Raw genomic sequence first — 144,179 nt, forward strand, 5'->3', positions numbered from 1 at the left:
CGAGCTTTAGGGTCAAACACAATGGGTTTGAATCCAGTTCTGCTTATGAAAGCAAGGAACATAGGTCATTCATCTCTATTCTTAGCCTCTATCTCCACCCCCAACAATTATAACCTCATTCAGTGGGTCTGACAATTTAACGAGACAACATAGTATCACCGGGCACACGGTAAGCCCTTGGTAAGTGCTGACTACCACTACTAATTGGTAAATGCTGTTAGAATGCAAGATCCTAGCACTCAGCCCACCCCCGCACCGCCACTGCCCACCTCTCTCCCTCTTGTGTGAAGGTGGAACAGATGGGTGCCTGGTTGTTATTATTTACTACTTTTTCTTTTATTGGGTGAGGGTGGGGAGGATTGACTCTGGCTTGGGCTTCTGCTCCCCAAAATATTCTCGTTTTCACTGGAGCAAAATATTCCTTTGGATTATGCATTTCCCTCTCCAGACTTCATTTATCAACTGAGAATTCCCTTGGGAGGATGATGGTGTTGGTCCCAAATAACCAGGTAAGAATGAGTTTATCAGCTGTGTCCCTCGCAGATAGGAAGGGCCTAGGAGCCTGGGGGTGGGGCCAATGCATATTGTCATTAGGTGCCATCCAATGCCCCATTCCACTCACACACCTCTGCCCCACTTGCTGTTGCTGGCCTGGAGGATGGATTTTCTACCTTCTCAGAGTCCAGGAGTTCCATCTGGGAGAGAATGAGGAGCTCACCTCAGAAAGGCCTGCCTAGGATGGGAGACTCTGTCCTCCCTCTAGCTGGCTGGGCCCCGGGGCTCAGACTGCAGGGCTCCCTCCCCAGGGGACAAGCCCACAGGCCTCCCCCTATTGCCCTCCAAACAGCTCTTCTCACACCAGCCCTGACTCTCCTTCCACCAGCTGGCTCATTTCTCCTAACAGTATGGACTTTGGAGACAGTCAGACTTGCTTTAAATCTTAGCTTTAGTGCTTGCTAGCTGTGTGGCCTAGGGCAAGTTCCTTAGGACCACTGAGCCTCACTTTTCTCACCCATAAGATGGAGTTATGTCTCGACTTGTAGGCTTGTCAGGAATATATGAAGTAGTGCATGTCAAGTATTTAGTGGAGGGCTTGGCCCCGTAATAAATAATAGCTATTACACTGTGGTAAATCAGAAAAGAATGACGGTGATAGGCGATTTTTGCAGCAAACTGAAGCCCCCCACCCCACCCCGGTCTGGAAGCCCAGGAGGAGGTGTCGCCACTTGCTCCTCCAGCATCCTTTCCCGCTGCCAGCTGGTGGAAGGGGAACAGGAATCACAACTTGCGATGATGGAGCCCCTGGATGCTTGGCCTGTGCTAAGCGCTGCAGACCAAGCCTCTCACTCAGTCCTCTCGTCGGCCCCTGTGGTAGGTACGATGATTATCCACACTTCGCAGATGAGAAAACTGAGGCTCAGCGAGGTGAGTGGCTTACCCAGAGTCACAGAGCTATGAAGAGCTGGAGCCTGGATGCGAACCGGGCGGTCTGACGCCTGGCTCTTAACCACTGCACTCTATTTGCCTACTGGTGAGCAGTCTTTGTGTCTGTGCCTGTAAAATGGACACAATAAGGGTATTAGATCATATTTAAGTGCCTGGCACATATCAGGCCCCCAGCAGGTGGTGGCAGGTCTGGCTGCATGATGTGTGGGCCCAGTGCAGAATAAGAATGCAGGGCTTCTTGTTCAAAAACCGTTGAGAATTTCAAGACAGCAACAGCAGAGCATTAAACCAAGCACAGGGCCCATGAAGCTGCCCCTGGATGGTGGCAATTTTCAGTCCTCATTCTGACCATTGCTGTGTGATTTTAAGAGACGTCACTCCCTTCTCTGAGAAGTGGCCTGATTAGTCTCTGAGCCTCTTTTCAATTCTGATGGTTATTACTCATCACATGGTTCTACTGACCCAAAAGGCTAAGCTGCATTTGAGCTTCCTCCCCACTTCTGGATGGCAAGCGGGCCCTCTTCCCACCTAGAGTTGTCCAGTTCCCATCAAGCCTCTCCCTCAGCCATGCCCTGCCTCCCTCCCGCTCCATCTTTTCCTTCTCATAACCTGGCTTTCCTACACCATCAACAAACATGGAGGTTATAGGGCATGGGTTCACAGAGAAGGTGGGAAACGAAGCTCAGGAGAGAACCTTTGCAATTCCACAGCCCCTAGGCATGAATAGCTCTAACAGGTCACCAAAAAGTGACTTGAAAGGAGGAATTCCAGGCACCGGGATGAGACAGGCTGGAGTGGGTTGGTGAATGCTCTGACACATGGGGGCGACCTTGCACCTGCTCTCCTGAGGGGCCCACCCACAGACAGCCTATGGGAAAGATCACTCTCCCTTCAGACCTGCCTTGGTCACTGACTTGTGTGGTCCCGGCAGGTCACTACCCTCTTTCCAGCCTCAGTTTCCCTATAAGACAGATGAGGGGGGTCAAATTAGCTAGTATCTTAGAGCCCCTCCACCTCTGACATATCCTCAGGCTTCTTAAGGCCCCCCTCCTTCCTTTCCCAACTTCTTTCAGGACACTCTGAATCATCTTGTTCACCCCATGCCCAATATATGAGTCCCCTCGGCAATATCTCTGTTGAGTGGCCATCTGGCCTCAGCTGGCTTGTCTCCAGTGATGGAGGGCTCACTCCTTCACTGTGGGAGGTAGTGTGGTTCAATGCAAAGAGCACAGGCTCTGAATTTCCATCGCAGAAGCAAGGCCCTTCCCTCTTCCCTCACTGTGATACCTTGAGCCAATCCTCAATTTCCTCATCTGTAAAATGGGGAGACCACTATCTATTTATGGAGTTGTTGCGAGGATTGAATAATAAGAACACATGTATCAGGTGTTCACTACATGCAGGACATTGTTCTAAGTGCTGTACATGTATTTTTAATCTTAAAAGGCTAGTAGCAAAAGCTTGTAAGTTGCCATCCAAGATACAACAATTGGTCCCTATTTGCCTGGAGCAACAGAGAAAGGAGAGCCAGAAACAGGAGAAAGAAATGGAATGTGTGGCTAATTGTCTCCATGAACAACTGCCTCCTTTGCCATGAGACCAGAACTGGATGGCCCCAGCTACCATTACTGAATATTTTGATCAAAGAGTTCATAGAAGAATCCTGATCAAAACGGGAAAAATGCAGAACAGAATTTCAAATTCTCATGGACTCTTTGACTTTCTGGAGCCATGGAAGCTAGATGAACCCCTGAAATTACTGCCCTGAGATAATCTTTAGAACTTAAACTAAAAATATCCCCTGAAGTCTTCTTAAAACCAAACAATAATTTAGCTTAACTAATAAAGAATGTCTGCCTTGAGCATTGTGCTCTTTTAAGAACCACCCATATGAGATCTAATTGACAACAGCAACTCAAAAGATTAGATAGGAACCTTGGGGGGGGGGTCAGTGAGTTTATGTTAATGGGTGGGAACAATTTGGAGAAGGAGGGTGAGAATGCAGAACTTGAAGGATGTAATCAATGTCAATGAATCGTACATGTAGAAATTGTTGGATTGATGTATGTTTTGCCATGTATATTCTCAATAACAATAAATAAATAAATAAATTATTGTTTAAATAAAAGGCAAGTAGTATGGTAATCAACAGCCTAGAAAAGGAAACTCAGAAGGTTCAAGATGCTAAGGACCGGAGCCAGGATGTGAACTGGTGGCCTGACTTCAGAGCTCATGTGCTCAACCACGCTGCGGTTCCACCACCACCAGGGTGAGTGAAGGGCTTAGCACGCGCCTGACCCATAGCTACCTGATTCTATTGAGTGTGGGGCTGTCCCCTCTCTTGGTGGACCATTAAGATGGGGCAGAGAGAGAGGGAGGGAGGGAAAGGTTCATCCTCCATAGAAATAGACTTTTTCACACACACACACACACAATTAGGAAGCTATTTTAATTTCTGCATACATGTACACTTTGTGTTTTACAGTTTAAGTATTGTTTTTATTTTCTGAATTACAGACTAGGGATGCGCCATGTAACTTTTTCAGGTTTGGAGCCTCCAAGGTCATCGTCTGGGCCTGCATCTCTCCCAGCACAGCTGGATGCTCTGTGGGACCCTCAGAGATGATGAAAATTCCATTCTTGTTGTGAATCCCAAATCTGACTCCCACAGCTCCCAGGGCCCCTCCCTTCTCTGCCCTGGAAGTGTCTGGCCACTGAGACTTGAAGTTGGTGGTCAGTGGTCATAGGTCCAGCAATGCCCACAAGGTGGTTTCAAGTCCCCCTCCCTCCATGGTGCAAACTACCTTAAATGAACCCAGGACGTGTCAGAGAACTCATCAAACTTCTAGACTTGCTGGTGGCCTAGACTGGAAGAGGAGGTACCACCTAGACTGTGTCCTGTGCCTGAGCCACCAGGGGGCGCCCGACTCCTACCAAACTCCAGTCTGGCGCTCAGGAATCCGCCTTTTCAAACTGTCCAAGGTGGTTCTAATATAGCCATCTCCCGGCCGCCGCCCCACCCCCCCCACCCCCCCCACACCTCATCACAGCCAGTCTGCAGACCAGCCCACTGGGCTAGCCGCCCACCCCTTCCCTCTGTGGGTGGCATCAAAGCCCTTGCAGATGAGAACAGTTCCCTCCTCACTCCCACCAAATTCCTTCTTCCTTGGGCTCCCTGGATCATCTCAGGGTTTTGAAAAACCCTCTACCACCCATAATCTACCTCATCTGATTCTCACAGCTGCGGAAGGCGCTGGGGCAGGGGTTATAGTCTCCTTGGCAGATGAGACCAGGCCCACAAAGAGGGAGTGACTGGCCCAAGGAGACACACAGCAAGTCAGGGTGACACTTGGAAGGGAACGCAGGGCTCCTGATCACCAAATCACTCCAGGACCTGCCTGAACTAGGAGCCTATGAGAGACACCCTCTCCCTGCAACCATCTGCAGGGGGCGTCACTGATTTTAAGGGACCCTTAGTGGAAAGTGTTTACCCACAAATAAGAGCACTGCTTTCCTGCTATTCCTGCCGGTGACCTGCTGTGCGACCATGGGCAAGTCTCTTCTCCTCTCTGAGCCTCTGTGTGATGATGGCCTCTGAGTCTCCTGACTGAGACTTCCTGTGACTGTATAACCGGTGCCTGAATCATCTCCACTCCCTGGGGCTTCCAGGGTGCTCAACCAAAATGCAAGAAGGCTTAACAGTGAGATAATGACAATGTTGTTGTGTGCCGTCGAGTCGATTCTGACTCACAGTGACCCTATGGGACACAGTAGAACTGCCCCATAGAGTTTCTTTATGGGAGCAGAGAGCCAGGTCTTTTCTCCCACAGCAAACTGCTCCTATAAGGATAGGAGCTGCTGGTTGGTTCAAACCACTGACCTTCCAGTTAGCAGTCAAGCAATAACAATAAGACGACAAGTCTTCATTTCTCAACTGCTTTCTACTGCTGAGCTTTACAGAGCTTTGCCACTTAATGTAATCCTCATTACAACCCCAGACGTAGGTGCTATTATTATCCCCATTTTATAGATGAGGAAACTGAGGCTCACAGAAATGAACAGAATGACTGAGCCAGGACTGGAGGCCAAGGTGATCGGACCTCAAAGGACAGGCCCTTTCTTTTACTATACCTTGCTCAGAGAAACTTCTGGAAGTCTGCTTTAGAAATACAGGCTGTTCCCTGGAAGTTCTGTGGCCTTCAAGCCTCCCCTCCAAGATTGCCCCTCAAGAGGCACTATGGGAAGTGCAAGAGAAAGGGCCGGGACAAGCAGGACACACAGTTCCCCTGCCTCTCCCCTGCCCTCCTGCACCCAGTCCCTCATCCCGGGCCCACAAGCAGACACTGCAGCCTAGCCGGAGCCTGTGAACAGACGCGGGTTTATTATTGCACCGACTGCAGCATCTTGAACCCTCTCCCCAAACACCAGCCCCAAGAAGGCCCAGGAGCTCAGGCATCTGAAGGCTTGTCCCAAGCACTGGACTAGACCCCAAAACCTGACCTCAGAGCCAAGACCTGAAGCCACAGCCCTGTCAGCCCTACGCAGGGCCCCATCCAACCCCCTCATTCCCCAGGAGCCCAGAGGAGGAGCCGGGGGCCTGGCTGGCTGAGGATGGAGAATCTGCAGGCTTCTCCCTGCAGAAAGGCAGTCCAGGACTCCAGCTACGCCACGGGGCCCCAGCAGTGCTGGCAACAGCCAGTGTGAAGCTGGAGGAGGAGGGGCCCATGTGTTGAGAGGGGAGGGAAAGCTGACCCCATCTTCCAGTTGCAGAGCTGCCTGGGAGGCTGGCTGAACTGCCAAAGCCCCCAAGATCCAGAGAGGCAGAGGCAGGAAGCAGCAGCCCCTCCAGCTCTGTGGGGGCAGGCAGCCCTTCCCTCCATCCTCCTCAGGGGAGAGGCACAAGCCCTCTCCACACCGCCCCCCCCACCTCCACCCCCCAGCCTCCACCCTCCCCCCCAGCAAGCACCCAGATGCAGAGGCCCGGCGTGGTACAAAACATCTTCAGTGAGGTACATGCAAGCATCGTCTTCTGCCAGGCAAGCCAGAGGGACACCCCAAGCACCCAGTGGGAGCCTCAGACCCTCTCTGGGAAATGCTTCTTGACAGGCAGCCTGTCCCCAGCACCCGCCTGGGAGTTTGCCCCAGGGACACCAGGCAGCTCAACCCCTGAGCCCGTGGGGGGCCTGGTGGGGAAGCAAACAAGCCAATCACAGGGCATTGTCGCAGCTGGACTCCACCAGCCTCAGGGGACAGCAGGGCGACCCCTCACAGTAGCTAATGCAAGCCCCATCTTGACCCAGACACACTCAGGAACAGGGACGATCATAACTGTCCCCTCCCTTCTTCCCACCCACGTTCCTGGCCACGCAGTCAGTGGCTTCCCAGCCAAAGGCTCCGGTTCCTCAGATCTCCCCTCTTCCACTGGTCCAGATGGGAAGCTCCATGGACCCCTGGGAGGAGAGGAAATGCAGACTACCTTGTCCATTCCTCTTCTGTCATCCAGGGCAAGTGTAACCAAGGGCAGGTGGGCGCGGGGTCAGGCTACAAAAGGCAGCGAGGGTCTGAGGGTGTCCCCCTTGTGGCTACAAGGGATCACATCACTCCCTCCGCTTTCCTGGGAGGCCTCAACCCGCCAACCAGAGGTTTAACAAAAGCGGGGCGGAGGGGGGCATAGCAGAAAGAGGGACAGGATTTAACATTAATCTCCTGATTCAGTGGCTTCTCCCAAAACACACAAAGGCCCAGGGAAGGTCGAGGAAGTGGATGGGGACGAGGGACAGGCGCAGATTGGGAAGCTCAAAGGGCCAGGGCTCATCCCCTCAGGGCCTTCCCTGCGACAGGGTGGAGAGCTTCCGGGGTGGTCCAGCACATTCTATTCCTCTTGGTACTGTCCACCACCTAGCACTGGCACAATGGGAGGCCTCCTTAAACGTCTGTGGTGTAAATGTGAGCTGGACCCTGGTCCAGAGTCCAGTCTTCCTTGGCCACCCTGCCTGGTACTGCAAAAAGAGGGGTCCTGGCGTCCTCAGCAGGAACTCCTGGCTCTGCAGAGACAGCAAGAGGGTCAGGTGAGGGAGGAGGGTTCAGCTCGCTGCAGGCCTTGGGATTGACCTTCCCTGGGGCAGATCCCATAGCCTCAGGCCCCCAGGCAGATTTACTGCTCGGCTCTGAGGCTCAGCGAGATCAGAGACTGGCCCTGAGGGGTCGCCTGCCTCTGGTTATTTGCACGTGTTCTCTTCCATACCCCCTCTACTGTCTTCTGGTTCAGTCCTTCTCATCCTTCAGGTCCTGCAGGAAGCTTTCTCAGATCCCCTACAAAACACGGAATCTACAGGGTTCAAGCCCAGGGCAGCACCTACCAGGCTAATATTGTCATCAACTATTTCCATGGGCAGGAGAAAGATGTGGCAGTCTGCTCCAGTAATGACTTCATCCTAGGAAACCCTATAGGGCAGTTCTACTCTGTCCTATAGGGTTGCTATGAGTCATAATCAATTCGACATCACCCAACATTTACATGGAACTGGGCAGGAACCCTCTGCTGTGTGTGGGGAGGGGTCTGGGGTAGGGGTTCCAGTCTGCACTAAGCTGGGCTCTGGGAGGAGTCTTTGGTGGGAAGGAGGGGAAGAAGCAGAAACTGTTAGCATCACCCAGCACAGAATTTAGGCTGTAAGGCTGTAAAGGCAGGTCCTAGCAGCAGAAAGGTCTTCTTTGCCAGGTAGATACTCACACTGAGGCCAGTGAGGGCCACTTCTCTTCGGCCCTGCTGACCTCCTTTTCTCAGGGCTGCACCAAGCCTCCCAGTTCCATTATGGGAGAACAGGGAGCTGGAACCAACAGGCTGGCAGCAGGGTTCCAGGAAGGGAGGACAAAGGGGTGGAGTGGGATCTGGGAGCAGAGGGACTAAAGACTGAGGTGGGGTGAGAAAGAAAGAACAGGCCATCCCAGGAGGATGCGTCTAGACCTCTGGGGGTTGTGAGGAGGAAAGCAAGAACCACTTTTTAACGACAGGACTTTTACATAATGAGCTATAAGCTAAGGGGCTCCTCTCACAGTGGTCAACTCAGTTTCTGAAGGCAGGAGTGAGGCCCTGCTGTATGCCCAGCTCCCAGCTGAGCAGCTGTTCAGTAAATGTTGGTCGAATGAATGAATGAGTGAGTGAAGTCCCAGTGAACCAAAGCCTGACAGAGCAGGTGCTCTGCAAATGTCAAGCTAATGAGAGGAGTGTGTAGTGGGGAGCAGGGGGTTGATCAGTCAAATCCCAACTGCTAGGTCAGTGTTTCTGTGGGGGATGTACCTCCATGAGCTCCTGGATGGATGCCCAGTAGGCAGTGGGCCCCTCTGCCCAACACCCTCGTGCCCAGAACTCCTTAAAGGCTACCACCCCATCCTCCCAGCCACACCTGGCAGACAAGGGTCAGGTCAGGAGGTGAACGAAGAGGATGGCCAGGCCGATGTTAAGCAGGATCACCATGCAGATGAGGACAGTGTTGGGGACCTGGGAGTGGTGGAGAAAGGCTATGTGAGTGCCCTGGGCCTCTTAGGCACCCCCCACCCCCACCCCAGGTCACAAGGCTGGACAGAGGAACAGTAACTGGATGGATCCTCCTGAGAGTATCCCCTGTTTGTTCACTGCTGTATCCCCAGCCCCTGGACCACACACCACCAGAGCTGGAAGGGTTTGGGAACAATGAACCCAGTGCCTTTGGGACCGAAGAGGGGCAGGAACCTGGAGAGAGCTGGGCCTGGACCCAGGTGCCCTGCCTCCATCCAGACAGGTGCACCATTCCCAGCTGCTCCTGGCTCACAACTACCTCCTTCTCCAGAAAACTGCTCTCTCCTGATGGGATGCCCAGGGCACCTCCTGCCTCAAGGCAGCGATGGCTCTAAGGTGGATTTATGCCCCAAAGTCCCTGTGGATCAGGTCACAGCTGCCCGTGGCAAAGCCCACGTCTCCACTGGGGTCTTCCCCGTGCCCTATCCTGCTTCCATTACCCTCTCTAGAGGTGGAAGAGGGAACTTGACCTTCCGAACCCTCCTCTGCCACCAGTCTCACCTCTGCCACCAACCTTACCTCTTCCACCTCGACCTCGGGCTCTGCCGCCTCTTTCCGAGCCTTCTTCTTGGCCTTGGTCAGCCCTCGGGCCTCCGTCTTGCGGGCCTTGGCCTTGGGGACGATGGGCTTGGGCTCCAGCTTGGCGGGCGGCTCGGGCTCGGGGACCCGGGGCGCAGGGGCCTGAGCGGGGGCGGTGGCCGGGGACGAGGGTGCCGAGTCGGACCCGGAGACCTCGGCTTCGGGCTCGTCGTCGAAGGGCGGCGGCGCGGGCGGCCCGGTACGCACGGCGTAGCTGTGGTAGCCGCGGTAAAGCGCCACCTCCGGCTCCCGCGACGGCGCGGGCGGCGCCTGCAGCGCCTCGATGGCCATGTGCTCGGTGGCCTGGCGCGCCGGGCTGCGGCGGTCCGCGCCCTCGGACGGCGTCACCGACCGGCTGCCCTCGCCGCCCGGCTCGCCGTTCCAGGCGCCCGGGCTCAGCAGGCCGTCCTTGGGTGCCCCCGGCCTGGGCCGTTTGGGCTGTGGGGGCGTCCCTGTTGGCGACGGGGGGCCACCCTCGGGCCGCGGGGTCTCCCGCTCATGCAGCTGCGGGCTCTCGCGGGGAGGCCCCGGGAGCCCCATGGCGCCAGGACCTCGGTCGGGGGGATCCAGCAGGCTCTCCGAGTTCTCCAGGATCTCCTGGAGCAGCCGGCGCTTCTGATATTCCGGACCTGCCCGGGGCGGCGGGGGGGTGGGGGTGGGGTGGAGAACACAGGGATGATGGATTCGAACCCGGTTCCACCTCTGGGTGATCTTGGGCAAGCCACTCAGCCTCTTGAGCCTCCGTTTATTTACTCCACCAGAACTCCCATAGCACTGACCAAGTGCCAGACACTGTTCTAAGCAATTCTGAATATTAACTCACCTTTTTAATAACCCTATGAAGTCGATAATTGGAGCCCTGGTGGCGCAGTGGTTAAGAACTCAGCTGCTAACCAGAAGGTGGGCAGTTCCAACCCACCCAGCTGCTCTGCAGGAGAAAGACCTGGCCATCTGCTCACCTGTCCATCTGCACAGCCTAGAAAACCCTATGGGACAGTTCTACTCTGTCACATGGGGTTGCTACCAGTTGAAATCAGCTCACACGCACCTAACAATAACATGAGGTTGATGCCATTATTAACCTCCATTTTACAGATGAAGAAACTGAGGTTCTGAGAGGTCAAATCACTTGCCCAAAGCCATCCAACTGACCAAGGGCAGAGCCAGGACTAGAACCCAGGCAGGCTGACTCCAGAGTTTATGCTCTTAAGCCCAATACTGGTCTCTTTCTATTCCCTTATCTGTAAAAGAGGCCTAATAATATCTTTTATAAATACCATGGAAAGATAAAATGAGAAAATGCACGTAAAATGCTGAGCATCGTGCCTGGCACAAGCCTAGTTCCAGCTGTTACTGTGACCAGCCAAAGCCTGGTCGGCCCGCCCTGGTCATTCTTCCTGGGACCAGCAGGGGGACTGCCGTGATGGGACGTGACCTGTGTAAATCCCACTCAACCTCCCAGACAAGGTCTGTGCTCAGTGGTCTTTCATCTAGTTTTTCCTCCAGTCTCTCTTTGCTGAGCCCAGAATCATGTTTAGAAAACACAAATAAAATCACGTCGCTCACCTTAAAAACCCTTCCATGTAGAGAACACCAGCGTCCTGCCCCAGTGACTACCCGTGGCTCTACCCAAGTGTAATATCTGTATCAGAGCCAGAGGCTCCTTTACTCTGTGGCCTCATTCCACCACCCACTGCCTAGTTTACAGTCTAGCTTCCCTGCAAGCATTCTGTTCCCACTCTCTGTCCCTTTCCACTTCCAGTCCCCTTCTCTTGATTCACCCATCGTACGCAGCACTACCTACTGCAGTGGTTCTCAAAGTGTGGTCCCCAGACTAGGAGGCAGCATCAGCATCACCTGAGAACTTGTTGGAAATGGAGACTCCTAGGCTCCACCCTAGGCCTACTAAATCTGAAATTCTGGGGGTTGGCCCAGCGATCTGTGTCAAGTTTGCAACCCGCTGACCTGGTGAAGTCCTGTTCAGCCTTCAAGATTCAGCTCCCATGGCCTGTTCTGGGGGAAGGCCTCCTCTAACACCTCCCCTGGCCTGACAGGGTTACGTGCCACCTAGGAGCCCCCACGGCCCCTGCTCTAACCACACAGCACTCACCGTGCTGTTTGCAATTTAATCATAATAGTGAAAAAACAGCCAGTTACTAGGAGCTTACTGTGGACTACAACGTGCTAGCACCCTCCATGCATTTAGTCCACAAACCAAAAATGCAGGCCCCATTCTCACTCCCATTGTACAGACTAGGAAACTGAGGTTTACAGAGGTTAAATAACTTGCCCAAGGTTCCAGGACTGGTAAGTGGTGCAGTCAGGGTTTGAATTCACACTGAGTCTGTATGCCTCATCCCCTGCTCTGTTGTCTTTGTGACTCTGTTCCTCTAGATTCTGGATCCCTGCTATGTATGCCTCAGAGCCCAGCACAGTGCCTGACACTTGGGCAATACTCAATTAATGCTTGACTGCAACTGTTGAGCAATTGCAGGAAGGCTTCCTGCCCCCTCATCAACCAGAAACCCTTTCCTCCTCTAAGCCTCACCAACTCCAACTGTCTTCCCTGTTCTGAGCAGAGAGGACAGCCTGAATGGTGGCCAGTCCACAACTGGGAGCCTCGGATACCCCCATAACAATCTCAGTAAGGTAAAAGCAGGAACGTGTCTCCCCTATAGTCCCCTTGCATCATACCATCCCATGTATGCACTATTGCCCAGAGTTTCAAAAGCTCACAAACATCCACAAACCTCCTCAGGCTCATCAGCTTTCCAGCAAGCAAAGTGCCCACCCATCCTGTTCTAGCTGGCCCTACCTGGCTGGTAGAAGTCTGGAGCCAGCTCCCTGGCCAACGTGCGGGCGATGTTGGACTCTTGGTTGGCGGCCAGGGCGGCCTGTTCTGCTGCCTCAGCTTTGGCCCTGGCGTGGCTTGTCCTAAGGAGACAACATGGCAGAGGCCTCAGGATCCCTCCAGAGAACCACACCTCTGCCCCTCTCCCCAGCCCACAAAGAGGACACCATGGATAGAACATTCATTCACTCAGGTTGTCAGTGAACATTTTTTGAGCGCTGTGGCCCAAGGTGCTCATTACCCAGATCGCTTCCTCTTCTTTCTGGACTTACCGATAGACTACAGTTAGGTCTGTGGCCAATGCAATATGGGCAGATGTGCCTATGTTATTTCCAGGCCTGGCCCATAAAAATCTCCCCTGTAATCCACCTTCCCTGTAATCCTCCATAGAGCACTGGTGGCGCTGTGGTTAAGTGTTTGGCTGCTAGCCAAAAGGTCGGCAGTTGAAATCCACCAGCCACTCCTTAGAAACCCTACTGGGCAGTTCTACTCTGTCCTACAGGGTCGCTATGAGTCTGACTCTACGGCAACAGGTTTGGTTTGGGTTTGGTAATCTTCTATGCTCTCTTCTTCCCCTCCCCAACAGCTGATTGAATGCAGAGGAGGCCAAGGCCCTAGAACAGGGTTCTTAACTTTTTTTGTTTCATAGACAGATTCCTCTGGCAGTCTAGTAAAGCTATGGATCGCTTCTCGGAATAACGTTTTCAAATGCATAAAATAAAATAAGCAGGACAATAATACTTTGGACATGTTCTCAGGAGGGATCAGTTCCTGGGAAAGGACATCATGCTTGGTAGAGGACTGGTGAAAAAGAGGAAGACCCTTAATGAGATGGACTGACACAGTGGCTGCAACAGTGGGTTCAAGCGTAGCAACAATTGTGAGGATGGCGCAGGACCGGGCAGTGTTTTGTTCTGTTGTGCATAGGGTTGCTATGAGTTGGACTGACTAGACAGTTCCTAACAACAACAACAACAAGACAATAAAGGAATACAATTATATTGACACACTGTTATCAAAATATTTCAAAGAAAAATCTGTAATGTAATAATGTATATCCTTCTTTATTAAACAAAATATCTAGCAGGTCTACTAACTACCATAATTTTATGAACATAAAGGATATTTCAAGAGTATCTGCAACAACAGTAACATGACATGAAAATATATGTGGTCTCCATTGGTGACAAAGAGATGGATACTGCTGATACCATTACGGTTTATTGCCTACTTCCATAATTGAAGAGAATGCTAAATTTCACTTAGAGATCAGTAGAAACAGAGACACAGTTTTTCCCATCTGCAGTGGACACTTAAGAGGGCAGTGGTAGTTCAGTGGTAGAATTTCTGCCTTCCATGTGGGAGACCTGGGTTCAATTCCCGACCAGGGCCACCCATGCACAGCCACCATCACCCATCTGTCAGGGGAGGCTTATGTGTTGCTATGATGCTCAACAGGTTTCAGTGGAGCTTCCAGGGTAAGATGGGACTAGGAAGAAAGGCCTGGTGATTTACTTTCAAAAATCAGCCAGTGAAAACCCTATGGATCACAATGGTCCAATCTGCACCTGATCGTGGGGATCGTGCAGGACCAGGCAGCATTTGGTTCCATTGTGCACGCGGTCACCATGAGTCAGGGGCCGACTTGGCAGCAGCTAACAACAACATCAGTAAACACTTTGGTGCCCTGGCCAGGTCCCTTCACTGGGCAAATGCCCCTATTCCCCAGCTGCTGTGCGTGCTGGCTGCTAATAGCTCACTGTTGCCCCAGAGCATTGCAGCAATGCAAGCCACCTTGTCCCAGAGGTGAAAACACCCACCCACCCACTCACTCGCCCCCATCCAAGCAGCCACAACCAATGGCCAGCCTTTTTGCCCAAAGGGGAACCAACTCTGTGATGTAGTTCCTGCACAGAACTCCTCATGGGATCAGCCTGAAGCTAAATTCCAGCTGAAACCCTGTTTTTGTTCAGCTGCTTCACTATCCTGTTCACTTCTCTCTCTTCCCTGCCTCCAGAGGGGTGAAGAATTAACTTTAAGCAAAGAGTTTGGCCTTGGTTCCTGGCTCTAAGGAGGTAACCTCTAAACCCTTGGATTTTCCCAAGAGGTTGGAGTGTCTTTGTTATACAGGGAAGGCTCCAGACCATGCCTGAGAGTTTATGCTAATGAGATGACTCAGAATGGGGGCTGGCCATGCCAGAAAGATCCACCTCTGGGGGGTGGGGAGAGCTGAAGATTGAACTCAATTACATGGCCAATAAGTCAATCAATCAATCATGTTTATGTGATGAAACCTCAAAAAAAGCTCTGGTGAGCTTCCTGGTTGGTGACAGACATCAATGCACCAGGAGGGTAAAGCGTCCCTGGAGACATAGAAGCTCCGGCTTTGGGACCCTCCCAGACTTCACCCTCTGTGTCTCTTCTTTTGTATCCTTTTCGCTATAAAAATATTGTAAGCTTTCCTGAGCTCTTTGAATCATTCTAGGGAATTATGAAACCTGAGGGAGTACTGCAAGCTCTCAAATTTGTAGCCAGCAGGTCAGAAGTATCATAGTCATATTGACTGGTCTTCCCTGTAGACATATGGATATTACCCTGTCGCTGACAGCATTGTACTTCAGGATATATCCTGAAATGTTCTTTCTGATGGTGAATGCTATACTGTTCCTCTTTAATTTGTTGTTCCCAGCAGAGTAGACCATATGATTGTGTCATAAAAAATGGCCACTACCAGTCCATTTCAGCTCACCAATGCCTAGGATATCGATCTTCAAGCTTTTCATTTCATTTCTTTCCATTCCATCAATTTTCCTTGATTCATACTTTGTACACTCCACATTCTGATTATTAATGGATGGCTGCAGCTGTTTCATCTCATTTTGAGTCATGCCACATCAGCAAATTAAGGTCTTAAAAGCTTTACTCGATCCACGTCATTAAGGTCAACTCTGCTTTGAGGAGGCAGCTCTTCCCCAGTTATATTTTGAGTGTCTTCCAACCTGACCGATCATCTTCCAGCACCATATCAATGTTCAGTGGCTATTCAGAAGATTTTCACTAATTTTTTTTTTTTTTTCAGAAGTAGATAGCTAGGTCCTCCTTCCTAGTCTGTCTTAGTCTGGAAGCTCCACTGAAACCTACCCACCTAGGCGACCCTGCTGGTATTTGAAATACCAGTGGTATAGCTTCTAGCATCACAGCAACACACAAGCCCTCACGGTATGACAATCCAAGAAGCTGGACTCTATGAAGAAGAACGTGGCATCGGGATTGGAGGAAGACTCATTAACAACCTGCGATATGCAAATGATACGACCTTGCTTGCTGAAAGTGAAGAGGACTTTAAGAGGACTTCAAGACTATAGCCTTCAGTATGGATTACACCTCAACATAAAGAAACCAAAGGTTCTCACAACTGGACCAATAAGCAACATCATGATAAATGGAGAAAATACTGAAGTTGTCAAAGATTTCATTTTACTTGGATCCACAATCAAAGCCCGTGGAAGCAGCAGTCGAGAAATTAAATGATGTATTGCATTGGGCAAACCTGCTACAAAAGCCCTCTACAAAATCTTAAAAAGCAAAGATGTCACTTCGATGACTAAGGTGTGCCTGACCCAAGCCATGGTCTTTTCAATGGCCTCACATGCATGTGAAAGCTGCACAATGAAAAAGGCAGACCAAAGAAGAATCGATGCCTTTGAATTATGGTGTTGGCAAAGAATATTGAATACACCACGGACTGCCAGAAGAATGAACAAACCTATCTTGGAAGAAATACAGCCAGAATGCTTCTTAGAAGCAAGGATAGTGAGACTTTGTCTTGCTTACTTTGAACATGTAATCAGGAGGGACCAATCCCTACAGAGGGACATCACTCGTGGTAAAGTAGAGGGTCAGTGAAAAAGAGGAAGACCTTCAACGAGATGGACTGACACAGTGGTTGCAACAATGGGCTCAAACATACCTACTATTATGAGGATGGCACAGGACTGGGCAGTGTGTCGTTCTGTTATACATGGGGTTGCTATGAGTTGGAACCAACTCAGTGGCATCTAACAACAACAGGTCAGAAGTATGGGTGTCCAGCAGACCCCTGAGCTTGCAGCTGGTGTCATGAAGAGGTAGAGTGAACCCCCAAATTTGTAGCCAGTTGGTCAGAAGTGCGGATGGCCTGGGAGTACCTGAACTTGTGTTATGGATGGTGTCTGGCAGTCTGGAGGACTGTGCCCTTAGGCACGAAGTTTGATCCTAACTCAGTGAGGGTGAGATGACCTGACACTAACTCCCTCCGTAAATCACATGCACAAGAATCCCTATCTCAAGCTCCGCTTCTAGGAAGGGTGTGAGAAACTTACAGAGCTGGTAGGTGACAAAGCAAGGGTTCAAACCAAGGCCTTCTGGGATCTAGACTCTGTGCCCCAAACCACAGGTGACTTCCACTCAACAAGGAGGGGTGGAGGAAGATCTCAAGCCCAGAGTTGTCTGATTTCCAAGCCCTGGTCCTCTCCACTATGCCACACTGCCACAATAAGGTTTATTGAATGAAAGGATAATTGGATATGTATGGGCAAGGAGGCAGCATTGAGAACAGCAAGAGCACAGCTTTGGAATCAGCAGCCCTGGATTCCAGTTTTGGCTCTGCTAGGGAGAGGTGAAGGAGCCTGGTGGCACAGCAGTTAAGCACTTGACTGCTAACCGAAAGGTTGGCGGTTTGAACCCACCCAGCAGCTCCGAGGGAGAAAGACTTGGTGATCTGCTTCCTGAAAGATTACAGCCTATGTGGGGACCATGGTCTTGGGGAACATCTAGCTCAATTGCCATAACATAGTTTATACAGAAAATGTTCTATACTCTTCTTTGGTGAGTAGTGTCTGGGGTCTTAAAAGCCTGTGAGTGGCCATCTAGGATACTCCACTGGTCTCACCTGGTCTGGAGCAAGGAAGAATGAAGAAAACTAAACATACAAGGGAAAGATTAGTCTGAAGGACTGATGGACCACATCTACCACGGCCTCCACCAGGCTCAGTCCAATACCTAGATGGTGCCCGTATACCACCACTGACTGCTCTGACAGAGATCACAATAGAGGGTCCCAGACAGAAAAACGCTGAAGAAAAATGTAGAACGAAATTCTAACTCACGCACACACAAAAAAGACCAGACTTACTGGCCTGAAAGAGATTGGAGAAACCCTGAGAGTATGGCCCCCAGATACCCTTTCAGCTCAGTAATGAAGTAACTCCTGAGGTTCACTCTTCAGCCAAAGATTAGACAGGCCCATAAAACAACATGACACTAAAGGGGCGCAACAGTCCAGGGGCAAGGACTAGAAGACAGAAGGGGACAGGAAAGCTGGTAACAGGGAGCCCAAGGTCAAGAAGGGAGAGTGCTGACATGTCGTGGGGTTGTTAACCAATGTCATAAAACAATACGTGCACTAACTGTTTAATAAGAAGCTAGTTTGTTCTGTAAACCTTCATCTAAAAAGTACAAAAAAAAAAAAAAGACAGAGAGTTTCCCATAGACATTTGCTAAACCAAAAAACAAACAAAGAAGATTACAGCCTAGAAAACCTTATGGGGCAGTTTTACTCTGTCACACGGGGTCAGTATGAGTCAGAATTGACTCAATAGCACCTAACAACTTGACAACAGGGAGAGGTGAGTGAGGCAGGCGTCTCAAAGGCAAAATTTAGAGAGATGCCAAAAGCTTCAGTGATATTTTCTAAAATTATAGTTTATTATGTTTTCGGTGAAGGTTTACACAGTAGTTCAGGTTCCCACTCAACAATTTCTACACAAATTGTTCAGTGACGTTGGTTACATTCTTCACAACGCGTGAACATTCTCATTATTTCCATTCTGGTTGTTCTGTTTTCATTAATCTAGTTTCCCTCCCCCCTTACATTCTCATCTTTGTTTTAAAGTAATTGTTGACCATTTGGTCAATAAATACTATTTTAATGTAGTATTTTTAAAAGTTAAAAAAAATCCTTGGTGAACAAACTATGAATAAAATTTGTAGACAGATCAGACTGTGCACTGGCACAAATCACCCCACTAGCCTTCCCCTAGTCTCGGCCCTACCAGAACTCCAGGACCTGGCGGAAACCTCTTTATGCCTCAGTTTCCTCATTTGTAAAGCAGAGATAACAATTCTTCCCTCTTGGAGTTGCTGTGAACACTAAATGAGAGACGGCCTGTGAAAGTGCTTAGCCCAGGATGGGACCTCCAGGACGCAATCTACCTCCAGTAGCGATGACGATGATGATGATGATGGAGGAAGAAGAGAAGAGAGTGGCATTTGTGACATTAACACTGTGTTTGGTACACGCATATCCCCGGGCTCATTTTTCCCTGCACATGAGTGGGTGTGAGACAGTGTCCTGCGCTTTTCAGAACAACTTCCCTGGGAACCTGAAACGCAGGTTGGGGGAGGAGGGCAAGGGCTGGGCAAACCCTCAAACTGCAAAAACAGCCTTTTTTGGTAATGTGAGTTGGGAGACTTCTTTCCTGGTGCCCTGAGAAGCTGTGCTGCAGGGCTCTTTCTGCTGGAATGGCAGCCTCCACCTAGAGCCTGGAGGATTCTGGGGGATCAACTGTGTACCCTCCAGGGACAAGAATGGGGCCTCCTGTAGATGGAAGGGTGGCCACCCAGCCCAAGGCAGTGCAGCTGCTGTGGAAGGGAACACGCTCCTCTGCCCTCCATCCACCAGAGCCTGAAGCCCTCAACCAGTCCCACCTGTGTTGTGTCTCTCATCTCAGGAATGTCACTCCAGCCCTCCAACCAGGAATCCCAGTGTTCTCCCAGACCCTGCCCATGTCCCACCACATCCACATTCAATCAGTTGCCAATGCCAGTCTCCTCTGCCCCCTCAGTAGCTCCTGCATCTACCCAGCCTCCCCATCCCTCTGTCACTCTTCCTGTAATCCCCCATCCGTCTTCTCCCTGCCCCCAGCTGCTCCCGACAACCAATGCTGCACACAGCGCCACTGTGAGTTTCTTAAGCCATACATCTGATGGCCTCGCTCCTTGCTTAAAATCTTTGCAAGGCTCCCTCGTTGTTAGCTGCCATGGAGTTGCCCCTGACTCACGAGGACTCTTTGTAATCGATGGGGTTTTCATTGGCTGATTCATGGAAGTAGACCATTAAGCCCCTCTCCCTAGTCTGTCCTGGTCTGGAAGCTCCACTGAAACCTGTTCAGCATCATAGCAACATACAAGACTCCACTGATAAATGGATGGTGGCTGTGCTTGAGACGTGTTAGACTGGAATCGAACTCGGGTCTTCCACGTGGAAGGTGGGAAATCTACCACTGAACCACTAATGCCTCTGTAAGGCTCTCTGTTGTTGTTATTGGGTGCTGTTGAGTCGGTTCTGACTCATAGCGACCCCATGTGAAGGGGCAGAATTGTGCCATAGGGTTTTATAGGCTGTAATCTTTATGGGAGCAGATCATCAGGTCTTTCTCTCTCGAAGCCGCTGGGTGGGTTCGAACTGCCAACCATTCAGTTAGCAGCCAAGTGCTTACCTATTGTGCAACCAGGGCTCTTTGCAAGGCTCCCTTCTGTGCTCAAGATAAAGTCCAAACCACTTAGCACAACATTCAAGACTCTCCAGTCTGGATGGGGTATGGGAGGCAGCTCACAGGCTGTTCCCAGGGACCATGACTCTAGTCCAGTGCTGCTCACAATCTGGTCCTCAGGCCGCCAGCATCCTCATCACCTGGGAGCCTGGTAGAAATACAGATTCTCAGACTCCACCCCAGACCTACTGAGTCAAAGTTTCTCGAGAAGGAAGCCAGGAATCTGTGATTTAACAAGCCCTCCAGGCTTCTCTGATGCTCACTGAAGTCTGAGAAGCATGTGCCAGACAGAGAGAAAGAGGAAACCCAGCTCCATCTGGGGCTACTCCCAGCCTGCCCAACCCTCCGGGAGCCTGAAGTACTTTTCTTTAAGTGCCAGGTTCTTTTCTCTAGAAGTTCCTGGGTGGTGATGGGTGGTGAAACAGTTAATGTGCTTGGCTGCTAACCGAAAGGTTACAGGTCCAAGTCCACCCAGAGGCACCTTGGAAGAAAGGCCTGGTGATCTGCTTCTGAAAGATCAGCCAGCCACTGGAGTACAGTTCGACTCAGACACACATGGGGTCACTGTGGATAAGAGTTGACTTGAAGGCCACTGTTGCTGTTTTGTACTTTTCTTTAAGTACTAGGATCCCTTCTTGAGTTGAAGCCCTGTCAGGAAACGCCGGAACCATTTCTTCTCCTACGGCCACTTATGGTGTCTGGGCCAATGGCCCTGGGTAAGGGTCTCCCAGGGCGGCTCTGACCCTGCTGGGGGAAGGGAAGGGAGCAGGAACTGGGGCAGGGGGAGGGGCAAGGATAAGCCGCTCTTCTTGATTTCATTCAGCTTCTTGCTCATCAGCAGGGTTAAAAATAAGGCTGGCAGTTCTGGGATGGAGCAGAGCTACAGCACACCCGAACCACAACTGAGAGCACCCACCACCCTGGCCTCCGTTCCCCACCTCTGTCCCTACTGCATGCTATAGCGGGCCTGGTTTCCCAGTGGTCTCACCAGGCACGGGTCTCTTCATTTGGCCCAAGGCAGAAACTCACTGGACTTACCCCTGACTCCAGGCCTTTGCTCAGGCTGTTCCCCTGCCTGGATGCTCTCTCCTTTCCTTCCATCCTCCCAGCCTTAAAGGGCCATCTCAAGCCCTATGCCCAGGTATTGGTTCATTCATTTAACACCTATTTTTTATCTGTGGAAGGCTTGGAGTCTCTGGGTGGTTTGAACAGTTAAGCACTTGGCTGCTAACTGAAAGGCTGGAGGTTTGAGTCATGCCTCTGAAGAAAGGCCTGGCAATCTACTTCCAAAAGATCAGCCACTGAAAACCCTGTGGAGCATAATTCTAGTACGACACACATGGGGTTACCGTGAGTCGGAACTGACTCAAAGGCAACTAAACACACTGCCATCGAGTCGATTCCGACTCATAGTGACCCTATAGGACAGAGTAGAACTGTCCCATAGGATTTCCAAGGAGTAGCTAGTGGATTCATGCTCCCAATCTTTTGGTTAGCAGCCGAGCTCTTAACTACTGCGCCACCAGGGCTCCAAATGAGGGCAACTGGTTGGTTAAAATGAGAATATGTACAGCCCCTACCTCAATGGGTTGCTGGGATCAGAGAGCAAGTTCATGTACATAAAGCATTTAGAGCAGGGTCTAGCACACAATAAGCTCCAGGAAAGTGTTTACAAAATTTAAAAAGTGAATTTATCCAGTTAACGTGGCGTGGTGGAGGAGGCTCTTAGTCTGGGAGGCTGTGCCATCCCCTCACACCCCTATACTGAACCTCCTACCCTGGAAGCCCAGTGGAAATCCCCAGACCATGGTGGTTTGAGGCCTCTTCCAGATTATGTTTTATGGTGACCCTTCTCCCCTTCTTAAAGAAGAGCCCCGGCCCAGCTGATAGGCTCCTCCAGTGAGTGAGCGGGTAGGTGACCCCCCCAGTCTAGAAGGTGGGAGGCATAGTAAGAGTTACTGTTTACCGAGTGCTGACCACATGCCAGACACTTGACCTATGTGATAGGCTGAATAATGGCCCAGAAACATTGAGATCCTAATCCCTGGAACCCGTGAATGTCACTTTATATGGCAATAGGGATTTTGCAGTTGTGATTAAATTAATTTTGAGATGGGCGGATTATCCTGGATTAGAATGGGGGAGCGCTAAATGTAATCACAAGTATAAGAGGGAGGTGGAGGGAAATTTGACAACAGAAGAGAAGACTGTGATAATGGAAGCAGAAATAGGAGTGATGTGCTTTGAAGATGGAGGAAGGGGCCATAAGCCAAGGAATGTAGGCAGCCACTAGAAGCTAAAAAAGGCAAGGAAATGAATTCTTCTCTCAGAGCCCCCATAAGGAACCAGCCTTGTTGATCCCTTGGCTTTAACCCGGTGAAACTGATTTCGGACTTCCAATTTCCAAAACTGTAAGAGAATAAATTTGTAGTAATTTGTTACAGCAGCCGTAAGGAACTAATACAACCTCCATGTCATTCTCAAGACAGCCACATGGGGAGGTATTATCCCATTGTACAGGGGAGGAGTCCCTGGGTGTTACAAATGGTTCACGCGCTCAGCTGCTAACAAGAAGGTTGGAGGCTCGAGTTCACCCACAGGCACCTCAGAAGAAAGGCCTGGTAATCTCACTTCCAAAATATCACTGAAAACCCTATGGAGCACGGCTCTGCTCTGACATACATGGAGTTGCCATGAGTCAGAATCGACTTGACAGCTGCTGATTTTATAGGCGAAGCAGCACAGGTTCAGAAAATCATTTGCTCAAAGTTCGTAGCTAGTTAGTGCCAGAGCTGGCTCGAACTCAAACCCTCTAGCACCAAAGCCTTTGTTGCCCCATGCATTCTGCTACAATGCTTCAGCTCAAGTCCACTTTCCAGAAGGGCCCAGCAGCTGTGACTGGCCACCACCCAGCCTCTCCCCCAGGGATATTGCGAGGCCCCAAGTTTTATATTCCCAGCATACATTCTGCCTGTCTGAGAGGGCCCAGGGCTGCTGGTTACTAGCAGTGATGCCTCCCACCCTCTTAAGGAAAGGCTGGTCCATCGGGGCCTGGGAATCGTCTGGTTATGTCAGTTGGTAAAGTTCTGGAATATTTTGCACCAATTACTAACCATCAGTGCCCTGAGCTCCCTGTGTGATCCCCCTGTTGCTGTCCTGTCCTCCTGGCCCCTGGCCCAGGACATCAGAATCTTCCCCAGGCTCCGGCAACTAAATGGTTAACCACCTGGCACAGCAAGGGGGCCTCCAGAGCCATTCTGGTGTAGAAATACACCCCCTCCCCCACACACACCAATTGTCAGATACTTTTAATATCTTCCCCCTGCCTGTATCTCGAAACATCAGAAACATCCGAGTCCCAGAACATACTCTATTCTCTCTGGGCAGGGAGGACGTTAGGCTGGAATAGCCTCCAGACTTATCTCATACACAGCAGAGAGGTTTAGTGCAGGCTTTGAAGTCAGGCAGACCCAGTGTTCAGTCCCCACCCAGCACTTCCCAGCTGCGTGGCTGCCTGTGAATCACGGTCACATTGCCTCTGGGAGCCTCATATTCCTGTCTAATCAGTGCATATACCTACACTTTAGGGTTGCTGTGGAATCCCTGGGTGTCGCAAAAGATTAGGCTAACTGAGAAAGGTTGATGGTTTGAGCCAGCCCAGAAGTGCCTCAGAAGAAAGGCCTGGCAATCTGCTTCCAAAAGGTCACAGCCTTGAAAATTCCACGGAGCAGTTCTACCCTGCACACAGGGGTCGCCATGAGTTGGAATCAACTTGATGGCAAATGGTTTGGGTTTTTTTGTTTTTAGGGTTGTTATAAGGAATAAATTAAACCATACCTCTAAAGGCCCCTTCCAGCCTCTTGCTCTAGGGAACCTAGAAGGCTTCAGATGGGCTGTTGGTGTTGTAGTTGTTGCTAGTTGCCACTGAGTCACTGCCCCGGTGAGCCAGCCTGCAGTGGTGTCCCCCAAGGCCCAAGGCAGCAGACAGCTCCTGACTAAATAAGGACAAGGCGGCCAGGAGAGCTTTCTGTGAGCCCAGGAATGTGACAGCCGAGCCCTCCCTGCCCAGCACACACTCCCCCGCCTCCGGCCCCTCCCCAGGTGGGGCTCAGGGACAGGGATGGCATTCCAGCTTTCACTAGAGCAGCCCCCAGCGCCACTGACAGCCCCTCTTGCCCCAAGCCAGGCTGCTCTGAAAACTGATAAGGAGCCTGGGAAGGAATTCTAGGCAGCTCCATCTGCTCCTGGGGCTGGCATGCCTGCTGCCACATGGAATGGGGAGGGAGAAGCCACATTTAGTCCTGGGGCGGGGCTGAGTCCAGCCCCCAACCCTGGAAAATTACATCCCTTGGTTCCAAATGTGATTCCAGAAATCCACTTGGCCCCAGGTGCTGTGCCAGCCACTAGGCCTCCAGAGGAGATTCCGACCCCTCCTGTGTTCACGTCACAAAACCGTGTGACAGCAGCCATGACTGGTTAAGGCGTGGCGGGGTGGCAGGGTGGAGGGGAGCCACAAAAGACAAATCCAGTTGAGAGCATGGGTCAGGCAAGACCTCTCAGAGACTGTCTTGCCCAGGTAGCAGTTGAGCAGAAGAATTTTGGCACCAGATGACCTGGGTTCAAATCCTACTCCTATCTCTTCCTAGTTGTGTGATCTTGAGCAAGTTGCTTAACCACTCTGTGCCTCAGTTTCCCCATCTGTGAAACGGGGATGATAATAGTACCAACCTCATAAGGTTAAAAAAAGACCCACTGCCGTGGAGTCGATTCCAACTCATAGCAAGTCCACAGGACAGAGCAGAACTGCCCCACAGGGTTTCCAAGGAGCATCTGGTGGATTCGAACTGCCGAGCTTTCGGTTGACAGCCATAGCACTTAACCACTACAGCACCAGGGTTTCCCTCATAAGGATTAAAGGAATTGGTATTGGCAAAATGCTTAGAGCAGTGGTTATATCCTAAGGAATCTGTTTGTTTTGGGTGCCTGGAGAGTTTACTGCTCAAACCAGGGCATCTGAGACCAGAACGGGGGCTGTTAATACTTACACGCAGCATGAGCTAGTGCTGTCCCGGGTATGCAGGGCCAGGTGGTCACCTCAGCCTTGTTGGCCACACTAAGGAGCCAACTGAGGCTGAAGATCACGAGGGTGGGGACTACGTCTCCCTCTCCTCTATAACCCCTGCAGCAACAAACACCACATTCGACACATAGTGGGTGCCCACAAGGAGTACTGAAGTTTTGCTGGCTTTAACAGATCTGACCTTCAGATTGTCCAGGAAAAACAGATTACTCTTAGGATGAGGACATTTAAAACTGAGACTTGGCCTAGGGTCCAGAGGGAAATTAGGAAATTCAGTCCATTAATTTAGAGTTATCTATTTTTTTTATTGAAGGGGGCAGTGGTGGTTCAGTGGTACAATTCTCATCTTCCATGCAGGAGACCTGGGTTCATTTCTCAGCCAATGCACCACCCATCTGTCAGTAAAGGCTTGCGTGTTGCTATGATGCTGAACAGTTTTCAGTGGACCTTCCAGATGACAATGGACTAGGAAGAAAGGCCTGGTGATCTATTTCCTAAAATCAGCCAGTGAAAACCCTACGCATCACAATGGTCTGACCACACAACCCATCATGGATGGCAGCGTTTGTTCTGTTGTGAACGAGTCAGGGCTGACGACCGCAGCTGACAACACAAGTTACCAAGCAGAAAAAAGATATTAAGTCCTTCTTTTGGGTCCACGCCTGGCCCCTGGGATGGCTGGATGAGAGGGGAGGGGCAAGAAGTATCAAGAGCAAACAAAACAAAGAAGTACAGGATTCCATTCCTGGCGAGATCACAGTTGACAGAATAATGAGGAAAGATTTGGAGACAGGGCCCCAGACATAGAGAAGATGCCATCTGGGAGAGATCAGGTCTTGGGTGGGCCTGAGGGATATGTTCAGTGGGAACAGATCGAATGGGGGAGAAGGCACTCTGGGGGAAAGCGGGGGCAACAACCTGAGCAAAGGCAGTGAGGTGGGTGGGAATGGGGCATGCTGGGTAGGAAGGGGTATGTCATGATGGCTAAGAGCACAGGCCCTGGGACTGAACGCCTGGTCTGAGTTCCCTGTCCACCCCGTACCCCCTGGCTGATCTTCACCAACTCACATGACTCTCTTTGTCCTCACTTCCCACTACAGTAAGATAGCCGCACAGAGATAAAACAAGATGATGCCTGGGAAACTCCACTCCGTCCGTGGAATATTGCAAACGCAGAGCCTACGCTTGTGAAGGAAGAGATTTCTGTCTGTTTTGTTCACGGTGAACCCCCAGAGCCAAGAACACGTCCTGGCCCAGAAAAAAAAAAATTTTTTTTTTGCCCAGAGGAGGTACTTAATAAAAGTTTGTTGAATGAATTAACAGTTGTTGTTGTTACGTTAGGTGCCATCAAGTCACTTCGCACTCATAGCGACCTTACGCACAACGGAACAAAACACTGCCCGGTCCTGTGCCATCCTCACAATCGTTGTTATGCTTGAGCCCACTGCTGTAGCCACTGCATCAATCCATCTTGTTGACGGTCTTCCTCTTTCTCACTGACCCTCTACTTTATCAAGCATGACATCTGCCTTGGTCATCTAGTGCTGCCATAACAGAAATACCACAAGTTGATGGCTTTAACAAAGAGAAACTTATTTCCTCACAGTAAAGTAGGCTAAAGTCCAAATTCAGGGCATCAGCTCCAGGGGAAGGCTTTCTCTCTCTGTCGGCCTTCTCATCAATCTTCCCCTAGACTAGGAGCTTCTCTGCACAGGGACCCCAGGTCCAAAGGACACGCTCTGCTCCTGTCTCTACTTTCTTGGTGGTATGAGGTCCCCCACTCTCTGCTTGCTTCCCTTTCATCTCTTGTAAAATAAAAGGTGGTGCAGGTGACACCCCAGGGAAACTCGCTTTACGTTGGATCAGGAATGTGACCTTAGTAAGGGTGTTACAATCCCACCCTAATCCTCTTTAACATAAAATTATAATCACATGTCATGGACTGAATTATGTACCCCCAAAAATGTGTGTATCAGTTTGGCTGGGCCATGATTCCCAGTATTTTGTGGTTGTCCTCCATTCTGTGAAGTACTGGAGCTGACCCACGATCCAATTCCAGAATGTTCTGGCTTCTATAAGAGGGCGCACAGAAGAAAAGGGAGTCCCTGGATGGTGCAAATAGTCAATACGTTCAGCTACTAACCAAAAGTCCACCCAGACGCACCTCAGAAGAAAGGCCTGGTGATCTTCCAAAAAATCTACGTTGGAAATCCTATGGAGCACAGTTCTACTCTGACATGGGGTCGCCGTGAGTCAGAATCAACTTGACAGCAACTCGTTTAGTCTGGGGTTTTGTTTTTGTTCGTTTTGCTTTGTCTCTAAAGTATGGCATGGTGTCAAGAATGTTTAGGTAGTGCCAGTTCATTAGGTAACACTGTTTCTTTAAAGCTATATTTCAATCATCCTGATTTCATCAAGAAGAAAGTGTCACTCGGTGCTAAAAGGTCTTTCAACAGAGAGAGAGAGAAAGAAAAAGAGAGTGAAGAACAGCAAGCAGCCTTGAATCTGAACTTGTAGTACTGAGGGAAGATTTAATGATGTTTTGCTTCATTGTATTTTTCTTTTTTTGGCTAACTTCTTTTTGTCCAATACTGGACTTCTATTTATGGTAATGGTCTAAAGTTCCTTTATAAAAATAAATCTAGGTTTCAGAGAGTTAAAAGATTTTAAAGATAGGAAAGGGATAATTATCCAGATGGCAAGTGGACCTGGCAAGGCTCAGGAAGGCACGTCAGTGACTGGCATGTGGGGAACCCTGCCTTGCCCCATGCTGTCACACCTCTGTGCCTTTGCCCAGGCTGGTCCCTCTGCCTGCTTTTCCATGCTGACCTCAGCTGCTGTCTTGGACTTTGTCCCAACTGAGGTCATCACTCAGAGCAGCCACAGTACAATAGCTCACGTGGCTGGGGCGTGGGAAAGGTCGAGCATGGAGGCAAATCTGGGAAGGCTATTTTTCCCAAGGACAAGACAAGGAGAGCTCAGAGCTCCAGGAAACACAGGCCCAGAGAGGAGTGGGGACTTGCCCAAAGTCACTCAGCAAGTCCCCAGCAGATGCCTTCTCCCTCTCAAGCAATGTGGATGGGAAGATAAAATGGAATGAGCAGCACAGAGAGCCACAATTGTGCTAATGTATTCCAGAGATATACGGCCCCTGAGTGAAATGATGTACGTACTTTATCTAGCACACCGTTAAGTCTAGAAACCACCCAAACAACCATGCTCTACAACAGGGGCCCAATCAAATAAATTATGGCATAGCTAGTACAATGTGAGTATTAAAAAAGAAAAGAGTCAAAAAAAACAAAGAAGCCTGATAAAATATTCATTTTACGTTTTGTGAATTTCACGTCAATAAAAAAAATAATGATAAATTTCTTTGGAAAGATCTCCAATACATAGCAAGAAGAAAAAAACTAAGGCTCAGGATAGTATGTATAATAGACTACCTTTTGTGTAAGAAAGGAGTCCCTGGGTGACTAGACTACTAACTGAAAGGCTAACGATCCAAACCTACCCAGAGGTGCCTTGGAAGAGAGGCCTGGTGATCTGTTTCTGAAAGGTCACAGCCTTGAAAACCCTGCACAGTTCTACTCTGCAACACATGGGGTCGCAATGAGTCAGAATTGACTTGATAGTAACTGGCTTTGTTGTGTGTGTGTGTGTGTGTGTGTGTGTGTGTGTATAAGAAAAAGGGAAATAGGAATCTAAATACGCATTAGCCTATATTAGGTCGAATTGTATGAAGCTGCCATTTCATAGGTCAAACGTGGTCAAATATCAGTAATTTCATATGTTCCAACTTAATATATGCATAAAGTAACTTTGGAAGGGAAGGAAAGATAATAGTTGCCTATGGGGTGTAGAAAGAGCCCTGGTAGAGCAGTGGTTAAGCCCTTGGCTACTAATCAAAAGGTCGGCAGTTAAAACCCACTAGACGCTCTGTAGGAGAAAGATGTGGTAGTCTGCTTCCGTAAAGACTTACAGCCTTGGAAACCCTATGGGACAGCTCTACTCTTCCTGTAGAGTTGCCATGAATCAGGACTGACTTGATGACAAGGGGTTTGCTATGGGGTATAGAGCAAAGTCTCTGCGTGGTGCAAACAGGTTAAGCACTCAGCTACTAACTGAAAGGTTCGAGTCCACCCAGAGGCACCTTGAAAGGCAGCCCTGGCTTCCAAAAGATCACAGCCATCGACAGCCCTATGGTGGGTAGTCCTACTCTAAAACACGTGGGGTCTCCATGAGTCAGAACAGACTCAATGGTAACTGGTTCGATTTTTTTTTTTCAATGGGTGTGGAGGTGGAAACAAGATGGAGACAGGGGTAAGAGACAAGTTCTTTACATTTTTATGACTGTGGGGCTTTAAACCATGTGAATGCATAAACGATTTAAAAATTAAATTTAAAAAATAAAGGGAGAAATCATTAGGGCCTCCAGTCCAGATTTTCTGCCCCATGATGCTGTCTCTATATCCACCCCAGCTGGGGTCGTCGGGGAAGAACTGTGCAGGCCTGGAGCCCGGGGGGATGCCCCAGTTTAACCTCTGACAGATTTCCTTCTAGAGAACCATTTCCAACCCTCTGCCTGGTGGGTCAGAGCCCCAGGGGCCCCCACTCCTTTGCCAGGCTTCTGGCTAGGCGACAGCAAGTCCTAAAGGGGTCACATTTTGGGCACAGAGCTGCTGTGACCTTGTGGTAATACCCCTTCCCAGATAGGGTTGCACGAAGCCAGGGTTGAAGGGAACAGTGTTTCAGCAGTAATGTGATAGGCCCCCTGCAAGGGATACGGCTTAGCCAAAGGAGGCTTTGGAGGTGGCTCCAGACTGCAGCCCCTCTTTCCTCTCTGTGTCCCGTGATACACCCATCTCAAGACATAAGGAGAGAGGGTCTTCCTGGGAAGACTCCTTAGGATGTGAAAATACCTGGGTGATCCTGGCAGAGAGGTCGCCCTGTCTGGCCTCTCTGATTCTCAGCCAGTAACACCAGAAATAATCATTACAGGGAGACTAATAAAAGGAGTCCCCGGGTGGCGCAAACGATTACGCGCTCCACTACTAGCCAAAAGGTTGGTGGTTTAAAACCACCCAGAGGCACCTCAGAAGACAGGCCTGGTGATACACGTCCAAAAGGTCACAGCTTTGAAAACCCTGTGGAGCACTTCTCCTTTGCACACGTAGCAGTCGCGGTGAGACAGAAGCAGCTCCACCACAGCTAACAACAACTAACCACTATAATAATAAAAACTATAACAACTGAGACTACTGAGTGCTTAGTGTGTGCCGGCACTGTGGTACGTACTTCTCTCACTTTGCCCTCACAACGCCACATTCAACAGTGGGGAAACCGAGGCTCACAAAGTGACTTGCCCAAAAAATGAGTGCTGCTGACCCCAAAGCCTGTGCTCCTGACCACTAAGTGATTTCTGTGCCTCTGTTTTTCCATCTGGAATATGGAGACAGTGAGGAGACCTGAAAAGAGATGCTGAGTGAAGAAACTGGGCATATTTTGACCAGAGAAGACTCAGGAATGTTAAGGTGACAATCTCTAAACCTCTAAAGGAATGTCCAGGGGCAGGCATTGCTAGCTGCTCACAAATATCCATTCTCTCCTTCGTCCCCACTAACACAGCCTAATTTTTTTCAGGAAGTGTCTGCCTAAACATATTCACCTTCCCAGACTCTTTTGCAGCTAGGGAGGGCCATGTGACTCAGTTCTGGCCAATGAGATGTAGGAGAAAATCCCTGGAGTGGGGCGTTACTTCCTATGAAGAGAAGCTTTTACATTTTGTCCTCTGCTCTTCCCTCTTCTTCCTGCCTGCATGCAGAGGTGAAGCTAGGGGTGCAGCAGTCACCTTTTGAGTATGAGGACAAAAGCCACATCCTAAAGCTGGCAGGAGGAAGAGACAGGTGCCTGAGGACATCATGGAGCTGCCACACCAGCCTGTCCAATCTTCGTATGTGAGAAAATAAGCCCAATGGCTAAGACACTATTGTCGTTGTTGGTAGCTGCCGTCAAGTCAGCCCTCAACTCATGGCGACCCCACGCATGATGGCATCAGACTATTTTGCTACACAGGGTTTCCACTGGCTGATTTTTTGGAAGTAGATCACCAGTCCTTTCTTCCTAGTTTAGGGCAGGTTCTTACATGCAGCCTAACACAGCCCTTACTGATACAGTCCTCAAAAGCAGAGCTGGAACCAACAGGTAGAAGCTACAAAGACGCAGGAAGTTCTTCCAATTTTTAGCAAATCCAAAAATTAAAGCAGCCCAAATATGGCCTGAACTGTCTTGGAGAGGTGAGTTTCCCGTGCCTGGATGTCATAGGCTGGACCAAATGGCCTTGAATGCTCTGATCATTCCCACTTGGGGAGGTAGGAAAAGGATCCCAGGGTGTGTGCCCAGTTAGGTACGGCCAAGCTTGTCTGCCCCACAGTGACCTGCAAGGCTCTGATACAGCACTGTCCAAAGAACTTTCAGCAATGGGGGGAATATTCTAGATCTGCGCCATCCAGTGCAGGAGCCTCTAGTACCACTGAGCGCTTGAAACATGGCACTTTTCATTTATTTAATTTTAACTAATTTAAATAGCCACAGCTGGCTAGTGGCTACCATACTGGACAGCACAGAAATATGCCCTCCTGTCCCCACCCCACACTCTATCTGGCCTCTTCTCCTGATACCGTCCTCCCCCTCTCTACTTTGGCCACACTGCCCTCCTGGCTATTCCCAGAGCACAGAGACACATGTCCACCATAACCTTTTACTTGTCTTCTGTCTGCTGAGTTGCTCTCCCCCAGATGTCCCCAAAGCTAACTCTTCCAATCCCCTCATGTCTGCTGAAGTGCCACTTTCTCCTTGGGGCCTACTTGAGCACTGACAGTAAAACCTGTGAAAGCTGGAACCAGTGTAAGGTGGAAACCTGTCAGAGAAGGAAAACAAATATTTTCCACTAAATAGCGAGAGAAAAGTGGTGACTGCACCCTGTCAATGGCAGAAAACTTGCAGGACCTGGAAAAACCAGGCAGTCCCGTCAAGTCCCAGCACTCACAGGTTTCACTGTATTTAAAAAGGCAGCTTGACCCCACCACCTGCTTTCAGCCCCCTTGATCCCCAATACTCTGCTTTAGCACCCTCTAACATGAATCTACCATGGACTGCCAGAAGAACGAACAAATCTGTCTTGGAAGAAGTATGGCCAGAATGCTCCTTAGAAGCAAGGATGGTGAGACTTTATCTCATGTACTTTGGACTTGTTAGCAGAAGAGACCAGTCCCTGGAGAAGGACATCATGCTTGGTAAAGAAGAGAGTCAGCAAAAAAGAAGAAGACCCTCAATGAGATGGATTGGCACAATGGCTGCAACAACGAACTCAGGCATAGCAACAATTGTGAGGATGGCACAGGACTGGGCAGGGCTTCATTCTGTTGTGCCTAGGGTCGCTATGAGTCAGAACTGACTCGACAGCACCTAACCAACAACATGCTCTACACCTGATATATTCTGTCTGCTGTCTGTCTCCCACTAGGATGTAAGCACTTTGTTGAATGCGTTTGAAGTCTTAAATGAGTAAATGGAGGATCATGCCTCTGTACTCTGGGTTTTCATTATCAGATGATCAGATGTTTGAGACCTAACATTAGTCAGGCAACAACCACTTCCTGAGCCTTCCTGTGTGCTGCATGCAATGCTAGATGTTGGCACCTGGCAGTGAACATGGCAGGCTGGGTCCCGATCATCAAGGAGTTTACAACCTAGCAGCAAAGACAGAATGAGAACAGACAATGGGGTGGGGGGTGGGCAGTTGAGGCAGGAGAGCACAGGGTGCCAGGGACACATACAACATGGAGCCTCAACTAGATGGGAACTCAGAGCTTCCCTGAGGAAGAAGTGTTTGCACTGAGCAACGCTGATGAATGAGCAGGTGTTGGCGAGGTAAAGAGAAAGGGAAGAGCATTTCAGCAAGTGGAACAGCATGTGCAAAGAACCGCAGACAGGAAAGAAAACCGCCATTGGTAGGGACTGTGGCTGAAGGGACATGATGGGGAGAGTGGGAGATGGGGCTGGTGGGGTATGAGGGAACCAGCCATGAGGGGTCTTATGGGCCAAAATGAGGAATCTGGAATTTCTCCTAAAAACAGGCATTCCTAATGTTCACACCACATCTCCTCACTCTGCCTCTAATTCCGCCCACAGCTGCGGCAGAGACTTGCATGTGAAGTCAGACTCACCTGGCCCTACCAGCACCCCACCCCAAGCACAGCTTTCCACTTTCTGCCCAGAGCCTTCCCTGCTGCTACAGGAGGCCCCTCACTCATCCCACCCTCTCTTACCCCCAGCCCCATCCACGAGCAAGTACAACCCAGAAGTGGAGGAGATTGATACCTGCAGGGAAACCCTCAATGAATGGGGAACCAGAGCCAATGGATAATCCTTCCCGCCCTGCAAATCTGAGAGTAGTCTGTACAGAGGTCCCAGACAAGTCCAGTCCCTGTGGTCTGCAGCGATGCCTCAATAAGACACATTCACCTTGGCTATGGAGTCCCTGGGTGATGCAAACGGTTAACACATTTGGCTGCTAGCCAAAAGGCTGGAGGTTTGAGTCCACCCAGAGGTGCCTCGGAAGAAAGCCTGGGCGATCTACTTTCAAAGATCAGTCATTGAAAATCCTATGGGGCATAGCTCTGCTCTGACACCCATGGGGTCACACATGGGATCACCATGAGTTGAAATCAACTAAGTGGCAACTGGTTTTTCCTTTCACTTTTCCTTTTTCCCTGTGTCACTCTCCCAACTCACTCCCTCTCACCTCCTCCTTTCCTGGCATCGCCTCCCAAATAAACTACCTGCACCCGAATCCTTATCTCAGGCTCTGCTTTTGGGGGAACCCAAACAAGGGGCCCCCGAAAGTTGTACACACCAGAGTGATGTGATTAAGTCAATGTTTTTAAAAGGTCGATCTGATTGCTATGTAGGTAAGAGCGTAGGGGCAGGAAGAGAAGCTAAGAGGCTCTGAGGGGCCCTTGCAGGGGTGCAGAAGAGAGGGGATGGTGGCCAGCACCAGCTGTTGTGGAGAGAGAGAAAAATCAGGGACACTTGGTTCCCCCCAAGTTGGGTAGACGTTGAGGCCTGGCCTGGCTGCAAGAATCACCCTCACCTAAGTCCATCCCTCAAGCCCAGCCTGGCTCCACAGACTTATTTCAAAAGGGCTATTTTTAGAGAGCGAGTGTTTACTTGAATGATTTGAAGACTGGGCTTTATTTTTAACTCCCCTCCTGGTGGCAAGGACTTATGAAGTCAAGTGGAAGTTGGACTAGGCTTTGGAAACCCAGGGAGAGAATGGCCTGCAACTGGGGGAGGTTGAAGTCTGGAGGAGGAGCCTGAGTCTCTGGCTAACAAGAACGATGATGGTAAACCTGGCCACGGCCTCCACTTACTGAGCACCGCTGAGTGCCTCCAGCATGCGAAGTCCTTTAAAATAGCCCTCTGAGCGACCCCACTGTCCCCGTTTGTCATGGATTGAATTGTGTTCCCCCAAAATATGTGTCAACCTGTCTAGGCCTTGATTCCCAGCATTGTGATTGTCTACCATTTTGTCATCTGATGTGATTTCCCTATGCATTGTAAATCCTACCTCTATGAAGTTGATGAGGCAGGATTAGAGGCAGTTATGTTAATGAGGCAAAACTCAATCTACAAGATTAGGTTGTGTCCTAAGTCCATCTCTTTTGAGATATAAAAGAGAGAAGCCAGCAGAGAGACATGGGGACCTCATACCACCAAGAAACAAGAGTCAGGAGAATAGCGCATCCTTTGGACCCAGGGTCCCTGTGCTGAGAAGCTCCTCAATCAGGAAGACTGATGACACGGACCTTCCCCCAGAGTCAACAGAGAAAGCAAGCCTTCCCCTGGAGCTGGCGCCCTGAATTTGGACTTCTAGCCTCCTAGACTGTGAAAGAATAAATTTCTCTTTGTTAAAGCCATCCACTTGTGGTATTTCTGTTATAGCAGCACTAGATAATGAAGACAGCATTCTACGGACAAGGAAAGTAAGGCTCAGAGAGGCCCAGGACACCCAGTGAGCAAGTCACAGAGATGGGATTTGAACCTAAATTTCTCGGTCTCTCCAGCCTACGCTTGCAGCGGCTCTGCCATACAAAATGGATGGCCAGGCACCAAAGGATGGCCAGGCACGGTATATCAGACTGCCAGCATAGTAACCTAAAATGTTAGCACTGAAAGACTTTCTCTTCCAACAGTGGTTAATCAGCGAATTTGAAGCCAGTTATTTTGTGTTCATTATTCTGTGACTTAGGGCGAGTTTCCGCTATAATGGGTTAAGTATATTATGGATTAATATGGATTAATATAAGTAATAGCACCTTCCTCATAAGGGTTAGGAGTTCCTGCGTGACAAAAATGGTTAAGCGCTCGACTACTAGTCGAAAGGCTGGAGGTTCAAACCCACCCGGGGGCATCTTGGAAAAAAGGCCTGGCAACCTGCTTCCAAAAGGTCACACCTTTGAAAGCCTTATGGAGCACAGTTCTACTCTGCAACACATGGAGTTGGAATAGACTTGATGGCAACTGGCTTTTTGGTGTCATAAGGATTAAGTGAGATGATGCTTATACAAGGGGTCTTAGCAGAAAGCCTGGCCTGGGTAGTCAGAATGGGCACTGATTCTGTGCCAGGCACTGTCCCAGGCGTATTTGTGAATACCTGCTTGATCCTTGCATACACCTCGTGAGGTAAGATCTCTTATGATTCCCATTTTAGAGATGAGGAAATGGAGGTACAGAAAGCTTTGGAGGAAGCCACTTGCCCAAGGCTATGCAGCCAGCTAGTGTCCAGGACTAGAACCCAGGCAGCCTGAACTCTCAAGCCCCACCCTAGGGCAGCCACGATCGTTGCCATGATGATTGTTATTCCGACACCCTCGTGTCTGGCCCTTCCAGCGCTGACCCCTGCGTCTCTGGAGCTGCTGAGGCTCTGCTCAGGTGCCAGGGCTGGAGCAGCACTGACTTCATTTGGTCAGACCTTTCACCAGGAAATGGGGAAACCATTCACCCTGGGGGGAAGAGCAGGCACTTTTCTTACAAAGGCACAAGCTGTTGGTCTGTCTGCCCTCCAGCTCTGCTATTCGGGCTAACAAATAAAGCTGGAAGGGTTCTGGAACTGGGTCCCTAAGCACAGCTTATGGGGCAGAGTTGTGGGGATGGGGGAGGGGCATTTCCTTGCCATATCCCAGAGCCATGTCCTCTTCCTATTTGATTTATCAAAGGTGACCAAGAAGCCCACTGGGTTTTAATGAGAGCGTCCCACACTCTAACCTCCAGCCTGACCCTGACTCCCTGCATGGCCCTGGTGATTGCTGCCCCTTTCTTGGCCTCAGGTTCCTCATCTGTGAAATGACAACGTTGGGCTGCGCCCTCCCTAACGTACCTTTTTCTGAGAACTGATGGGAGTATGCTGGGTCTTTTCCCTAGTTCTCCACTCTGCAAGCTTGGAAGGTCTGGTTCCTCCAAACACATTTCTTCATAGCTTTAAAGTCTCCCCTGCTGCCAGGGGCTCTGGCAAGCTCTTCCCTCTCTTTAGACCACTCAGCTCAGTGGCTGGCCTCGGACCCACAGCTGACTCATGTCTGTCACAAGAATGCAGCCCTGACAAGTCAGGAAATTCCATTCACCCCAGTCTTCAGTCTGGGAACAAAGGGATTTTGTTCATCTGGTGATTGGTGAAGTATGGACACGATGGGGGGCAGGAGTCTAGGCTCAGGGTGTCTTTCTGACATTTCAAGACTATCCCCAGGGAGAAGAGGCTAATCCCCTCAGTGAAAGCTGGTATCCAGGAAACTCAGATACCAGAGACGGAGAGAACAAGGACAAACTTTTGCCTTGATGGGTATGGACAGTTGGTTGGAGGGAAGTGGCCACTGGGTTGATGGAACACCTGACTATCGTCAAACAATTTGGCAAATATGTGGCGCTGTGGAGGGTATGGGGAAAACCTTCCTTTTGTACATGGTTGGTAGAGGTGGGGGAGGGTGTGAACTTGGTACTAGCCCATTGTTGTTGCTGTCAGCTGCCATGGAGTCAATGCCAACTCATGACGACCTCGCGCGTGCGGAGTGGAACTGCTTCACAGGATTTTAAGAAAGAGATCACCAGGCCTGTCTTCTGAGACACCTCTGGGGGGATTCAAAACGCCAAGCTTTTGGTAGTAGTCAGGTGGAGGTTAACTTGGGTTCGGATAATAATTAAAATGCATATTCTATCTGAACTTGAAATTCCACTTCTGGGAATTTGACCCATAAATGTAGGTCTGTGCAGAGACAGGCAAAGATGTGGAGCCAGGTTAATAATTTGGCACTCCTTCCAACCATTACTATCCTTAAAATATTTGTTGAACATACACTGGGGCTGGGGTGGAACACTGGACAGGAGTGGTTTGGGTTTTTGCTCATTTGTTTGTTTGTGTTAACCCACTCAGGGTACTGTCGAGCTTGTCAGGAAAGGGGCCACCAATTTACAGTTGGACAGTAACTGTCAGGAGTCATCTCTTGCAGAGATCTAGGTTACTGGCATTATATTTTCAATTTATTCCAATGATGTTTGAATGCCCTTGATAAGACAAGTTGCCTGCTGGGCCACCCTTTAACAAGCTCCACGAGAAAACACGAGTTCAAGGGTGTTCACTACTGCCTCATCTGTAATCAGGAAAACATGAAATGGTTTCAATCTCCATCAGGAGAGATCTGGTTAAATACACTGCAGTACAGCCAAACTATGGAATATTAAAAAGCCAAAAACCAAACACATTACTGTTGATTTGATTCCGACTCATAGCGACCCTATGGAACAGAGTAGAACTGCCCCACAAAGTTTCCAAGGAGCACCTGGTGGACTTGAACTGCCGACCTTTTCGTTAGCAGTCGTACCTCTTAACCATTAGGCCACCAGGTTTCCGTGGAATATTATTGCTATGGATTGAACTGTGTCCCCCCCAAAAATACGTGCCAACTTGGTTAGGATATGATTCCCAGTATTGTGTGGTTGTCCTCCATTTTGTGATTGTAATTTTATGTTAAGAAGATTAGGGTGGGATTGTAACACCACCCTTATTCAGGTCACCTCCCTGATCCAGTATAAAGAGAGTTTCCCTGGAGTGTGGCCTGCACCATCTTTTATCTGTCAAGAGATAAAAGAAAAGGGAAGCAAGCAGAGTGGGGGGCCTCATACCACCAAGAAAGAAGCACCGGGAGCAGAGTGTGTCTTTTAGACCTGGGGTTCCTGCGCAGAGAAGCTCCTAGTCCAGGGGAAGATTGATGAGAAAGACCTTCCTTCAGAGCCGACAGAGAGAGAAAGCCTTCTCCTGGCGTTGACACCTTGAATTTGGACTTTTAGCCTACTTTACTGTGAGGAAATAAATTTCTCTTTGTTAAAGCAATCCACTTGTGGTATTTCTGTTATAGCGGCACTAGATGACTAAGACAATGATGCGCTGTCAAATAATGAGGCAAAATTATGCACACTACGATGGAAAGATCTCAAAACACGTTAAGTCAAAAGAAGTCAGCTGCACCCCTGAAGTCCGCTTAAAAACCAAACAATAGTGTAACCTCCCTAGTAAAAAAGGTCTGTCTTGAGCATTATGCTCTTTTAAGAACTATCTATGCGGGATCAAATTGACCACAGCAACTCAAAAGATGAGATAGGAGCCTTAGGGGGCAGTAAGTTTATGTTAATAGGGGAGGAACAACTCAGAAAAGGGGGGTGAGAATGGTTGCACAACTCGAGGAATGTAATCAATGTCACTAAATTGTACACGTAGAAATGGTTGAATTGGTATGTGTTTTCCTGTGTACATTCCTAACAATAACAACAAAATAAATAACATTTTTTAAAAAGAGCAAAAAAAATTGAGTATGTTTTACTACTAAAAAAACAAAAAACAAGCCGCAGAACATTATGTAAGTGGTCCTAATAGTACAAAAAAAAAAAAAAACAGACGTGTGTGAATGGGTGAATGGAAGTAAGGCATGAGTAAGCTGTTAGCAATGACCTCAGAGGTGCAACTGGGGTGGAATCAAATGGGATTTTATTATCTTTTATTTTTTATCATTCTGAATCCCCTTAAATTTTAACAACAAATAGTTCTTTAGAACACTTATTTTTTTTTAAAAGGGGAGAAGGAGGAAGAGGGAAAGGGGAGCCACTGTTTGGGAGGCAGTGAGTTTCTGTTCATGGTGGTGGGAAATAAGGCAATGATTATGGCGATGCTTACACAACATGATTAATGAGGTTACTATCACTAGTCTAGATAAAAAGACACCAAAAAACGTTGAATTGGCAAATCTTGTGTTATATATATTTTTATAACAACAAGGAAAGAACAGACTATTGGGGGAGGAAGAAGCTTATTGAAGGGAAGAAGCTGTAGGGTAGGATAGAGGCCAATAACACAGACTCTGGAACGAAAGTTGCCTGGGTTTGAATCTCAGCTCTACAACTTATTAGCTATGTGATGTTGGGCATTTTTTTTTTAATTCCTGTGCCTCTGTTTTCCCATCTGTAACGTGGGAATTCCACGAGTTACCTCAGCTAAGCACTTAGAATAGTGTCTGTCACAGCATGGTAAGTCCTCAGTATAATGCTATCCAATAATGTCAACCATTGTTATCCAAGATTTCATGTGAGCTGCTGAGACAGGTGGGGCTCAGAGGGGTATCAGGTGCCTTCCGTGTGCGTGTATGTGTTGGTGGATTTTCCTGTATGGATGTGAGAGCTTTAGTATTAACTGAGAGATGTGTTAGGTTTCTCTCACTGTTGCTCAGTTCAATTCCCTGATGCTCTGCCTTTCCCTCTTTTCTCCCCCACCCCTCCTTCACCAGCTCCTCCTCCTCTATTTGCAGCCCTGCCTCTGCTCTCAAACCAAATCCCCTACTTTGTCATATAAAACAATAATTAGCCTCCCTTCAACTCAAGCTCCCAAACTCAGGTCTGCCCCTTGGGTATTTAAGGACTTACAGAAATTTGAAAAGCTTCTTAGGGTCTAATTAAGTCTGTAGCCAAAGGCCACCCTCTCCTCTCCACTCCCTGGGTGGGGTGAGCCACACAATACTCTCATAAAAAATGTGAATTAGCTGCCAGCACTTAAGAACTGGAAGATTTCAGGTCAGCTTGTGTCTATTAGGTGCCTCCTGGTATGATACAATATTAACTACAACCACTCCTCACTTACTGACATGGTGAGTTCCAAAGACTGGGTCATTATGCACAAATCAGTGTTAAAAGAAAATGGAGGATGGCCACATAAGACCACAAAATGGAGGATGACTACATCATTACATAACCGCCAAATTACATTGTAACGTAACTGCCAAACCACCGAGAATCATGGCCCAGCCAAGGTGACACATAACCTTAACCATGACAGCCAGCGTTATTTTCACCAGACGTACATCATTAATGTGCAAAAACAGTCAGATAGTAGACCAGCTCCTCAGTTATCGGCTGTCTCGTTATCTGACATCTTGCATTTACAATAGTTAAAAAAATCTATTCGATTATTTTGTGCATTAATGACTTACGTTATTAATTACTAGGGAAATGCAAATCAAAACCACAATGAGATAGCTGTTCACATCCATTAAGATGGCTAGAATTAAAAGATGGACAATGATAAATTTTGACGAGGAAGTGGAGAAATGGGAACTCTTGTACATTGCTGGTGCAGCCAATGTGCAAAAACAGTTTGACGGTTCCTCAAAAAGTTAAACGTAGAGTTATCACATGGCCCAGCAATTCCGCTTCTGAGTACATGCCCAAGAGAAATGAAAGCTTATGTCCACCCAAATACTTGTATGCAAATGTTCAAAGTAGTGTTATTTATAATGGCCCCACAGTACAAGAAATTCAAATGTTCGTTGACTGATGAACAGATAAGCAAAATATGGTAAAGCTATATCAAAACCAAACCCAGTGCTGTCGAGTTGATTCCAACTCATAGCAATCCTATAGGACAGAGTAGAACTGCCCCACAGAGTTTCCAAGGAGCGCCTGGCGGATTTGAACAGCTGACCCTTTGGTTAGCAGCCATAGCACTTAACCACTACGCCACCAGGAATGGAATATTACTCGGCCATAAAAAGAAATGAAGTCCTGATACATGCTGTAACATGTATAAGCCTGGAAAACATTATGCTAAGTGAAATAAGCTGGACACAAAGGACCATATATTGTACGATTCCATTTATATAAAATGCCCAGAAGAGGAAAATTCATAAAAACAGAAAGTAGATTAGGAATTCCAGTGAATAAGGAGCGACTGATAATGGGTCAAGGTTTCTTTTTTGGGGTGATGAAAACGTTCTGGAATTATATAGTGGTGATGATTGCACACCTCTGTGAATATATGAAAAACCAATGAACGGTATTCTTTAAAAGGGTAAATTTTATAGCATGTGAATGACATCAATAAAACTGTTATTAAAAAAAATACATTCTGAAAAAAGAAGAGACATAGCTTCTCATTTGAACAAACCAGATTTAAAATGTATTTTGGGAAAAATAGAGGATGAAGTTATTGTTTTTTTATTGTACTTTAGATGAAGGTTTACAGAACAAACTAGCTCCTCATTAAATAATTAGTACACATATTGTTTTGTGACATTGGTTGCCAACCCCACGACATGTCAACACTTTCTCCTTCTCAACCTTGGGTTCCCTATTACCAGCTTTCCTGTCCTCTCTTGCCTTCTCATCCTTGCCCCTGGGCTGGTGTGCCATTTAGTCTTGTTTTGTTTTATGGGCCTGTCTAATCTTTGGAGGAGTGACTTCATTACTGAGCTATAAGGGTATCTAGGGCCCATACTCTCAGGGTTTCTCCAGTCTCTGTCAGACCAGTAAATCTGGTCTTTTTTTGGTGTGTGTGTGAGTTAGAATTTTGTTCTACATTTTTCTCCAGCTCTTTCCAAGACCCTCTATTGTAATCCCTGACGGAGAAGTTGGTGGTGGTAGCCAGGCACCATCTATCTCACTGTGCTAGACTGGGTCTGGTGTAGGCTGTAGGACTTGTGATCCATTAGTCATTTGGACTAATCTTTTCCTTGTGTCTTTAGTTTTCTTCATTCTCCCTTGCTCCAGATGGGGTGAGACGAGCAGAGTATCTTAGATGGCCGCTCACAAGCTTTTAAGACCCCAGACGCTATTCACCGAAGTAGAATGTAGAACATTTTCTTTATAAACTGTGTTATGCCAGTTCAGCTAGGTGTTCCCCACAGCCCTCAGCCCAGTAATTCAGACAAGTTGTGCTGGTTTCCCCAGGATTGTGTACTGTCTTATCCTTCACCAAAGTTACTACTTACCTATTGTCTATTTAGTGTTTCTCCAGAGGATGAAATTATTGTTAACCGGTTAGGTATGGTCATGGTTTTAGGGTTAGGAAGGAAATGTGTTTATCTTTTAGAGGTGTACCTTGAAGTATTTAGAGATGAATTCTCGCCATGTCTATAATTTTCTTTAGAATAAAATTTTCTTTAGAATAGTTTAGCAAAAATATTTTTTAAGATGAAGCAAATATGGCAACACTGTTAACAACTGCTAAATCCAGTTAATGGGCATATGGGTTTTCATTACACCAGTCTCTCTGTTTTATGTATGTCTAATTTGTTTCCATAATAAAAAGTCAAAAAGGAGGAAGATTTTATGCCAAAGTGCGAATTTCTAGCTTCTCTTGAGAAATCAAGAGACTTGCAGCTGCTAGGTCCGCGTTCCTGCAGGACAACCATTAGCTGGAGTTACAAAGCAGCAGCCCCTTTCTCAGGAGTATGCCAAGGCCAAGTCTCCGTGGTTCCACCACCCGCTACTGACTGGGACACAGGCCTGACACTGCCCAGCCCTAGTAGGTATTTTAGTTCGAAACTTAGGCTCCTGCTCTTTAACCTGGCCTTCAAAGTCCATCCCCACCTGGCCCCAGCCTGCCTTCCCAGCCCCATCTCTAATCGCTTTCCTCACCCACTCTAGCTCTCTCAAAGTTTCACCTCTCCAAAAATACACCACACACATTCCTACCTCCATGCCTTTGCACATCCTAGTTCCTGTACCTGGAATGACCCTTCCCTCTCTCTTCTCCACCTGGCAAGCTGGAGAAGCTCACCTGCGGAGAGCTTTCCCAGACCACTTGAGGACGGTTAGTTGCTCTTTAGCTTTAGGCTCTCACTGCTCCCAGCTCAGTCCTCCCTCTAATCTACCCCTCATTGTGTTGAATCCTGTTTGTCTTGGCCAGTAGGCTGTGAGTCCGCGGAGGATGCTGACCATGCTGATCCATCACTGGGTTCCCAGTGCCCCAGTGCAAACCTGGTACAGCACAAGTGCTAATAAAATTTTATGGAAGAAAATCAACCAAAGGTCAGATCATGGTTAAGAACATTCTAGAACCAAGTCACCTGGCTTAGACTCCTAGCTCTGCCACTACTCACCTATATGACTTTGTTTAAGACACATAACTCTCTGTGCCTCAATCTCCTCATCTGTAAAATGAGGATAATAGTACCTCATAGAATAGTTTTCAGGGTTATATAAGTTAATATACGTAAGGTACTTAGAATTGTGCCTGGCTCCCAGAAAGAAACACTATATGCATGTTTGTTAAATAAAAATTAAATAAGCAGGCTCAAACATGGGTAATTACCAAGATCCTCCCTTAGGCCTGATCCCCCTGGGTGGCCTGCACACTTCAGTGGGCTGGAAATGAATGTGCAGTATGAAGTCACGGCCCGAAATAACACCAAATTCATTCTTGTCAGTCAAGAAAAAAACCTCCGTTAGGTGCCGATATGTCTTTCACACCTCTCTATCTCTTGCCAAAGTCTCTTTTTAACAAAAAGAGAACAGGCTTCAGGCTCAGCACCTTTGGCCAACAGCAGTTTGACCTCATGCTTGAATACTATTGTTCTGTTTTCAGGGTATATTTTAGTGGCTACATCCCAAGATACATCCCAAGATATTGGTTGCTGATTTATGATAGTGTTATAGGTTCGATTGTGTCCCCCAAAAATGTGTGTCAACTTGGCTAGGATATGATACCCAGTATTGTGTGGTTGTCTACCATTTAGTGATCTGATGTGATTATCCTATGTGTTATAAATCCTAACCTCTATGATGTTAATGAGGCAGGATTAGAGGCAGTTATGTTAATGAGGCAGGACTCAATCTACAGGATTAGGTTGTGTCTCGAGTCAATCTCCTTTGAGATATAAAAGAGAGAAGTGAGCGGAGAGGTAGGAGGACCTCATGCCACCAAAACTGAAGAACCAAGAAGGGAGCGTGTCTTTTGGACCCAGGGTCCCTGCACTGGGAAGCTCCTAGACCAGAGGAAGATTGATGACAAGGATCTTCCCCCAGAGCCAACAGAAAGAGAAAGCCTTCCTCTGGAGCTGGCACCCTGAATTTGGACTTTTAGCCTCCTAGACTGTGAGAGAATAAACTTCTGTTTGTTAAAGCCATCCCCTTGTGGTATTTCTGTTACAGCAGCACTAGATGACTAAGACACAATAGTGATTAGAAAGTTTTCCTCTTCAATAAATGTATTTTTAAGTAAGTTAATTTAAAGATAGAGAGAGGCAAAGTAAGAAAGTTAGTAGAGGTGGGGCGTGGACGTAGTAAAGACTGGGATAGTGACACGAGGAAGATGAAAGTTTGCAACACAGCTGTGGAGACTGAGAGAAGACAGGGCCTTCCCTCAGGTGATTTCATTCTCTGAGGAGACTTCCAGGTCAGTAGGGAATCATATAAAATTCATAATAACAGCTTACACTTCCTTGCTTGCCTCCGAAGCACCAGGTACTTTATATGGTCTATTTCTTTCACTCTCTACAACAATACTTTGAGGGAAGAATTACTATCATTCCCATTTGACTGAAGAGAAAAGTGAGGCCCAGAGAGGTGAGGTAGCTTGCCTAACGTCTAGCAAGAAGCTGAACCCAGATTGAAATGCGGGTCCATCCAATGCCACAACCGAGGCTCTTAGCCACTGCACCATATGGGCTCCTGCTCACCAGAGAATTGTAGGTCCCAGCAAATCGTAAAGCCAGTTCTAACCCTAGTGCTCAACTTTCAAGTTTTCAGGGCCAGCCTGGGAGGAGATGGGGTGGGGTTAGGGATGTGGAAGATAGAGCAGTTCAGAGGTCCCTGTCTTCAGGGCCACACTGATGATACCCTGGTACCAGATTGAGGAGAAGAATACTGGACAATGGTAAGAGCCGCTAACATTTATTAAACACTTCCTGCTTGCCAGTCCTGTATTGAGTGCTGTGTATATAGCCTCTGATTTAACCCTTGTGAAAATACTCCAAGGTATAAAAAAAAACAAACCAAACCCACTGCTGTCAAGTCAATTCTGACTAAAAGCGATCCTATAGCACAGAGTAGAACTGCCCCATGGGGTTTCCAAGCCTGAAAACTTTATGGAAGCTGACTACCACATCTTTCTCCTGAGGAGCGGCTGGTGGGTTTCAACCACCGACCTTTTGCTTAGCAGCTGAGCACTTTAACCACTGGCCACCAGGGCTCCTTTTTCTCCTTTTAGAGATAAAGGAATTAAGGACTGGAGAGAAGATGAGATACAGCAAGGGAGAGACAGAGCCAAAGCCCCCACTCTTAACCACTCACTGTGCTCCTTCCAAAAGGGAACCATATATGAGGGCGTTGGCGTGACAACCAGAAAAGTTTAGGCGCCTCCTCAAACATCCCAGCTTCCCTCCATTGCCCAGTATCCATGACCTTAAAAGGCATTACAAAAAGAGCTCTTGGCCACAAAATCAGAAGACATGAGTCTAGTTTCCCCTCAATCACTTAGTGGCTGTGCATACATCTTTGCGTCTTTCTGTACCTCAGTTTCCCCATTTGGTGTGTGAAGGGGTTGAACTGACCCCAAGGGCCCTGCATGGGGTTTAGAGCAGCACTATCCAAGAGAAATATAATGTGAGTCACATATGTAACTTTAAATTTCCTAGGGGCTACACTCAAAAAAGTAAAAAGAAACAGGCTACATTAATTTTAATAATATATTTTTTCTAACCCAGCTATCTAAAATATAATCATTTCAACATGTAATTAATGTAAAAACTAATAGGTTACTTACATATTTTTTCACGAGTCTTCAAAATCCAGTGTGTGTTTTACACAGCACGTCTCAATTCAGACTAGACACATTGTAAGTGCCCAAGAGCCACATGTGACTACCATATTGGATAGTGTGGGTGTAGAATATTTTTCTAACCATAGCTCATTTAGGGAGGTGAGACTTCTCAGTTTTCTCCCTTCCCCCTGCGAAAGATGTTCTGGTCCTAGGCTCTGAGCTGCCAAGTCCACACAGGCCTGGGGCAAGAGCCTGGAAGATAAAATGGAGAGAATCCCCAAGCCCACCTAGGGGTGAGGATGGGGTGGCCACTGGGAATGTTTCCTGTGTCTCTCCAGCCAGCTTGCTCACCAAAGCCTTGGGGACAGGGACAGGGGAAGAGTCTCTGAGGAAGACAGCCACAGTCTGCTTCTCCTCCTAGCTCAAAGATTCCCTTAATTGGAAATTCAGCCTCTGCACAAAACTGAGCCAGGCAGCTACCGCTCCCCCACATGACACCAGCCCCAGGGGCACACAGGATAAACAGGAGAAAGCCAAATCTCCCCTGGGCTCCCCTCTCAAGTAGAGGAAGCTGGACACCAACTTCTCACTCTAGAGGCCTGGTTCCAGGTGTGGGCCCAGCAGTCTTCTCCGTGGGAGTGCAGCCTTGGCAGAAAGGGCAGGGAGGGTGAGGGAAGCATGGGGGCAGAGAAAGGCAAGATTTTGCTCCCCAAATTCTCACTGTGGTAGCATAGGGGAATCTTTCCTCCTCTCCAAGGTCCCATTTCCTCACCTTTGGAAAAGAAGGTTAGATGATGACAATGCTTGATTTACTGCTGGCTGCTCTGCCAGGCATTTTACAAGCATTAGCTCATCCACTCCTCACAGCAACCCTATGAAGAAACGAGACCCAAGGTCCAGAGTGGTGAAGCAACTTGGGCAAGATCACACAGCTATTCAGTAGAATAGCCAGAGTCTGATTCATGGTCCTCCAAATCAAGAGCCCGAGCTCTTACCCACCCCACTCTGCTGTGTCCCAGAGTGGCTCAGGACAGTCTGGTTTATGCCTGTTGTAACTATATATAAACAAAAAAACAAATAAAAAAATCAAATCAAACCCGTTACCATCGAGTCAATTCCAACTCACAGCAACCCCATGTGTTAGAGCAGAACTGCTCCTTAGGGTATTCTTGGCTGTAATCTTTATCAAAGCAGATTGTTAGCCATTCTTCTGCAGCCCCACTGGGTGGGTTCGAATCGTCAACCTTTAGGTTAGTAGTTGAGTGCAAAATGCAGCACCTAGGGATCTCTGCAAGGAGCCCTGATGGCACCATAGTTAAAGCACTTGACTGCTAACCAAAAGGTTGGCGGTTCAAAAACACCAGCGGTTCTCAGAAGAAAGATGTGGCAGTCTGCTTCAGTAAAGATTGTTGTTGTTGTTCTTAGGTGCCGTTGAGTCTGTTCCGACTCATAGCGACCCTCTGCACAACAGAACGAAACACTGCCCAGTCCTGCGCCATCCCCACAATCGTTGCTATGCTTGAGCCCACAGTTGCAGCCACTGTGTCACTCCACCTCATTGAGGGTCTTCCTCTTTTCCGTTGACCCCTGCACTCTGCCAAGCATTATGTCCTTCTCCAGAGACTGATCCCTCCTGACAACATGTCCAAAGTACGGAAGATGCAGTCTCGCCATCCTTGCCTCTAAGGAGCATTCTGGCCGTACTTCTTCCAAGACAGATTTGTTCGTTCTTTTGGCAGTCCATGCTATATTCAATATTCTTCGCCAACACCACAATTTAAAGACGTCAACTCTTCTTTGGTCTCCCTTATCCATTGTCCAGCTTTCACATGCATGTGATGTGACTGAAAATACCATGGCTTGGGTCAGGTGCACCTTAGTCCTCAGGGTGACACCTTTGCTCTTCTACACTTTGAAGACGTCCTTTGCAGCAGATTTGCCCAATGCAATGCGTCTTTTGATTTCTTGACTGCTGCTTCCATGGCTGTTGATTGTGGATCCAAGTAAAATGAAATCCTTGACGACTTCAATCTTTTCTCCGTTTATCATGATGTTGCTCACTGGTCCAGCGGTGAGGATTTTTGTTTTCTTTAGGTTGAGGTGGAATCCATACTGAAGACCCTATGGGAATCGACTGGACAGCAGTGGGGGTGGAGGGACCTATGTAACATTTTAAATAATTACTTCAAGTTAACTACATACACTTGACATGATTATTTAAAATCCACTTGACCTAATTATTTTAAATGTTCTCTTTGTAAGAAGGGACAAATCTTCCTTACAGAAGAATTCCAAACAGTACAAGGATGTGTGTAAGGAGTCGCATTCGTTGCGGTAGTTATGAAAGTCCCCGAGAATCCTGAGTTAACGAATACCAAATCAACTTCAGTCACCCTCAGCTGGAAATTTTTCACGGTTCTATAACTGCCTGTGAGAGTGGCATGATTATTTTTTAGCGCACAGGCTGGTTCGAGAATACAGAATCCACAAATAATGAGCAGCAACTGTATATGTAGGTGCGCCCCCATCCAAAATGTGGAGCTTAATTCCCCACCCGCCCCCCTCGAGTACAGGCTGGACTTACTGCCTCGATTCCACAGAACACTATATAGAAAGGAGACAATAACAGTTTAACTATACAGCAGAGGACCATGGCAGACACCACCTTATCCAAGTGGACAAGGCCAGCATTGCCAAGGATAAATCATGGTGATACCATGTGCCCCCTGACAGGATGAGAAGGGCATGCCACCTCTGTGGTCTTCTTCTCCCAAATCCACAACTCCAGTCCAATTATGAGAAAAACATCAGACAAGCTCAAATTGAGGAACATTCTACAAAACACCTGACCAATTCTCCTCAAGACCATCAGGATAATGAAAAACAAGGAAAGAATGAGAAACCATCCCAGACCAGAAGAGACTAGGGAGGCATGATGACTACTTGCATGGGGTGTCCCGGATGGGATTCTGGAACAGAAAGAGGACATTAATGGAAAAACTAGTGAAATTCAAATAAAATCTAGAGTTTAGTTAACAGTACCTACCAGTGTTGGTTTTGCCAAACGTATTGCAGTTAAGTAACAAGTTAACTTTAGAGGAAGCTAGGCAAGCAGTATATGGGAGCTCTCTGTATTATCTTTGCAAGCTATCTGTAAATCTAAAATTATTCTAAAATAAAAGGTTTCATTTTTTAAATAGTGCCTCCTTTTACTCATGAAAGTGTCCAGGTTTGAAAAATAAATTATATGGTTACCCTGGTCAAAAGCCTGGCCCTGCCCCTAACCAAGAAGTCTTAAAGGAAATCACTTATGCCTTCTCTCTCTCCTTTTCACCCAATGATACTAACTGCTCACACGTTAATGGGAATTTAAAGTTTAGAGATAACTGGATGCGCTGATTAGAGCTTTGGAGTCAGAAACCTAGGGGATGAATCCCTAGTTCTCCCATTTGCTAGCCAGGTGGTTTTGGGCATGTTATATTCCTTCTCTGGGTCTCAGTTTCCACATCTATAAAATAAGTTCACTGAGGGCGACAATGACTACTAATATTTTTTGAGCCCTTGCTAGGCACTCAGCACTGTAGTGAATGCTGTCATGCGCCACCCAGGTTCCTCTTTAGGACTAAGGACTAATCCCCCCAGCTGCTCAGAGTCCTGAGGGCTGTCAGCCCTCTCCAGGGATTACCCTTGGCTGCAGAGAGCCGACCAGCCCCAGGTCATGCCTCTTTCCTGGAGGGTAGCCTGCATTCGATGCAGAGAGTAGAAAGATCCAGCCCCCTCACCTTGAATTGGGACATCTTTGAAGGGCCATCTCCATTCCAAGCTCCCCTTGTGGTCACCTGAGACCTTCGTGGAGACTGCATCACAGCTGAGCGTCTCCCTCTGCCCAGCCCTGCATCCTTAACTCCCCGACAAGTACTGATCCTGAGAATGCTCCCCACAAACTCTTTGCATGCTAACCTCCATCTCAGAGTCTGCTTCCCAGGGAACTGGGAAGACAATGAACCATTAGACCTGCACTATCTTTCTTAACCCTCAGAACAACCTCACTTTTATAGGTGAAACAATCGAGGCTTAGAGAAGAAAACTGATTTGCCCAAGGCCATACAACTAACAAATAGTGGCATCTCAGATGGGGAAACTGGAGTTCAGACAGACAACTGATTCGCCCAGGTCACTGAATTAAGAGTCGCAACCAACTCTACAGCAATGGGTTTGGTTTTGATTTAGAGCTGGGATTAGAAGCCCTGGTGGCGCAGTGGTTAAACTCTTGGTTGCTAACTGAAAGGCCGGTGGTTTGAATCCACCAGTCAGTCATTACATGGAAGAAAGATGTGGCAATCTGCTTCTGCAAAGATTTACAGCCTTGGAAACCCTATGGGGCAGTTCTACCTTGTCCTATAGGGCTGCTAGGAGTCGGAATCAGCTCAGCTGCAGGAGGCTTGATTTGGTTTGGTCTTTTGGCTCTAAGTCTTTTTACTTCTGAAGACCACGTGCCACAGTCCCCAGGCCAGGCCATTTAGGACACCAACAAGATTGCTATAGGCACTGGGACAGGCAAGTGCCTTTCAGCACCATCTTGACACACCTGCTGCCATCCCTCTAGCTCACTGCAAACCTAGGTTTCCTCATTTGCAAAATGGGACTAATAAAAAGACCTACAACAAAAGGATTTTCTACAGGTTAAATGAGTTAACACGTGTAAAGACCTCAGAACAGTGACTGGGACCAAAACTAAAACCCACTGCTGTTGACTCGATTTCGAATCACAGCGACCCTACAGGACAGAGTAGAACTGCCCCATAGGGTTTCCAAGGAGTGGCTGGTGGATTCAAACTGCTGACCTTTTGGCTAGCAGCCATAGATTGTCGTAGCTCTTAACCACTGCGCCACCAGGGCCCCTTATAAGTGGTAGCTTAAAAACGAATCACATAAGCAAAGTGAAGTTGCAACTGGACACGTTCCAAGGAGATGTCTATACAGTTGAGTGAGAGTCTGCCTGTGACAGGGGACTGGACCTCGTCAGCTATCCAAGGAAGCCAGGTTTGACCTCAGCTCTGAAGAAGAAGTAGGAGTTAAGTGGGCAGCAAGAGGAAGGAAGAGCAGTCCAGGCAGAGGAAACGACATGAACAAAAGGCCTCTCACAGCAGGAACTAAAGAAGGACAGATAAAAGGCTAGGGTGCCTAGCACAGAGGCAATCCAGGTCCAGAGCAAGAATGGTAGCAGATAAGGCTAGGCAGGACAGAAGAAGCCAGATGATAAAGGACCACTCTCTAACTGGATGATGTGTGGCAAGTCACCCTACCTCTCTGAACCTCAATTATCTCATCTGCAAAATGGAAATAAAATCAGTACCTGTAAGGTTGTAAAGGGGACTAATGAGTCAATACTTGTAAAGCACTTGAAATAGCATCCTGCAAATGGGCAAAGGACTTGAATAGGCATTTCACCAAAGAGGACATTCAAATAGGCATCACACACACGAAAAGATCCTCGGCGTCACTAGCCATCAGAGAGATGCAAACCAATACCATTTCACTCCCATTAGGATGGCTAAAAAAAAGGAAATAACGAATGTTGGTGAGGATGTGGGGATATTGGAACCTTTATTCATTATTGATGGGAATGCAAAATGGTACAGCCATTGTAGAAAACAGTGTGGTGCTCCCTCAAAATACTAAAAATAAAATTACCACGTGACGCAGCAGTTCTACTCCTAGTATACAACCAAAAGACCTGACAGCAGAGACTCAGAGACTTGTACACCAGTGTTCACTGTAGCGCTATTCACAGTAGCCAAAAGGTAGAAACAATCTAAATGCTCATTAACAGATGAACGGATAAATAAAATGTGGTACATACATACAATGGAATACTACTCAGCAAGTAGAAGAAATGGTGCCTTTTTTTCTAAATTTTATTTACTTTGTTGTTCTCGTTGAAAATACACAGTAAAACATACACAGATTCAACAATTTCTACATGCACAACTTAATGACACTGATTACATTCCTCAAGTTGTACAACCATTCTCACCCTCCTTTTCTGTGTTGTTCCTCCCTCATTAACATAAACTCACTGCCCTGTAAGGTTTCTGTCTAATCTTTCGAGTTGCTGTTGTCAATTTGATCCCATGTACATAGTTCTTAAAAGAGCACAATACTCAAGGCAGACATTTTTTACTAGTTAAGCTAAACTATTTGGTTTTAGGAAGACTTCAGGGGATATTTTTGGTTTAAGGTTTAAAGATTGTCTCAGGGTAATAGTTTTAGGGGTTCATCCAGCCCCCTTGGCTCCAGAAAGTCTGGAATCCATGAGAATTTGAAATTCTCTTCTGCGTTTTCCCCCTTTTGATCAGGACTCTTCTATAGAATCTTTGATCAAAATGTTCAGTAACGGTAGCTGGGCACCATCCAGTTCTTTTGGTCTCAGGGCAAAGGAGGCAGTTGTTCATGGAGGCAGTTAGCCACACATCACATATCCTCCTCCTGTTCCTGACTCACTCCTCCTTCCTCTGTTGCTCCAGGCACATAGAGACCAATTGTCCTGCCTTGGGTGGCCCCTTGCAAGCCTTTAAGACCCCAGGCACTACACAGTGAACTAGGAGACAGTACAGAAGCACTAAACACATTATTAGGCCAATTAACTGGGATGGCCCATGGAACCATGACCCTAAGCCTCCAAACCAAGAAAACAAATCCCATGAGGTGTTTATGTATGTAGTCTCAGCAACTACTCTTTTTTTGCTGTTGTCCTAAATATATCTATCACACGACTTTTGCCAGTTCAACTTTTTACAGGTTGAATTGACGGCAACTACAAATAACTGGCTGTGTAACGTACCCTTAATCAATGCAATTTTTTCATCACCATTGACCCCCCTTTTCCTTCTCCCTACCACCCCTGGTAACCACTAATAAACTTTGGTCTCTATACATTTGCCTTTTCTTGTTTTTTTATATAAGTAAGGTCATACAATATTTGTCCTTTTGTGAGTGGCTTATTTCAATCAGCATAGTGTCTTCAAGCTCCACCCATATCATAGCATGTATCAAGACTTCATTTCTCCTATTGGCTGAGTAGTATTCCGTTGAATGTATGTACCACATTTTGTTTATTCATTCATCTGTTGATGGGCATTCAGGCTGTTTCCACCTCTTGGCTATTGTGAATAGTGCTGCAATGAACATTGGCATACAGGTCTCTGTTCGAGTCTACCTTCAAGTCTTCTGGGTATATACTTAGGAGCGGAATTGCTGGGTCACATGGTAGTTCTATTTTTAGTTTTTTGAGGAACCACCATATTGTTGTAACAACACCTATACTGTTTTACATTTCCACCACCAGCAATAGATAAGGGTTCTAATTTCCACACAGTCTCACCAACACTTGTAATTTTCTTTCTTTTTTTAACCCATTCTTACCTTTTCTTACCCATTCAAGTAGGAGTGAAATGGTATCTCATTGTGGTTTTGATTTGGCTCTCTGATGGGTAATGACACTGAGCATCTTTTCATGTGTTTGGTGGTCACCTGAATGGCCTCTTTGGTGAAATGTTTATTCAAATTTTTTTCCCATTTTATGATTGGGTTGTCTTTTTGTTGTTAAGTTGTCAAAGTTTTCTATACATCTTAGTTATTAAATTCTTGTAGGATATATGGTTTCCAAAGATATCCTGTCAGTCAGTAGCTCGTCTTTTCACTTTTTTGGTGAAGGCTTTTGATGAACAATTTTTATGAGGTCCCATTTATTTATTTTGTCTTTTGCTGTTTGCGCTTCTGTTATGTTAGGTAATCCATTGTTGGAAGCTAGGCCTGACAGCATTGCCCCTTCTTGTTCTTCTGGAAATTTTATGGTTTTAATTTGCACATTTAGGTCATTTTTAATTTGTTTTTGTGTATGGTATGAGGCATGGATCCTGTTTCATTTTCCTGTATGTCGAAATTCAATTTTCCCAGTACCATTTATTGAAGACTCTTCTTTCCCCGTGGAATGGATTTAGCACCCTTGTCAACAATCAATTGAAGGTAGATGTGTGGGCTTATTTCTGGACTTTCAATCTGATTCCTTTGATCTGTATATCTATTGTTATATTAGATCAAGGCCATTTTGATTACTATAGCCGTAGGATATGTTTTAAAATCAGGAAGTGTGAGTCCTCCTACTTTGTTCTTCTCTTTCAACATTGTTTCAGCTATTTAGGCCTCTTGCCATTCCATATAAAGTTGACGATTGGTTTTTCTATTTCTGTAAAGAAGGCTACTGGAATATTGATTGGAATTGCATTGAATCTATAGTTCACTATAGATTCAATACATAGAGTCACCATAGTTCACAACTATAGCATTGACATCTTACCAACATTAAGTCTTTGAATCAATGAACATGGAACACCTTTCCATTTAAGTCTTCTTTAATCTCTTTCAGCAGTGTTTTATACTTTTTATTGTGTAAGTCCTTTACATCCCTGGTTAGATTCAATCCTACATAATTTATTCTCTTAGGTGCTATTGTAAATATAATTGTTTCCCTAATTTCCCTTTCAGATTTCTCATTGCTGGTGTATAGAGAGCCCTGGTGTTACAGCAGTTAAGAACTCAGCTGCTAGCCAAACGGTCAGCAGTTTGAATCCACCAGCTGCTCTTGGAAACCCTATGGGGCAGCTCTACTCTGTCCTGCAGGGTTGCTATGAGTCAGAATTGACTCAACAGCAATGGGTTTGGTGTACTCTGCAACTTTGCTAAATTCTTCTATTAGTTCTAGAAGTTTTCTTATGGATTCTTTGGGATTTTCTATATACATAAATGAAGTCTTGATACATGCTACAATATGGATGGAGCTTGAAGACATTATGCTGAGTGAAATAAGTCAGTCTCAAAAGGACAAATATTGTATGACCTCACTTATATAAAAAGACAAGAAAGACAAATGTATAGAGACCAAAGTTTATTAGTGGTTACTAGGGGCAGGAAGAAGGGGAAAGAAGGGTTAACAGTGATAGAAAAATCACACAGATTAAGAGTAGGGTTACACAGCTGATTATTGTAATTGCTGTCAATAAGTCATACGCCTATAAAAAGCTGAACTGGCAAAAGTTGTGTGATAGATATATTTATAACAGTGACAAAGAAAAAAAAAGTAGCTGCTGAGGTTCCTTATATACAACCAAAAACTTCACAGGATTTGTTTCCTTGGTTTGGAGGCTTAGGGTCATGGTTCCATGGGCCATCCCAGTTAATTGGCCTAATGATGTGTTTAGTGCTTCTGTACTGTCTCCTAGTTCACTGTGTAGTGCCTGGGGTCTTAAAAGCTTGCAAGGGGCCACCCAAGGCAGGACAATTGGTCTCTACGTGCCTGGAGCAACAGAGGAAGGAGGAGTGAGTCAGGAACAGGAGGAGGATATGTGATGTGTGGCTAACTGCCTCCATGAACAACTGCCTCCTTTGCCCTGAGACCAAAAGAACTGGATGGTGCCCAGCTACCGCTACTGAACATTTTGATCAAAGATTCTATAGAAGAGTCCTGATCAAAAGGGGGAAAACGCAGAAGAGAATTTCAAATTCTCATGGACTCCAGACTTTCTGGAGCCAAGGGGGCTGGATGAACCCCTAAAACTATTACCCTGAGACAATCTTTAAACCTTAAACCAAAAATATCCCCTGAAGTCTTCCTAAAACCAAATAGTTTAGCTTAACTAGTAAAAAATGCCTGCCTTGAGTATTGTGCTCTTTTAAGAACTATGTACATGGGATCAAATTGACAATAGTAACTCGAAAGATTAGACAGGAACTTAGGGGGCAGTAAGTTTATATTAATGAGGAGGAACATCTCAGGAGAGGAGGGTAAGAATCAGGGGAGGGTTATCCAATAGGCAAGGTAAGCACAGTGCTTACCTTACTTACCAGATGGTCTGTGTGAACAATTTCACATCAAAGATTCTGTTTCTAGGTATGGCTGGCATTTTCTCTCTCCCAACCCCACACACCTTCCTACAGAATCAAAGCCTCTTTCAAATTTGCAACCCATGACCGGGGCAGATGACCCAGTAAGCAAGGGAAGTATGGACTTACTTGTGCTTACTTACTAATCTGTAATGAACAATTTCACATGGGTTTCACCACATCTTTGAAAGATTCTATAGAAGACTCCTGATCAAAAGGGGGAAAATGCAGAACAGAATTTCAAATATTCATGGACTCTAGACTTTCTGGAGCCAAGAGAGCTGGATGAACCCCTGAAACTATTGCCCTGAGATAATCTTTAAAACTTAAACCAAAAAATATTCCTGAAATCTTAAAACCAAACAGTAGTTTAGCTTAACTAATAAAAAATATCTTTGATGGGGTAAAACCCATGTGAAATTGTTCACTACAGATGATCTGGTAAGCAAAGTAAGCATCTTGCTTACTTTGCTTACCAGATAATCTGCCCCTGGTGAGAATGGTTGCACAACTCAAAGAATGTAATCAATGAATTGTACATGCAGAAATGGTTGAACGGGTGTGTTTTGTTCTGCATATTCTGAACCACAAAATTAAAAAAAATAGCACCATGCATTTTTTTTTATAAATGCTTTTTTTTTTTTTTTTCACAAAAACATTAGAGCTTTAACTGAAGTACAATGAGAAAACAGAGGAGTTTGAATACGTACGGGGCGGGGTGCTGCGTGGATGGGAGGGTGGTTGAATGCACTATTGGTTAGATGAGTGGGGTGGTTGAGTGGCTGGAAGAGTGAATGGACTGTTGGTTGGAGATATAATAGGTGATATAGGTGGTTGATGGATGGGTGGTTGGATGATTGGGTGGGTGGGTGACAGTGGATGTTTCAGTGGATAGAAGTATAGTTGGGCGATAGGAGTAGTTGGGTAAATGGAGGTGACTGGATAAATGGGTGGGTGCCAGGATAGGAGCAGGTGAGTGAATGTGGGTGATTGGTAGATGAGGGAATGGTGAGTGGTTGGATGGATATCTGGGTGGTTGGATGGCTTAGGAATGGATGGCTGGATGAGAAAAAAGATGGAAAGATGATTGTTTAAATGGGGGTAGATGGCCAGGTGGATGGATAGTTGTTCAGGCGGATATTAGAAAGCTTGGACAAAGGAATGGTTAGGTGAATGGAAGGTTTGGGTGGATGGGGAGTAGTTGGATGGATGTAAAGGTGGGCAGGTGATCAGGTGGCACCAGAGCCTGAAGTGCCTCCAGTTAACGTCCTAAAGGTCATGGAGAGCCTCTGACCATCAAAGAAGCAGAAACAGGCTCAGAGATAGGACCTCCTAGGTTGCCTGCCCCAGGACCCTTTCCCCAAATGGGGACCCCCCGATCTGCCCCCATCTGCCCCCACGCGGGGTCCTACCTGGAGGCTGCGATCTCTGCCTTCTGGCGCGCTATTGCGGCTGCGCGCTGGGCGCCCTCCACACTGTGGTCCACTTTCTGGCGGACCTTGTTGCTCTTCAGCGGCAGCACGCGGCGCTTAGTGCCCTTGACCAGCACGTTGTAGCGGTACTTGCCCTCCTCGCGGTGGCCATCGGGCAGCGTGGTGCAGCCGTAGCCGTGGCGCAGGTTGTCCAGCCACTCGCCTTCGTAGCGGAGGCCGCTAGAGCGCTCGCTGACGCCGAAGCCCGAGCGCTTGTCATTCTTCCACTCGCCCATGTAGCTCTCGGTGGTAGTGGCGTCGATGTCGGCCTCGAAGGGCGCGGCCTCGTCGGCGCCCTCGGCACCCTCGCCCAGGCTAGCGGTGGAGGCGGCGTCGCTGGCGCCTGAGCTGAGGTCGCTCTTGAGGAAGCTGACGCGGCTGCGTTGACTGCCCACCGACGTGCGCGACTCGGCGCGCCGCAGCTTGCCCAGTAGGGCGCCCCGCTGAAAGAGGCCGCCGCCCTTGGGTGCCCGGGCGGCCGCCTCGGCGTTGGCCAGGAGGCTGAGCGCGAAGCCGCTGCGCGGGATGGCGGGCAAGGGCAGCGTCGGGCCGTCCGAGGCCGGCGAGGTGGGCGAGTCCGGGGCCACCGTGCCGTTGCTGTGCTCGCTGCGCAGGGACGACAGGGATGTGCGCAGCGGCGAACGCACCACCACGGCCATCCCGTAGGGCACGCTTTGGCGCACGCCGTAGCCATGGCGCATGCCGTTGGTGAACTGGCCTTGGTAAGTCCCTGCGGGCGAAGGGAGGGTGAGTTAGTGGGATGGCACCATGGGGTCCCTGCGTGTGCACGGTAACTTGAGTGTGCAAGGGCAGAGCAAGGCCGGGTGGGGCTGAGAGAGGGAGCAGTCCATCTGAGGGCCAAAGAGTGATAAGTTATGAATGCAGGCGAGGCTCCATGAGTGGTGCAAGATCAGTGGGCAAGGCAGTAGGAGGTTGTGCAATGGTATGAATGCTTGGTCGGTGCGAGTGTTGCGAGGTCACCAGTGTGTGAGGTAGCATGAGGGTGTGTGAGTCAGTGTCAGTATGTGAAGTTGTGTGAGCAGGTGAGGCCCCAGGAGTGCATGAGGTACATGAGTGTGCAAGGACAAAGTGGGCAAGCCCAAGGGAGTCTGAGTGATGGTGTTGGTATTTCCATTGCTGGGAACGTGCCAGGTCACAGGTGTGCAAGGTAGGATGCTACTTGGTCTACTTTTCCCTTTTTTCCATAGCTCTTATTACTTTCTAACAGACTGTATGATTTATTTATTATATTTATAATATAAATATTTATCTATGATATTAATATTATATATATAATATAATATTGTATATTATATCTATTATATTTATTGGAAACCCTGGTGGTGTAGTGGTTAAGTGCTACGGCTGCTAACCAAAAGGTTGGCAGTTCGAATATGCCAGGTGCTCCTTGGAAACTCTATGGGGCAGTTCTACTCTGTCCTATAGGGTTGCTATCAGTCGGAATCGTCTCGACGGCACTGGGTTTCTGGGTTATTGTATTTATTGCTTTTCTCTCCCTTCTGGAATGGAAGCTCCATGCGGGCAGGGACCGTCTCTATCTTTTTCTTCCATTACCTAGAGCATACCTGGCTCCTAAAGGTGCTCCATAAGTATTTGTTCAACAATGGGCAGAACCTGTCCAGAAACTCCATCTAATTGTGTTACCTTAGGAAACTCCCTTTCTTTCTTAAGGCCTCAATTTCCCCATCTGTCAGTGACATGTTGGGCGTGAAGCTCTCTAAGGTCTGGCCTTACTCTGGGGTGCAGGGGTCCTAGGAATTGGGGCACTGTGACTCAGGAGGCCAAGGACAGTGCCCAGATACTTCCTTACTGCCTGGTCCCTCCAGCTACTCCAGCTCAGGGTTGAGCTGCACCCACACCAGCCCTCTCTGGTTGAAGAGCCTCCACTAAGGAACTTGTGCAGTGCACAGCCTCTCCCCGGTCCTAAGAGGCAGGTCCCCTGATTATGCTTATTTACAGAAGAGGAAGCTGTGGTTTGAGAGGTTAAATGCCTTCACCAAGGAAGCAGGATCCAAACCCAGGACCATTTGATGCCGAAGCTCACGCTCTGAGCAGCAGTTCTCAATCCTGGCTGTGCAGTAAAATCGCTTAGGGGAGCTTTAAAAAAAATGTTGATTCCTTGGCTCCACCCCTAGAGATTCTGATTTAATTTGTTGGGGAGTGTCCCTAGTGCGCCTACTGTCCATGAAGATCTTGAGCAACTTTCAGCCCCTCTGTGTGGCAGGCAGGAGCAGCTGGGAAAACAGGGACATCAGGACTCTTCTTGTTTCAATAACCAGCCATGGGAAACTAATAATCATGGAATAGCAGCTACAAAAGGGCCAAACGGAGACGGAGGCAGACAAGAAGAGAGGAGAGCACTGGGCATGAATTCATGGAGAAGATGAAGTATCTCCATTTCGTAGGTAGACTGATGTTCAGAAAGGTGATGTGACTTGCCCAAAGTCACACAGCAAGGCAGAGCAGAACTGGGATTCTGTTAAAATGTACGTCAGATCACGTCACTGCTTCCAGAAATTCTCCTTCTCACTCAGAGGAAAAGCTGAAGCCCTTAGTGACCCACAAGGCCCTATCTGATCTCACCTCCATCACCTCTCTGTCCTCATGTCCTCCCATTCTCCCCTCTCCCCCCTCATTCCTCTCTAGCCACAAAAGCCTCCTTGCTGTTCCTCCTGTACCAGCCATGGTGCTGCCTCAGGGCCTTTGCATTTGCTATTCCCTCTGCCTGGAATATTCTTTCTCCAGATATCTGCATGGCTTGCTCCCTCGCCATCTTCAAGTCTTTACTCAGTTGGCAGCTCCTCAGTGAAACCTCCCCTGACCACCCTTTTTAAAATCGCAATCCCCCACCCAAAATTTCCTGTCTCCTTTCCTTGCTTTATTTTTCTTCATAGGATGCCTCATATAACATGTTTTGCTCTTTATTTTGTTTCTTGACTATCTCCCTGACCAGAATGTAAGCTCCATAAAGGCAGGAATTTCTTTTTATGCACTGCCACGTCCTCAGTGCCTAGAACAGTGCGTTAGTATTTGTTAAATGAATGAATGAATGAACAGCATACATTCGAGAAGAGACTCTGTATTCTTCCTGTGACAGCAGTCTGAGCACAGCCCTGTGAAAATGAGCAGACAGGTATTTTACAGTTTTTTTAAAGGAAAAATCTAAGGCCCACCAAGGGCAAAGGACTTGCCCAAGATAACACAGCTAATAAATGTGTCAGAGCCAAAATACACATCCATTTCTAGCTGTGCTCCTTTCACATCTCAGAAGAAAGAAAACAAAGACATAAAAAGGAAAAATGAGCAAGAAGAGAGCAGAGAAGCCAGTGTTTAAGACAGAAAAGAAAGAGAGAATACAGCTAGTCTCTGGATCCGAGCGAGCTTGTGAAATGGAATCAACCAACCTGCCTGTAGCTTAAATTGGTGTGAGATGGGCTGACATGGTCCCTTTAAGCCCGAGAAAGGCTGAGATTCCAACAGGAGAGTAACTTGGCCACCAGTTGGGGAGGAAACGGCCAGGCTATATTAGGAAACTTGCAAGCAAGTGGCAAGAGGCACAGACAACCAGGGGAGGCTGAGAGTGAGGGCGCACTGAGAACAGGGAAAAGCTAAGTGCCCGGGCCATCCTCAGCCCGACTTCCTCTAAGACAGGACGGTACAGGGCAATTCTCTCTGGGAATGGGAGGGACACAGCCAGGAGGGAGAGAAGGAGGCCCCTGACTGCAGCCATCTGCTGAGAGGGGCCCTCGGTGGAAGGAAGTGGCGATACAACTTTGGTCTGGCTCCTCCGTGGCCGTGTAAACCCTGCAGTGCTTCCCCGGAATAAGGACCAAGATCCTTAGGGGCCTACAAGGCCTGGAATGGGCTTCCCCCACCTGCCTATCCTACTTCACCTTGCCACACTGGGCTCCCCACTTCAGGGTCTTTGCCCATGCTTTCCCTTCTTCTTGGCCTACTCTTCCCCTCCTTATTCCTCCGCTCAACTCCTGTTGACATTTCGAGTTTTGGCTTAAATGTGACTCCCTCCAGGAAGGTTTCTCAAACTGCTCAGGACAGCCACAGGCCACCATGTCACTCTACACTTCTTGGCACTTTCCCAATTGCAACTAAATAATTACTGTGATCAGTTGTTCCCCGCAAGCCCTCTCTGCTAGACTTTGGCTTCTATGAGGAGGGAGCTATGTCTAGCTTATTCCCACTGTGACCCCAGCATCGTTCCCAGGCCCAGGGAAGCCCTCGGTAAACAGCTGATGTATCTCTGAGTGTCTTCTCCTGCGTGACACTCTTAACATTCTTCAAGGAACATAAGGAACCACATCTTCTCTTTTCCCTCGTGACTCAGCACGCAGTAGGTGCTCAGTCACGAATGGCAGCGGCTGCCAAGCATGTTCAGGTCTAGATTTAGCAGCTCAAACCCTGGGAGTTGTTGGGGTACATATAAAGGCTGGCAAAGGCCGTGACCGTGGTAAACACAGTCCTGTCCCTCAGATGGGGCTCCTAAATTATAAGATCTGAATGTACCCTCTTTCCCTGGTTTAGTATAGAATGATCTGGGCTTTAACCTTACCTCTGACACTAGTTCTAAAATATGTATAAATTACTTCAGCCTGCTGAGCCTCATTTTGTCCTTCTGTAAAATGGAGCTAACAATACCTGCTTTCTGTGGTTGTTCGTTCATTCCTTTGAATTTGACAATTATTTGCTGAGCATTTACTCTGGATCGCACGTTCATTATGCTAGGTGCTGGGAAGACAGCAGTGACCCAAATAGACATGGTCCCTGCCCATGACGGGCTTGGAGTCTAGTGCCAGGGATACGTTAAATTTAATCAACCAGTCTCAAAAATGAACATTAGGAAGCCATAGCCAGACAAGAGATAATGGTCCAGGTCTTGGGTGGCAGCGGAGTGGGGAGGGTTGGTTGACCTGTGGATTAAGTGAGCTAGCAAATGGAGGCAGCTAGCACAGTGTGCCAAGGAGCTATGGTGGCACAATGGTTAAGTGCTCAGCTGCTATGATGGGTTCAAACCCACCAGCTGTTCCATGGGAGAAAAGACCTGGCAATCTGCTCCAGTAAAGATTACGGCTTAGGAAACCCTGTGGTGCAGTTTTACTCTGTCTTATACAGTTGCTATGAGTTGGAATCGACTGCACAGCACACAACAACACAATGTCTGGTACACAGTAAGTGCTCAATAAAGACCAGCTTTTTGGCAGATTAGAGTCTTTGCTTGGAAAAGCTGGCCCAGAAAGGATTAACTGGAAAGATGAAAAGGAGCCAGGGAGGACAGAGAGAGCTTGGAGGGAGAGAATAAGGCCAGCTTCAATTTTCGGCCTGAGTCTGGTTGCTTGTGTGAGCACCCCTGGGCCCTGGGATTCCAGGTTTCCCTGCTTTGGCTGCATCCTTGGCTCGGGGAAAGGCTTCAGAGCTTTCATCTTGGAGAGAAAGAAAATATTGGGGTCTGCTCATCAGTGAGACCTGCCTTCACATCCCCTAACACACAGGGTGGCTTCGGGAAGCCACATGTACACTACAAGATCTGCCTTCCTGGCCAGAGATTATGACTTAATTCAGCTGGGCACTGGACTCTTTTTTTTTTTTTTTTTGGCTTTAACAAGCAGACATTTATTTTCTCACAGTTTAGGGGGCAAGAAGTCTGAATTTAGGGTGCCAGCTCTAGGGTAAGGCTTCCTCCCTGTCCACTCTGGGGGAAAGTCCTTGTTCCTTGGTTCTTTCTTTATGCCTAAATCTGTTCTTTTATCTCTCGAGGGGGATTGATTTAGGGCACTGGACTCTTTTACAGCACCCCAGATGATGCCAACATTCAACCTGGACTGAGAGCTGTAAAACCTCTCAACTGACCTCCAATTAACCAACTAGTCAGATGAACCGCATGCTTCATTCCTTGTAAAACCTGCTTGCTGATGTCCTCAGCACAGTGATGCTTCTGGCACACACTTCTGTACCCACCTGTGGAGCTGTATGTTTGTTTTAAGCCTGTTCCCAAACCTGTTTACTGCAGTTGTCTCCATTATTGAAATTATGTGGCTTATTAATATCTATTATATGATGTTGTGGAGGTGGTTGTTGTTGTTGTTAAGTGCCATCGGGTTGGTTCCAACTCATAGCGACCCTATGCAAAACAGAACGAAACACTGCCCCATCTAGCACCATCCTCACAATCCTTGTTATGCTGAGCCCATTGTTGCAGCCACTATGTCAGTCCATCTCATTGAGGGTCTTCCTCTTTTTCACTGACCTTCTACTTTACCAAGCATGATGTCCTTCTCCAGGGACTGAGCCCTCCTGACAACATGTCCAAAGTATGTGAGATGTAGTCTTGCCATCCTTGCTTCTAAGAAGCATTCTGGTTGTACTTCTTCCAAGACAGATATGTTCATTCTTTTGGGAGTCTGTGGTATATTCAATATTCTTCTCCAACACCACAATTCAAAGGTGTCAGTTCTTCTTTGGTCTCTTTATTCATTGTCCAGCTTTTCACATGCATAGGAGGCGATTAAAAACACCATGGCTTGGGTCAGGTGCACCTTAGTCTTCAAGGTGACATCTTTGCTTTTCAGTGCTTTAAAGAGGTCCTTTTTTTTTGCAGCAGCAGCAGATTTCCCCAATGCAATGCGTCTTTTGATTTCTTGACTGCTGCTTCCCTAGATGTTGATTGCGGAGCTAAGTAAAATGAAATCCTTGACAACTTCAGTCTTTTCTCCGTTTATCATGATTTTGCTTATCGGTCCAGTTATGAGGATTTTTGTTTTCTTTATGTTGAGGTATAATCCATACTGAAGGCTGTGGTCTTTGACCTTCATCAGTAAGTACTTCAAGTTCTCTTCACTTTCAGCAAGCAAGGTTGTGTCATCTGCATAACTCAGGTTGTTAATGAGTCTTCCTCCAATCCTGATGCCCCGTTCTTCTTCATATAGTCCAGCTTCTCGGATTATTTGCTTAGCGTACAGATTGAATACGTATGGTGAAAGGATACGGCCCTGACGCACACCTTTCCTGACTTTAAACCATGCAGTATCTCCTTGTTTTGTTTGAATGACTGCCTCTTGATCTATGTACAGGTTCCTCATGAGCACAAGTAAGTGTTCTGGAATTCCCATTCTCTGCAACGTTATCCATAATTCGCTATGATCCACACAGGCGAATGCCGTTGCATCATCAATAAAACACAAGTAAACATCTTTCTGGTATCCTCTGCGTTCAGCCAGGATCAATCTGACATCAGCAATGATATTCCTGGTCCCTCACCCTCTTTTGAATCTGGCTTGAATTTCTGGCAGCTTCCTGTCGATTTTCCTGTCGATATACTGCTGCAGCTGCTTTTGAATGATCGTGATTAGTTGCCATCAAGTTGGCTCCAAGTCGTGGTCACCCACGTAAAACAGAATGAAACATTGCCTGGCCCTGCACCATCTTCAAAATTGATTGTTGGTATGTGTAAGTCCGTAGTTGCAGCCATTGTGTAGTGCCTTCCAGCCTAGGGGGCTCATCTTCCAGCACTGTATCAGACAATATTCTGTTGTGATTCACAGGGTTTTCAGGCTAATTTTCAGAAGTAGATTGTCATGCCTTTCTTCCTAGTCTATCTTAGTCTGGAAGCTCCACTGAAACCTGTCTACCATGGGTGACCCTACTGGTAATTGAAGTACTGGTGGCATCATAGCAACATGTAAGCTGCCACAGGATGACAAACTAACAGATGGGTGGTGGATTTACCATATAAACCAATGGGATATAAGTGTACAAAGAAAGAGAGTTGTTATTTCTCCAAAAACAAGCTGAATGCTTTTGGACATCCATAAAGGAGAGTCCCTAAAAAATTGCTCTCAAATTAGGTATGAATAAGGTAACGATAAAAGACTGGAAATGAAATTATAAAAATATAGACATTTTCTTCACTTGGATTGCTTTGCAAGTGTCTTTAATTTCTTGCTCTGCTTTAAAGAAACCAAAAGAAACTCAAAATTAGAGATGACGCATTATGGGAGTACAAGAAAGATGATGAAAAACTCCATTCAATAAGGATCTTATCAAACGATTAGTGAATGAGAAAGAAAAATTGAATGGCTATACATATATATGATTTAAGTTAAAATAAAATTATGAGATGTGTTTATCTTTTTTTTTAATGTTTCCCCCTTTCAACTGACTTATTTGAGTAACCAACTGACAAGTGATATTGATGACATCAGACAAATGTATTCTTTTATCATCAGTCTGAATAAATTTGCCTTGACAGAGAGGTCTGTCCATTTCAGAAGGGAAGACACCAGATGGATCACCATGGAAAAGGCAAGGAAAATAAGCAAATAACCATAGGCAAACAGTCTTATGTGAGACTTACCCATAGAAAGGCTTGGATGAGTTCAGTGAAGAGGACACTACTTTTTGTCCTTCCTCAGGGAGAGGACAGTTGTGGCCTGAGCCACTAAACGCTCTGTCCTTGACCTGGTCTGTAGGAATTACCCCAGTGTGTTTAGTGCAGGTCATTCATTCCAACCACATGAGACCAAACTGGGGGCATGAAGCCTGTGGAGAATTTTCCCTGTTGTACAACTTAATAATCCATTAGGGCGGGATCTCCAAAAATATGTTCCTCAAAACTTATATTAATAGATTTTATCATGAAAACAAAGCGGGGGGTGGGGGGGAACAGTCCTGAGGTCAAGTAAGTTTAAGAAAATCAAGGTTGAATCAAAGATTTCTTTATTGTAGGACTTGTCAGAACTCTTAATGTGCTCACTAGTGCTGTGGTCTCCAAGACGGGGATGGTCTTCAATCAGAAGACCCATTTTTGCAGAACACCTTTCAGGATTCGTGGTCCATGGAACCCTCTTTGGAAAACTACCTTAAGGCTTGACGTCATTTTCACATTAGTTCAGCTTGGTGAGGTCGGAGGAGCAGGTATTGTGCAGACATTGTTGGTTGTTGCTTGCCCAACAGCAAATTTCCACTTCTTCCCTGACAGAACGTCAGTTTTGTTCCAGTGGCCAGTACTCCTCCGTATGATTCAGAGAAGGTAAGCCTGTCGCCAGCTGCAAGTGTAAATCCTGATTCCTCTAAGTCAAACTTTCAGGTCTATCCACCTTGTCAGTGATTGGATTATCCATGAGCATGTGATGAAATTTGGCATTGAGACCTAAGAGAAAGTTTGCTGGGAGTTTGGGGGGTGGGCAGGAAAGAGTTCCTTTTTCTTACAAAAAGATACATGCAGAGAAATGCTCTCTCTTCTGCCGAATGTTACTGCCTCTGGGGGTGACGCCTGGAGTTGTGGCAGCCATCTTGGAACCATGAGGGGAGGTAGCTAAGAACAAAGCTGATACTCTTTGAATGGCAGAGCAAAAAGATAGCGGGAACCTGGTTCTTTGTTGATGCTGCTGAGCCTCCGAATTAATCAATCCTGAAGCCACTCTGGAGCCCTGGTGGTGTAGTGGTTAAGAGTACGTCTGCTAACAAAAAGGTCGGCAATTTGAATCTACCAGCCACTCCTTGGAAACCCTATCGGGCAGTTCTACTCTGACCTGTAGGATTGCTATGAGTTGGAATCAGCTCGATGGCAATGGGTTTTTGATTTGGAGCCCCCCCACCTCTGGATTCTGGTTATTATTTATGTGAGATAATAAATATCTTTATTAAGTTTGTGCTATCCAGTATGATAGTCACTAGCCACGTGGTTTTTGAATACTGAATTTTGAAGACTGTACAAAAAGGGATGTACAGTGAAACCTGTGAGAGCTGGCACTCAAGGGGACTGCCTTGTTTATCTGGCTCTCACAGATTTTCCACCTTTGACAGGGTATAGTCTTACCCCTTTTGTATCACTCGTTTTGCATTTTCCTTCTCTGATAGGCTTCCGTCATACACAGGTTCTGGCTTTCACAGGTTTTACTGTAAAATATTTCATCAGTAATCATATATTGATTACATGTACAAATGATAATTTGGATAATGGGTTAAATCAAATATATTATTAAAATTAATTTCACCAGCTTCTTTTTCTTTTTTAATGTGGTTACTAGGAATTTTAGATTACATATGTGGTTCACATTATATTTCTATTGTAAAGTGCCAGATTCAGTCATTTTGAGCTAGAGTTTTCTGTTACCTGCAGACAAAAAAGATCTAAAAGATACAGGTATCATTCTGATCACCATTCTGATAGGAATATTGAGACTAGGAATGCCAGCCTCCTTTGTCATGACCACACAACAAGCTGTGGCAGGTGTTGGCCGTCACGGCCAAGTGTTCTGACTGGTATTTTTCCCTCTGCACCTTCAAGACTCTGAGAACATCCCTTGTGAGCTAAAGTTCATAGGTCCTCGCCCAAAGCTCCATTTTGAGAAGAGTTGCAGAAAGCTCAGCCATTTCAGAAACCCAAGGGACACCGTCTGTGAGATTCAGAGTTCACTTTGAGACAGAGAAGACACATGTGGTCCAGATCAGGCCTCCAAATACAGAAAGGATCTGAGAATACCACCCATCTGGCCAGCGATGACTTCCTGCTTCTAGGAAACTGTCTCGGGTTGGAAAGGCAGAGTCCCTGGGGGACTGAACGGAGACAGAGAGAAAGGAACCAAGGCGGGATCCTCTCCAGGGGCCCCCACTGCCTACTGAAGCCCTTAACCTGATGGTCCAGTTCCTTCACGATCTGGTCTCAACTCACCTTCCTAGCCTTGTCTTCCCAAATTCTCCAAAGCCCAGTTTCAAAGCTGCATCCTTCAGAAAACCTTTCCTCCTTCCTCCAACCTCTCATCGCCTAAGGCATTTGTAACTTCATCCCTCCCATGGCAGCTGTCTTGTCTATAACTTGCTAATTTTGTCTAACAACCATTCCTGATCCAAGTCCTCTCACAGATTTTAGCGTGAAATTTTGGGGCAGAACCATAAAAGTGTCATCAACAGGAAGTCTCCGAGCAGGCCAGGTTCCCTGTTATAAACTCATAAACTCTTCTATTTTCCTTTCAAATTACTTATCACACTTTGTAATTAAATAATTATTGGCTGAATGCTGGTCTCTGCTTCTAGAACGAACATTCCGGAGGGCAGGGACCAAATCTGCCTCGCTCACCCTGGTGTTCCCTGCACTCAGTGCCGTAACTGGCCTATTGAAGGCATTCAACAGAATGAATGAAGGTGTACCTGGCCTTGAACAATCGTCTGAGTCTGTCTCCTCTGAGTAAAGCAAGCATAACAATTTTACTTTGCAGGGTTGCTACGAGTATTACAAGGATCATCTAGCAGAGATCTCAGGCTCTCAAAATGTGTTGGCTCCCTTCCCTTCAGGGGAAAGGATTGTAGGGTGACCAACTGTGATGGGTAGATTTATGTGTCAATTTGATTAGGCTATAGGAGCCCTGGTGGTGCAGTGGTTAAGAGCTCAGCTGCTAACCAAAAAGTCAGCTTTCCAAATCTATCAGCCACTCCTTGGAAACCCTATGGAGCAGTTCTGCTCTGTCCTATAGACTTGCTATGAGTTCGAATCGACTCAGTGGCAATGGGTTTGGGCTTGTTGTTGTTGTTGTTTTATAGTATCCAGTTATGTAATCAAACAATAACCTAGGTGTTGCTATGAAGATATTTTTAAAATCTAAAGAGCCCTGGAGGCACAGTGGCTAAAGCACTTGGATGCTAACTAAAAGGTCAGCGGTTCGAACCCACCAGCGGCTCTGCAGCAGAAAGATGTGCAGTCTGCTTCTCTAAAGATTTACAGCCTCGGAAACCCTGTAGGCAGTCCTACCCTGCGCTGTAGGGTCGCTGCGAGTTGGAATCCACCGACGGCAGTGGGTAGGTAACATCTCCAATCCGTTGACTCTAAGGAAATTACCCTTCATAATGTGGGTGGACCTCATCCAATGAGCTGGAGTGAAAACTGAGGTTTCCCAGAGAAGAAGAACCCTCCTTCAAGACTGAAGCATCAACTTCTGCCAAGTTTCCAGCCTGCCCGCCTGCCCTTCAGTTGAGGGTGCAAACGGTTAAACGTGCTCAGCTGCTAATTGGAAAGTTGGAGGTTCAAGTCCACCCAGAGGCACCTCAGAAGAAAGGCCTGGTGATCTCCTTCCAAAAAGTCAGCCATTGAAAACCCTATGGAGCACAGTTCTACTCTGACACACATGGGGTCTCTATGAGTCAGAACTGACTTGACAGCAACTGGTTAGCACTTCATTGCATGGTCTCATGATTAATTAAACAGGCATTTTGGACGGGCATTTAGATTGCTCCACGTTTTTCCCGTAATAATCCCAAGGCCTTGCTCCCTGGCTTGTCCGCAAGACTGGCATCAAAGTCCCTTCCCAGGGCCCCCAAATGCCGCTGCCCGTCAAAGCTCCACTGTCTCTGGTTTCCTGGGATCACTAATAGGCAACTCAGAGCAGAGGAGCTGGCGGCATTTGTGAGCAGCTCCCAGGAGCAGGATCGGGTTGCAGTGAGTGTATGACAAGCTCCCTTAGTCTGCAGGGCTCTGCCACCCCCACATCCAGCCTGCCGCTGCCTGGGATGACGCCCCAGGGCTCACACAAGAAGCAGAGGATTAATCAGGCGACTGCACCTGCGTGCTGACAGCTCTGGGTGAAAGCCTCTTTGCCAGGCCCTGGGTCAGCTCAGCAACCCTCAGGGCTGCCAGTATTCCTAATGTCTTTGGGAAGCAGAAGTGGTTGGGAGTGGGGGAGGCAAAAAGGGCGAGGGTCTGGGTTCAGAAGGCAGCCCACCACTGGGCATTGAGGCAGCCCTGTCTGTGCCCATGTGGCATGTCTAATGGGCATCTCTCACCCACAACGTCCAACACTAAGCTCCTGACCTTGCCTGCTCACACCCGCGTCCCATGTCGGTTATGGCAAGGCCGTCCTTGCGTGGCTCATGCCCAGAACCTTGGACCATCCTTGACTCCTCCCTTTCTCTCATTCCCCATCCAATGTTTCCACAGAATCTGTCGCTCTTCCTTCAAAATAGAGCCAGAATCCGACCACTTCTCATCACTTCTGTGGCTACAAAATGGGGGTCCAAGCCACCATCGTACCTCTTACAAGTATTACTACATTGAACTCACTCCATGGTTTCCCCACTTCTGCCCTGCACTCGCCCTCTGCCATCAGTCCCTGCTCAACCCAGCAGCCAAGGGAATTCCATTAAATGGGAGTCAGATCACGTCGTTTTTCTGTTCTCCATTTTTCTCAGACTAAAAGCTGAATCCTTAGAACAGCCCACGAGTCCCATCATGACATGCTGTGTCCCTGAGCTTTTTTGGCAGGAACAGTATATAAATGATGCTGTGCGTTTCCTGCATATCCCTACACACTAGGGCACATAACGCCACGTGGATGTTAAATTTGATTACTTCTCAATGAGAATGTTAAAATCCATCTCAAAAATATGAAGACAATGGAATGAGATGAGGCATATATGTAAGGCACTTAGCATAATGTTATCATTTTGTTAAGATGGCATCCATAAAGGATGGTTCAAATTTAATTCAACATAAAAATAATAAAGACATTGCCCAGGTCAAGCAGAGCACCGCCTGTAGGCTGGACACAGTCCTTAGTCTCAGTGTGGACCCTGCTTTACACTGTCCATAACAATGGTCAGCAGGAAATGCTTGAACACCTCCAGGCACAGGGTGCTCACTACTGGTCTTCGGAGGGGATTCTGGAGTTCCTACTGCCCCTGGATGGTCTGTGGATTCTGCCAGCACAGGTCTGGGTGAGTCAGTTCATCAACTCCCCTTAAGCAGGGAGTGGAAGTTATGCTGGAACAAGGAGGGTCCTGGATGTTCCACTAATGACCAGATCTGATCTGCCACCTATCCTGTGACTCTGGCTTGGGAGGGAGAAGGGGAGATCAGGATGGTTGATGGCAGGAAGCAATCCTGCCCACCGCCCCCCAAAATGCACCCTCAGCCAGGGCCTTCAGAAAATGAGACTCAACATTCTTCATAAGGGTGTGGCAGGTGAGGCATGGCCCAGAGAACAGCTGCTGGGGTACGGAATTAGCAGGCGCTGAAAACCAGCAAGCTCCGCACATCCCCAGGGCCTGGCCTTGGATGTGCCACACCTACGGAGATGTGGTCAACTGGACACGGGAACCCCAGAAAGCAAAGCAGCAGAGAGGAAAGACTAGTAGCGTCTCCCCTGTCTTGTCCTCTGCTTTCCTGGGATCCCCAGATAAAGCCAAGAAGTCACCCTGGCAGCTCCTTGGCTAGCTGTCATACTGGCCCCTGGCTGTGAACTGGCCCAGAGACTTTCAGGATGAGGTTAAATGATGCAGATTCTACCTTGGAAATGGAGTTGTGCCAACACAGTGTCCATCTATACTGACAGAACTCAAGGCAGAGCTAAGCAGATCAAACTCTTGGCTTACTAACTTTCCCAAAGTCAGAAGATAGTTTTTGTTGTTGAAACATTATCCCAAAGACAGGGACAGCTGTGGTTCAGGCCATGCTGAATTAATTCACCCTTTAGCGTGGTTTTTTGTTTTTTTTTTTTAGCGTGTGAAGGAAACAAAGGAAGGAGATTATGTATTTGGGCTTGTTCTATGTGCCAGGCATTATATTAAGTGCTTTACAGGTAGTCCCTGACTTACAACGTATTTGAGTTACAACAAACTGCACTTACGACGAACTGCACTTACGACCGTCAGTGTCTCTAGAATATTGCATCTTCCTGGGAGGAAGTTACATGAAAATGCATGTAGCCCCAAAAACCCAGTGTCGTCAAGTTGATTCCGACTCATAGCAACTCTATAGGACAGAGTAGAACTGCCCCACAGAGTTTCCAAGGAGCGCCTGGCAGATTCGAACGGCTGACCTTTCAGTTAGCAGCCATAGCACTTAACCACACCACCACCAGAGTTAACATGTAGGAGATATGGAAAAAATTGCAGAGTTATGTGCACACATTCCAAGCATTTGATCAGGATAATACGATGGAAGACATTGGTGGAAATTCATCCATATGGCAAGAACGCTGAATTTAGAATGTGATATCGCTGATGTAGAATGTCTTATAGATCATGAAGAAGGGGAATTGATGGATCAGGACTTAATGGATTTTGAAGAGGAAAGAAATGCTGATGAAAAAAGAAATAATGAGGAAGAGGAAGGATAGAAGTTGTCAAAAAATTTTGCAGTGAAAGGATTAGCTGGAGTTTTTTCTAAATTAGATCAGGAGCTTCAGTTCCTTGAAAACAGGGACCCAAACACTGATGGCTGTACTAAAGACAATAGCCAGATACAGGAAGCAGTGAGATGTTACTGCAAAATATATGAAGAGAAAAAGAAAAGGGCCATACAGACAACTCTCACCAATTTTCTGACTGGAAACACCATCCGCATTCCCAGGGATAACCCAGAACCCTCCACAAGTGGAATTATTACCACAATTGACAAAACGCCAATTTTGTTCAACTCTTCTTCATTGCTGGAGTAAATTTTTATGATTTGTGTATTTTTTTATGTATACTGTGTTCAAATATACCTACAAACTTATATATAATGTTTGCAACCCCCAAAGACAAATAAAGATTGGATTTATAAACATACTGATAATAAAAAAGTCAATAATAATGAAAACTAAGAAAAAAAAAAAGGTATTCCACTTGTGTCACAGCCAACTTACCACAGAATTCTCAGAATGGAACCCCTTCGTAAGTCAGGGACTACCTGTTTATATATTGTATTTTGAGGTAGATTTTAACATCCTCAATGGAAAAAGGAAAATGAAAGTTCAGAAGTTACATGATAAGCCAGGTTTACATGGCTAAGAAGTGGCACAGCTAGGATTTGAACTCAGGTCTGGCTACTCCAAGTCCCACATGCTCAAGCACCATGTGTCTCCCTTTTGTAATATCAGGTTCTCTTAGGACTTCTACACTTGATTTTAATAGCAAAAAAATTAACATTAAAAGACATTCCTTTGAAATCTGCAAAAAGCCAAACATACACATACACAGTAGAACTAATAAATTAACTTAGCAAGAGCAAAGGATTCAAACCCAATATCAAAAATAACTATATTTCGATAAACCAGCAATGAACAACTGGAAAATGAAATTTAAAATGCCATTTACAGAGCCCTAATAAATGGCATAACAGAATACAAACCATAACTAACAATGCACAGACACCAGAAGAAAAACTAGATCACTAGAAGCTCCTAAAAATCAAACACTTATGCTTAGCAAAAGACTTCACCAAAAAAGTAAAAAGACAACCTACGGACTGGGAAAAATTTTTTTAGCTACCCCATATCAAATAAGGGTCTAATCTCTAAAATCTGCAAGATACTGCAACACCTCAATAACAAAAAGACAAATAACCCAATTAAAAAATGGGCAAAGAATATGAACAGACACTTCACCAAAGACATTCAGGCAGCTAACAGATACATGAGGAAATGCTCACAATCATTAGCCATTAGAAAAATGCAAATCAAAACTACAATGAGATACCATTTCACCCCAACAAGGCTAGCACTAATCCAAAAAACATAAAATAATAAATGTTGGAGAGGTGGTGGAGAGACTGGAACACTTATACACTCTGGTAGGAATGTAAAATGGTATAACCACTTTGGAAATTGATTTGGCGCTTCCTTAAACAGCTAGAAATAAAAGTACCACACGATCCAGCAATCCCACTCCTTGGAATATATCCTAGAGAAATAAGAGCTGTCACACGAATAGATATATACACACCCATGTTTATTGTAGCACCGTTCACAATAGCAAAAAGATGGAAACAACCTAGGTGCCCATCAACAGACAAATGGATAAACAAATTATGGTATATTCACACAATGATAAAGAACAACGATGAATGCACAAAACATCTCATAACTTGGAAGAATCTGGAAGGTATTACGCTGAGTGAAATTAGTCAGTAGCAAAAGGACAAATATGAGACCACTATTATAAGAACTCAAGAAAAGGTTTAAACACAGAAGAAAACATTCTTTGATGGCTAGGAGGGTAGGGAGGGAGGGGAAGGGGTATTTACTATCTAGACAGTAGGCAAGAATCATCTTAGGTCAAGGGAAGGACAGCACACAATACAGGGGAAGTCATACAGCTGGACTAAACCATAAGCTGAGAAGTTTCCTGAACACAACTAAACACTTCGAGGGACAGAATAGCAGGGACGGGGTCTGGAGACCATGGTTTAAGGGGACATCTAGGTCAATAGGCATAACAAAGTTTATTACGAGAGTGTTCTGCATCCCACTGTGGTTAGTGGTGTCTGGGGTCTTAAACGCTAGCAAGTGGCCAGCTAAGATGCATCAATTGGTCCCAAGCCACCTGGGGCAAAGGAGAATGAAGAACACCAAAAACACAAGGAAAATATTAGCCCAAGGGACAGAAAGGGCCACATAAACCAGAGACTCCATCAGCCTGAGACCAGAAGAGCTAGATGGTGCCCGGCTACCACCAATGACTGTCCTGACACGGAACACAACAGAGAGTCCCTGATGGAGCAGGAGAAAAGGGTGCAGAATTCAAATTCATGTAAGAAGACCAGACTGAATGGTCTGACTGAGACTAGAGGAACCCCAGAAGACATGGCCTCTGGACTCTCTGTTAACCCAGAACTAAAACCATTCCTGAAGCCACCTATTCAGACAAAGATTAGACTGGACCATAAAACATAAAATAATACTCGTGAAGCTTGTGCTTCTTAGTTCAAGCAGATACACAAGACTAAATGGGCAGCTTCTGTCTGGAGGCAGGACGAGAAAGCAGAAAGGGACAGGAGCTGGTTGGATGGACATGGGAAACCCAGGGTGGAAAGCGGGAGTGTGCTGGCACATTATAGGGATTGCAACTAGTGTCACATAACAATATGTGTATAAATTTTTGTATGAGAAATTAACGAGCTGTGAACTTTCACCTAAAGCACAATAATAAAAAAAATAATAAAGTGCCATTTACAATAGCATAAAAAATAAAATACCTAGGAATAAAATTGGCAAAAGAAGCACAAGACACTAAAAACTCCAAAACATTGCTGAGCGAAATTAAAAAAGTCATAAACAAACAGGGAGAGACACCATGTGCATGGGTTGGAAGACTCACTACTGTTAAGATGTCCATTCTTCACAAACCGATCTATAGATCTACTACAATCCCATCAAAATACCAGCAGGCTTTTTTTGTGGAAATCCACAGGCTGATTTTTTAATGTATGTGGAAATGGAAATGACCTAGAATGACCAAAACAGTCTTGAATAAGATGAGCAAAGTTGAACGACTTACCCTGTCTGACTTCAAGACTTACTCTAAGCTACAGTCACCAAGGCAGCGTGATATTGGCATAAAGGTAGACAGATAAATAGAAAAGACATTCCTGTGGGGAGCAAATGAACAAATGTGGAGATGAAGTTCCTTCAGACTTTCTCTGTAAGGAACACAGAGCCACAGGCCCAGGTCACATGACACCAGGTATTGCTCAGGCCTCTATCATGGCAAATTGATTCAACAACCACGTTCAGAGACAAATGGGTAAAAATGAACTTAAGTCATCGGCTTTGAGCAGGAGGAAGAAAACTGGATCCAAAGTGCAGAAGCCTGAATTTTTGACAATTATCATAGTTAAACATAAAAATCAGCCTCATCTTTTTTAGCATATTAAAGTAGTAAGCAATAACCACATGCCAGGAGTCCCTGAGTGGCAAAAACAGTTAAGCGTTTGACTACTAGCCAAAAGGTTGGCGGTTCGAACCCACCCAGAGGCACCTCAGAAGGTCTGGTGACGTGTTTCCAAAAAGGTCACAGCCTTGAAAACCCTATGGAACATTTCTGCTCTGCACATGTGGGGTCGCCGCGAGTTGGAATCCACTGGAAGGCAACTAACAACAACCACATGACAAACTCTATATGCTTTACATATATCAGGTTGTCATATAATTCTCTCAGCAAAATGGAATTAAAAAAGAAAATAGTAAGCAGTGCATATAGGGAGGGAAATATTGTTTCATGAAGGTTTGTTTCAATTTTATATTTTTGTAGGTGTGTGTGTTTAGGATTGCAATGTGAAGCATGTATCTTACTGTGGGGAGCTTGCTACACAATGATTGCTAGTAAAAAGTAGCAGTCAATAAAGTTGAAAGCCGCTAGTGTAGGAGATAAAAAAACAGTTGCTGTCAAGTCAATTCAAACTCACAGCCACCCCATGTATGTCAGAGTAGAACTATGCTCCATAGTGTTTTCAATGGTTGATTTTTCAGAAGTAGATTACCAGGCTTTTTTTCGAGGCACCTTGGGTGGCCTTGAACCTCCAGCCTTTCGGTTAGCAGCCGAGTGCATTAACTGTTTGCACCACCCAGGAATTGCTAGTGTGGTAGGTAAGAGGGCTATTAAAGCCTAAATAATATAATGCATGTAAGATTCTTAGCAGAGAAATCAAAGACACAATAAGGAATAAAGGGTAGATGCATACTCCAACAAATTTGAAAACCGAGAGGAAATGGACAAAGTTCTAGAAACACACTAACTACCTAAATTAACACAAACTGAGGTAGAAAAACTAAAACCTGTAAAAAAAGAAGAAATTGAAGAGATAATTTTGAAAAAAACTCCTAACAAAAAAAAAGCTCTGGCCTGGATGGCTTCACTGGAAAATTCTACCAAACTTTCAGAGAAGAGTTAACACCACTACTACTAAAGGTATTACAGAGCGTAGAAAAGGAAAGAATACTTGCGAACTCATTCTACGAAGCCAGTATAACCCTGATACCAAAGCCAGGTAAAGAAAGATACCACAAAAAAAGAAAATTACCGGCCAATATCCCTCATAGACGCAAAAATCCTCAACAAAATTCTAGCCAATAGAATTCAACATCATATCAAAAAAATAATTCATCATGACCACGTGGGATTCATACCAGGTATGCAGGGATGGTTCAACATTAGAAAATGAACAATGTAATCCATCACATAAATAACAAAAGATAAGAACCATGTGATCTTATCAATTGATGCAGAAAAGGCATTTAACAAAGTCCAACACCCATTCATGATAAAAATTCTCACGAAAATAGGAATAGAAGGTAAATTCCTCTACATAATAAAGGGCATTTCTACAAAGCCAACATCATTCTAAACAGAGAAAGACTGAAAGCAGTCCCCTTGAGAATGGGAACCAGAGAAGGAAACCCTTCATCACCACCCTTACTCAACATTATGCTGGAGGTCCTAGCTGGAGCAATTAGTCAAGAAAAAGAAATAAAGCGCATCCAAATTGGTAAGGAAGAAGTAAAAGTATCCCTATTTGCAGATGATATGATCTTATACCCCCCACATGTCTGTCAGTTTGTCGTACTGTGGGGGCTTGTGTGTTGCTGTGATGCTGGAAGCTATGCCACCAGTATTCAGATACCAGCAGGGTCACCAGTGGAGGACAGGTTTCAGCTGAGCTTCCAGACTAAGACAGACTAGGAAGAAGGACCCGGCAGTCTACTTCTGAAAAGCATTAGCCAGTGAAAACCTTATGAATAGCAGCGGAACATTGTCTGATATAGTGCTGGAAGATGAGCCCCCCAGGTTGACGCCTTTGAATTGTGGTGTTGGCGAAAAATATTGAATATACCATGGACTGCCAGAAGAACAAACAAATCTGTCTTGGAAGAAGTGCAGCCAGAATGCTGCTTAGAGGCAAGGATGGAGAGACTGTGTCTTACATACTTTGGACATGTTGTCAGGAGGGATCAGTCCCTGGAGACGGACATCATGCTTGGCAGAGTACAGGGTCAGCGGAAAAGAGGAAGACCCTCAACAAGGTGGATTGACACAGTGGCTGCAACAATGAGCTCGAGCATAACAACGATTGTAAGGATGGCGCAGGACCGGGCAGTGTTTCGGTCTGTTGTGCATAGGGTCGCTATGAGTAGGAACCGACTCGATAGCACCTAACAACATGATCTTATACACAGAAAACCCCAAAGAAGCCACAAGAAAACTACTGTAACTAACTGAAGATTTCAGCAAAGTATCAGGATACAAGATAGACATTAAAAAAATCAGTTGGATTCCTCTACGCCAACAAAGAGAACTTCAAAAAGGAAATCACCGTATCAATACCGTTTACAATAGCCCCCAAGAAGATAAAGTACTTAGGAATAAATCTAACCAGAGATTTAAAAGACCTGTAAAAAGAAAACTACAAGACACTACTGCAAGAAACCAAAAGAGACCTACATAAGTGGAAAAACATACCACGCTCATAGATAGGAAGACTCAGCATTGTGAAAATGTCAATTCTACCCAAAGCGATCTACAGATACAATGCAATCCTGATCCAAATTCCAATTACATTTTTTAACAAGATGGAGAAACAAATCTCCAACTTTGTATGGAAAGGGAAGAGGCCCTGGATAAGTAAAGCATTACTGAGGAAAAAGAACAAAGTGGGAGGCCTCACACTACCTGATTTTAGAACCTATTATACTGCCTAAGTAGTCAAAACAGCCTGGTACTGGTACAACAAGAGATACATAAACCAATGGAACAGAATCGAGAACCCAGAAGTAAATTCATCCACCTATGAGCAGCTGATATTTGACAAAGGCCCAAGGTCTGTTAAGTGGGGGAAAAGACAGTCTCTTTAACAAATGGTGCTGTCATAACTGGATATCCATCTGCAAAAAAAAAAAAAAAAAAATGAAACAGGACCCATACCTCACATCATACACAAAAACTAACTCAAAATGGATCAAAGACCTAAATATCAAATCTAAAATGATAAAGATCATGGAAGAAAAAATATGGACAACACGAGGAGCCCTGATACATGGCATAAATAGTATACAAACCATAACTAACAATGCACAAACACCAGAAGAGAAGCTGGATAATTGGGAGCTCCTAGAACTCAAACAATTATGCCCATCAAAAGACTTCACCAGAAAAGTAAAAAGACAACCTACAGACTGGGAAAAACTTTTTGGCTACCCCATATTCGATAAGGGTCTAATCTCTAAAATCCACAAGATAAAACACCTCAACAACAAAAAGACAAACAATCCAATTAAAAAATGTGCAAAGAATGTGAACAGACACTTCACCAAAGAAAACGTTCAGGTGGCTAACAGACACAGGAAATGCTCACAATCATTAGCCATTAGAGAAATGCAAACCAAAACTACAATGAGATATCATCTCACCCCAAAGGTTGGCACTAATCCAGAAAACACAAAATGATAAATGTTACAGAGGTTGTGAAGAGATTGGAACTCTTATGTGCTGCTAGTGGGGATGTAAAATGGTACAACCACTATGGGAAATGATTCGGTTCGTCCTTAAAAAGCTAGAAATAGAAATAACATATGATCCAGCAATCCCACTCCTAGAAACATACCCTAGAGAAATAACAGCCGTCACAAGAAGAGATATATGCACACCTATGTTCGATAGCAGAAAGATGGAAACAACCTAAGTGCCCCCCCCATCAAATGGATAAACAAATTACGGTACATACACACAATGGAATACTATGCAATGATAAAGAACGATGATAAATTCATGAAACAGCTCACAACATGGATGAATCTAGAGGGCATTATGCTGAGTGAAATTAGTCCCAAAAGGGCAAATATTATATGAGACCATTATTAAAAGAACTCAAGAAAAGGTTGAAACACTGAAGAAAACATTCTTTGATGGTTATGAGGGTGGGGAGGAGGGTGATTCACTAACTAGACAGTAGACAAGGATCAACTTCGATGAAGGGAAGGACAGCACACAATATAGGGGAAGTCAGCACAACTGGACCAAAGCAAAAGCTAAGAAGTTTCCTGGACACACTGAAACACTTCGAGGGACAGAGTAGCTGGGGCTGGGGCCTGGGGACCATAGTTTTGGGGGACATCTAGGTTTATTAAGTTTATTAAGAAAATGTTCTCATCCCACTTTGGTTAATGGCGTCTGGAAGATATTAGCCCCAAGAGACTAAAGGATCACATGAACTAGAGACTACACCATCCTGAGACCAGAAGAACTAGATGGTGTGTGGTTAACATCAATAAACGCCCTGACAGGAAACACAAGAGAGTCCCAAATGGAATGGGAGAAAAGTGTGGAACAGAACTCAAATTCACATAAAAAGATGAGACTTAATGGTCTGACACACACTGGAGGAACCTCCAAAACTATGGCTTCCAGACATATCATTAACCCAGAACTAAAACCATTCTTGAAGCCCACTCTTCGAACAAAGATTAGACAGAAATGTAAAACAAAAAATAACACACGTGAGGAATGTGCTGCTTAGGTCAATCAGATACACGAGACCAAATTAGTGGCCCCCGTTGGTTAAGTGCTATGGCTGCTAACCAAAGGGTTGGCAGTTCGAATCCACCAGGCGCTCCTTGGAAACTCTATGGGGCAGTTCTACTCTGTCCTATAGGGTCGCTATGAGTCGGAATCAACTCGACGGCACTGGGTTTGGTTTTGTTTTTTGGTCCAGAAGCAGGATGAGAACGCAAGAGGGAATAGGACCTGATCGAATGGACACAGGGTACCTGGAATGGAAAGAAGGAGTGTGCTGTCACGTTGTGTGGATTGCAACTAATGTCACAAAACAATATGTGTATAAATTTTTGTAGTAAGAAGTTAACTTGAGCTGTAAACTTTCACCTAAAGCACAATTAAAAAAAAGGAAATATAAATAAATAAATGGTAAATGCAGTTGTTACTATTATCAGGGCCAGCTTCACGGCCATTGGACTTGTGGGTCACACAGGGCTCCACTCTTAGAAAGGCCCCTGTTGCCACCTTGAAATTCTTACTTTCTTTTATTTATTGTACTTTAGATGGTTTACAGAACAAACTAATTCCTCATTAAATAGTACACATATTATTTTATGACATTGGTTAACAACCCCATGACATGTCAACACTCTCCCATCTCGAACTTGGGTTCCCTATTACCAGCTTTCCTATCTCCTCCTGCCTTCTAGTCCTTGCCCCTGGGCTGGTGTGTCCCTCTAGTCTCGTTTTGTTTTATGGACCTGTCTAATCTTTGGCTGAACGGTGAACCTTGGGAGTGACTTCATTACTGAGCTAAAAGGGTGTCCAGAGGCCATACTCTCAGGGTTTCTCCAGCCTCTGTCAGATCAGTAAGTCTGGTCTTTTTTTTTGTGAGTTAGAATTTTTTTCTACATTTTTCTCCAGCTCTGTCTGGGACCCTCGATTGTGGTCTCTGTCAGAGCAGTCAGTAGTGGTAGCCGGGCACCCTCTATTTGTACTGGACTCAGTCTGGTGGAGACCATGGTAGATGTGGTCCATTAGTCCTTTGGACTAATCTTTCCCTTGTATCTTTAGTTTTCTTCATTCTTCCTTGCTCCCAAAGGGGTGAGACCAGTGGAGTATCTTAGATGGCAGCTCACAGGCTTTTAAGACCCCAGACACTACTCACCTAAATAGAATGTAGAACATTTTCTTTATAAACTATATTATGCCAGTTGAGCTAGGTGTTCCCTGAGAACATGATCCCCACAGCCCTCAGCCCAGCAATTCAATTCCTCAGGGAGTTTGGATGTGTGTATGGAGCTTCCATGACCTTGCCTTGTACAAGTTGTGCTGGCTTCCCCAGTATTGTGTACTGTCTTACCCTTCACCAAAGGTACCACTTATCTATTGTCTATTTAGTGTTTTTTTATCCCCACCCATCCCCTCACTCGTAACCATCAAAGATTGTTTCTTTTTGTGTGTAAACCTTTTCATGAGTTTTTACAGTAGTGGTCTCATACAATATTTGTCCTTTTTCGACTGACTTATTTCACTCAGCATAATGCCCTCCAGATCCATCCATGTTATGAGATGCTTTACAGATTCATCTTTGTTCTTTATCATTTAGTAATACTCCATTGTGTGTATGTACCGTAGTTTGTTTATCCATTCATCTGTTGATGGGCATCTAGGTTGTTTCCAATCTTTTTGCTATTCTGAACAATGCTGCAGGCAGCATGGGTATGCATGTGTCTATTCATGTGATGACTCTTATTTCTGTAGGATATATTCCTACGAGTGGGATTGCTGGATCATATGGTATTTCTATTTCTAGCTTTCTAAGGAAGTGCCATTTCATTTTCCAAAATGGTTGTATCATTTTGCATTCCTACCAGCAGTGCATAAAAGTTCCAATATCCCTACAGCCTTCTCAACATTTGTTATTTCCTGTTTTTTTTATTCGTGCCAGTAATGCTGGGGTGAGATGGTATCTCATTCTGGTTTAAAATTGGTTTTCTCTAATGGCTAGTGATCCTGAGCATTTCCTCATGTGTCCATTGGCCGCTTGAATGTCAACATCATTTTGTGTTAGTTTGGGTGTGTGTCTAGAAATTTGTCCATTTCCTCTAGGTTTTCAAATTGGTTGAAGTATAGTTTTTCATAATACTCTGTTATGATCCCTTTTATTTCAGTTGAGTCTGTTGTAGTGTCCACCATTCCATTTCTTATTTGGGTTATTTGTGTCCTCTCCTTTTTTTTTTTTTGTCAGTTTGGCCAGTGGTTTGTCGATTTTGTTGATCCTTTCAAAGAACCAACTTTTGGGTTTGTTGCTTCTTTCTATTGTTTTTGTATTCTCTATTTCATTTATTTCTGCTCTGATCTTTATTGTTTCCTTTCTTCTGATGGCTTTGGGTTTCTTTTGCTGTTCTGTCTTTGTTCAATTTGTGTAGCTAATGTTTTGATTTTGTCCTTTTCTTCTTTTTTTAATGTGTTCATCTATTGCTATAAATTGACCTCTGAGGACTGCCTTTGCTGTATCTCAAAGGTTTTGGTATGATGTGTATTCTTTCTCATTTGATTCTAGGAATTTTTTTATTCCATCTCTGATTTCTTCTACTACCCAGTGGTTTTTAAGCAGGGTTGTTATTCAGTTCCCATGTAATTGATTTTTTTTTTTTTTCCTTGCTCTTCCTGTTGTTGATTTCCACCTTGATGGCATTGTGGTCAGAAAAGATACTTTGTATTATCTCAATGTTTTGGATTTTGTTGAGGGTTGCACTGTGGCCTAAAATGTAGTCTATTCTGGAGAACGTTCCATGTGCATTGGAAAAGAATGTGTACTTTGCAGCTGTCGGGTGGAGTGTTCTATATACGTCTATGAGGTCAAGTTGGCTAATTGTGCCCTTTAGCTCTTCTGTATCTTTGCTGAGTTTCTTTCTAGATGTTCTGTCCTTTACCGAGAGTGGTGTGTTGAAGTCTCCTACAATTATTGTGGAACTGTCAATTTCTCTTTTCAGTGCTGTTTTTGTTTTAATTATTTTGGAGCCCTGTCATTGGGTGTGTAGATGTTTATTATGGTTATGTCTTCATGATGGATCGTCTCTTTAATCATTATGTAATGCCCTTCTTTGTCTTTTATGGTGGATTTTGTCTTAAAGTTCATTTTATCTGAGATTAGTATTGCTACTCTTGCTCTTTTTTTGGTAGCTGTTTGTTTGATGTGTTTTTTTCCATCCTTTGATTTTTAATAAATTTACATCTTTGTTTCTAAGGCATGTGTGTCTCTTGTAGACAGCATATTGATGGAGCCTTTTTTTGTTTTTTTAATCCATTCTGTCACTCTCTGTCTCTTTATAAGTGCATTTAGGCCATTTACATTCAGTGTAATTATCGATAGGTGTGGGTTTATTGCTGTCATTTTGTAGTGCTTTTTTTTTGTGGTGCTGACGTTTTCTTTGTTCCTCTTACTCTCCTGTGCCGAATTCCTTTTGTTTGTGGATTTTTTTTTCCATTTCTTTTGTTTTCATACATTTTGTTTTTACTGAGACTTTGTCTTTCTTCTTTATTTTGATAAGTAGGTTTGTTACTTCCTTTGTGCTTACCCTGAAGTTTACCCTTATCTTCCGTGCCTTCCCCTCCATTAAAAAGTTCTGTACCTACACTGTTTATTCCCTCTTCTATTGTTCTGACATTGTTGTTATTTACAGATTAATCTTTCTGGTTCCCTGTTGTAATTCTTTTGGTTTTGGATAGTCTTTGAGAGTTCATTTCCTAGGTTGGTATCTGGCTGGTACAATCTTGCATCCTAGATTCAGGCTGTGATGTGATGTTGCATGTTCTCAGACCGAAGAACTCTCTTTAATAATTTTGGAGAGTTTGGTTTGGTTTTTACATATTCTTTTAATTTCTGTTTATCTGGAAATGTCGTAATTTCACCATCATATTTGAACAAGTTTTGCAGGATATATTATTCTTGTTCAGCAATTTTTTTTTCATGATTTTATATATGTCATCCCATTGTCTTCTTGCCTGCATCGTTTCTGCCGAATAATCAGAGCTTAGTCTTATTATTTCTCATCTGAATGTGACTTTACATTTTTTTCAAGTTGCTCTCAGGATTCTTTGCCTTTGGTTTTAGTGAGTGTGATTATGATATGCCTCGGTGATTTTCTCTTGGGGTCTATCCTATATGGGGTTTGTTGAGCTTCTTGGATGGTCAGCTTTTCATCTTTCATGATATTAGGGAAGTTTTCTGTAAGCAATTCTTCAATGATCCTCTCTGTGTTTTCTATTTTCTCCCCCTGTTCTGGAACTCCAATCACTCGTAAATTTTGCTTTTGATTGTATCCCACATAATTCTCAGCGTTTCTTCATTTTTCTTCATTCTTTATTCTCATTTTTCCTCAAACAGAGTAGTATCCAAGTGTTTGTCACGATTTTGCTGATCGTGTCTTCCATCATTTCAAACCTGCTCCTCAGCCCTTCTATGACAGTCCGTTTCTGAAATTTTGTTGTTTATCTTTTGGATTTCTAATTATTGTTTTTGTATGCTTTCTAGTTGTAAATTTATTTTGGCATTTTGTTCCTGTATTATTTTCCTTAATTCTTCCATTTTTTGGTCTGTATTTTCCATGAATTTGTCTATTTTTTCCCTCATTTTTGTCTGCTCTTTGCTTCAATTCTTGGATAGCTCTGAATATTAGAGATTCAAATTCCCTATCAGGTAGTTCTAGTCCCTTTTCTTATACTGGAAGGTCATCTGGTGTTTTATTTTTGGATGGCTACTGGAACCATTCTGTCTTCTTTTTATGTTTTGGTACTTTCTGCTATCTTTGGGACATTCAGTAGTTATTTTGTTTATTGATTGTAGATTTGCTTGTTTCATCCTGCTTTTTTGTTTTATTTGATTATGTCTGAGCAGGAAGGCTGTGCTTTCTTTGTTGTTTGCTCATCTGTGGGCATGATACTTTTCACCTCCTTGTCCAATGGTCAGGGCCACTTGCTCAGCTATGATGCAGCAGGGAAGGTCCAGCTGAAGGGGAGGGGCTGGGATTAGTTGTTCATGGCACATACTAGGGCCAACAGGGCAGGCCGGGAATCAGTTCAGGGCAGGTTCTGGTAGGCCGTGCCTGTGCTGCTTGGAGATGTGATGTTCAGTGCACAGTGCAGGTATGCAGGAAGGAGGGGGGAGGTTGTGATGTGTGGGTATGGCAAAGAAGAGAGAGAAACAGGAGCCAAAAACAAACAAATAAAAAAGTGCTAAGGAAGCTTGCCATTGGAGTGGGGAGATGAGAAACTGAGAAATGGAGAAAAACAAAAAGGGGTGAAAAAAGGAAAATAAATAAAAATTAGAAAAAAAAAAAGAAATGAAACCCCCCAGGGATCCCACCAGCGCAGCTTCGAAAATCAGGGATGTAGCTCCCAGGCCATGCAGTACAGCCTGGTTAGAAGGGATAGAGATGCCACTCAGCACCAGGTATTCAGGAGACAGGAAAAGAAGGTAAGTATAGAGAGATGAGGAACTGAGAAATGAAGAAAGACAAAAAGGAAAAAAGAAATGCCCCCAGGGATATCACCAAAGCAGCAGCGATAACCGGGGAAGTAACTCCCAAGCTGTGCAGTACAGCCCAGCTAGAAGGGGCTCACAAGTCGTGAAAAGAAAAAGAAAAGAAAACAAAAAAAAGCAAAAACAAAGCCCCGGGGATCCCACCAGCATGGCAGCATGGGCTGGGGAAGCAGTTCCCCAATTGAGTGGTACTTCACAGCCTTTCAAGAAGAAGAAAATATGGCACATGGAGCCAGGTGTTCAAGAGAAAGGAGGGGGAGGTGGTGAGAGGCATGGAAGAAACCAAAAGAAGTGAAAAAAAGCAACACCAGCAACAAACAAATGGCACTTCGGGAGCTGGCCAGTTTGGATGGGGAGAAGTCAAGCGGCACGAGGCCAAAGCCACTGCCTCCTGGCCAAGAGACTGTGGCTGGCAGGAAGTAGAGGAGGCCGAGCAGGGGGGAAGAAAGGTGGGGGGCAGGAAAGCATATATTGCAGGTTACCAGCTGCTTTGTCTCCTCTTGGGAGCTCCTTGAAGCTGTTTTCCCATACTCCCTGTTCACTGATCTCCGATGTGGGTGGGACGAATCCAAGGAGCACAGACCTTGCACTTCCCAGCCAGCCTAGCAACTGCAGCCAGCTAGGAAGTGGCAGAGGTAGAGCAGGGAAGAGAAGGATGGAGGGTGGGAAAGTGTATATCGCTGGTTACCGGGTCCTCTCTCTCCTGCTGGGAGCTCCATGAAGCTGCTTCCTCGTACTCCCTGTCTGCAGATCTCCAACAGGAGTGCAAGATGGCAAATCTGTGCTGCATTAGCTGATAGGGGACCTAGCTCTCTGTTTTCTGTCAGTTTCTTATTCCATTTGATGCTTGGCTGACTTCTTCATCTCTTCATTTGATGCTTAAGATTCCAGTACTGACATTTGTCTCTCTGTTACTTAGTTTTTCAGGTCTTTGCTGTGGAGGGTTGGCGTGGTGCTTCCGTCTATTGTGCCATGTTGGCTGGAAGTGAAATTCTTACTTTTTGAACAAGCAGCCCTGCATTTTTCATTTTGCACTGGGCCCTACAACTTATGTAGGCAACCTTGACTTATGTATAGTTGTTCACCACTTCCTAAAATATTTATTTATTGATAATATGAACTATTTATTCTCAGTTCTTATTATCACACTCCATCTCTGCCTCTTACTAGGTAGAGGACCTTGAACAAGATTACTGAAATTATCCATGACTCAGTTTCTGCATCTGTAAAATAGGAGTAATAACAGTACTGTCCCCATGAGGTTCATGTGAAGGTTTAAATAGCGTATGTAAAGTGCCAAGAGCAGTGCCTGACACATAGTAAGCACTCCAGAAAAGTTAACTATTATTATTTGGTTTATGACCTTGGGGAAAAAGTCAACCCTGGACTTGGTTTTCTTACTGCACCTTTTGGGGAAGGATTTATTAAACCTACTGGAGCCCTGGGCTACTTTGAGAAGCTGATTATTGTTGGAGGAAACACCTCCCAGAAAAACACAGAGAGTCTATGCACACACAAAGGAGCTTGCCTGCAGTTTGAGGGCATTTATGGACCTCTGAGGCCAAGGAGCCCAGGTGGCACAGTGGTTAAGAGCTTGGCTGCTAATCAGAAGGTTGGCAGTTTGAATCCACCAGCTGCTCCTTGAAAACCCCATGGGGCAGTTCCTCTCTGTCCTGTAGGGTCACTTTGAGTCAGAATCAACTCGGACAGCAGTGGGTTTGGTTTTTTGGTTTGAAGGCCAAGGCAGGAGTCCCTGGGTGGTGCAAATGGCTAAGTGTTCAGCTACTACCAGGAGGTTGGTGGTTTGAATCCACCCAGAGGCACCTCAGAGGAAAGTCCTTGTGATCTACTTAGGAACGGTTGTTGTTCTTAGGTACCGTCGAGTCAATTTTGACTCATAGCCACCCCATGTGACACAGTAGAATTGCTCCATAGGGTTTTCTAGGCTGTAATCTTTATGGAAGCAGATCCCCAGGTCTTTCTCCTGCAAAGCTGCTGGGTGGTTTCAAACCGCTAAGCTTTCAGTTAGCATCTAAGCACTTGAAAACCCTGTGGAACGCAGAAATACATGGGGGTTCCATGAGTTGGGGTTGACTAGAAGGCAACTGTTTTTTGTTTGTTTTGAGGCCAAGGTAACAGCCCCGGGTGAAAAACTCCGGAAAGCAAAAGATCACTAAGGGCCCTGCTAGTGCTGGAGTCTGAGTCTCTGGGGTGGGGACAGCCAGGCAGCCGTGTAGCACATTAGGACTCACAGGCCAGGCTGTTGGAGCTTTAAATCAGCAGCTATTTTTAGCTTTCCTATATATGGCCAGGGAGGGACATGGGCTATAGGAGGTGGAGGGATGCCAAGAGGCTTACAATGAGGTCTGGGGAGGCCAGAGCTCCTGTGTCTCCCCCACCTACCCCTTCCCGCTGGAGCACTGGAGAGCTTAGCCTCCCACCAAGGCAACAGGCATGGAGGAGAGGGAGGGGCTCATGGAGGTAGGAGTGGCAGGGGCTTCATTGGAGGTGCCAGGGCATGGCCCTTTACAACAGTGATTTTCAAACTTTTCAACCATGACCCTCAGTAAGAAATACATTTCACATCATCACACACACACACATATATAAAAATATATGTTTCCCCACATACATGCACAATAAATGTTTCAGAAAACAATACTTTATTAAAGTATTCTTTGTGAAGCACCTTGAGATTTTCTATTCTATTCTTTCATTTAAAAAAAAAAAAAAAACAGGTCAGGACCCACTAAATTGATTTCACTACCTACTAATGGGTCAGCACCTCTAGTCTGGGAAATGGATGCTTTCTTTGGTTCATAGCAGGCAGTCACCTGCCAGGGGAGGTGAGGAGTAGAGGAAAGGAGACACGATGGCCCGTTAATCAGTCCTTCTCAAGACTGGGGACAGGATGCACCTTTCAGCTTTATCTCCGACTGGGTGGCTAGTGTGGGTCCTCCTGGCTTCTGTGCATTCTGTTCTCTCTCCCTGGGGCACTTGTCCTCCACTCTTCTCTCCTGACTCACTCCTGCATGTACTTGAGGGCTCGGCTTGTCACTTGCTCCATGAAGCCTCCCTGAATGCCTAAGTCCTGGTGAGCTGCCCACCTCTCACTTCTTTAGTTCCTGTATTTCCCCTGCCTAGCACCTGCACACACACACACACACCAAACCCATTGCCATTGAGTTAATTTTCACTCTCAATGACCCTGTAGGACAGAGTAGAGCCGTTCTATAGAGTTTTCAAGGCTATGATCTTCACAGAAGCAGACTGCCACATCTTTCTCCCGAGGAGCAACTGGTGGGTTCGAACCACCAACCTTTAGGTTAGCAGCCAAGTGCCTAACCACCGCGCCCCCCGGGCTCCAGAGCACCTGCACACTGTAGTATAATTTCCTGTTAAATTCTCTGTGAAGGCGGGGCCTTTTTCTTCTGTTCATTTCTACACCTCCCAGAGTGGTGCAGTTTTGGCTTTGGGATAGTTACTCAATACATTTCTGGAGTAAATGAATAATAACTAATAGTAATTATACCCCTGTTGCTGTCGAGTCGGCTTCAACTTATAGGGACCCTATGGGACAGAGTAAAACTGCTCCATAGGGTTTCCAAGGAGCAGGTGCTAGATTTGAACTGCCAACCTTTTGGTTAGCAGCCAAACTCTTAACCACTGTGCCACCAGGGCTCCAAAAGCAATAACAACTACCACTTATTGAGTTATCCCCTAAAAATCTTCAGAGAGATTAGTGTAGATCCATTTTATCGATGAGGAACCTAAGGCCTAAAGAGATTAACCACCTTGAGCAAAGTCATTCAGTGAGTAAGTAGTAGGGCCAACATAATAATCCAGGGTGGTCCAACTCCTAACCTTCCTAATCTCAGGATCTTACTTGTCCACGTTCCCCTCCAAGTTACCCAGGCTAGGGCAAAGGTCAGGTCCTTAACAAACCCTGGGGAGACTGATGACAGGATGATTAAAGAGATTTTCCAAAGCAGTGGCTGCATCTAATTTTGGATAATGGCACCTCGTGTGTGGCCGGAGAGAAAGGACCCGTGAGGCATCCATTCTCTGAGGATGTGGGGCCATCTCATTCGGAAGAAGAGTCTGGGCTTCCAACAAGCCAGAGGAGCACGTCTTCCCTGGCCTGGAAGGCTCCTGGCACACCTGGGAAAAAGCCCACACCATCTGGCCCATGCCCAGGACTCCACCCTCACTTCCTACCTGCTCCCCTCACTCTGTCCTGCTACCCAGCATTATTATCGTTCCTAAAACACGCCAAGCCCAGTCCTGCCTTGGGCCTCTGCAACTGCCATTTCCTCTGCCTGGAAGCCCCTTCTTTGCATTCCTCCCGCCCTGCTTCTCAGACCACCCTGCCTCAAAATACCACCCCTCACTCTCTGCTATTTGTTTCATATCACTAGCAGCTTCTGGAAATGACGTATGGGTTTGTTTTCCTGTTTATTCCTGTCTTCCCCACTCCACAGGAAGCTCCTTGAGGACCTTGCCTTGCTCACTGCCCTGGCCCCTAGAACTTACTGTGGGACGGTGACCAGCACATAGTGGGTCCTCACAAATTTTGGTGGCATGAACGAATGAATAGGTTTTCTCTCTTTCACACATATTGGGAGGTCAGCCCATAGCTTCCCATGCTCACCTTGACCGAGACGTGTGTGTTCCTGTGACTACCATCCAGGCCTCCCCACACACACACCTTGGTTTGGGTAGAGGAAGGAGGGAAGGGAGCTTACATTCAGCCTGCTTGGTACCCCTTGACATCAGTAACTGAGGCCCTGTAAACACTGAAGTATTATCTCCATTTTGTAGCCGGGAAACTGAAGCTTGCTCTCTGCTGCGTCTCCAGGGCCTAGCACAGTGCCTGGCACACATATCCAGGAAGTTGAATTGCACTGAGTTGGAGAGGTTCAGAGGAGCCCTGGTGGGGCAACAGTTAAGTGCTTGGCTACAAACTGAAAGGTCAGCAGTTCAAACCCACCAGCTGCTCCAAGGGAAAAAGATGTGACAGTCTGCTGCCGTAAAGATGACCCATTTTCGTTGAGTCGATTTGCTATGAGTCAGAACTGACTCGATGGCAATGGGTTTTTTGGAGAGGTTCAGCAAAGAGCTCAAGGTCACTGAACTAGGCAGAGGTGGAGCCAGGATTCATCCCCGGTGCTGTCCTGCTGCAGCCAGTGCTTTTGTACTACACTGTGTAGCCACCAAGAAAACCTGGTGGTGCAGTGGTTAAGAGCTACCGCTGTTGACCAAAAGGTCGGCAGTTCAAATCTACCAGGCGCTCCTTGGAAACCCAATGGGGCAGTTCTAGTCTGTACTGTAGGGTCGCTATGAGTCGAAACCAACACAACAAGTTTGGTTTCTGGGTTTTGTGTAGCCACTATAGGCACCTACGGAAGCTCTAGGGACAGTACCTAGTTACCATCCAGACACCCAGCAACCAGCAACCCAGACATATGCCCACTCTGCACCTGAGGCTGCTCTCAGTATGCCCATGGGCCTCGGCTGAGCAAACCTTCCACCCTGGGCTGCCTGGTGCCCTACGTGCCCCTGCCTCCCCACCCCCACCCAGCCCACTCCCAGACTGCCCACTTCCTGCCCTCCATCATAACGAGGAGAGGCTAGTGACAAATATATTACAAATGCCTTTGGATGCCAACCATGTTTTTTTTTTTTTTAATTAGCCCCCGTTTTGTCTGTGTCAGCTTCTCTTTCCAACGCGGCACTAGGACGACTTCATAGAATTATCCTGAGCTAGAAGGGACCTTATTGACCCTTTAAAGCAGGGGCCAGCAAGCATTTTCTGTGAGGGGCCAGATAACAATAAATACTTTAAGCGCTGTGGGCCAAGAGGCAAAATCGAGGACAGTTTATGTGGACATTTTCATGGAATTTTTGTGTGTGACAAAATATTGTTCTTCCTTTGATTTCTTTTTTTTTTCCCAATCATTTAAAAATGTAAAAACCACGCTTAGCTCACAAGTCGTACAAAGACAAATGGCAGGCTAGATTTGGCCCAGGAACCATAGTTAGCTAGCCCTGACTTAAAGCAGTACTTCTTAAACTTTAATGTGCAGAAAACCGCCTGTTGAGCTCATTAAAACATTCTTGGGCCCACCCTCTTGTTCAGTAGGTCTGGGAAGGAGGGGGGACCCTTAAATTTGCATTTTAACATGTGGACAGGCCATGCTGGTACTGCCGGTCCAGCAACACCATTCTGAGTAGTGCCGATGTTCTAAGCTCCCCATTCTATGGATGAGGAAATTGAGGCCCAGAGAAGTGACACGTCCAGAGTTACAGCCCATGGACCAGGTAATGGTAGTCACACCACCACAGAGCTGTCACAGAAAAGCGCCTGTTTTCTTACCCCACCGAGTGCACTCCTGCTCCTAAGTCTTTGTACACATTCCTCTCTTGGCTAAACTATTCCCTGCTTGCCCTTCACAAATGCAATTTCCCACCAAGATCCAGCTCAGAGGTCACCTCCCTAAAGCAATCCCTGACCTCCTCAAACTTACAGGCTCCTTTCTCAGGGCGCCCCCAGCACTCTGCACATACTCGTCTATAACGATTTGCCCAAGTGCCTCTCTGGAAGCCAGGGAATGGATCTTACTCCTTTTTATAGCGAACCCTTTGTACAATGCCTAACAAATAGGAGGTGCCCCATAAACATGCACCGAAAGAAAGGAAGAAAAGGAGGAAGGAAGAAAGGGGGGGATGGGTGGATGGATGAATGAATGAACACTCTTCATGATCTATTGCTTGAAAGTAGTTTTCATGGCAAAGCTGAGACCAGACCCCAGTTTTGCTGGTGCACAAGCCAGAGTCCAGTCCACGGTTGTTAATATTCTCAGCTTCTAAACAGCACCACTTATATCCTACTCAGTACGTATTCTAGGCTAGCCTTTGTGCTAAGCGCTCCTGGGATCCTCTCAATAACCCGTTGTTGGCCCACCTTTACTAACAAGAAAATAGGTGCTTGGACAGGGAGAGCAGCTAGCCCACCGCCTCCCTGCCTCTCCTCTTCCCGCCGTCCACCAAGGCCATCACCCTCCGCCCGCCCCACCCCTGCAGGCCCCAGACTGGGCTCACCTCCATCGGCATAGGTCTCCGTGCCATAGCCGTCCTGCAGGCCGTTGTTCCAGGTGCCCTCGTACTTGGCACCACTGCTGGTGCTCTGCCGGGTGCCATAGCGCCCCTTGAAGCCGTGTGTCCACTCGCCCTTGTACAGCCAGCGCCCCTTGGTCTCTATGCCCAGTCCATGCCGCTTGCCCTGGCTCCAGTACCCCTCAAAGGTGTTCCCGCTGGGCCAGGTGTACACTCCTGCCACCTCAAAGCCAAAGTTCCAGGAGCCCGAGTACTCGCCCTGGCCCTTGGGGCCCGTGCACAGCCCATGCCCATGGGCCTTGCCCCCCTCCCAGCCCCCGCAGTATGCCCCGCCATCATCAAAGTCAAAGCGGCCCCCACTCATCTCATCATAGCCTCCAACCACCTCCCTGTTCTCCAGCTTAGGTGGGGAGGGCGGCAGGGGTGCCAGCAACACTCTCCAGGTGTGCTGGGGGCTGGGCCCCCAGACTCACCAAGGCGCCCCAGGAGGGGGACAGCCAGCTGCCACCAAAGGCTGAGAGAGCCCAGGAGCCAAGTCAGCACTGGGCCAGCTGGTCAGTGCCATGCCTGGGAGGCCCCCCAATGAGCCAGAGGCAGGCGGCCAGCTGGGAAGGCAGCAGGAAGGAAAGATTCAAAGTCCCCCAAGCGTCCCAAGTCTGGCTTCCACGGAGTCAAAGGAAAAGCGGTGTGATCCCTTTAAGAAGCACATTAAAAGGGTGAGGTGGAGGGCCCCCAGTCCAGGTCAAAGAGGGGGAATCCCCCTCAGTGCCAGACCCCCAGCCTGAGGCCGAATTCCCGACCTGCTGGCCCCCTTCTCCTCCACCCAGTGGGCGTGTGGGGCTGTCGGTCCCCCGTCGCTGCCCCGCCCCTTCTCCAAATCTGCCCTCCTCCTCCGACAGAAAGGTCAGTGTTGCCCTAACAAGGCCATCGGATTTCAGAAGCTGCTCCCAAAATAACCCCCCTGGCCAGCCAGCCTCCTTCAAAGAGGGAGGGGGTGTTTCACATTGGGCCTGTGCTTCAGGCCCAGGGAGTGGCTTGAGGGATGAGGAAGGGAAGCTGAGAACTAAGTGTAGGCAGCCTGGCAATTCAGCGTCTATTCTTCCCGTGGGTAAGAGCTCACTCCCACCCTCGCAGTCCCCTGAGCCTAAGGGCAGGGAGGGAGGAGAGGGGGAGGACAGGAGGGAGGGGAGAAGAAGACTAGCAGAACATCCAGTCCTGGAACACTTCGAATCCCCCAGAGCATGGAGGTTGGCAGCTCTCAGCCCACCACCACTCGCATGCCACAACAGGGCCCGGGGCTACCGCACCCTGCCAACGTCGCGAAGGAATCCAGTGACCTAGAGAGAAAGGAACGGGACGGCTGCACGTATACCTTTGAAAGCCCAGGAGGGAACTCCAAAAGAGGGGAGGCTCTGGGCACAGCCTGGAAGATACACACTGCAGCTCTGAGGCCAGCACTCCTGCACAGCCCCCCAAATTCTCCTCAGAGAATCACTGACTGCAAGAAGCCTGGAAGACATGGCCCCCGGACTCTCCGTTAACCCAGAACTAAAACCATGCCCGAAGCCAACTCTTCAGACAAAGATTAGACTGGATTATAAGACATAAAATGATACTGGTGAGGAGCGTGCTTCTTAGTTCAAGTAGACACATGAGACTATGTGGGTAGCTCCTGTCCAGAGGCGAGATGAGAAGGCAGAGGGGGACAGGAGCTGGTGGAACGGCCACAGGAAATCCAGAGTGGAAAGGAGGAGTGTGCTGTCACATTAGAGAGAGAGCAACTAGGGACACATAACAATGTGTGTATAAATTTTTGTATGAGAAACTACCTCGAGTTGTAACCTTTCACTTAAAGCACAAGAAAAAAAAATTCTCCTCACCCCTGGGAAGAACCCAGAGCAAAAATCACCGTCTGCTCCCTTTCTCTCTCCCACAAAGGGTAAATATCTTCTCTGAAGCCGAGGGTGGGGGTTGTATTGAAAGGGGGTCATCTCAGAACTACGTGAGGATCGCCATTTTTTTCCCCCTTTCCAAGCTCTGGTGTCCTCAGAGCTTGTGGGGCTGACTTCAGAAGCTCTTGGGGCAGGGTCAAAAGAAAAGGGCCTAGGTGGATTCCCAGTACCCAGGTTCCCACCAAACTCCAGCAAAAGGGACTAATAAATCTCCATGACATGAAGCTGTGGACAGGACTAATGGCTAGAAATTCCAAGTGAGCCCAGGGTTAACAGAAAAGTAATTCTGAGAAAGGTAAGAGCCACCAAGAATAGGAAGCTGAGGGAGAGGGGAGTGTGTGTGTCTCGGCGTGGGGGTGAGGGAGTGGGACAGAGGGAGAGAAATCACTAAAGAAGCAGGCACAGAAGGCACCTGAGAACACTGGGCTTCTCTGACTTCACCTTACCAGACATATTCCAAATCTCATGGTGACGTAGGCCACTTTAAGTCACCATAGGGATTTTTTTTTGATTCCTTCACTGTTCACAGCCCCTGCCTTAAAGAACCCGCTCTGCGTCCACCTTTCACCACCAGGTAGAAATATGAAGCCTCTCCAGCTTACTATCAATGTCTGTTTGCCAAGCTGACTGGCAGCAAATAGTAGCAGATGAAGACTGTATTGTACCGTGTGGGTAGTTTGACTCACCACCTGGCCAGTTTGACTGACAGCCTCTTTGCACAATTCACTAACAACACCTTAATGCTGCCTCCAGAGTTCTGTGTGCCACTTCTCTAAAAAAAGTTGTCAATGATTTCATTCCAGTTGGATCAACAAACCATGTCCATGGAAGCTGCAGTCAAGAAATCAAATGGCATATTGCATTACGTAAATATGCCATTTGATTTCTTTTTTTTTTTTCCCCCAAAAGACCTCTTTAAAGTTTTAAAAAGCAAAGATGACTTTGATACCTAAGGCCCACCTGACCCAAGCCATAATCTTTCCATTCGCCTCATAAGCATGTGAAAGCTGGACAATGAAAAAGAAGACAGAAGAAGAATTGAAGCATTCGAATTGTGTTGGTGAAGAATACTGAATATACCGTGGACTGCGAGAAGAATGAACAAATCAGTCGTAGAAGAAATACAACCAGAGTGCTCCTTAGAAGTGAGGATGGCGAGACTTGGACTTGTTTTCCTTGGACACATCATTAGAAAAGACCAGTCACCGGAAGAGAACATCGTGTTTGGTAAAGTGGAGTTTCAGTGAAAACGAGGGAAACCCTCCATGAAATGGATTGACACAATAGCTAGGACAATGCCCTCGAACATACCAGCAATCACGAAGATGACACAGGACTGGGCAACGTTTTGCTCTGCTATACATAATGTCGCCATGAGTTGGAGTCGACTCAATAGCAATTAACGAAAACAACTTCTCTAGGTCTTCAGAGAATTACGAGTTTCCTTTCAGCTCTGCACTCCAGGGAAGGGGGGATTGCACTTCCAACTAGAAGCTAGAGGATTGGGGGTTGCCTAAGTTCAGTACCCTCTGTAGTTAAATGCCGGGGAAGTCACCATAATCCTGGTGGCTAGATGGCTGCTGTGGCCCCTCGCCAGCTGTTCTACCTACATAAATGCAGCCACTTTTCATCCATAGACACTCCCCACGAGGGTTCCCGGGTACATGGTAGAATCACCCATAGAACTTTAAAAAAGGATCCAGAGCCGCACCCAGACCTACTGAATTCGATTGTCTGGGGGAGAAGACTCAGGCAGGTACATTTTTAAAAAGTTCCTCAGATGAATCTAATTCTCATCCCTGGTTAAGAACCACCGCAAGTCTTCAGATTAAAAATCTGTTACTTAAAAAAAAAAAAAAAAAATTCACGGACAAATTCATAAATCCACTTACTACAGGCTGCACAGGGTTCAAATCTGCATAGGGTTGTGTGACCTTGGACCTACTGTTACTTTCTCTAAGCTGCAGTTTCTTCATCTGTAAAACAGAAGGCAGAAGAGTACCTACCTTAGAGGATTACTAATACTAATATTAAGAATAATAGTGTCTACCTTATAGGGCTGGAAACCCTGGTGGCATGTGGTTAAGTGCTACAGCTGCTAACCAAAAGGTCAGCAGTTTGAATCTACCAGGTGGTCCTTGGAAACTCCATGGGGCAGTTCTACTTTGTCCTACAGGGTCACTATGAGTCAGAATTGACTCGACGGCAGCAGGTTTGGGTTTTTTTGGTACCTTGTAGGGCTAGTTGAGGAAATCCTGGTGGCGTAGTGGTTAAGTGCTACGGCTGCTAACCAAAGGGTCGGCAGTTCGAATCCGCCAGGCGCTCCTTGGAAACTCTACGGGGCAGTTCTACTCTGTCCTATAGGGTCGCTATGAGTCGGAATCGACTCAACAGCACTGGGTTTTTTTGTTTTGTTTTAGGGCTAGTTGAGAATAGTAGAACAAGGCTAAGAGCACAATAATACCTAATAAATGTTAGCTGTTATCATTATTATTTTCACATGATAAGGTGCTTTTAAGACTATTATGCTTAATAAAATAGTCACTGAAAGAGAGACCATCTTTCAGTACTAAATACCTTGATACTGAAGCGCTCCTTACTGTCTCCCCAATACACGTTAACATTTTTGCCCTGTCGTTTCTAATTTTTTAAACTGCTAAACTAAGTTACTGGTAAAGGGCCACTTTGACTTAAAAGTTTAATTAAATTCTTTACCAAAGCTCGTGCTGGTTTTAGCCGACCAGTGTTGATCTTTTTGACAAGCCATCACTTTTGTCCTTCTCTTCAAACCAGCGCATTCGATTCAGGAAACAAATAAAATGGGGTCAAGGACGACCTCTTGTGGTCATATGTGTATTACAACAGATTTTCCATAAGCAAAACAAACTTCTTCAGATCAAATGGAATTTACTAAACTTAAAATGAATTTTAAACTTTTTAAAAGATACTTATCCTGTTCTCTCTCATTTCCAGGTCTTTTCTTATGTCATACTTCTGTTCTTTGGTCAGAGGAAGCAGTCATTTCCTCCCTCTGTTTGCTTTCCAACTTCTCAAGCGTGGCTGCTTTCCGGGGAGTGTGGAAGGAGGGAACAGAAAATCCAGAACAGAGACGACTGCGCACAGAAATCCACCTGAGTTCTTCTCATCCATTGAATATTCAGCTGAAGAAGACTTACCTCCCCCAGGAAACCTTTCCAGACAAGTTACCTGGCCGGGTTAGGTGCCCTTCCTACATGCTTCTCGAACTTTATCAATGTATTTCATTTTTTAAAAAAATAATTGCTGAGAAACAAAGTGGGAGGCCTCACACTACCTGATTTTAGAACCTATTATACTGCTGCAGTAGTCAAAACAGCCTAGTACTGGTACAATAACAGATACATAGACCAATGGAACAGAATTGAGAACCCAGACGTAAATTCACCTATGAGCAGCTGATATTTGACAAAGGCCTAAAGTCTATTAAATGGGGAAAAGACAGTCTCTTTAACAAATGGTGATGGCATTGGATATCTATCTGCAAAAAAATTAAACAAGACCCATACCTCACACCATGTATAAAAACTAACTCAAAATGGTTCAAAAACCTAAATATAAAATCTAAAACGATAAAGATAATGGGAGAAAAAATAGAGAGAACATTAGGAGCCCTAATACAGGGCATAAATAGTACACAAACCATAACTAACGATATACAAACACCAGAAGAGAAGCTAGATAACTGGGAGCTCCTAGAACTCAAACACTTATGCTCATCAAAAGACTTCACTGAAAGAGTAAAAAGACTATTCACAGACTAGGAACAACTTTTTGGCTACCCCATATCTGAGCAGGGTCTAACCTCTAAAATCTATAAGATACTGCAAAACCTCAACAACAAAGACACAAATAAGTCAATCAAAAAATGGGCAAAGGTTATGAACACTTTATCAAAGAAGACAATCAGGCAGCTAAAAGATACATGAGGAAATGCTCACAATCATCAGCTATCAGAGAAATGCAAAAGTCAAAACCACGAGATGCCATGTCACCCCAACAAGGTCAGCACTAATCCAAAAAAATACAAAATAATAAATGTTGGAGAGGTTGTGGAGAGACTGGAACACTTACACACTACTAGTGGGAATGAAAAATGGTACCACTTTGGAAATTGATTTGACGCTTCCTTAAAAAGCTAGAAATAGAAGTACCATAAGATCCAGCAATTCCACTCCTTGGAATATATCCTAGAGAAATAAGAGCCATCACATGAATAGATATATGCACACCCATGTTCACTGCAGCACTGTTCACAATAGCAAAAAGATGGAAACAACCTAGGTGCACATCAACAGACAAATGGATAAACAAGTTAAGGTCATGCACACAATGGAATACTACACAACAATAAAGAACAATGATGAATCCATGAAATATCTCACAACATGGATGAATCTGGAAGGCGTTATGCTGAGTGAAATTAGTCAGTCACAAAAGGACAAATATTGTATGAGACCACTATTATAAGAACTCAAGAAAAATCCAGAACACTAAAGAAAACATTCTTTGATGGTTACTAGGATGGGGAAGGAGTGAGAGGGGAATTCACTAACTAGACAGTAGACAAGAATTATCTTCAGTGAAAGGAAGGACAACACACAATACAGGGGAAGTCAACACAACTGGATTAAACCAAAAACTAAGAAGTTTCCTGAATACAATCAAACACTTTGAGGGACAGAGTAGCAGAGGCGGGGGTCTTCAGACCATGGTTTCAGGGGACATCTAGGTCAACTGCCATAACAAAGTTTATTAAGAAAATGTTCTGCATCCCCCTTTGGTTAGTGGTGTCTGGGGTCTTAAAAGCTTGCCAGTGGCATCTAAGATGCATCAAATTGGTCCCAATCCAGCTGAAGCAAAGGAGTATGAAGAACACCAAAGACACAAGGCAAATATTAGCCTGAGAGACAAAAGGGTCACATAAACCAGAGAGTCCATCATCCTGAGACCAGAAGAACTACATGGTGCCTGGCTGCCACCAATGACCGCCCTGACAGGGAACACAACAGAGAGTCCCTGATGGAACAGGAGAAAAGTGTGGTGCAGAACTCAAATTCATGTAAAAAGACCAGACTTAATGGTCTGACTGAGACGGGAGGAACCCTCGAAGACATGGCCTCCAGAATCTCTGTTAACCTAGAACTAAAACCATTGCCGAAGCTAATTCTTCAGACAAAGATTAGACTGGATTATAAAACATAATACTTGTGAAGAGTGTGCTTCTTAGTTCAAGCAGATACATGAGACTAAATGGGCAGCTCCTGTCCAGATGCAGGACGAGAAGGCAGAAGGGGACAGGAGCTGGTTGTATGGACACAGGAAACCCAGGTTGGAAAGTGGGAGTGTGCTGGCACATTATAGGGATTGTAACTAGTGTCACATAACAATGCGTGTATAAATTTTTGTAGGAGAAATTAACTTGAGCTGTAAACTTTCACCTAAAGCACAATAAACAATAATAATTGCCAGTATCTGGCTCTTCCTCTAAGCTATGAGTTTTTTGAAAAAAGGATGTTTATCCCCCACAAAAAAAAAAAAAATACATAAACACCTACTATGTGCCTGGCACTCTGGTTTATCTTCATACATACAGTGCTTGCACATAGTGCTCCTTGTCTTTCCCTCTCAACAGCATTTGGCAGCTAATCACTCCTTTCTTGAAATGCTTTTTCACTTGACTTTCAGGATCCCTAACTGGTTTTTTTTTTTTTTTTTAACTGGAGTAGCAGCACCTACTCCACCTTTTGCTAGTTCCTCCTGGCCTCTAAAAAAAAAAACCAAAACAAAACCTGATTCCGACCCACAGCAACACTACAGGGCAGAGTAGAATTGCCATAGCGTTTGCAAGGAGCAACTGGTGGATTCGAACTGCTGACCTTTTGATTAGCAGCCAAGTTCTTAACCACTGTGCCACCAGGGCTTCCCCTGACCTCTAGACCTTGGGAATTCTCTAGGACTTTGTCCTCTGACCGTTCACTTCCTATGTATGGCTTTAGATAACATCCATATAATGATGGCTCCCAAATTTGTATCTCCAGCTTGTAACTCTCTCCTGATCACCAGTTATATACTCAACTACCTACTCAACATCTCTGCATGGGTATCTCATAAACACTGCAAACTGGACAAGAAAGAAACCAAACTCCAAATTTCCCCTCCCAAATATGTTCTTCCTATCTTTCTCACACTCCATATCCATCAACAAGTCCCTTCATCTCTACCTTCAAAATGATTCCAGAATACATCTTATCTCCACCACTGCCAAGCATCAAGCCATCAAAACCCATTGCCTGATTCACTACCATAGCCTCCCTTCCCCTTCCCCCCGCCCCTTAGTCTACATATAGCAGCCAGTGCTCTTCAAAAAAGGAAAGTCTGATAAGTCAATCACAAAAGGACAAATATTGTATGAGACCACTATTACAAAAATTCAAAAAAATGTTCACACACAAAAAAACAATCTTTGATGGTTACGATAGAGGGGAGGGATGGGGCGGAAAATCACTAACTAGATAGCAGATAAGTGTTAACTTTTTGGTGAAGGGAAAGACAACACAGTATAGAGGAAGGCAGCACAACTTGACCAACTCAGAGTCGCAGAAGCTTCCTAGACACATCCAACGCCTTGAGGAACTCAGTTACTGGAGCTGAGAGCTGGGGACCATAGTCTTGGGGGACATTCAGGTCCATTGGTATAATATAGTTCATAAAGAAAATGTTCTATATCCTACTTTGATGAGTAAAGTCTGGGGTCTTAAAAACTTGTGAGTGGCCATCTAAGATATATCTATTGGTCCCAGCCCATCCGGAGCAAAGAAGAATGAGAAAACCAAAGACACACGAAAAATATTAGCCCAAGAGACAAAAGGGCCACATGAACCACATCTTCCACCAGGCTGAGCGCAGAACTAGCTGGTGCCTGGCTACCACCACCGACTGCGCTGACAGGGATCACAACAGAGAATCCCCGAAAGAGCAGGAGAAAAAACAAAATTTAAACTCACAAAAAAAAGACCAGACTTACTGGTTTGACAGAGACTGGAGGAACTCCCAAGACTATGGCCCCTGACACCCTGCTAACTCAGAATTGAACCCACTCCCAAAGTCCACCTTTCAGCCAAAGATTAGACAGGCCTATAAAGAAAAACTAACACACGTGAGGAATGTGCTTCTTGGTGCAATCAAGTATATGAAACCAAATGGGCAACACTTTCCCAAAAACGAAGATGAGAAGGCAGGAAGGGACAAGAAAACTGGACGAATAGACAAGGGAACCCAGAGGGAAAGGGGGAGAGTGCTGACACATTGCAGGATTGCAACCAATGTCACAAAACAATTTGTATATAAATTTTTGAACGAGAAACTAATTTGCACTGTAAACTTTCACCAAAAGCAAAATAAAATTAAAAAAGAAAGTGACAACTGGACTAAATCGAAGTAAAGAAGTTTCCTGAATAAACTGAATGCTTCGAAGTCCAGCAAAGCAGGGGCAGGGTTTTGAGGACCATGGTTTCAGGGGACATCTAAGTCAATTGGCATAATAAAATCTATTAAGAAAACGTTCTGCATCCCACTTTGAAGAGTGGCTTCTGGGGTCTTAAAGGCTAACAAGGAACCATCAAAGATGCATTAATGAATCTCAACCCACCTGGATCAAAGGGGAATGAAGAATACCAAGGTCACAAGGTAATTATGAGCCCAAGAGACAGAAAGGGCCACATGAACCAGAGACTACATCATCCTGAGACCAGAAGAACTAGATGGTGCCCGGCTATAACCGATGACTGCCCTGACAGGGAACACAACAGAGGACCCCTGAGGGAACAGGAGAACAGTGGGATGCAGACCCGAAATTCTCATAAAAAGACCAGACTTAACAGTCTGACTGAGACTAGAAGGACCCCAGTGGTCATGGCCCCCATGCCTTCTGTTGGCCCACGACAGGAACCATTCCCGAAGCCAACTCGTCAGATATGGATTCGGCTGGACAATGGGTTGGAGAGGGGTGCTGGTGAGGTGTGAGCTACTTGGATCAGGTGGACACGTGAGACTATGTTGGCATCTCCTGCCTGGAGGGGAGATGGGAGGGTAGAGGGGCTTAGAAGTTGGCAAAATGGACACCGAAAAGAGAGAGTGGAAGGAGGGAGCGGGCTGTCTCATGGAGGGGAGAGTAATTGGGAATATGTAGCAAGGTGTATATGTTTTTATGTGAGAGACTGACTTGATTAGTAAACTTTCACTTAAAGCACAATAAAAATTATTATTATTAAAAAAAAAAAGTGAATGTGACCACCAATAGGAAGTCGCACCTGGCAATAAACAATACTTTCCTATCCTTTCAGTCATTTTGTGTGGAAGCCCTGGTGCCGTAGTGGTTAAGTGTTACAGCTGCTAACCAAGAGGTCAGCAGTTCAAATCTACCAGGCACTCCTTGGAAACTCTATGGGGCAGTCCTACTCTGTCCTATAGGGTCACTATGAGTCGGAATCGACTCCACGGCAACAGGTTTGGTTTTGACACATATGTGTATATGTTGTAGGGGGATGATGGTCCGATGCAATTATCAAACTATATTATTATTTAAAACAACTTTCTAGAGTCAACGTATACACAAATAGATGCTGACATACGCAACACGAGGGACATAGAGTCCTAAACCCCTGACAAGGGCAGGTGGAAATTGACTTGACCCTATCTATTTACAATTACCATGATTTGGTTATAGTGAGAAGCCATTTTGAACTGTGATGTTTGTGGTATTAAAAAAAAAAGGCAATTCTGATTATGTCTCTCCTCTCAGAAGCCCTGGTGGCATAGTGGTTAAGAGCTACAGCTGCTAACCAAAAGGTCGGCAGCTCAAATCCACCAGGTGCTCCTTCGAAACCCTATGGGGCAGTTCTACCCTGTCCTTTAGGGTCACTATGAGTCGGTATGGACTCAACAGCAACGGGTTTGGTTTTTGGTTTTCTACTACAACTCCCTCAAGTAAGAGCCCAAGTCTTTAAACTGGCCTGTAACACCTCCCTGATCTGTGCCCTCCCATACCTCTCCGACTTCACCTACTCATGCTTTCCCCTAAATATCCACAAGATTTGCTCCCTCAATTCCTTAAGACTGCTGCTCAAATGTTACCTTATCAGAGAAGCTTCTGTAACCACACCAAAATAACAGCAACTCCTAGAAGGTGCAACCAGTTAACATGCTTGGCTCCAAAGGTTGGCGGTTCAAGTCCAGCCAGATGTGTCTTGGAAGAAAGGCCAGGCAATCTACTTCCAAAAATCAGCCACTGAAAATTTCATGGAGCACAGTTCTACTCTGACACATGTGGGGTTGCCATGAATCAGAATCGACTCAATGGCAATTGGGTACCCCATCTCAGTACTTCCTATCTCCCAATTCTTTTTGTCTCTATAGCTCTTCTATGAGAGTTCAAAAATTGAGGCCCCTGACTCGTATTGGAATGATCAGCCCAGGTCTGAACCCCGACTCCATCTTAGCTTTTGCTTATTTCGCCTGCAACTGTCAAACCCTTAGAGGGACGTAAGTACATAACAAAGGAAATGTTTTTCTCTGTGGTCAAACTAAAGATATGGAAAGAATGTTCCTAAGTGAGGGTCTTGACACAACATCCTAATCAGAAATTCCCTCAGCAGCCCTCAGGAAATGTTTTAAGATAATTACCTTATGACCACCCTATAACCGCCCCCCCAGTCATGTATTTAATCAATCCAAATAGCCCACATTTGTGTTTCCAACCAATCACCGTAAATCTCCACCCCTTCTAGTTGTTCTGCCTCCTGCTTGCCTAATCTTGCAATTTCCAATCAGAATGTTGTATTTTTACCTAATAAAAATGCTTTTGTATTTCCACCATTTTTGTAGTATTTAGTTTCACTTCATGAGATCAGAAGTGTCTCCGGTTCGAACTATCTTGAACTTTCAATAAATCTCTTTGCTTTTATTTTTAACAGAGTATGCATTCTTACTCATTGACATTTTCTGGTGTCAGATAAGTGGGATTCAAAGGCGCATTTCCTCTGGTAGGACATCAAGGACCTGGAGCTTCAGTGCCAAGCATGAGTCCCTCGAAGCTCATCCGTCTCCACTAATTCCTGTGAGTTGTCCCAGGTAAAGGGACTCTCCCATAGAGCTCACTTCCTCGCATTGAGTTCGAGATTTGTTGTTGGCTTTCTCTTCTGCTTTCATTTTCAGCTTGCCCTAAGTGTTCAAAGGGTTCATTGCCAAATTAAGTTTGGTGTGGCTGTTATCACAAGACTCCTAAGTGTAATAAACACAGACTTTGAGAGGATCAAAGTCTCAGTCCATTAAGTTTGGACTCACCTATTTTCCTTTAGTGCATATTCAGATCTTGTAGCATGTGCAATTCACTATTTTAGGAAGGTGGGGAATGCCAGTTCTAAGGATTCTGCAGAACTGCCTTTGGGCACATCCGTCACTCACATCAATGTTTTGACCCCTGTACCTGCCTGTTTCTGGACAATCTTATGTATTCATCTACATGAGGAAAAGGACATTCTGTTTACTGTTCTATTCTGAGCACCTAGGATGGTGTGCCTGGTGTTTAGTAGGCATGCAAATAATATTTGTTGAATAAATGTTCAATGAATAATTAAATGAAGGCATGTGGAAATCAGGATGGTACTTTTCAAGCATAAATTTTAAACAATACCTCCATCTACAATCCATTTTCTAAGGTGCATTAGAGAAAAATCAGTTCAGTAAATCACACTCACAAAAGGTCAAATGTTTGAACAAGGGGCCCTAATACTCAAGATGGACAATTGGTGGCACAGTGGTTAAGAGCTCGACTGCTAACCAAAAGGTCAACAGTTCGAATCCACCAGCCACTCCTTGTGGGGCAGTTCTACTGTGTCCTACAGGTGCCCTATGTCGGAATCAACAGCAACAGGTTTTTTTGGGTTTTTTTTCCCTGTAATATCAGGGATGGACTGTGTCTGAGCAGGGTAATTTTCAGCTTCAAGATTCCCGTTCTGAGGGAGATTTGGACTGACAGACATACTTAAAATTCATTCAAACAAATCTGGAATGCCTAAACGTCTATCCAAGTTTGGATTTCTTCGGCAGGTTTCTAGGTTATTGGAACTTTGTCCTTTACGATCCTTACACCTGCTCTTCATAACAGGTCATTGGAACTTTGCACTTTTCAATCCTCACACCCCTCCTCCTGACAACTCCCTATGGAAAAAATATGCATCATTCTTCATTCTCCAGTAGCTATTCTGTTAACAAAGAGCATTAAGGATAAACAATCAGACCACTGGTTTGAAAGACAAACTAAAAGGGCTCAAGCTTAACCCATCCTAATTAAGTTGTGGGTGGGGTGGGACACTGCCTTTACAGATATAAGGTGTAATGGCCTAGATGACTGCTTCTCAAAAGGTGGTCTGGGAACCCCTGGAGTCTCCAAGACCCTTCCAGGGGAGCTTTGAGGTTAAAACCGTCTTCATGATACTGTTTGAAAACACTATTTGCCTTTTTTTCCCTGGGCATTCATTCACGAATGTCCAGGAGTTTTCTAGAGGTCACAAAATACGTGATATCACAGAGACTGAATACAGGAGCAGATACGGGAATCCAGCACTTTTCTAAAAAAGCCAAATGTTGAAGAGATTTTCAAAAATTTTAAAACAATGCCAATCTTCTCAATTTTTCTTTGGCTTTAGAAGTTATTTTTCATTAAAAAAAAAAATGCTATATATGGTAACATAAAATAAGCTTATTTTTAAATGAAGTTAACTTAAAAATTTCTTAGTTTTACTTTCTGGTAAATATTGATATAACCCACATTCAACGCCCGTAGCAGCAGTAGTCAAGATATCAATGTTTCACATTGGACAAATCTGCGCAAAAGGCTTCCTTATGTTAAAAAGCGAAGATGTCACTGAGAACTAAGGTGCGCCTGACCCAAGCCACAGTGTTCTTGATGGCCTCAGATGCATGTGAAAGCTGGATAATGAATAACCAAAAACCAAAAAGACGTATTGATGCATTTGAATTATGGTGTTGGCAAACAATATTGAATATACCACAGACTGACAGATGAACAAACAAATCTGTCTTTGAAGTACAGCCAGAACACTCTTTAGAAGTGAGGATGGCAAGACTTCATCTCACGTACTTTGTGGACATGTTATTGGGAAGGACCAGTCCCTGGAGAAGGACATTATGGTTGGTAGAGGGTCAGGGAAAAAGACAGAGATTCTCAATAAAATAGGCTGACACAGTGGCTGCAACAGAGGCCTCAAACATAGCAACGATTGTGAGGACGGTGGATGGGCAGTGTTTCACTGTTATACACAGGGTTGCTATGAGTGGAACTGACTTGATGGCACCTAGCAACAAAGCTCTTTGGTAACCCCAATTTTTAAGTGGACAGGCATCCCGAGAACTGCTGCCTTGGATATATCGAGTAGTATGCCTCCTGTTGCCCTTAGTAAGAGATATCTCAGTTACAGCTCTCTCGCTTTAATCACAGCCTCCAAATGTTACTAAATCCACACTACATTAGGAACCAGCAGGAGTCTCCCACTACTTCAGTTGGCGGCTTTTCTACCAAATATCCTTCCCACCCCTCCCCAATACAAACCATCTATTTGTACAGCCCAGATCCCACTGTCCAAATGGACCAAACAGCCAGTGAAATATTTTATTAAAAAAAAAAAAAAAAACGGTAAAATGTCCCACATTATGTTAAAATGGCTGGATAAATCTTCACTCAGTTTGGTGAGTATGCTTAGAAATGTTATGTGGCATACACAAAATTCATTCTGGAGCCACCCGAGACAGGGTTCATCCTCCAGCTGAAACTGAGGACAGGTTTTTTCCAAACTGTGGAGGGAATTTTGGGACGGTCTACCAGAAATACCGGATACCGGATATAGCATATATGAAATTCACTTTTGGGTGGCTGGGGGTGGGATGACACTTCGACTGAATGGTCATCATCTACAATGTTTGAAACTGGGGTATGAGAGGCCTCTATTACAAGTGATTGAAAGAAACACACCATACCTATCATTACGTGGATGGAGATGGAGAAGACATACCAGTTTCAAATATTACACTCCGTCCCCCAACTGAAGCAGCCCACTACTCTAAGCTGCTTCCCACGAGAAACGTCCTGTAACATGCCTCAGGGTGAGGAGCAGAGGGCTTTATTGAGTGATCGTTAATGATTCTCTCAAGCAGTATCGGGCAGGCTGGCTCGTTTATTCATACTGAATCTAAACCTTCGATCTCTTGCTTAACGGTAACATAAGAAACCTTTAAAGACAATCAATCTTGCATTAAATCAGAAATGGTTTAAATCGGTCACATAACTTCTAATATTCTGGGCTGGCGACTACAGCATGACAAATGTCCAGTTTAGTTACGAAGCCACATCTGATTTTCCTTGATCACTGAAACTTAAACAGGTCTGAAAAATGCACTGTTCTACAAAGGCTTTTACCATATAGCCACCGCTTCCAGGCTCAAGGAATGAAGCTTTCTCCATCTCCCAGGAACCTTCCTCCATCTCCCAGGAACCTTCCTAGGAGAGATCTGTTTTTGAGATCTGCTTGCCTTGGCGGGAATGTAAGAACCCAGAAAGGAAGTTTAAAGAATGCAGATTAACTGAGATGCCAAGACATGTTTTTATTGCAAGCACAGTGAGCAGAAGGAGATGTCTTCTCACACAAAGTGGCCGCAAGGTCTGCCATTAACTAAATCTCTCTGACAACCCCTCATTGGTTTAAAGCACATTAATTAACTTCTTGCTATCAAGTGTACATCATTTCAGCCATGTGGGACATTTTCTTGGGAATATATAAGTAATATTCCATGTAGCCTGACAGGTCCTCAATGGTCACATCATCCACATAGACTCGAGCTTGCTCAGAACAGGAACGGGGAGAGCCGGACAGAGTTCTGGTGTGGAGCGATTGAGAATAGTCCTCAAGCGTGGATCTTCGTTCTGGGGCCAAGGGCGGGACATTCTGCAGGCCTGAAAAGGAGTACACTTCCATATCATACCATCTCTTACACTGGCACTCCTTGCCTACGCATGCACATGGCTTGCCCTGGTTTAACTTGGAAACGGATTGAAAGTCAGAGAGATCATTGGCCTTGAGACTTGCTTGGGAGACTTGGGTAGCATCAGAGGGGTCTTCCTTTTCACTCTGTGATGGGAGCCCTGGAACCGAAGTTCTCAAAGGCCCAATGACTGCCCCTGGGTGATTAGCATCAGGAGGAGAAGCAGCACACTCTCCTGCATTGAACTCTTTAGGGGCTGAAATTCCCAGCCCACTGCTGCCATCAGGGGAGTCAGTCTGGCTTTTGTGCTTTAGCTGGTTGCTGGAAGCAGCAGCTATTGTACTGCAATGTATAAACTTTGGGGGATGAAGGACAGGAGACTTAGAACGTCGGCGACGCTGGGTTCTTACTGCTCCTCGTGAAGACTTCCTTGTAGACCTAAGAGGAAAAAAATACACAAGATGGTGGGATACGGAGCCATCCTAAATAGGTTTTTTATGTACAGTCGAGAATTTACCTCTCAGATTTATGAGGCTGTTATAAATTTCCCCTAAAGAGATGTACTGTCTCCATTTTCAAACTGCCCAAGTCTCAGAAACGTCAACACCCACTTATCTGCAAGCTATAGGAACAACTGAAATAAAGGGCAGATCTTACTGAATCTCTTTAGCCAAACATTCAATGTAGAACCCTAGGCATGAGAACCTTGACCAGTGGGTCTGGGGAAGCACCCTGCACAGACAACTTAACAGAAGCTGTAAAATCTAAATGTTGTGCCCCAGGCCCTGAGTACAGTAGCTTCAGTATCACTGTGAGGCTAAAGCTGCAAGTGGTTGCTAGTCCATTAATATGAAACAGGCAGCAGATTTAAGATTCACGGGTGCCTTCTAACAGATTTAGGCTCCCTGAGGTTTTCAGTTACTGGGAATTATCAGATACATTATATAACTTATTTATAAAACACTGAAATAAAAGAGCTGACCAAGAAAAGGAGACTATCAAAACTGCCAAACAAATTTGAAAAAAGAATCAAATAGAACTTTTAAAAATAAAAAATGTTATTCTTGAAATTAAACTAAATAAAACCCATGGATGGGCCAAATAGCAAAATATACACAGTTAAAGAGAGATTTAGTAAACTGGAAGATAAATCTGAATTATGCACAACAGCAGTCGGCAAATTACAGCCTGTGAGTCAAATCCAGCCCCCCACCTGTTTTTAGAGAGCCTTCGGGCCCTGCTCCAGTGGGCTAGCACTGTGAACCACAGAGACCAAGCAGGGGCATCCTCCTCCACTCCTGCTCTCCCCTGCACTCCCCACACCTGCCTTCCTGGACATGTCTCACCACTGCCCAGGACCTAAACTGATCACCATCTACATGTTGGAGCCCTGCAGTCAGCAACTGCTGGACACTGAGAGGTAGAATCTCAGTCCAAGAGCCAGTCCAGTTGCCCAAGTTGGAATGGCTAGGTTCTCCAGAGGAGAGAAAGGCATGCTGGGATCTAGGTGTTACCAGGACAGAGAGCAAAAATGATCCCAGTATTGTATCCCCACTCCACCCAAACAGGCTCACCTTCAGGCTGGTAATTTTGTTCCAAGAATGTCTCAGCAAGTGAGCACCAAGTGTGCCCACCATCCAGGATGGCCCATCTCAGGCAAATGGGACCGAAGAGGGCAGGACAGAAGTTCTCTCTCTTGTCATGTAAATATCTACATAATAACCTCAATTTTGCCAGCTGGCCTCTAAAGCCTAAAATATTTACTATCTAGCCCTCTGCAGGAAAAGTTTGCTGGCTCCTGTCCTAGAAGGTAGCACAGAATAAGCATTTGGAAAAAATGTAAAAGACGACATAGAAGACAGAATAAGCCTGGAGTCTCCAAAGGAAAGCAGCAGCCAGAGTCTAAGGGACAGATCATTCCTAAAAGGACAACAACTGGTTAAAAGTAGGCTTTTCAATATCGTACCAGTAATAAAGCCAGAAGACAAAGAATAGCACTTTCAAATACTAAGAGAAAATAAATGTCAACCTAGAAATATGGTTTCAGATATATCAAATCTCTCTCTCAAGAACAAGGATGAAATAAAGATATTTTTGGATAAAGCAAGGCTAAGTATATATACCAATAGGATATCATCTTATACAACACCTGGGGGCACCATTCGCATGTATCCTATATGGAGTTGTATAACGCGGGAACCGTTTCACCAATAGACCTTCACCAAAGGAATTTCTGAAGAAAGTACTTCAGAAGAAAGAAAATGATCCTAAATGGAATGTCTGAGATGCAAGAACGGTGAGCAAAGACATTATAAACGTTACTGTTGGGTGCTGCTGAGTCGGCCTCGACTATAACCACCCTATGTACAGATGCTGCTCAGTCCTGTGCCATTCTCATCATTGTTGCTGTCTGAGCCCATCTGCTGCAGCCACAGTGTCAATCCATCTCGTTTGGATAAATCTAAACAAATACTGCCTATTTAAAAAAATAATAACAAAACCTGACTTGTGAGATTAAAATGAACTGACAGAACTAAAGTACTGGGCAATATAAGTCAGGAGGCCAGAATAAAAGAGTTCTAAGGAAGAGGGTTAAAATACTAACTTTTATCTCTGCTACACCCAAGGTAAAAATGTAAGGCTAACTACCAAAAGAACAGAAACAAAGTAGATAATTTCCCAATCAGTAGAGGAAAAAATGGTAGTGGTGGTGGGGGAGACAACAGCAAAGAAGCCCTTTCTAAGGATTTGAAGAAAAAAAAAAAAGAGGAGAAAGAAAACAAACAAAAAAACAGCAAAAAGCAGGGCAAATAGCATGAAGTAAAACAGCAGAAATAGGCCCAAATGTACTCATCAAAAAAAGTGTCAATGCACTAAACTCACCAGTTTAAAAAACCAGATTATCAGATTGAATAAAACAAAACTTAGTCATACCATTTATAACAGGTACACTTAAAATTTAAAAACATGGAATAAATGAAAGTAAAAGAATGGGAAACGATATAGTAAGCAAACACTAACTACAATGGAACTGGATTAGTTACGTTAGAACCAAACAAAACAGACTTTAAAACAAAAGCTATATAGTGGAATGAAAAATGTCACTACATTATTAAAGTTTTGATTTGTATGAACCTAAAAACAGTCTCAAAATACATAAAGCGAAAATATAGAACTTAAGGGAAAATTTCACACACCCACTCCCATGGGAGAGATTTTAACAAACTTCTCTGTTATTGATAGGTCAAGCTGACAAAAATTACTAAAAAAAATTCAAATGGCACATTTAAAAGCTTGATTTAATAAACATAACATAGAATTCAAGATGCAGTAATTAAAGAAGACCCACTCTTCTCAAGCACACATGTTGTTAGCTGCTGCCGAGTTGGCCCGTGTCACGGTGACCCCATGCACAACAGAAGAAAACACTGCGTGATCCTGTGCCATCCACACGATTGGCTGCAGACAGGACCATTGTGAGCCACAGCATCTTCAGTGACTGATTTTCAGAAGTAGATTGACAGGCTTTTCTTTCATTCAGGCACACATAGAACATTTATAAAAACCAGGCCATAGAGCAAGTCCCAGCAAATTCCAAGAGTCAGTATCATAAAACACAACTCTCCAAATAAAGTATCTTCCATCATTGTTTCAATACTACTAATATTCAGAACGTACTCTTCTGGGCACTCAGAAAGAAAATCCAGTAACATTTTAAGGTACTGGGATGAAAACCATCTGCAACAAGAAGCTCTTACCCGTGCCAGCTGTCTTTAGATGCACACGTGGTTTTGGGTTTGGCATCATCTGTAGTTGTTCTGACTGACGTTCTAACACTTGTACCTTCTCCAACAGACAGAGACACTATGGACCTGAAAGACAAGATCGAAGTTCACTGCTTTAGAAAACCATAAAAGGAGAACTCACTGCTTTCACCTACTCAAATACAACTTTCATCAATAACTTTATTTGCTTTTTAGTTTGGATTTCTCAAAAACTGCTCAGCTTTTAGTGTGATTTTCCCTCTAAAACCAAATTTAGAGGATCCCTAAAAGCTCACGATTGCAAAATCACGTAAGCCAAGGACTGATTCTTAAGTACAATCAGCAGCGGACTATAAATAGCCTTTATCTGGGGCAGACCAGGCCTTACGTCCAGCGAGAATGTTCGTGACACTGACTGCATGTTTCACGCTGGCAGACTAGAGCTACTGGAGCTAAGTTCAGAAGTAAAAACTAAAAGACTCAGTCTAACTTGAAAAGGAATCCATTTTCAAATATTACAACTTTAAGAAAAATAACCTAATCATTACAACTAATAAACTTGAAATATTACTCAGAACTAAACCTTTGTGGTTTAAAATTATGCAGGTAATAGTAAAGAATGTGCAAAAACTTAAAAGAGGAAACAATCATCTATAATCTCACAACTCAGAGACTACCAACATGAACATTTTTGCATAAAATCTTCCGGACTTGTTCAATACACATACACATACTGAGATCTTGCTAAGCAGGCTATGGTACTGATAAAAATCTGTTACAAAGGTATATTAATCTACTAATGCAGAAAAACGTTCACTAAAACATAATTTTAAATAATTGGGAATAACCTAAAGGTCCAATAATGAAAAATACTATATTACATGTAAAATATGGCACATCTGTACAAAGGAATATTAGGAATTTATTAAAAATTAACTGTACAAAGAATTTTTAATGGTATGACAAAATGCCTGTAATAAAACATTAAGAGAAAATAGCATAGATGAACACCTTTATCTACATTATGATCTCGACTACGTGAAAAAAAGATGCATGGTATTACATACAGTCTAGAGAGAAACCACCAAAATGCTAACAGTGGTTATGGTAAGTTGTTATTTTTACTTCCTTTTTTACTGTAAATTTTTCTACCACAAGTGTGTACTATTTGATAGCCAGATAAAATGAACTTATTCATTTTATAACATATTGATTTCTCCTGGTAAGATAAATAATATTAATATCAGGAATCAAAACCAGTTGAACGGGATCGCAGTAAATTCCTGGCAAGGCCTGGGTAGTTTGAGTCAGTCCCTCAGATGCCCCATTTGTAAATCAGCAACAATATTAAACGATGAGAAATGTAGGATGCATATACAAGTCTCTTTCTGCTTAGTCATGGTAGTGACTCACTCCTTCCACTCTATTTGGTTCTCTCAGATGTTCTCTATTGTTCCTTCTCTTTCTAAAATTTTACCCCAGGCAGGTCACACGCTACAAATATATAATTTTGGACCACATATTGTACAGATGGGGCAACGAAATAACTTAATGTTATGTTCCAACTTCTTAAAACATCCAGAAGGAAGTCTGTGTACCAACAGTTATTTATGTAGGTTCATACACTGAGATGTTTGTATGTATGTGTGTGTATATATACATTCCTAGTATTTTCCTGATTATTTAAAAAATCGTTTCTATACCAGATATGCCGTGACCACAATCTGGAAACCATCTGCTTCTATGATTTGTTTCCCAGTTTCCCAAAATGATTTATCAAAGTACTAATCAATTAATGGCAAGATGACCATATTGGATAAACCATTGGGAGAAGGTACTAATTATCATGGAAGCAAAATGTGAGTACCTGTAGTACCCACTATGCAAACCTATCAGTTTAAATCTTCTCATTTCGTAGACCAAAAATCATACCAGGATAGGCAGCTATTAAAACATCTCACATATATTTTAGTATGTGTCAGGTACTACATGTATTCCTTCACGTCATCTTCAAGGCACCAAATGAAGGAGTGGTTAAGATTCTGAAGACAGGCTGCTTGGGTTCAAATCCTGGCACTGCCACTTCTTAGCAATGTGACCTTTAGTAAATGAGTTAATTTCTCTGTCTATCTGTAAGCTTGAATTACAACAGTATCTATCTTCGAGGGCAGTAACGAGGATGAAATGAAATAATGTATATGAAGCATTTCACCCAGTGCTTAGGGATTCAGTGGGTTAGTAATAAATGTTAGTGATTATTATTATTGCTTGTTGTGTGTAGAATGTTCTACTCTGAGCTTCCAACACTTAGCTTCCATCCATGACAAGAAAAATTCTTACAACCATGACAAATCTGAGATCTCTTCAGGTCTGGGGCAAAGTATGGGAGTGTGAAGAGTACGGCACAGAATATTTTGCAAAGACTGATATATTAACACTCAGACGGCAGCTGGTCTCCAGGTGCTCTAATTAGTCTGGCCAAAGGGTCCGAGATTATTGATCTCAGTGACAGAACCCTACTGAATAGAGGTTTCCATAGCGATCAGCTCAGCAATCAGAGCCCATGAAATCTACAAAGTCTTTACAGATTTCTATTGAGGCAATCCACTTTTAGTGAAAGACACTGGGATTCCCCTGAGATGTACGAGGCAATCTCTGATGGGACAATGCTCAATAATCTCTGATTAAGAAGAGAGAAGGGCAAATCCTCCTCAAAGTTAAGGGAGAACAAAACACCCAATCTTGGGGTAGAAACAAACCGCGACTTTTCAAATTTTAACTGAAAAGAAAAATTAAGTAAAACAATGCCGTGGAGAATCTGGCATGTTAGCCTTCTAGGAATAAGGAGAAATTTTGGAAGAGGAAGAGCTCTTCAGAGGAAAAGGCGTTTAAATCTAGTAAATAATTCCCGAGTGATACATGTTTCATTACCCTGATGCATCCACTCTTAACTTCTTGAAAGCAGTTTGTAGACTCTCCTCCTCCCCGTCCTTGGCTTCAGATTTCATTGTGAAAGTCTTTACACTACTGTGGATGTTCCCGTTAGTACTAAAAGAGAAAATGAAAACAAGATGCACAAAGTGAAAACAGGTGGGTTCAAAAGTTTTCTTCTGGGAAAACCCTATATTCCTAATACTATTACTACCTATCAGGAAAAAGAAAGCAAATTTCTAAAAGGATATTTCTATGCTAGCAATTAGGGAACAGCAAATAAAGAATTAACAGGAAACAAATGAAATCAAACAGAAAAATGTGTATTTGTTGTAGCATAATTTTAACTGTCTAAATATCTGACATCAATATTCAAGTACAAAGTTTTGGAAACGAGATCATCTAAAATACCTCCACATTTCAGTATGCTGTTTAATAGAGGCGGAAGAGCTCTCTAGTTGAAGGGAGTCTAGGATCCTACAGACAAAATCACCTTTGCATCAGAAATAAAAGGGAAACCTAGAGCACTCTGATTCTTAAAAATGCTGAGCAGTTGTCTAATCTAACCTTAATAATGCCAGTTATGACAGCATTTCCCTAAGGCAATTCAGGCCTAGATATTAATATTCAGGAAGATGTGTTTTAGTGAACAAGACGTTACCATTATTAAGTCAAGATAAAAAGCATGACTAGAAACATGTGTCAATAATTACCCATTATCCCTCACTCTATCCAGTAAGACTGATACCTTGATTTTGTTTTTATTTATTGCTTTGAATGGATATAAATGAACTGAACTAGCGACTCAAAAAAATAAAGAACAAAACAAATTTAGTAAAAAAGAAAAAAGGAGGCAGTAAAAACAAAATATAAACTGCTGTTCTGTAGATGTACCCTTAAATGATGTCCACTTAATCAAACAGCTTGATTAACCAAAGTTTTCCATTTCTGCCATCTAAACAAGGAGGTGGGGGGACCAAGCAATGCAATAAAAAACCCACAGATTAATAAACTCTTTGGATCTAGTCTCCCAATTATTTCTTCACCCAGGGTAATAAATCTTGAACAGAAAGTAAGCAAACCAGTATCTACTAGCGTATCACAGGGAATCAGAAAGAATAGATGGAAAACAAAAAGAGGAGGAATTTTCAAAGCAAAAGATTCACCTCACTTCTTTATTTCTAACCTCTTACCCCAACATCACCCCCCACCCCCTCAGGCACTCGCAGAGGGAGCAGTGCCTCTCTGTGGACCCTTGGGTCCACTGTGATTTCCTACCTGCTCATTTCTCAGAGGCAGGTTTGATGTTATTGTGAGACCTCTAATATTCCAAAAGTCAGGGTGTCATGATGTTTGATATAGTGTAACAATGTTATACCAGTGACGAATAAAAAACGCAAAGACTCAAGACTATTCTACTAAATTTATTTATTTATGTAACTAGGTATTTTGGGCAGATCTCTCTGGGGAGTACTGAAAACAATCTCAAACGAATTCATCTAGCTTTCACCTCAACTTCTTGAGACAGAAAATTTAAACGCACTCTCTACACACAGTTTGCTGGTTACTTGCAACAACAAACAACCCAGTGCCATCGAGTCGATTCCGACTCATAGCGACCTATAGGACAGAGTAGAACTGCCCATAGAGTTTCCAAGGAGCGCCTGGCGGATTCGAACTGCCGACCCTTTGGTTAGCAGCCGTAGCACTTAGCCACTACGCCACCAGGGTTTCCTATTAAGGAGTACAAAAACATAGGGGAAAATTTATCTATCCAACTGTGTACTTTACCAGTCTCTAATTCTGAATTTATTGTAGGAGGCCTATATACCTGGGGGAGGAGAACAAAGAGCAGGCATTGGAATATTTTGAAGCTTCACAGCCTCTGAAAGGGCACTAACATATGCTGTAAACAAGCTCTTCCTGCTGACCAAACAAAATTAAAGTTCAACTTATAGTTCTCCTCAATTACCTTATGACCAGTCGCTAAATGCTTGACCTATTGGCCCTTGGAAGCCCTGGTGGCGTAGTGGTTAACTGCTACAGCTGCTAACCAAGAGGTCGGCAGTTCAAATCCGCCAGGTGCTCCTTGGAAACCCTATGGGGCAGTTCTACTCTGTCCTATAGGTCGCTATGAGTCCGAATCACCTCGACCGCAGTGGTTTTTTTTTTTTTATTATTGGCCCTTAGAGAGTTAATCATCTGAACCAGCCTCCCCAACAGTGAGCCCCCTCACAGGCCTGAAACTTGGGAAATCAGTCAACACCTAGGTACACATTACATCTAAGTATACGCTGCTGAATTCTATAGGCAGAAATTCATTCCTTCCACAAATACTTACAGAATGTATGTGGCACTAGACTGGATGCTAGGGATATAAAGGTGAACCTGACACAGGCAGGCTGTGAGCCCCATTCCTTCAAGGACTGGAATCTCATTCCTGCCCTGTAGGAACTTACATACGCTGTAACACTAAGCTGAGAAGCTCTGCACCAGGTATGTTAACTTTTAATTACATAGTGTTGACTTAATAAGCATTGCAGGTGACCACTGTAAATGTTAATACAAATTTAGTTAACATCCTTGTTGATTCACTAAAAGAGCTATCATTTAAAAACCCAAACAGACCAAAATAAAAACCAAACTCCACATTAAAACTTCAGGAGCAGAGATCCATCTAAACTATTTACACTTGTCCAGCATTTTGGTTACTTTAACCAAAATAAACCTAGTTATTTTAACCCTGAACAAAGATGAGTCTCAGCCATGACCTTAGGAGCTGGGTCAGAGCAGGTTTGTAATTACAAAAGACTTACCCTCCTCTGTATTCCTAGTCTTCCGTGCACTCCAAACAAGAGCCTACAACTCACTGGGATAATTGGTTTTGTCCTTCTTACTGATTTCACCGCACTGAATTCTTGAAGCTAAACAATCTCCAAAGAAATCACACCTCTAAAAGCCTATTATTAGTTACTTCGTATTGTTTTAAGTTAAATCACCCCGGGTTGGATTCCCTCCCCCGCCAAACTTACAAAAACAACAAGTAAAGTTCTTCTAAATTCCTCCATCAAAAGGGCAAATTTCTGGCTTCCCCTAACTTTCGACGGATAGCATGTGTCACAATCCTACTTATATCTTGCAGCTTTAACCAAGACCTCCTCCAACCTGAAGCCCAAGTCCAGACTTCCAGGCCCCTGAGAACAAGGATTCGCGCTTAAGTGTTCATCATCGCAAACGTTAAAAAGATGTAGAAACTTTCCCAGATCACGAGAAAGCGTAGGGCCTGGGGAGGAACCCCAGTCCAACACCTCTGGACGACGTAAACAGGATAAGGTCGAAACCATCAACCCCCGAGGCAAAACACCTCCACTCCCCTCTCTCCACACCGACTCAAGCCCTACACTCACAGCGCTGGCTGAGAACGACGTTAATTCTTTCCACCCAGAATCTGGGGGTCTCGCGGCTAAACAAGATCGCGGGAAGGTCAGAATCTGGGGGGGGCTCAGAGAATGGGGACAAGGCCGAGCGGGGAGCTCTCCAGAGCCCTCAGTCTGCCTGCCCCACGGCTCCAGCTTCAAAGTTCCTCCCTCAGGATGCTCCCCGGACCACTACAAGAGGCTCGAGTCCGGCCGAGGCTCAAGGGATGCAGGACGAGACGGGAGCGGAGTTGAAGAGACAGCCAACGAGACTGGGGCTCGGAGACGAGCGGGAAAGGGCGGGAAGGGGCAAAGGGCGGCCGAGGAGGCTGAAAAGGGGAAGCTACGGACGGGCGGGAGACGGCGGAGGAGCAGGGCCGGGCGGCGGCAGCGGGAGAACAGGAAGGCGGGAAAAGGCAAGAGAGCAGAGCCTGCGGAGATCCAGGCCACGGCTGCCGAGGGGGCACCGACAGGCCCAGGCCCGGCCCTGGTAGTCAGCGCCGGGAGCCGACGCGGCGAGAGGCGGGAGTGCCCAGAGGTAACCGCCCGCGGCCCGGCCGGGCCTCCAGGCCGAGACGTGATGCCGCGGCCCCTCCCTGTCCCGTCAGGGCGCTCACCTCCTCGCAGCTGGGGCGCTCTGTTGATCCGGTGCCGTCAGTTCAGATCGTCTATCCCGGATCGCGGCGCCTGACTGACCCGGATCCAAACCCGCGGAGGGGACGGCCCGCAACTCCGGAGTCGCACTGCGCCTGCGTCACTCGGGCACGCGTCCCGCCCCTTCTCATGCTCCTCCCACTCCGGTGACTCGACAGAGCAGCCGGCGGAGACTGCGCAGGCGCGGGGCGGTGCCCGCCCCTCTCAAACGCCCCGCACCCGCCCCTCTCGGAAGCACGTGCGCTGACATCATTTCCTGTTATTCTTTTCGCTCGCTGCCCCATCCGTAGAGGCTTCGTTCTGGACCAGCTTTTGGGGCGTGCCTGCTTCCTCCTCTCAGGTGCAGGAGTAGGCGCTGTTCGTCGCTGTCGTCCTAGCGCTTCCACTTCCCCGGATCTCTTTTTTTCTGGTCCTCTGCTTGGTGTCAGCAAGACAACGAACTGCTTGGTGTCAGCAAGACAACGAACTGCGCGGGTGAGGGCAGAGTGGGGGAGTCTCTATGACAACGAGCCCCATCTGGGCGCTGGGCCGGAGTCTCCTTGAAGATGGAATCCGGACCGCCTGCGACATCCCCTGGGCTCGAACATCAGCCCTCTCCTTGTATGGATCTTTCAGGGCCTGCAGAGAAGGGAGGAAGGATTGGGACGTGCCGGGGCCATGAATATGAGGCTAGAATTAAAATGCCTTCGGCTTTAACGTTCCTGCTGTTCGACTTGAGGCAACTGCCCTTTCCTCTGGGCCTCAGTTTCGCTATATGTTGTGTGAAGAAGTTGGGCTATATCAGGGAACTTTTGAGAATCTGGTGACAGCTATAGATCTTTTCTCCAGAGAAATGCACATACGCACCAAATTTTGCAAAAACATTGAGGCAGTTCACCTAAGTAAGTGATTTTAGGGCCTTTCCATTTTTGTATCACGGAGCCCTGTTGTCGCAGTGGTTGAGCGGTGCAGCCGAAAGGTGGTTGACCCTACCAGCCGCTCCGCAGGAGAAAGATGTGGCAGTCTGCTTTGGTAAAGATTACACCCTATGGGGCAGCTCTACCCTGCCCTGTGGAGTCGCCATGTATCAGAATTGACTGACGGCAACGGGTTTGGGGTTTTTTTGTTTGTTTTTCGTTTTTGTAATTGTGAAGGCTGTTCAGGCGGCAGGCAGGTGTGATCTGTGCAACAGCTGCCGCCCCCTGCATCTCCGGGGCTAGTTCTAGTAATGGAGCTGGGCCTCTCCTCTCCCCAGCTAGATGTCTGCCCTTCTCAGAGCTTTGTGGGAGAAGATGTCTGTCTTTGACAGAGTTGGCTTAGAGCTAGTCCTGGTCTAGCCCTAGGATGAAGGTTGTTATCTGAACCAGATCTTGCCCCCACATACTCCTATCCCTCAATAAACGTAAAAACCAAACCCATTGCTGTCCATTGGACTCCGACTCATAGCAATCCTACAGGACAGAGTAGGACTGCCCCATAGGGTCTCCAAGGAGCAGATGGTGGATTTGAACTGCCGACCTTTTGGTTAGCAGCAACCGCTTAACCACTGTGCCACCAGGGCTCCTATACCTCAATACCTTAGGTATAATCACCTAACTGCAGATAGGCTAGGGGTTCCTGGCTGGCACACATGGTTAAGCACTCAACTACTAGCAGAAAGCTTGGTTCAGACCCATCCAGAGGCACCTCGGAAGATAAGCCTGGTGATCTGCTTCTGAAAGGTCACAGTCTTGAAAACCCTATGGAGCAGTTGCCATGAGTGGGAATGGACTTAACGGCAACTAACTACAGATAGCCAGCCGAAGATGGCTTAGCTGTATCCAATTTAACTAGTTAGGCCCTGGAATGCCTGACCCTTGTCTGGGAGTGGAACCTACGGTTTCACTGTATAAGGCATAAAGCATGTAGTGAAACCAGAGTAAAACATTTTAAATTCTCCTTCATGGCAGAGGCACAGTAACTGATAGGAGATAAAAGAAAACTGTTAATTGAAAAATTCCAGCATCAAACTGATGATGCTATTAATGGCTGCCATATACTAAGCAGCAGACGTGTCAATGTTCTCTGATTTAATTTTCCTGCGATTTTACACATTCTACAAATAAGAATAACTGGGACTCAGAGAAATTAGATAACTTGTTCTAGGTGCCTTTGTCCTATACCAAACAGCCCTAGTAAGTGCCTGAGTCAGGATTTAAACTTTCTCAAAAGCCTGTTCTTCTCTGCTACCCATCTCTCAACATCTCTTAGAAAAGACTAAGAGAGGAGGATATGATACTTATTTTTCTCAGTAGTTGCCAAGTGAATTAAAACCAAATAATGTGTTTTTAAGCTGCCATTCCAAAATATAGCTTCAGGTAAAATCCCATACATCCTTGAGGTTAGGGACTGTATCTAGATCACTTATGAATTCCCAAAGCCTAACACAGAGCCTGGGGCCACAGTAGACAGCACAGTACACTTTTGGTGAATTTTACCTTCTTTCTGCCCTTTATGGCATTAAATACTAAAAACTAAAAAGTTGAAGCAGGGAAAGACTCATTTTATGTAAGCAAGTATCCACCACCAAGTTAAATGCTTTCTGAGAATGTGACTCCTTATTTAGGGAATACATGAACAGTGAGCACTTCTTGGGAATACTGAAGTCTGTTAACCCGTACCGTTCAGATGTGGCCTGGAATTTCAAGTCATTATAGACAGACCTGGCTCAGTGTACATGACGACTTGGGATAAGAGAAGCTACAGAGCATGTGACTTGAGTGAACAAAAAGCCAGACCTGCTTCCTGCATCAGCAACACAGGATCTTTCCAACCATGGGAAAAAAAACCCAGACTGTGTGTGTACTTTAATTGCAGGAAGTTGTCTTGGTATTAATGCACATGACAATGCCATCGAATCAGAAAGCTGTAACAGTGGGAAATTCCTTTAGCAGTGTTTCCTCCGTATTATATATGTTTTATAAGTGATTGAGGAGGAGAGACTGAATTCCTATTGAATTATACTGCGAAAACAATTCCATCTATATAGGAAGATAACTAGATTTTTAAAAATGACTTTGAAGAAGGCAAATTCAAAGCCTAAAAAAAAAATTCATTTCCCTAACGACATGACTGCCATCCTATCAGTTAGTGCTCTGGGAGAATAGTCTTACGTTTTAAGGTTCAAATAAATTCCTGTATTCGTTGTTTTTGTTGGGCGCCGTACAGTCGGTCCGGACTCAGCGACCCCGTATGACAGAGCAGAACTGCCCCACAGGGTTTTCTTGACTGTACTCTTTATAGAAGTAGATCACCAGGTCTTTCTCCTGTGGGGCCACTGGGTGGGTTCAAAGTGCCAACCTTTTGGTTGCTAGCCAAGTGCTTAGTAACCATCGTACCACCAGGGATTGATATAATTAAAAAATGATTTTGGAGTTGTTGTTGTCAGGTGCCTTTGAGTTAGTTCCGACTCATAGCGACCCTGTGTACCACAGCATGAAACATTGCCTGGTCCTGCACCGTCCTCACAATCGTTGTTACGCTTGAGCCCACTGTTGCGGCTACCGTGTCAGTCTATCTGGTTGAGGATCTTCCTCTTTTTCGCTGACCCTGTTACTTGACCAAGCATGATGTCCTTCTCCAGGGCCTGATCTCTCCTGATAACATGTCCAAAGTATTTGAGACATTGTCTCGCCATTCTTGCTGCTAAGGAGCACGCTGGTTGTAGTTCTTCCAAGACAGATTTGTTTGTTCTTTTGGCAGAAGTTGATAATAATAATGAACATTTGTGTCTCAGTCTACAAAGGTTATCTCATTTAATCTTCATAGCCAACTTGTGAAGCAGGTACTTTTATTATCCCCATTTTATACCTGAGGAAACCGAGGCTCAGAACAGCAAAGTAACTTGGGGTTCAAGTTACTTGGGGTTCAAAGTAACTTGACTCTGCACCTACACTCCTGATAACTGAGTTATACTTCTTTTCTTAGCTCCCCTCCCTAACTTGATCAGGGATACCTGCTGTCTTAGTCATCTAGTGCTGCTATAATGAAAATAGCACAAGTGGATGGCTTTTACGAAGAGAAATTAATTTATCTTCTCAGAGTCTAGTAGGCTAGAAGTCCAAATTCAGGGCTTCAGCTCCAGGGGAAGGCTTTCTCTCTCTGTCGATTCCGGAGGAAGGCCCTTCTCATCAATCTTTCTCTGGCCTAGGACCTTCTCCACACAGGAACCTGAGGTCTAAAGAACACTGTTCCCAGCACTATTTTCTTGGCAGTATGAGTTCCCCCTGTCTCTCTGCTTGCTTCTCTCTCTTACATCCCAAAAGAAACTGGCTCAAGACAATGCAGCCCCGAAGACTGAGAAGATTGGGTCCCATCTCATCAACACAACTGCCACCCATCCCCCCTCATTAATATCACAGAAGTAGGATTCACAACACATAGGAAAATCACATCAGATGACAGAATGGTGGACAATCACACAATGCCAGATATGACCCAGCCAAATTGATACACACATTTTTGGGGGACAGAATTCAATCTATGACACCTGCTCCCACCTAGGGAATACCACTGAACTTGTGGAAATGGGTCTGGGACTACACTCCAGCTATACCTGCCTTGCATTCCCTTGAACCTACCAGATGTATTTCCCTCTCAAATTGTTTGTATTTGAGGTTGCCTCTTTTTTTTTTTTTCTACTTGAAACGTTGCTTATCCGCAATTCCTCTGATCATTCAGGTCTCTGCTCAAATACCACTTCCCCACAGGTATCACCCCAGGCTGCCTCAACTAACACAGCAGTCCCTTTCAGTCTGTATTGCTTTATCCTGCTTTGCTTTCTGTTATAGCCCCTTTTTTTTTAAATAATTTTTATTGTGCTTTAAGTGAAAGTTTACAAATCAAGTCAGTCTGTCACATATAAGCTTATATACACCTTACTCCATACTCCCACTTACTCGCCCTCTAATGAGTCAGCCCGCTCCCTCCTTCCAGTCTCTCCTTTCGTGACGATTTTGCCAGTTTCTACCCCTCTCTACCCTCCTATCTCCCCTCCAGACAGGAGATGCCAACACAGTCTCAAGTGTCCACCTGATACAAGTAGCTCACTCTTCATCAGCATCTCTCTCCAACCCATTGTCCAGACCCTTCCATGTCTGATGAGTTGTCTTTGGGAATGGTTCCTCTCCTGGGCCAACAGAAGGTTTGGGGACCATGACCACCGGGATTCTTCTAGTCTCAGGCAGACCATTAAGTCTGGTCTTTTTATGAGAATTTGGGGTCTGCATCCCACTGTTCTCCTGCTCCCTCAGGGGTTCTCTGTTGTGCTCCCTGTCAGGGCAGTCATCGGTTGTGGCCAGGCACCATCTAGTTCTTCTGGTCTCAGGATGATGTAAGTCTCTGGTTCATGTGGCCCTTTCTGTCTCCTGGGCTCATACTTATCGTGTGACCTTGGTGGTCTTCATTCTCGTTTGATCCAGGTGGGTTGAGACCAATTGATGCATCTTTGATGGCTGCTTGTTAGCGTTTAAGACCCCAGACACCACATATCAAAGTGGAATGCAGAATGTTTTCATAGTACAAGTTATTTTGCCAATTGACTTAGAAGTCCCCTTAAGCCATAGTCCCCAAACCCCTGCCCTTGCTCTGCTCACCTTCGAAGCATTCAGTTTATCCCAGAAACTTCTTTGCTTTTGGTCCAGTCCAATTGAGCTGACCTTCCGTGTATTGAGTGTTGTCCTTCCCTTCACCTAAAGTAGTTCTTATCTACTAACTAATCAGTAAATAACCCTCTCCCACCCTCCCTCCCTCCCCTCCTCATAACCACAAAAGCATGTGTTCTCAGTTTATACTATTTCTCAAGATCTTATGATAGTGGTCTTATGCAATATTTGCCCTTTTGCCTCTGACTAATTTCACTCAGCATAATGCCTTCCAGGTTCCTCCATGTTATGAAATGTTTTACAGATTCGTCACTGTTCTTTATCGATGCATAGTATTCCACTGTGTGAATATACCATAATTTATTTAACCATTCATCCGTTGATGGACACCTTGGTTGCTTCCAGCTTTTTGCTGTTGTAAACAGAGCTGCAGTAAACATGGGTGTGCATATATCTGTTCGTGTAAAGGCTCTTATTTCTGTAGGGTATATTCCGAGGAGTGAGATTTCTGGGTTATGTGGTAGTTCTATTTCTAACTTTTTAAGAAAACGCCAGATAGATTTCCAGAGTGGTTGTACCATTTCACATTCCCACCAGCAGTGTATAAGAGTTCCAATCTCGCCACAGCCTCTCCAACATTTATTATTTTGTGTTTTTTGGATTAATGCCAGCGTTGTTGGAGTTTTTTTTTTTTTTCTTTTTTTTTGTTGGAGTAAGATGGAATCTCATTGTAGTTTTAATTTGCATTTCTCTAATGGCTAATGATCTAGAGCATTTTCTCATGTATCTGTTAGCTGCCTGAATATCTTCTTTAGTGAAGTACGTGTTCATATCCTTTGCCCACTTTTTGATTGGGTTATTTGTCTTTTTCTGGTTGAGTTTTAACAGAATCATACAGATTTTAGAGATCAGGCGCTGGTCAGAGATGTCATAGCTGAAAATTTTTTCCCAATCTGAAGGTGGTCTTTTTAGTCTTTCGGTGAAGTCTTTAGATGAGCATAGGTGTTTGATTTTTAGGAGCTCCCAGTTATCTGGTTTCTCTTCGTCAGTTTTGGTAATGTTTTGTATTCTATTTATGCCTTGTATTAGGGCTCCTAACGTTGTCCCTATTTTTTCTTCCATGATCTTTATTGTTTTAGTCTTTATGTTTAGGTCTTTGATCCACTTGGAGTTAGTTTTTGTGCATGGTGTTGGGTATGAGTCCTGTTTCATTTTTTTGCAAATGGATATCCAGTTATGCCAGCACCATTTGTTAAAAAGACTATCTTTTCCCCAATTAACTGACACTGGGCCTTTGTCAAATATCAGCAGCTCATATGTGGATGGATTTATATCAGGGTTCTCAATTCTGTACCATTGGTCTATGTGCCTGTTGTTGTACCGATACCAGGCTGTTTTGACTACTGTGGCTGTATAATACGTTCTAAAATCAGGTAGAGTGAGGCCTCCCACTTTCTTCTTCTGTTTCAGTAATGCTTTACTTATCGGGGCCTTCTTTCCCTTCCATTATGAAGTTGGTGGTTTGTTTCTCTATCACATTAAAAAATGTCATTGGAATTTGGATCGGAAGTGCATTGTATGTATAGATGGCTTTTGGTAGAATAGACATTTTTACTATGTTAAGTCTTCCTATCCATGAGCAAGGTATGTTTTTCCACTTATGTAGGTCCTTTTTAGTTTCTTGCACTAGTACTTTGTAGTTTTCTTTGTATAGGTCTTTTACATCCTTGGTAAGATTTATTCCTAAGTATTTTATCTTCTTGGGGGCTACTGTGAATGGTATTGATTTGGTTATTTCCTCTTCGATGTTCTTTTTGTTGATGTAGAGGAATCCAAGTGATTTTTGTATGTTTATCTTATAACCTGAGACTCTGCCAAACTCTTCTATTAGTTTCAGTAGTTTTCTGGAGGATTCCTTAGGGTTTTCTGTGTATAAGATCATGTCATCTGCAAATAGAGATAATTTTACTTCTTCCTTGCCAATCCGGATGCCCTTTATTTCTTCGTCTAGCCTAATTGCTCTGGCTAGGACCTCTAGCACAGTGTTGAATAAGAGCAGTGATAAAGGACATCCTTGTCTGGTTCCTGTTCTCAAGGGAAATGCTTTCAGGCTCTCTCCATTTAGAGTGATGTTGGCTGTTGGCTTTGTACAGATGCCCTTTATTATGTTGAGGAATTTTCCTTCAATTCCTATTTTGCTGAGAGTTTTTATCATGAATGGGTGTTGGACTTTGTCAAATGCCTTTTCTGCATCTATCGATAATATCATGTGGTTTTTGTCTTTTGTTTTATTTATATGGTGGATTACATTAATGGTTTTTCTAATATTAAACCAGCCTTGCATACCTGGTATAAATCCCACTTGGTCGTGGTGGATTATTTTTTTGATATGTTGTTGAATTCTATTGGCTAGACTTTTGTTGAGGATTTTTGCATCTATGTTCATGAGGGATATAGGTCTGTAATTTTCTTTTTTTGTGATGTCTTTACCTAGTTTTGGTATCAGGGATATGGTGGCTTCATAGAATGAGTTAGGTAGTATTCCATCATTTTCTATGCTTTGAAATACCTTTAGTAGTAGTGGTGTTAACTCTTTTCTGAAAGTTTGGTAGGACTCTGCAGTGAAGCTGTCTGGGCCAGGGCTTTTTTTTGTTGGGAGTTTTTTGATTACCTTTTCAATCTCTTTTTTTGTTATGGGTCTATTTAGTTGTTCTACTTTTGATTGTGCTAGTTTAGGTAGGCAGTGTTTTTGTAGGAATTCATCCATTTCTTCTAGGTTTGCAAATTTGTTAGAGTACAATTTTTCATAATAATCTGATATGATTCTTTTAATTCCAGTTGGGTCTGTTGTGATATGGCCCATCTCGTTTCTTATTCAGGTTATTTGTTTCCTTTCCTGTATTTCTTTAGTCAGCCTGGCCAATGGTTTATCAATTTTGTTAATTTTTTCAAAGAACCAGCTTTTGGCTTTGTTGATTCTTTCAATTGTTTTTCTGTTCTCTAATTCATTTAGTTCAGCTCTAATTTTTATTATTTGTTTTCTTCTGGTGCCTGATGGATTCTTTTGTTGCTCGCTTTCTATTTGTTCAAGTTGTAGGGACAGTTCTCTGATATTGGCTCTTTCTTCTTTATGTATGTGTGCATTTATTGATATAAATTGACCTCTGAGCACTGCTTTTGCTGTGTCCCAGAGGTTTTGATAGGAAGTGTTTTCATTCTCGTTGTATTCTATGAATTTCTGTATTCCCTCCTTAATGTCTTCTATAACCCAGTCTTTTTTGAGCAGGGTATTGTTCAGTTTCCAATTATTTGATTTCTTTTCCCTAATTTTTCTGTTACTGATTTCCACTTTTATGGCCTTGTGGTCTGTGAAGATGCTTTGTAATATTTCGATGTTTTGGATTCTGCAAAGGTTTGTTTTATGACCTAATATGTGGGCTATTCTAGAGAATGTTCCATGTGCACTGGAAAAAAAAGTATACTTTGCAGCTGCTGGGTGGAGTGTTCTGTATAAGTCTATGAGGTCAAGTTGGTTGATTGTAGCAATTAGGTCTTCCGTGTCTCTATTGAGCTTCTTACTGGAAGTCCTGTCCTTCTCCGAAAGTGGTATGTTGAAGTCTCCTACTATAATTGTGGAGGTGTCTATCTCACTTTTCAGTTCTGTTGAAGTTTGTTTTATGTATCTTGCAGCCCCATCATTGGGTGCATAAATATTTAATATGGTTATATCTCCCTGGTCTATTGTCCCTTTAATCATTATGTAGTGTCCTTCTTTATCCTTTGTGGTGGATTTAACTTTAAAATCTATTTTGTCAGAAATTAATATTGCTACTCCTGCTCTTTTTTGCTTATTGTTTGCTTGATATATTTTTTTCCATTCTTTGAGTTTTAGTTTGTTTATGTCTCTAAGTCTAAGGTGTGTCTCTTGTAGGCAGCATATAGACGGATCGTGTTTCCTTATCCAGTCTGAGACTCTCTGTCTCTTTATTGGTGCATTTAGTCCATTTACATTCAGTGTAATTATAGATAAGTATGTGTTTAGTGCTGTCATTTTGATGCCTTTTTGTGTGTGTTGTTGACAATTTCATTTTTCCACTTACTTTTTTGTGCTGAGATGTTTTTCATTGTAAATTGTGTGTTCCTCATTTTCATAGTAGTTGAATTTATGTTTGCGGGGGAGTCATCATGTTTTTCTTGGTTTTTATTTTGAGTAATGGAGCTGTTATACCTCTTTGTGGTTACCTTAATATTTACCCCTATTTTTCTAAGTAAAAACCTAACTTGTATTATCCTATATCGCCTTGTTTCCCTCTCCATATGGCAGTTCTATGCCTCCTGTATTTAGTCCCTCTTTTTGATTATTGTGATCTTTTACATATTGACTTCAATGATTCCCTGTTTTGAGCATTTTTTCTTTTTAAAATTAATCTTAATTTGTTCTTGTGATTTCCCTATTTGTGTTGATACCAGGATGTTCTGTTCTGTGACCTTGTGTTGTGCTGGTATCTGATATTATTGATTTTCTGACCAAACAATTTCCTTTAGTATTTCTTGTAGCTTTGGTTTGGTTTTTGCAAATTCTCTAAGCTTGTGTTTATCTGTAAATGTTTTAATTTCACCTTCATATTTGAGAGAGAGTTTTGCTGGATATATGATCCTTGGCTGGCAGTTTTTCTCCTTCAGTGCTCTGTATATGTCATCCCATTGCCTTCTTGACTGCATGGTTTCTGCTGAGTAGTCTGAACTTATTGATTCTCCTTTGTAGAAGACCTTTCTTTTATCCCTGGCTGCTTTTAAAATTTTCTCTTTATCTTTGGTTTTGGCAAGTTTGATGATAATATGTCTTGGTGATTTTCTTTTCGAATCAATCTTATACGGGGTTCGATGAGCATCTTGGATAGATATCCTTCCGTCTTTCATGATGTCAGGGAAGTTTTCTGCCAACAGATCTTCAACTATTCTCTCTGTGTTTTCTGCTATCCCTCCCTGTTCTGGGACTCCAATCACACACAAGTTATTCTTTTTGATAGAGTCCCACATGATTCTTAGAGTTTCTTCATTTTTTTTTAATTCTTTTATCTGATTTTTTTTCAACTGTATTTATATTGGTGTCAACTCCCTTACTCCCTTGCCCTCCAGGTCCCCCACTCTGCATTCCAATTGCTCAACTCTGCTCCTCTGACTTCCTATTGAGTTGTCTAATTCTGTAATTTTACTGTTAATCTTTTGGATTTCTGAATGCTGTTTCTCTATGGATTCTTGCAGCTTATTAATTTTTCCACTATGTTCTTGAATAATCTTTTTTATTTCTTCAATTGCTTTATCTGTGTGTTCCTTGGCTTTTTCTGTAGATTGCCTTATTTCATTTATGAGGTCATCCCTGATGTCTTGAAGCATTCTGTAAATTAGTTTTTTATATTCTGCATCTGGCAATTCCAGGATTGTATCTTCATTTGGGAAAGATTTTGATTCTTTAGTTTGGGGAGTTGTAGAAGCAATCATGGTCCGCTTCTTTATGTGATTTGATATCGACTGCTGTCTCTGAGCCATCTATAAGATATTGTAGTGATTTATTTTATATATTTTTTGTGCTGTCTCTGAGCCATCTATAAGATATTGTAGTGATTTATTTTATATTTGCTCACTGAGTCTTATCTTGTTTTGTTTTCTTTCAATATATGTAGATGGGCTACTAGATTGCACTGTCTTGATTGTTGTAGCCCTTGAATCACTTATGTCCTATTACCAGCTGGTTTGGGCTGTTACCAGATATATAAGCCTAAGAGTCCGTTCACTATTCTTGAGTAGAATCTGATTTTGGGTTATCAAGTGTGTGGTGCAGACTGTTACCTATCCGCCTAGAGGAGTAGTGGTGATAGTTGTGTGCACCAGATTCTAGTAGCAGCAGGGTTTCACACTCCAGGGGGTGCAGGATGCTGACAGGCTTCCCCCAAGTGCCAGTGAGGTAGGTGTGTCTCTATTCCTAAAGCACCTTGGTGGGTGGGCTCTGCAGCTGTACCTTAGGCGCCCAATGCAAGTACCTCTACAGATTGGCAGGTGTCACCATCCTTAGACCCCTAAGGCAGGAGACTAGAAGGTCTGGGGGGAGCTTCAGCCCTCAGTTCCCTGTTGTGGGTCAGTGAGGGCTCTGTTGAATACGCAGAGGTATCAGACCTGGGCAACTTGTCTTTCCGGTAATCTGCTAAAACAATTACAGTCAGATCCCTATCAGAATTGCCTTTGCATTATAATAGCCACCTTGTTCCGTGTAGGGATGAAAGCCCAAGAGTGTGGATCTCATACGCTTGGCTGAAGCTGGTTCTGTATTTTTAGTCCAATTAGGGAAGGATTTTTGGTCCCTCGGTTTTTTGTAGCTGCTTCTCTCAGGCCAGGAGAATGGGTTAGGAAAAGACCAAAAAAGAAAGAAAAACTGCAGCGCAGTTCACTCTCTGGCCCAGGAAATTCCAATGTTAATGAAGCCGCCTGGGAAGGGGAGGGGAGGGATCAGATAAATAGGAGAGAGTAGCACCCCAGAATATAGACAAAGTTACTTATCTTGTTTGGTGATGACTGTTTTATCTGAGATTCCCGAGGGTTGTGTAGCCTGTGTGCATTGGCTGGGTCGAGATTGCCCCCAAGGGTCAGGCCCGCGTCCTGTGCTTGTGCTGTCTCAGAAGCCGTGGTCAGTTCCTCTGCTCCCAGTCCAAAGCCCAGCGCCAAGGTTCCCCGGCTGGGACGCTGTACTCTAGGCTCCAAAATCAGTCGCTGCCTCCCAGTGACTTCTCCTCCTGTCAGCCATGTCGCTGCGCTGCCTGTGTGCATTGGCTGGGCTTCCCCCGAGGTCACTTCTGGGGGCTAGGGCTGCGTCCTGTGTTTGCGCCATCTCAGGATGCAGTGCTCAGCTCCCCTGCGCCCAGTCCAAAGCCTGGCGCCAAGGTTTCCTGACTGGGATGCTGGGTCCAGACTCCGAAAGCAGTCGTTGCTTCCCCGTGGTTGTTCGTTCTCAGTCTCTGTCACTCAGGTCAACTCTTTAGATCTGTGTTTGATGGTCAGGGTTCGTAGATCGTCATGTATGTGATCGATTCACTTGTTTTTCCGAGCCTTCGTTGCAAGAGGGATCTGAGGTAGCTTCTACCTAGTCAGCCATCTTGGCCCCGCCTCCTAAAATCTTGTTATAGCTCTTATCACTGCATGACAATGTATACTTATTACCAGTTCCCCTCACAAGGATAGGAGTTACTCGAGGTCAGAGACTTTGTTATTACTCCTTTCTTCATTGAACCTGAGATGCACATTTTCCCACAACTTAGCACACTGAAAATCTGGCTGTGTCTTGTAATCACAGTGTGTCCTAGTTTAATTGGTAGCATTTTTTCTTTCTTAGTGGTACCTAAAATAAATGGCACTTCTTTAAAACGATGTTTTATTGTTGATAAAAATACAGGATACCCCCAGGGCCTAAAATCTTGTCTGGTACACAGTTGGCACTCGGTAATTACTGGTCGAATGAATGACTTAACTGTTCACTGTGTGCCAAAAACTATTTAAATATTTTTAATCCCTACAGTTACCCAGTTATGAAATACTTTGTTATTCAGGCAGTATGATACCAGTACCAGTTGCCATCGAGTCGATTCTGACTCATGGCGATCCCATATGTACAGGGTAGACCTGCTCCATAGGGTTTTCAAGGCCACGGCCTTACAGGTACAGACCACCAGGCCTTTCTTCCGAGGCACCTCTGCATTTCAACCACCAACTTTTTGGTTAGTAGTCGAGGGCTTAACCATTTGTGCTACCAGGGCAGAATGGTAGTGGGAATTAAGTGTGTTTGGATCATTTTGGAAGACTGGGAGCTTGCAGAGAGCTGCGTCCTAGTCTCCTCCACTGTGGGACCGTGAAGTGTCAGGTTGCTTTTCATGTCCTCACTTGCCACTTCTCCTGTCCATGGTCCTTAGTGAACACCTATTGCTTGCCTGGCAGAGAAGCCCTTGAGAAGCTCATGGTCTAGTTGGAGAGCCAGAGACTAAAAGGGTGCTGTGTGGGTCTAGTCCAGTCGGGGGCACAAGTCAGAGAAAGCCTTCCTGGAGGAGGTTATGTCTAATCTGGGTTTGAAAGTCAGGCAAAGTGGGAAGGGATGAGATGAGACTGGAGATAGAGTCCAGGCCAACTCAAGGATAGAATCATGTTAAGGAGATCGGATTTTGTCTTGAAGGTCACGAATGATTTAAAGCAAAATGGTAATGTGCCAGCTTGCAGTTTATATCTATCACTGTAGCAGCCATTTATAAAATAGGGCAGGGGCAACGTAAGTGAGGCCAGTTAGAGCACACTTGAAATAATCTGAGTGAAGGCCAGAACTGAACAGTGGCTGAAGGATGGTGAAGGGGGAGTGGGTTCTAAAGAGATTAGAGAAATTTGGCAGGGAGTACTGGTCAGAGAAGGAGCCCTGGTGGTGCACTGGTTAAGCATCTGCTGCTAACCAAAAGGTCAGCGGTTCAATCCCACCAGCTGTTCTGCAGGAGGAAGATGTGGCAGTCTGCTCCCTTAAAGATTACAGCCTTGGAAACCCTATGGAGCAGTTCTATTCTGACCTATAGGGTCACTATCAGTTGGAATCCACCCAATGGCAACAGGTTTGGTTTTTTGGCTGGTCAGAGAAGCCTGGATTGAGTGAGACAGTGGCCAGAAGGTGGCACAATTCACCAGGAAAATCCTGGAAGAAAACGTTTGGGGAGTGGGGTGTGAGTTTAGTTTTGGACAGAAGGAGTTTGAAGTGCAGGTGAAAACAGGAACAGATCATGAAGGGTTTTAAAGGCCATGACAACAGGTTTAGGTTTTATGCTAAGGATCATGAGAGCTATAGAAGAGAAATGACCCGATTTTAGAATCACTACTCTGGTGGTGTAGTGGTTAAGAGCTACGGCTGCTAACCAAATGGTCAGCAGTTCATATCCATCAAGTGCTTCTTGGAAACTATATGGGGCAGTTCTACTCTGCCCTATAGGGCTGCTATGAGTCCGAATTGACTCGACGACAGCGGGTTTGGCACTCTGGTTTCAGCATGGGCTGGCAGAGTGATCCAGCCTTGAGATGGCAGTGATCTGAAGAGAGCAGGTGGGTGTACAAATGGAGAGTAAGTTAACAGACTCAAAATTTGAGTAGAAATCCCTCGGAAACCATATATCTGACAAAAATCTAATAGCCGGTATATATATAAAACTTCAACAACTTAACAACAAAAATACATAATCCAATTATAAAATGGGCAGAGGACTTGAACAGACATTTCACCAAAGATGACATTCAAATGGCCACCAAACCCATGAAAAGATTCTCAGTGTCATAAGCAATCAGAGAGATGCAAATCCAAACCACACTGAGATACCATCTCACACTAGGATTGCTAAGTTTAACAACAACAAAAAAGGAAATAACGAATGTTTGTGAGGATGTGGGGAAACTGGAACTATTACCTGTTTCTGGTGGGAATGCGAAACGGTACAGCCGTTGTGGAAAACTGTGTGACAGTTCCTCAAAAAACTAAAAATAGCACTACCATATGACCCAGCAAATCCATTCCTAGGTATATACCCAAAAGACTTGAAAGTAGTGACTCACACAGAGACTTGTACACCAATGTCCATAGCAGCACTATTCACAATAGCCAAGAGGTGGAAACAGCCTAAATGCCCATCAGTGAATGAAGGGGTAAACAAAATGTGGTACATACATACAATGGAATACTACTCAACCAGTAAGAGAAATGAAGTCTTGATACATGCTACAATATGGATGGACCTTGAAGTCATTATGCTGACTGAAATAAACCAATCACAAAGGGACAAACATTGTATGCTCTCGCTTATATAAAAATATAAGAAAAGGCAAATGTATAGAGACCAAAGTTTATTAGTGATACCAAGAGTGGGAGGGAGAGGGAAAGAGGTTAAGAGTGATGCAAAAATCACATTTATTAAGGGTAGGGTTGCACAGCTGATTGTTATAATTGTCAATAAGTTGTATGCCTGTAAAAAGTTGAATTGGCAAAAGTGCTATAGATATATTTACAACAACAACAAAAAAAGAGTAGCTGCTGAGGCTAATTATGTACAACCAAATACCTCATGGGATTTGGTTCCTTGGTTTGGAGGTTTAGGGTCATGGTTTCATGGGACATCCCAGTTAATTGGCCTAATAATATGTTTAGTGCTTCTATTCTACCTCCTAGTTGCATAGGGCCTGGGGTCTTAAAAGCATGCAAGCAGCCATCCAAGGCACAATAATTGATCTCTAGTCATCTGGAGCAACAGAGGAAGGACAGCCAGGAATAGGAGGACATAGAATGTGTGGCTAATTGTCTCCATGAACAACTGCCTCCTTTGCCATGAGACCAGAAGAACTGCCTGGTGCATGACTACCATTACTAAACATTTTGATCAAGGATTCCATAGAAGAATCCTGATCAAAAGGGGGAAAATGTAAAGCAGAATTTCAAATTCTCACAGACTCTAGACTTTCTGGAGCCATGGAGGGTGGATAAATCCCTGAAACTGTTGCTCTGAGATACCCTTTAAACCTTAATCCAAAAATATCCCTCGAAGTCATCTTAAAACCAAACAATAGTTTAGCTTAACTAATCTGCCTTGAACATCATGCTCTTTTAAGAACTATCGGTATAGGATCAAACATAGGGGGAACAGGGATTGAGGGTGGGATGTAAATTCAGGGGTGGGGAAGGACTGTGACAGATGCTTTTTCCCACCAAGAGCTTAGAATCTAGCTGGAGATACAGGAACTGGGTAAATGGCTAAGAAGTAACTTGAAGAGGTACTTGAAGAAGTTTCATGTGAAGTGCTGTTGAAGTACTGGAGATGGGTAGGGGCCCTGTGAGCTGGCAAAGCTGGCAGGTGGTAGATGGAGCAGTTGCAGTGATGGACAAAAGAACAGATGTCCAGGGAAGCCAACAGGCCACCAAGTGGAATCTCATGGTACAGGAGAGTAGGAAGCGTTACCACCAGTCGGGAGGGGTCCCTAGGTTTGCAGGTCCTGGACTCTACTTTGTCATGGTACTGAGAGCTGATGGAATTCAGGGGGATGAACTCAATAAGTTGATTGGTGATCTATAACCCAGATGCCAATTTATTAACATGCAGAAGGGAATATACCTCCCCACCCCCCCAACTGGAATGCTTGTGTTTGACTTTCAGGGTTCCCTTGCCTTTTTCCTTCTATCACTTCCCACCCTCTCCTGGAACTTCAATTGCTACCTGCTTGCTGATGTCACACTCTCTAGCTGCAGTCCAAATCTCTCACTTGTGCTTCAGACCCATATATCAAACTGACAACAGCAACTCAAAAGATTAGATAGGAACTTAGGGGGCAGTGAGTTGATGTTAATGAGAGAGAAACAGCTCAGAAAAGGAGGGCAAGAATGACTGTACATCTTAATGATGTAATCAATGTCACTAAATAGGACATGTGGAAACTGTTGAATTGGTGTATGTCTTGCTGTGTATATTCCCAGCAACAACAGCAAAATAAGTAAAAAATTAGAAAAAAGAAGTTGTGTAGAACAGGTTTTTGTGAGAGATTGGATGTGAGCAGGAGAGGTAATGAGAGAAAGTTGACAGTGACATTTTACTGTCTAGTGTGAGCAACTGAAGGAAACCCTGGTGGCGTAGTGGTTAAGTGCTATGACAGCCAACCAAAGGGTTGGCAGTTCGAATCCTCCAGGGGCTCCTTGGAAACTCTATGGGGCAGTTCTACCCTGTCCTATAGGGTTGCTATGAGTCGGAATCGATTCGACGGCACTGGGTTTGGTTTTTTTGGTTTGGTGAGCAACTGAATGGGTGGTGTTGCCTGTTTCTCATCTAACTCTACTTAATCCACTTGACAGGGAACAGAGAAAGAATCTTTAAACAGTAGATAATAGAACAGCTTGAACTTCTACAGCACTTACCGTGAGTCAGAGCTGACAGCACCTAACAGCAACAACATGCCTCAGAAAACTCATTTTAATCCTCACAACAATCCTTACGAGGTTACCATTATCATCTTCACTTTCCAGATGAGGAAACTGAAACAGAGAGAAGTTAAATAACTTGCCTACAGTCACACAGCTAGTAAGTGGCGGAGTGAGAATGTGAGCTGAGGCAGCCTGGCTAGCTAGCGTGTGTGTTCCGGCTCCTTATGTGATGAGGTGCCTCTCTAAATGATGAGCTCTGTGTGGACATGAAAACCTTGAGAGATCTGTGGGGCAGCCTCATGGAGGTGTCTGGGGGAGGAACATATATGGGTCTTAAGCGCAAGTGAGAGATTTGGACTGCAGCTAGAGAGTGTGACATCAGCAAGCAGGTAGCAATCGAAGTCCCAGGAGAGGGTGGGAAATGATAGAAGGAAGAGGCGAGGAAACCCTAGAAGTCAAACACAAGCATTCCAGTTGGAGGCGGGGGAGGAGGATATATTCTCTTCTGCACGTTAATAAATTGGCATCTGGGTTATAGGTCACCAATCAACATTTATTGAGTTCATCCCCCTGAATTCCATCAGCTCTCAGTACCATGACAAAGTAGAGTCCAGGACCTGCAAACCTAGGGACCCCTCCCGACTGGTGGTAACGCTTCCTACTCTCCTGTACCATGAGTTTCCACTTGGTGGCCTGTTGGCTTCCCTGGACATCTGTTCTTTTGTCCATCACTGCAACTGCTCCATCTACCACCTGCCAGCTTTGCCAGCTCACAGGGCCCCTACCCATCTCCAGCACTTCAACAGCACTTCACGTGAAAGTTCAAATGCCTCCTCAAGTTACTTCTTAGCCATTTACCCAGTTCCTGTATCTCCAGCTAGATTCTAAGCTCTTGGTGGGCAAAAAGCATCTGTCAATAGCAAAAAGCTGGAAGCAACCAAGGTGTCCATCAATGGACGAATGGATAAATAAATTGTGGTTTATTCACACAATGGAATACTATGCACCAATAAAGAACAGTGATGAATCTATGAAACATTTCATAACATGGAGGAACCTGGAAGGCATTATGCTGAGTGAAATTAGTCAGATGCAAAAGGACAAACATTGTATAAGACCACTATTATGAGATCTTGAGAAATACTTTAAACTGAGAAGAACACATTCTTTTGTGGTTACAAGGGGGGGAGGGAGGGAGGGTGGGAGAGGGTTATTTACTGATAAGTTAGTAGATAAGAACTACTTTAGGTGAAGGGAAGGACAACACTCAATACAGGGGAGGTCAGCACAACTGGACTGGACCAAAAGCAAAGAAGTTTCCTGAATAAACTGAATGCTTCGAAGGTCAGTGGAGCAAGGGCGGGGGTTTGGGGACTATGGCTTCAGGGGACATCTAAGTCAATTGGCAAAATAACTTCTATTAAGAAAACATTCTGCATCCCACTTTGATATGTGGTGTCTGGGGTCTTAAACGCTAACAAGCAGCCATCAAAGATGCATCAATTGGTCTCAACCCACCTGGATCAAAGGAGAATGAAGAACACCAAGGTCACGTGATAACTATGAGCCCAAGAGACAGAAAGGGCCACATGAACCAGAGACTTGCATCATCCTGAGACCAGAAGAACTAGATGGTGCCTGGCCACAACCGATGACTGCCCTGACAGGGAGCACAACAGAGAACCCCTGAGGGAGCAGGAGAACAGTGGGATGCAGACCCCAAATTCTCATAAAAAGACCAGACTTAATGGTCTGCCTGAGAATAGAAAAATCCCGGCGGTCATGGTCCCCAAACCTTCTGTTGGCCCAGGAGAGGAACCATTCCCAAAGACAACTCATCAGACATGGAAGGGTCTGGACAATGGGTTGGAAAGAGATGCTGATTAAGAGTGAGCTACTTGTATCAGGTGGACATTTGAGACTATGTTGGCATCTCCTGTCTGGAGGGGAGATGGGAGGGTAGAGGGGGTTAGAAACTGGCAAAACGATCATGGAAGGAGAGACTGGAAGGAGGGAGCAGGCTGACTCATTAGGGGGAGAGTAAGTGGGAGTATGTAGTAAGGCATATATAAGTTTATATGTGAGAGACTGACTTGATTTGTAAACTTTCACTTAAAGCACAATAAAAATTATAAAAAAAAGAAAAAAAAGGCATCTGTCACAGTCCTTCCCTACCCCTGAATTTCCCATCCCACCCTCAATCCCTGTTCCCCCTGTGTAGGTTAAATCAGGGCTTCAGACAGGTTCATTTCTGTTTGACCCCTGCTGAGAGTTTGCCTTTCTGCCCTAGATATACTGAATCAGAATCTACAGTTTAACAAGATCCCCAGGTGATTCTTATGTGTACAGATAAGATTCCGTTTCCTGATTGTGGTAAAGCCCTTTACAGCAGGCTTTGGAAACTGTCGAAGATATAATGTTAGTTAGTAATTGCTTGCCTTTTCTGTCAAATACTCATTCATTTGAACTTTGCAATTTAAACACAGGGTATCTACCCATTTATTTAGATCTTCTTTAAGCAATTTTTAAAATACCTTTCTGTGTACAAGCCCTTGACCTCGCTGGTTCAGTTTATTCCTAGGTATTTTATTCTTTTAGATGCTATAGAAAGCAGAATTGTTTCCTTAATTTCATTTTCATGTGGTTCGTTGCGGTGCATAGAAACACAACTGATTTTTGTATGTCAATGTTGTACCCTGTGACTTTGCTGAATTTGTTTATTAGCATTAGTAGCTTTCTTGTGGATTCTTTGGGAATATATATATACATATATATATGTGATTATGTCGTTTGTGTATCTAACTGCTTCATAGCCCCACTCAGTGGATTTGATCTTCAAGGATGGTGGACCAGAACACTTGTATCTGAACTCTTATCCTGCTTTTCTCCCTTGGCAGGACCAGACCAGATGGACTTTGTCCCTTCCTGCTGTATGGGAACTTCTCTTTAATCTTACACTGTGTCATCTTTGGAATCCTGGTGGCATAGTGGTTAAGCGCTATGGCTGCTAACCAAGAGGTTGCAGTTCAAATCTGCCAGGCGCTCCTTGGAAACTCTATGGGGCAGTTCTACTCTGTCCTATAGGGTTGCTATGAGTCGGAATCGACTCGACAGCAGTGGGTTTGGGTTTTTTTGGTGTCATCTTTATCCACTGAAACCAAACCCATTGCCATCAGGTTGATTCTGACTTATGGCAACCTTACAGGACAGAGTAGAACTGCCCCACAGGGTTTCCGAGGCTGTACTCTTTACGGGAGCAGACTGCCACATCTTTCTCCTACAGAGTGGCTGGTGGGTTCGAACCAACGACCTTTTGGTTAGCAGCTGAGCGCTTAACCACTGCACCGCCAGGGCTCCTTGTGTCATCTTTACATTGTGGAGTATAGAACATTTCTATTCTTTCACTCCCTAGTTTGCTCCTGATCTGCAAAGGGAAGCTTTTGGAAATTAGGAAACCTTGTTCTCACTCAGCAAAGTCAGACTTTAAGACTGTTATCTCACTGTGGACTCGAGGAAATTGAATTTAAAACTCAGAGCTGAGTAGTGCCCCGTGAGCAGCAAAGGCCATTGATTGACTGGCTGGGGAGCTTTTGCAGGTGAACTGTTGCCGTCGAGTCAATTCTGACTCATAACGATCCTATAGGACAGGGTAGAACTGCCCCATAGAGTTTTCAAGGAGTGCCTGGTGGATTCGAACTACAAACCTTTTGGTTAACAGCCGTAGCACTTAACCACTACGCCACCAGGGTTTCCACAGATGAACTAGGAATTGGGAATTCTCAGCAAGGAAAAGACATTGGTTTTTATTCAAGAAATTTTCTCCATTACACCTAGCTTGGCACATGTGCCCACCTGTTGGGTGGCAGGGCTCCTTGATTGACTCACACCAAGAGTACATGGATATAAAATAGTGACATCTGAAAAGGATGTGCTCCATGGAACAAACAATTATATAAGACCAAAAGGGCAACATTTGCCCAAAAACATAGATGAGAAGGCAGGAAGGGGTAGGAAAACCAGACGAAAGGAAACAGGGAACCCAGGGCGGAAATGGGGAGAGTGCTGACACAGTGTGGGGATCGTAACCAACGTCATGGAACACTTGGTGTACAATTTGTTGAATGGGAGACTAATTTGCTCTGTAAAGTTTTGCCTAAAACATAAAATAATATTTTTAAAAAGAAAGAAGGAAAAGCATGGTGGGGGGTGGTGTGGGAAAAGTGCATGGAATGGGGTGGTACTTCTCCAATGGAAAAAATGGGTTGCTGTTTACCCAAAGAGGAAACCCTGGTGGCGTTGTGGTTAAGAGCTCAGGCAGCTAACCAAAAGGTCCGCAGTTCGAATCCACCAGGCACTCCTTGGAAACTCTTCGGGGTCTTATAGGGTCGCTATGAGTCAGAATCAACTCAACAGCAATGGGTTTGGTTACCCAAAGAGAGGGGCAAGGGGCCATGGGCAGGCAAAACAATAAATGTTTCCCACAGCGTCAGGTAATATCTACAAACCCTTGTGGCATAGTGGTTAAGTGCTATGGCTGCTAACTAAAAAGTCGGTAGTTTGACTCCACCAGGCGCTCCTTGGAAACCCTGTGGGGCAGTTCTACTCTGTCCTTTAGGGTCACTATGAGTCAGAATTGACTCAATGGCAATGGGTTTGGTTTGTTTGTTTGTTTTTTTGGTTGACACCACAGCTGTGTATCCAGCCCATCTGTCTTCTCACCTCCACACCTCAGTGCCTAGTCGCCTACTGGTTGTCTCTATGTGGATGTCCCACATATACTTGGTGAAACTTGATGGGTTCAAAACTGAACATGTTCTCTTTCCCTCTAAGCCTTCTTTTCCTCTGCATCCCTTGCAATTTATTTCTTATCTTTCAATTTAATTGAATCAAGTTGAATTAGGGTATGACAAACGTTTACACAGCAAATCAGGTTCCTATTTAACAATTTCTACACAGTTTTTTCAGGGACATTGGTTTCATTTTCCATGGTGTGTCAACTTTCTTATTTCTCTTCTAATCTGTTTCCAGTGATCTAGTTTCCCTGCTCTCTCGCCTTCTCACCTGTGCTTTGGAGTAAGTGTTAACCGTTTGGTTCTCATGTAGATGATTTTTTACAGGCCCACAGTACTCACACGTAAGATTGTTTATTTTATGAGCCAATCTGTTATAGCTAAGAAATGGCCTCATGGAGTAGTTTGGGTTCAAGAATTAAAGAGTATCTCAGGGTGATAGTCTCAGAGAGTCCTCCAATCTCAACTGGTCCGGTAAATCTGGACTTCTTAAGAATTTGAGTTCTGTTCTGCATTTTTCTCCCCTTCTATCAGGATTCATCTCTTGTGTTCCCAATTAGAACGGTCAGTAGTGGTAGCTGAGCACCATCTAGTTCTTCCGGTCTCAGGGCAGATGAGGTCATGGTTTGTACAGACTAAATGTATATTTTTTAATTGCTGATAACTGTGTATTCAGTTTTATGTCCTGTTTTTTTTTATTTACTATTTCAAGTATTTTTCCATGTCACAAAATATTCTTCAAAAACATTTTAATGACTGTATAATAGTCCACCATTTAAATATAGCCGTAACTTATTCTGTAGTTAACAATTCCCCTATTTTTCGACAATCAGGCATGTGTATATGTGTTTTCTATAATAAAGAACTCTGTGCTGAAACTCATTGTGTGTGTGTATATATACCTATAAAAACTTGTGTATTTGTGTATGTGTATATGTATCAATATCCACATATGATCTCTGATTATTTTCTTAAAATAGATTTTTACTCATGTTACCTCTTATAACACATTGACAAACCATTAAAGAAAGTAGCCAACCATTTACACAATTCAGTGTATAATAGGGCCCGTCTCACCACATCCTCTCTAGCAGTGAGATGAGCTATCTTAAAAGTCTTTGCCAATTGTCGCCACAATTCCTTTACAGGCCAATTTTCCCACATTTCCCTGCGGTAATGAGAGATGGTCCCATGCCCAAGGTGCTTCCATATACCATTTCACTTTTTGTGACATTAACAAATTAACCGAGCAGTTCCATGATCCCTGGATGGATATATTAACCTGCTTCTTGTCCGGTCTATTTTACAGTGGGTGGAAATGCAATCCATGGTGCTGGTAATATATTGTTTTTTCTTCTCTGCCTGTTCCCTTTACCCTAAGATGTTTAACATTGTAGCATT

General features: G+C 45.1%; 2 protein-coding genes across 2 annotated transcripts; both read right to left on the reverse strand.

Moving 5' to 3' along the window:
- Window positions 1–6,386: 6,386 nt before the first annotated feature.
- On the reverse strand, window positions 6,387–97,371 carry JPH2 (junctophilin 2). The gene is made up of 6 exons (XM_023550265.2): window positions 93,574–97,371; window positions 57,594–58,383; window positions 12,396–12,514; window positions 9,521–10,209; window positions 8,850–8,944; window positions 6,387–7,490 (listed from the first exon to the last, which is right to left on the reverse strand). Exons 1-5 carry the CDS (start codon window positions 93,950–93,952, stop codon window positions 8,864–8,866), a joined length of 2,058 nt encoding a protein of 685 aa, XP_023406033.2. The 5' UTR covers window positions 93,953–97,371; the 3' UTR covers window positions 6,387–7,490; window positions 8,850–8,863.
- An 11,792-nt stretch (window positions 97,372–109,163) lies between these two features.
- OSER1 (oxidative stress responsive serine rich 1) lies at window positions 109,164–120,471 on the reverse strand. Its single transcript, XM_003411722.4, has 4 exons — window positions 120,363–120,471; window positions 116,330–116,446; window positions 113,393–113,506; window positions 109,164–110,072 (listed from the first exon to the last, which is right to left on the reverse strand). Exons 2-4 carry the CDS (start codon window positions 116,404–116,406, stop codon window positions 109,382–109,384), a joined length of 882 nt encoding a protein of 293 aa, XP_003411770.1. The 5' UTR covers window positions 116,407–116,446; window positions 120,363–120,471; the 3' UTR covers window positions 109,164–109,381.
- Between the last annotated feature and the right edge of the window lie 23,708 nt (window positions 120,472–144,179).

Source organism: Loxodonta africana, chromosome 24 (assembly GCF_030014295.1).
Source record: "Loxodonta africana isolate mLoxAfr1 chromosome 24, mLoxAfr1.hap2, whole genome shotgun sequence".
In the NCBI taxonomy this organism is placed as follows: domain Eukaryota; kingdom Metazoa; phylum Chordata; class Mammalia; order Proboscidea; family Elephantidae; genus Loxodonta; species Loxodonta africana.

Bases quoted from the DNA above. Each gene is read 5' to 3' on its own strand.
- JPH2 (XM_023550265.2), bottom strand. From the start codon at position 93,952: ATGAGTGGGGGCCGCTTTGACTTTGATGATGGCGGGGCATACTGCGGG. The intron at 12,515-57,593 runs GTAGGACCCCGC...TTGTCTCCTTAG, and splicing joins GCAGAGATCGCAGCCTCCAG to GACAAGCCACGCCAGGGCCA. The intron at 8,945-9,520 runs GTAAGGTTGGTG...CACCACTCCCAG, and splicing joins CCGAGGTCGAGGTGGAAGAG to GTCCCCAACACTGTCCTCAT.
- OSER1 (XM_003411722.4), bottom strand. From the start codon at position 116,406: ATGAAATCTGAAGCCAAGGACGGGGAGGAGGAGAGTCTACAAACTGCT. The intron at 113,507-116,329 runs GTAATGAAACAT...CTTGTCTTTCAG, and splicing joins TTAAGAGTGGATGCATCAGG to GTCCATAGTGTCTCTGTCTG. The intron at 110,073-113,392 runs GTAAGAGCTTCT...TTTTCCTCTTAG, and splicing joins TCTAAAGACAGCTGGCACGG to GTCTACAAGGAAGTCTTCAC.